This window comes from Hemicordylus capensis, chromosome 11, assembly GCF_027244095.1.
Source record: "Hemicordylus capensis ecotype Gifberg chromosome 11, rHemCap1.1.pri, whole genome shotgun sequence".
NCBI lineage: Eukaryota > Metazoa > Chordata > Lepidosauria > Squamata > Cordylidae > Hemicordylus > Hemicordylus capensis.
In genome coordinates this window covers 6,852,221-6,976,743 of record NC_069667.1, presented here as the reverse complement: position 1 = coordinate 6,976,743, position 124,523 = coordinate 6,852,221, and the positions used below count along the sequence as shown (strand labels likewise).

Here is a 124,523-nt window from a genome sequence, read left to right as displayed (position 1 = left end):
TCAGAGTTGCCCCGGCCCCATACGCCAAAGGCCATCAATATCAGAGCGAGCAAGAGTGCCCCAGTTCCCCACCCCAGCAGAATCCCACCCAAATTCCAGCTGCAGCCTCCACCATGAGGTCTAGAAACTTCTTTTTTTGAAGAGGAAAACAGAAAGCTGGAACTCTCACCATTCTGCTCAAGCAGTCAGATGTCATTCCTTGTACTTGCACATAAACCCTCTTCAGACAATACGTTGTATGGGTGTACAGATGGCAGTACGCGTATATGTGTTTGTGTGAATGTCTGTACCTGTGTTCATTCTGAAAGTAATGCTGGGTCCAGGCCTCTCAAATGCATGATTCGGATCGGAAGCATACTGCTGAACCTGTGAGCAAGGCTTCCCCTGGGGCGACCCGGGGCTGGGGGCTAATCAGCGTGTGCGAGGCCTCCTTCACACTTCAGTATAATTGACATTACATGTTCACACACACATATAACTTCTTTATTTGACACATTTGCGTCCCTCTCTTACTCTCTTGTCAACCGTGTCCTAATGGCCGGACAGGGCTATCGTCTCACCCACACGATTCCCAGAATTCTGGGGAACCGTTTTACGATCACGAAAACCTTTCCTCCTAAACAGTCGGATCGTTTTTCATGGTTCGTGGCTCCCGACTGGCAGCCCCGTTACTTCCCATTCACCTGGTGATAGAAAACTTCATGGTCCCTGGACCTTTCCCAGACAACAGGCTTTTTTTACCATGGGTTTTCTGTGAGGCTTTCCTGCAAGTTCAAAGTGGCCCAAAATAAACGGCGCCAGAAAATGTTTTTTTTAAATCCCGGCTACAAACTGGACCACATGCTAACGTGTCATGAAAAACCCAAATTGTGTGAAGTTCTCCCCGATAGCTCGCAGGGAATTTGCAGTAAATTTGGCCAATATGTGAACGCACCCCCTTCGGTGTGGAAAAGATGCGAACTAAAAGCCACGTGTGAAAAACCTCCTGTTACACACAGACACACACACACCACCACCACCACCACCTTCCCAGATACCCTCTCACATTTCACCCATAGATGCTGCTGCCTCCACCACCACCACAGAATCACCTGCAGAGGTGCTTTTACCTCTAGACTTCGGGGCCAGAAGTCCAGGGCCTGCAGAAGTCCTGGGGGCCCCCAGATGCTTTTGAGTCTGTCCTGAGTGGTGCGGTTTGTGCCCTCAAGAACCTACATGTTTAAAAAACGATGCTTAACTTGCAGCAGGGGGGCCTCCAAAGGCCTTTAGGTCCAGGCTCCGAAATTATCTAGGTGCACCTCTGGTCACCCGCATGAATATCCAGCTCTGTCACAACCTCCTTCCCCATCTTTTACAGGTGGAGACCTAACAGCAGCTCTTCCATAGCAGTCTCTAAATCACCACCTGACCATGTCTAGGCAGTCTCTTTCCGTATGCGTTGGAATGATTTATAACTCCACACCGATGCCAAGCTAACCACCCAGCGGGATTCTTCATTAGACATGCCGTCCGCTTCAAGGGGCCGGTTTGTATGTTAAGCGTCTGCTGTTTTTTACTGTTAACTCCGCAGGAATCTCTTTCCAGGTATGTCAAGACCTACCTGCTTCCAGACAAAGCGCGGATGGGCAAGAGGAAGACATCCGTGAGGAAGAGGACCGTGAGCCCCATTTACAACGAGGTGTTGCGGGTAAGGATGGATAAAAGCGTGGGGAGGGACGGAGCAGGGAAAGGGCTGTGGCTCGGCGGCAGAGCATCTGCTTTGCGTGCAGGAGGTCCCAGTTTCAGCACTTGGCAGCAGCTTCAGGTAGGGTTGGGAAAGACTCTTACCTGAAACTCTGGAGAGCTGCTGCCAGTCAGAGTAGATAATACTGAGCTGTGGACATAGGAAGGAACATAGGAAGCTGCCTTCTGCTGAGTCAGACCATTGGTGCATCTAGCTCAGTACTGTCTGCACAGACTGGCAGCAGCTTCTCCAAGGTTGCAGGCAGGCGTCTCTCTCAGCCCTCTCTTGGAGATGCTGCCAGGGAAGGAACTTGGTGCCTATATGCTCTTCCCAGAGCAGCCCCATCCCCTGAGGGGAATCTCTTCCAGTGCTCACATGTTTCCCATCCAAATGCAAACCAGGGCAGACCGTGTTTAGCAAAGGGGGAAACTCATGCTTACTACCACAAGACCAGAGCCACCTAATGGCACAGCGGGGAAGCAACCTGCCTAGAGAGCAGGAGGTTGCCGGTTCGAATCCTCACTGGTGTGTTTCCCAGAATGTGGGAAACTCCTCTATCGGGCAGCAGCGATATCGGAAGGTGCTGAAAGGCATCGTCTCACACTGCGTGGGAGATGGCAATGGTTAACCCTCCTGTAGTCTACCAAGAAAACCACAGGGCTCTGTGGGCACCAGGAGTCGAAATCGACTCGGCAGCGCAACCTTTCCTTTCCTTTCCTTTCCTTTCCTTTCCTTTCCTTTCCTTTCCTTTCCTTTCCGTTCCTACCACAAGACCTGTTCTGCCCCAATTTTAGATGGATAGATGGTCTGACTCAGCAGAAGGCAGCTTCTTATGTAAGCCATGATATTATCACCATCACCACTATACTGTGCCTCTTTCCAACAACAAAATAAGTGACCAAATGTTGAAAAAAGGAACAGGAAAATAGTCCCTGTCCCAAAAGGGCCCACAGTCTTTAAAAAAATAAATAAAGGGGAGATACCCGCAACAGCCCCTGATAACAGGAATGCTATGCTGGGCTGAATAGGGGCAGTTGCTCTTCGCCTGCTAAATATAATAATTCTGAATATATCACAGCTGTTTTGGGCTGGGATCAGACCCTTTCTGTTAGAGTCAGGAGAAGAAGGTGGCTGCTTCCTCTCTCTCTCTTTTTCCTCCCACCAACTTGCATCGCCTTCCACCATCTTCCACAGTAATGCTGACCAAGGAGCTGCCAGACCATTAACTGGGCCCTGTGGTATGATGTAACTGGGAGAACAGGAAGAAAAGGGAAGGTGAGCTGGCCCTGTGGTAGCAACCATGACTTTGCTATACCATCCAAATGGTTCTTTTACTGGGTCAGCGAGCCAAAGAACATCACCAGCGGAGAAGTTTTAAAAGGCTTTATTTGTTCTGCAGAAGCAAAGGTTCTGGTTGGCTATTGCCTAAATTTCAGAACCCCAAGCATCATTTTCAACAGACTTTTATACTTTACAGATCACGTAGGCAAGTAATTACATGATGATTACATTATCTCACTTGTATGTAAATAATAACAATAGAAATCGCTGAGGAGATTTCGATGATAATGGTTGAGCTACAGAGGAAGTCTCAGAGATAACAGTTGGGGCTAGAGAGGAAATTCCAGAGATAACCTTTAATTAAGTTCTTATCTTATAGTGTGTTTTAAACCTCTCAGTATAAAATTGGTTTTCTGAGTATATCAATTCCACCCTTTTCTTTTGTGGAAGCTAATTCCTTAGCCCCTTCTGGTGCGATGATATCTTACCCGGGGCGCGGATTCCCTTTTTATATGTGTCATCGTCCGGTTGAAACAGTATGGGACCCATGGTATACAACAACAAGCAACTACCTGAATACAAATTATAGGCAAGAGAAACCACATCCCAAAAGCATCAGAGCACCAAAAGCTAAAAGTTAATGATTAACAGATTTCCCCATAGTTCAATCTCCTTTTTCCCTTTAGAACAAAGTTTTAACCCGTCAAGGGGTTCAACTCCCCAGCATTCTGGGTTCTCCTTTGTTGCAACTGTTGCTGATGGTGGACTGCTGGTCCTTCTTCTGGGTCAGGGTTGACATCCTCTGGAGACTCCCTTTAGATTCTTCCCTTACATTTGACCACCGTTTGGGTCACCAACAGAACCTCGAGAGGAACCTGCTTACTGAGAGAAAAGATAGGCATACAAGACATCAGTTCCTCCCCCCCCCCCCGCAAGGGACAGCATCCTGGAATCAGGGTGGCCAACCAACATTCCCAAAGGAGGAAAGTCATAACCTTTCTTAGGTCTAGTTCTCAAAGCAAGCAACACAATAAGTAAAACCTGAGGCCACTTCAAATTGGTCTTTTGGCAATATTATTATTATTATTCCAATCATGTTTTTGTTTCCTTGCTTTCCCTCACTTCCCCACTTCCTAAAGTCCAAAACAGGGGATAATGTCCTCCACTGGGGCCTGCAGTGGCCACTATGGCTTGTGGGCTGTAGAAAGGGCTTCAACCCAATGGGTCAGCTTGCAAGCAGCAATCCTGGGCAGGAGGCAAAAGTAATAAAAGTCAAAATAAAAAATAATGATGATGATCATGTTCACGTTCACCCCACCCTTGTGGGTTTGTGACTTTGAAGAAACATTTTAAAACCTGGCAGGTCAAACATAGTCTTGTCACTTGAGAGGCCACAACATCAACTTCAGCACTTGAATCTCACAAAGGCCTTTTTGGGTAGAACTGCTGATAGTCCTGTTCTCCTGTAGCCTCATGCAGCTCTTCTTCCAAGATGTCCAGAGTGATGTACTACATACTTAAGTTTCCTCTCACGACAACCCTTCAAAGCAGGCCAGGCCGTTTAAGTGGCTGGCTCAATGTCACCCAGCAAGTGTCAGGGTTGAATGAGGAACTGGACCCGAGTTTTCCCAGTCCTAGCACAACACTCTAACCACTACACCACGCTGTGCCAGCATACTTACAGACTTCTGTTTGGGCAATCGGCCTCCATCCAGTGTACTCCAGTGTACCTGACTTCATTCTCCATAACGGGATGATTCGTCAGTGACACCTGGCTTTCGAGATCTTCACTGTCCCCACCTAAGCCACGTTTAGGTAGTGTTCCAACTCTCTGTCAGCAATGTCCTTATCACAACCTATATAAAGGAAACAGTCCTTGCCTCCAGGCAAAATTAATATACCTTGTAGAAATAGGATTGAAATCTCTTTCACAGGGCCTAGTGTCTCATGAAACAAACAGGCTTCTATGGTAAAATGTTATCAAGAAAATTGTCCATAATCTTGCAGAGGGGTGAAGCCTGTGACAAACACAAGTTATTATCAAGTCTCTAATCAAGAGCTGTGAAAACAGTATGGGTTTAACAGTAGCACACAGAAAGCTAGATCCTTTTAAGCTGAGAAGACCTTCAGGTGAATGCAAATGGGTACTTGGGAACTCCCTGCCACTTGTTATAACTGGCTCCAGGAGTGGCATCTAGATTTCAAAAGTTCTTTGCGGAGGCAAAGCTAGGCTGGCTGTGAGGAAAAATTTAAATTTAAGCCTTAGACTATTTTATAGTGGCTCTCAGTGTACATGGTAACAAAAATATTACAAAGACATAAAAACCTCTAGTATTTACAACACATTATATCAGCTTGTGTTTGCAACTCCTTTTATCCATTCAGCTTAAAACCTTTCTTCCTTATTTATTTATTTATTTATTTATTTATTTATTTATTTATTTCCTCCCACAATTTACTGACATCCCTTCATAACATAAAAAAATCTTAAGCAAGGTTAACTGTGGGGGCGGGGGGGATCTAAGAGCCCCTCCTGTACAAAAGGTGGGTGTGGGACTGGGAAGGTGCTACAGTTCCCCTCTTTCTCATTACTTTATCGATAACTGAACAGACTAATGGCATCTAATAAGACAATACAAAAACCCAAAATAAACAAGAGATCAATTTAAAGGGGTTCAGCTGAATTACAACATTGGGACCTTAGAATCCTTTCCTAATTTTCTACTATTACTATGAATCAAGAGTTAATTTGCCTTATTTCAACTTTAAGAGAAGCACAATCATTTACAGAAGAATCATTCACTATATGACCAAGGCGTTACCCATCTTCAGAGCATAAAAGCTCCCTTTTGCTTCCTCATGAAAGTGTTTCCAAACAACAACTCCATCCACCAAATTCACCCAAGCTTCCCATAAGAGAATGTACAAAGACGTTACATACATAACACACTTGGCACAGTATTAAACTATTTTCTGCAGCTAGTTATCGTATATATATATACATAATATGAATGGTGAAATATGCTTTAAATCTCTTGATAAAAGTTCAATGAATTCCAATAGGTTGCAAACTGGAGTTCTCCACTAGCTATTCCTCTGGCTGGCATCTAACTGAAAGGTTGGCTGGGTTGGATTCCCAAGAGATTTTACTGAAGCAGGGGGAGAGGAAAAGGCTCCAATTCTCCCCAAGACCCACATACAATGGTTAAAATGCAGGAATTACACTTTTTATATTTAGCTGCAATAAGAAGAAACATGGTGATCCCTTTTCCTTCCAATTTTCCAGAAAGGTAGGCTACTGGTCGTGATGCTGGACCCAAAGATTGGGCCACAACTGCAGCCATACATCCTTTGTCCTCTTTTACAAACAAGCAAAAGGGTTTCTCATAGGTTGGAAATGCTAGTGCAGTTGCAGAAACTAATAAAGGCAGAGAGAGAAAGTACAGACGCAGCAATACCTTGTACATATTTATATAGATTTTCCTCCCCCATCTGAGCTAAATCACAGTCATTCTTGGCTGTTCCATTAATTGTGCTAAGGGGAGAGTAAGTCCACCTTCCATCTTCTGCCATTTTTTTCTTATAACCGGGGCGCGTTGGCTTACAAAAGCCATTTTAAGAATGTACTCCCCTTCGTTCTTGCTAATGTCTATTTGAGTATATTGCCCAAAAGCTTTTTCCAATCTTTCCAGGAATTCGCCAGGCTTTTCCTCAGGCTTTTGTGTAATTTGGTGCACTTTAGCCATATTAATTGGTTTGGGAATACAAGTTTTTAGAGCCTCTAAATAAATGTCCCAATATTTCTTTAAAGCTTCTTGTCCTCTAGTTCCGTGATCCCATGCGGGCTTTTCTGATGGGAAGAGAAGTTGAGCTTGTAGCTCATTCTTATCAGTCCCCTCAAGGGCCAACTGGTGGCCGTGGGCTTCCCCTAATCGCCTCTCCTCACTTGTTAGAAGACTGCGAGACATCTGTCTGATGTCTGACTATGTGGGGTTGTGAGTCTCAAAAATGGATTCCCATAATCCAGCCATTTTTGTTGGATCTTCCCTAAGGGTGGGGTAGTTATTTTTCCAATTTAATAAATCTGCTGAGGTGAAAGGCACATGTATCAAAGCCACCTCCCCTTCTGCCATTATTTGCTCCCGCAATGGGCATTGCAAGGCTAGGCTTTGTGTCTGAGCCCTAGTACGTGTTGCTATTGGGGAATATTGAGCATATTGATTTGGGAAGGGGGTAGATTTTGTGGCAAGCCCTGAGATGAGGAGAGTAAATCACGCCGCTCCTGTTTCCCAGTATCAACCAAACCTATGCCCTCCGCCTCCCAGTGTCCCGTATCCCCTAAACCACACAGCCCACAACCTATGCCCTCCCCCCGGGTCTGGACCGGGACGACGTGCTTGCATGTGGAGAATATACGGGTGCAGGGAAGGGATAAGACTCGCAAGGGTGCACATATGGAGGAGGTTTCCTTAGTGGTGGGGCTGCAGGGAACGTCTTCCCTATGGCGATCAAAGAAGTCTTCCGTAGCCCACTTGCTTTTAACATATCCTCCTCTCTCCAAAGCTCCATAAAAGCCTGTGCATAGCTATGTTCTTCAAATTTTGAGGTTCTGGTGAAAAACAGTAATAACTGCAAAATAGTTTGGTAATCAACAGAACCCTCGGCCATTTTAATCCATTTTCTAATTCGTCATATGGCCAACAATTTTGACAGAAATTAATCATTTTCTTTTTCCTAAGGGGATCTCCTCCCGTTAGGGACATCCAATGGTTTAAGACACATTGTAGCGGAGTACAGTCTCCGTCTCTCCCCTTTTTCTTGCTCTGAGCAGTACCCGTCCTTCTTTGGTAAGTAGTTTTTAGTCATTTGGGACTTGAACCCGTAAACTAAAATCTGGGGACTCGAACCCCTCTTGTTTAAGTCTACTTACCCGCTCCGGAGCGTCCTTCCCTTCAGCGCGCTTTACACCTTTACCTGCCTTGCCTTAGTTCTCCCATTTCTGGCCCCTGGTTGTGGAAGGTCCCGGTGCGACAGTAGAGCCTTGCACACTCCTCAACAAAGGTGAGGTGCCGGCTGGGCTGGTTAGTCTATCCGTCGCCGGGGGCCTCTCCACCCAGTGGGGGTTGCCTACGTTCGTGTAAGGAACGTGGCCCCGATCCGAGTCACGGCACCAATTTGCTATACCATCCAAATTAGTAGTGTGTCTGAACCCGTCCGGCGGCCATTCCAAAGAATTGCCGAACTGCCGGACCGGTCCGGCCCTGCCTGATTCGGGTCCGGGTGGGGGGTATGCCTTTAAGGGCAGGAGGGCTTGCTTAGCCCTCCCGCCTCCTTGCCCCCACCAGCGCCCGTATTTTCCAGTATAGGGGCGCTGGAAACCAGCCGCGCCCCCGCCGCTGCCGCGGCGGCGGCAAAAGAACTCCCAATGGTACTGCCAGCCCTCCCGCCCTCCCTCCCTCCCTCCCAGATAGCTGCCCGCCCGCTCGCTCACCCGCTCACCGCTCACCCAATAGGAAACGAGAGGAGCTCCGGCACAGAGCTCCTCTCGTTTCGAAGGCCTCCAGCATAATGGTGTTTTGCGCGCGCGCGCATGCGCACACCGCAAACCACGCCGTTCACCGGAGGCCCGGTATACCCGCCACTCTTACCTTTTCCACGCCGCCGCTTGTGTGGCTTTGTGGCGTAGCGGAGGGAAGCACGGCTTCCACTCATCTGGTGACCAGCTGCCTTCCCCCACAGCCCTTGGAAGCAGCAGCCGACGGTCAAATGTGCAACCTCAACGTCTCATATATATTACCGGAGATTAGAACGGAATATATCCCTAGCCAAAATGCATAATGAATGACTTTTAATTTGGGGGTTGCTCCTTTGCCCTCCACATGCAGCTCGCCTTGCACCATCCAGGCAGGGCCGGTGCCAGACTATTTTGTGCCCTTGGCAAACACATTGACACTCGACACTCTGCGCCCCTCTGAGGTCTGCACCCAAGGCGGCTGCCTAGTTGGTCTAATGGTAGCCCCGACCCTGCATCCAGATCTGCCTCAGCAAACTGGTTTACTGTCATGCAGACATAGGAAGCTGCCTTATCCCGAGTCGGGCCAGTGACCCATCTTACTCAGTGTTGTCTGCACGGACTGGCAGCGGCTCTCTCCCGGGTTTCAGGCAGGAGTCTTTCCCAGCCCTACCCAAAGATACTACCAAGGTTTGAACCTCCAACCTGCCTGATCCCCCAAAGATCAAGGAGTGCTCATAGGAACACAAGAAGCTGCCTTCTAGTCAGGCCCTGGGTCCATGTAGCTCAGCATTGTCTACACTGACTGGCAGCGGCTTCTCCAAGGCAGGAGTCTTTCCCAGACCTTCTTGGAGATGCTGCCAAATATTTAACCTGCAGCCTTCTCCATACGGAGCAGATGCTCTGCCACTGATCCATGGCCCCACCCCATATTATAAAGTAAAGAATGGTTTCACTTGTTATCAATGTCATGTTTTCCTTGCACAGGGCAGTACACACAGTCTCCCTCCTATTTTATGCTCACAACAACCTTGCAAGGTAGGCGAGATTGAGTGAGAGCAACTGGGTCACCAGTGAGCCCCGCTAATAAGCAGGGATGTGGACAGGAATCTACCTGCCCCAGTTAATCCACTATAGCACATTTTACTGTCCATTGGGATCTGTTTTATTAAGACTCTAGGATGAAGGAAGCTAACATACTCCTTGGTAACCAACCAACTATGTCTCTTGATCCTTCATGGCAGGTCGAAAGACCCCTCCGTCTGGGGAGGTCCATATCTGGGTCAAGGACACCAAAGATCTGCCCCAGTTACGTCCCTCCGGAGTGGACTCCTTTGTGAAATGGTAGGTGTGTCATGGGGCGGGGGGTGGATTTCATACCCACACGGACCCAAGCAAGCACAACCATATGCTTCCATGGTGCTCATTCATCACACATACCTTCGCTGACAAAGAAATGCTCAGAGGGGTCCCTACCACTTTAAACCCTAAGCAGTTTAGAGCCAACATATCTGAACATGACTCCACCCACCATATAAGATCCATGAGGGAAGCCCTCTTTTTGTTTCTCACCTCTGTCTGATGCTCAGTTGGTGGCGATGCAGGACACAGCTTTTTCGGATCCCCCACTCTGTAGAACTCCCTGCCACTTGAGGTTCACTTGGTGGTGTCTTCCCTGCTCGTTTTCCAATCCTCTCTTGATTTTTTTTAATCCCAGCAGGCCTCTTAAGTGTGTTAAATGTTGCCACTATGAACTCTGCTCTCTTGGCTTGGGCTCCAAGTTCCATCGTGGATATTAAAGTAATAATAAATAGTAATAGCTAGGCTCCGGAGGGCTTGAATTCTGTTTGCTTAGCTGAATGGCTGGAAAAAATAAGTGGAAGATGACATTTCTCTGTCGCCATTCTGCCATTCAGATGACATTTCTCTGTCGCCATTCTCAAATGCTCTTTCTCCCTTGCAAGCTACGTTCTTCCGGACACCAGTAAAAAGAGCTACCAGAAAACCCGCATTGTCAAGCGGGACTCCAACCCGGTGTTTAACCACACCATCGTGTACGACGGCTTTCATCCAGAAGATCTGAAGGATGCCTGTGTCGAGCTGACCGTCTGGGATCATGAGAAACTGACCAATCACTTTCTGGGAGGTATCCGGCTGGGACTTGGGACAGGTAATAACGAGGCCCTTTCGCCTCATTCCAGTTTCGACATGAAACATGTTCTCCTTGCCCAGGAAATATAAACAGGGAGAGCAGACATCCAAAGGGCATGTTTTGGACCGCAAATCAAAATGGAAAGGGCTTCTCTTCAGAAGCGTGGCTGGGCGGAAATTAGAATTCACAGCAAGCCAGGCCTCTGCACCATTGAAATCAATGAGTACCGTTCATTTCCCATTAATTTCCCATTAATTTTAGTAGGATGTAGTCATGACTAACATAGCCCGGATGATTTCAGGGGTTGAACCTGAAGCCATCAGCATGCAAGTTGTACACTGGACTAGGGTCAGGACATCCTAAAATGAATGACAGCGAATGCCCACTAAAATGCACTGGTTCTTTCCAAATGGTAAGGGGACTGCATGGAGTTTCTGAATGGCCAATGGAGAGGAGAGGAGAGCTGGTCTTGTGGTTGCAAGCATGACTTGTCCCCTTAGCTAAGCAGGGTCCGCCCTGGTTGCATATGAATGGGAGACTAGAAGTGTGAGCACTGTCAGAGATTCCCCTCAGGGGATGGAGCTGCTCTGGGAAGAGCAGAAGGTTCCAAGTTCCCTCACTAGCATCTCCAAGATAGGGCTGAGAGAGATTCCCGCCTGCAACCTTGGAGAAGCCACTGCCAGTTTGGGTAGACAATACTGAACTAGGTAGACCAATGGTCTGATTCAGTATATGGCCGCTTCCTATGTTTCTAACCAGTGCATCTTAGTGGGCATTCCCTGTCATTCTTTACTCTATGATCCTATTGATATATTTGTGCAAGAGTTTGTTTAAATTTGTGGCTTAAGATGATGGTGAAATGCAGCAGTCATGCTAACTGAGGAAAGAGGCACCTCTTAGAAAGTGGTCTAGTTCTCTTGCATTTAGCAGGGGGAGAGCAACTGTCCCTCTTCAGACCAGTACACTGTCCCTACAGTGGCTGTTGGCTGGCGTCTCTCTTGTGTTCCTTTTCAGATTGGGAGCCTCTGTGGGGCAGGGAACCATCTTCTCCTTGCTTTTGCTATGAAAGCTGTTTGGGGAATTTTTCTGGTCGAGAAGCAGGGTAGACAAGTGAGGGGGATAAATAAGAAGTGAGGCAAAGACCGGCCTTGCTGAAGGGGCCCCTGCTGACTGGGCCGAAGGGCACCTTCTCAAAATGGCGGCTCTCTCGTATCCCACAAGAGGGGGAGCAACTGTCCCTATTCAGCCCAGCCCAGTGTCCTTCCCAGTGGCTGTTGCTGGCGTCTCGTTGGTGTTTCTTTTTAGCCTGCAAGCCCCTTGGAGGCAGAGAACCATCTACTCATGCCTTTTGCTGTGGAAGCCCCTTTGGGAACCTTTTCTGTGGAACGGCAGAGGGGACAGCTGCTCAATAAATAATAAATGAGCAGCCCCCCTCAGGCAAAGGTCGGCCTCGTTAAGTACCTGCTGACCAGGCTAGGGGGCACCTTCTCAAAATGGCGGCTCTCTTCCATTGAGAGGTGCTGTCCCTGTCCAGCCCAGCCTAGGTGGCTGTTGCTTGGGCTCTCCTTTGTGTTTCTTTTTAGACAGTGAGGCCCTTGGGGCAGAGAACCATCTTCTCACTCCTGATGCCTTGGAAACTGCTTTGGGGACTTTTCCGGTGGAAAAGCAGAGGGGACAGCTGCTCAATGAATAATGAATGAGCGGCCCCCTCAGGCAAAGGTCGGCCTCGTTAAGGGGCCTCTGCTGGGCCAAGAAGCGCCTTTTCAAAATGGCGGCCGGGGAGAGCAGCTGGCCCTATTCAGCCTAGAATAGCATCCCTCCCAGTTGCTGGGGGTCTCCCTTGTGTCTCCCTCCCTTAGACTGGGAGCCTCTTTGGGCAGGGAACCATCTTTTCTCCTTGCTGTTGCTATAGAAATTGCTTTGGGAACTTTTCTGTGGAAAAGCAGAGGGGACAGCAGCTGCTCAGGGAATAATGAATGAGCAGCCCCCTCAGGCAAAGGCCGCCCTCCTTCAAGGGGCTCCTGCTGACTGAGCCAAACGACACTTTTCCAAAATGGCGGCTCTCTTCCATTCAGCAGGGGGAGAGTAGCTGGCCCTGTTCAGCACACAAAGTATAGGAGCCTTCCCAGTGGCTCTTGCTAGGATCTCTCCGCGTCACCCACCCCTCTCTCTCAGCTTGTTTTAGACCATGAGCTCTTTTGGAGCAGAGAGCCATTTCCTCATCCCTTTTGCTATGTAAACTGCTCTGTGAACTGCTGTGATATATATGTGTTGCAGCTGGGGACAATGGGAGTTGTAGTCCACCAACATCTGGAGAGTCTCAAGCCGGCCATCCCTGCTTCCGAGACCAGTGTCGTTGAGCCTGGAAGAGCCTGTGGGTTAAATGAGTGGCCTTGATTAACAGGGTTGCCAACCCTGACTGGAGCTCTTCCTGCAAGGTTCCCCCCGCTCCCATTTTTGTAATGCAATATCTCTCACCACACCAGGCCAGAAGAACCTCCAGGATTAGTTTCAGTAGTGGATCCTGGAGGGCAGGGCTGGCAAACCTCAGGTCGCTCAAGAAAAACAGCTAGATATAACCGCTGTGACTATACTGTATTTACCCGAATACAAGACTAGGTTTATTCCAAGTATTTTGATGTTAGAAATCAGGAGGTCATCTTATATTCAGAGTCCTGTTATTTTTGAGTCAGTGTAGGTATAACTTGAATGTAACCTCTACTTTTTAAGGGGATCGTCTTAAATTCAGAGTCATCTTCCATAGGGTATTTCCATTTTAGACAGTCAATGGTGCTTTTCTTCTGTGTTTGACAAGGAACACCATTAAGGGAGGAGAGCTGGTCTTGTGGTAACGAGTATGAATTGCCGCCTTTGCTAAACAGAGTCCACCCTAGTTTGCACTGAATGGGAGTCTACATGTGTGAGCACTGTAAGATATTCCCCTCAGGGGATGGGGCCGCTCTGGGAAGAGCACCTGCACACTTGCATGCAGCAGGTTCCATAACTCAGTGGAAGAGCATCTTTTTACTTGCATGCATAAGGTTCCAAGTTCTCTCCCTGGCAACTCCAAGACAGGGAGGAGAGAAACTCTGGCCTGCAGTCCTGGAGAAGCCGCTGCCAGTCTGTGTAGACAAGACTGAACTAGATGGACCAATGGTCTGACCCAGCCTGAGGCAGCTTCCTATGTTCCTATGATACACACAGTCCTACCATGAACTTGACTGCTTGCAGCAGAGATTATGACCTCTCAAAAAAGGAGCACGATCATAGGTTGCCCCTTTTCATAGCCACTGATACAGCAGTTCATAGGAATATAGGAAGCTGCCTCATACTGAGTCAAACCCTGGGTCCATCTAGCTTAGTACTGTCTACACTAGGGATTCTCAATGTTGGGTCCCCATATATTATTGGACTTCAACTCCCATAATCCCCAGCCCCAGCGGCCTTTGGCTGGGGATTATGGGAGTTGAAGTCCAATATCATCTGAAGACGCAATGCTGAGAATCCCTGCTCTACACTGACTGGCAGCGTCTCTCCAAAGTTTCAGGCTGGAATCTTTCTAGCCCTATCTGGAGATGCTGCCAGGGATTGAACCGAGGACCTTCTGTATGCAAGTCCTACGGTGGGCATTCTAAAATGAATGGCATTGAATGCCCACTGAAATGCACTGGTTTCTTCCTAATGGCCATGAAATGCACCGAATGGCCATTTGGAAATGCCATGCATTCCTATGGCCATTTGGAAGGAACCAGGGTATTACAGTGGGCATTCCCTGTCATTCATTTTAGCACATTCCCTCGAGTCCTCATGATCAAATGCATGGTGTCAGCCTAGCGGACATAGGACCCTTGGTCTGTCTGTCTGAGTATTGTCTACACCAGGGATTCTCAACGTTGGGTCCCCAGATGTTATGGGACTTCAACTCCCATAATCCCAACCAAAGGCCGCTGGGGCTGAGGATTATGGAAGTTTAAGTCCAATAACTTCTGGGGACCCAACGTTGAGAATCCCTGGTCTACACTGACTGGCAGCAGCTCTCCAAGGTTTCAAGCAGATGTCTCTCCAGCCCTACGTCCACTGAACTACCGCCCCATCCCCCAAAGGGAATATCTGACAGTACTCACATGTAGACAGCCATCCAAATACAAACCTGGGCAGACCCTGCTTAGCAAAGGGGACCATTCACGTTCTCTACCCCAAGACCAGCTCTCCTCCTCCCCAAGGCTCACTTGTTTCTTGTTCCTTTCAAAGGCTCCAGCTATGGGATTGCCGTTGACTGGATGGACTCCACACAAGAGGAAGTTGCATTTTGGCAGGAAATGATGACCACGGCGAATGAATGGATTGAAGCGTCCCTGCCTTTGCGCTCTCTGACTGGAAAAAGGAAGCTGAAATGAACAGCTGGCAGCAGCCCACAGAGGAACGGAGAACCGTTTACACAGAGAAGAGGGCCAATGCAAAGCTGGCTGACCTCAGGATTGCCTGTGCAATGGACTTCGAAAGGACAAGGTATTATTACTCATCCCAAGAGAGGACTGAGCGGATTTTACATCCCAGCTAGCTGAAAGACCTGCTGCTCGTCACCTCTCCATCATCTAGACCTTAGATTTTATTCGACTTTGGGTTTGTACCCAGAGAGCAGGGAAGAAATTGTGTAAATATGTTTATAGTTTATTTTATTACAGTGTCCATGTTGCTGTTTCGTTTGTGCCTCCCCATAGAGGAAGTTATGACAAAACTTTGGCTAGTACAGCCACCAGTACACACAGTATCACAACAAAGTTGAAGCAAACCATGATGCAAATGAAACATGAAAAATCTGTACTAGGATATGCCTGGGTTACCAGCTCTCCAGGATTGACTGAGAGTTCTCCAGGAGCTGGCATTCATCTCCCATCCACATGTTATGTTCAACACTTGTACAGGTGCACAATGTATACAGGTACAGATCTGCACACAGGTACACTCATTCACATGTTATGCTGAACACAGGTACAGAAGTACCTCTCTATACCAGGCATTTGAAGGGCCTGTATCCAGTTTCACTTTTGAAACGAACACAGGTACAGTACAGTCATTCACACAAACACATGTACAGCATAATGTTTGAATCGGGCTCAGAATGCTGAAGATTTTAATGGTTTGATATAATGAAAAATATTTCATTAGTGAGTCTCCAGGAAGCACTTCAGTCTGCTATCGGACCACAATCCCATTTCTGACCTTTTGTGTGCTGACCCCTGGAAACAAGTGTTGAATACAGTCTAATCCAACAAGGTACTTCCTACATTCTTAAAGGGGAAAGGGCATACCCCAAGAGGGATCCCTGTGGGATTTTAAAGACAAACAGATTTATTGGGGTCCCTGGTGAAAGAGCCTCTTGTCCACAAAAACATTTGTTGCAATAAATCCACCAGTCTGTCTGACTGGTACAAGATTGGAGAAGGTCCAAGGTTGAAATCATTTAATGTTGGGGTACTGTAACAGACTTCACATGGCTACCCCTCAAGAATTTAATACGGGCAACTTACACCTTAACTGCTGCAAAATCCTGAATGCCTGTGTTCTTGCTTCGTAAGTTTAGACCACAGAGAATCTAGTAAGGGGGCCGGGTGACAGGCCACAGAAGAATTAAGCCTTCCTCTGCTGTAAGAGTTCTCAGCCAATGCCATTGTAATCCCCATATGTGGTTGGACTGCAATTGTCATCACCATGGTGGCTGGGGATGATGGGAGTTGTAGTCCCAACAGCTGGGGACCCAAGGCTGATAAACCCTACCTGACTATATCCTAACTGGCTGCAGTGGTCTTCAGGTGGGGGCCTTTTCCACCCCCACCCACCTACTTGAAACTGTATATTCAGTCATAGGAACATAGGAAGCTGCCATATACTAAGTCCAACCATTGGTCTCTCTAGCTCAGTATTGTCTACCCAGACTGGCAGCGGCTTCTCCAAGGTTGCAGGCAGGAGTCTCTCTCAGCCCTACCTTGGAGAAGCCAGGGAGGGAACTTGGAACCTAGATGCTCTTAGCAGTGAAGGGAATATCTCACAGTGCTCACATGTGGTCTCCCATTCAGACCCTGCTTAGCTAAGGGGACATCATGTTTGCTACCACAAGACCAGCTCTCCTCTCTATATGATGTCTGCAAAGAATGGATCTTTGACAAGCCAGGCATGTTCTCTCTCACTGAGTTGTGGTCTCTCCTCTGGCATCCAAAGGCTTTATTTATTTGACAGAGCTGTGCTCTTTAGTGGACGCATTAAACGTCGTTACTCAGATTTTCCTTCCTTCCTTGCCGTTCCTGTTAAGGCAAACCTATGCAAATAACTCTCTTTGTAACGGGTATGTTCATATAACCAAGATGTCCCTTACCTTCATCAGGGGCAAATATTTGGCACTTTATTCTGTTCATTTCATAATCTGCGTTTAAATGAACTCTAATTTAAGAGAGAGTGCTTTATAGGATATTAATTAATATTTAATACTGTGGTTAATAGTAATCACAGTAGCAGATTATGCTGTCCTTCAATCTCTTTGCAGGGTGATCAGGCAAATACGTGGCAATACCATCTCTGTTTTACTTTAACAGTTGAAAACACTTTATAAACCCGCAAAATAGGTACTGGTCAATGTCATGAACAGGCCTGGAAGGCTTTTGACAAGTGTGAAGATACCGTCCTTGTTCTCTACGCTTCACGACCTGGCTATATGACTTTTATGCATTTCACTGGGAAGCAGGAAAAATATTTCTTAATGCTGTAGGGCCTTGTGCCTTACACCTATGAAAACATGTCTTGATGTTTAACTTATACATAATAAACCAAAAGATTTTGTTTGTCCTTCTCAGTTCTTCATTCTGAAACACTTTGCTATTTTTTTCTCTCCACTGCAAACCTGTATTAATGGTCTGCAACATGCAGACTGGATCAGCCAGACACATCTTCAGACGGTAGAGCTCCATCATCTATTCCTTAGATTGTATGTGACATTGGGTAGATGCCCAGAGAGCAGGGAAGAAATTGTGTAAATATGTTTATAGTTTCTTTTATTACAATTGTCATGAGGAAGAGCGGGATATAAAATGTAATACATACATACATACATACATAAAGTGGTGTTTTGGAGTCCCCAACCCCATCCAAAAGAATTGTCCCTTTTCTAAGCAGGAGTCACCTTGGTTTGCATTTGGATGGGCAATTGCAAGTGAATGCTGGAAGATATTCTTCTTAAGGGATGGCCCCATAGCTCCGTGGAAGAGCATCTGCATGCTTGCGTGAAGAAGGTTCCAGGTTCAAGCCCTGGTAGCATCTCCAGAAAAAGACTGCTGCCTGAAATTCTTGGAGAGTTGCAGCCAGTCAGTGTAGAATGTAGACAAATCTTAGCTAGATGGATCAATGGCCTGACTCGGTGAATGGCAGTTTCCAAGACGGTTTGCCCCAGTCAATCATCTTCTGAATTCTGGAAAATAAAAGGTGAAGGAAATGATGATGAAGGGAAGGATCCTGGCTGATATTCAGAGCAAGGAAGTCTTGGTGCAGTGAAAGAGCAGTCCAGTGCAACTTGCCTAAAAAATGCCCACTGCAGTGGGGAAGCAGTACTTTTTGACACTCCCTTTCCCCAGGATGCCCTCAGTTAAGGTTACCAACAGGGTGACGTAACCTCAGGGCAACTTTAATTGTAAACCGCCCGGAGACTCAAGTTTTGGGCAGTATAAAAAATGTGAAACAAACAAACAAACATAAACCTTGTACACTGATCTGGGCTTCTCAGAGGAAGGGCAGAATATACATGTAAAAATAAATAAAATAAACCGCCCCTTATTAGCAGGGACTGCATTTATTTTAGCCCCAAATAGTCTGTCCCTCATGGGGTGCCATTTGTCCCTTATTTTTCAGCTTACAGCCATCAATGACGGACTCACTTCGCATTCTCCAGGTATCAGGATCATGGAAACCATGCAAGTGATGACTGCTCCATTGTGCTCATGGCTGAAGCTCTTTTCACTGGCTAACAATGCTTCTCTTTCTAGAAAGCAAAATGACATCACACCCAATTTGGCTGATCATGGTTATATCCATCAGTGGAGGAGAAGCAATCCAAGTTGGAACTCAAACCATGGTTTAAATTGAAAGCGGTTTTTTAAAAACCCAACCACAGGCAACTGCACAGTGCCACCTGAACATATGTCCCCGAGGGCTGTGCAGCCCTCTGCTTCCCCACTGCACCGGTGCAGTTAGTTTGGAAATCCTATTAGGCTGTTCTCTTGCCCCGCTGGGACATCCTTGCGCTACATCAGCCAGTGTGCTTAAGATGCAACAGAACTGCTTTTCCACAGCTGAAGGTGCAGAGTGGCCTTCCTGGATGAAAAACGCACAAGCAGCCCTGAGGGTTATTTGAGTTGTGCCTGTGCACCCTTCCTATTTGGGGCTGTGTTTTCCAACAGAAATGAGCAGAGGCTCACAGGAGAGTATGCAGTCAACAACACTGTCTCTGTCGGCGCTTCGCTGGCCCCCATGCCTAACTTGTCCCAGCTGGTTGGTTGTTTCAGTGTACAGTGTGTATCCAGGTACAAATCTGTACACAGGTGCAGTCATTCACAAGCTATGCTGAACACAAGTACAGAAGTACATTTCCTATCTGTAACCTGCATTGGAAGGGCCCGTATCCAGGTTCACTTTTAACATGAACACAGGTACAGTCATTCACACAAACACCAGTATGCGTGTACAGACATCCGCACATTTGCACAGCATACATTTCTGAATCGGGCTCTAGGCTTCTTCCCAGGATGTCCCTTCTTCTTCTTCTTCCCAGGATGTCCCTTCGGGCTCTAGGCTTCTTCCCAGGTTCTTCCCAGGATGAGTCAATCATCAATCCAGGTTCTTCCTTAGCAGCTAACGGTATCCCCTGAGCAGACACATGCAAGCTAGCTTTGCCCATTGATAAATCTGAAAACTTCCTTGGAGAGAGGCAGTGATTGCTGGACGGTATTGTAGTGCCCCTGATCACCTTTTCCCATCCATTCTTTACTGCTGCTTATCTGATCTCTCCTTTGCTAGCCAATGGCTCCTCCCCTTCCAATCCCCTGATAGAAAAAGCAATTGAAAGAGAACTAGGACAAGCAGCAACAAAGAAAGGCCTGATTCACACCGGCATCCAAACCTAGGTTTAATGTGGGTTACCAACATTAGGTTGATTGCGGGAACCCATGCCAAGATGGATTATGGCCCAAGCTGAAGCTGAGATGCTTGCCTTGGAGTGGAGTCACACAATCACACTCATGACAATAACCCGAATTAAACCTAGATTCAGACAACTGTGTGGACTCGACCAAAGCATGGAGAAAGGCAACCATGGACTCTCTAATCTCCCACCAGCTTGCTCTGGCCACCTCAGAGAGAGCTCCAAAATCCCCAGAAGGCAGAGCCCTGACTTATGTGTGGCTGGGTTCCCCAGAGTACAACATCTGGATCCTGAACAGGATCCTGTTCACAGTTCTTGCCCCATCTTGGCTGAGCACCCAGACAGGCCAGAGGGGGAGGTCCCATGGGGTGCCAGGAGGCAAAGAGCAGAGGATCAGCCAAGGGTGGGTATCAGATGCGGACAATGAGGCCAGAGGCATGGCTGAGGAACAGCAAGCTGATGAAGGGCCAGAGGCAGAAGATGCAGCGAGAGAGCTGGGCTGGTGGCTGGATACCAAAGGCGAATACTCAATCATACTACCTAGGAAGCTGCCTTACATGGACTCAGACCATTGGTCCTTCCCTCTCAGCACCGACTACCTGACAGAAGCTCCCCAGGGTCCCACAATGGCTCCTCCCTCCCTCCCTCCCTGGGGATTCCAGGGGCTGAAGCTCAGTCCTGCTGCATGCAAAGCAGAAGCTCTACCGTTGCACTACAGCCCTCTCCCCACAACTCGGCCTGCTAAAAACCTTTTGTGTTTTTAGTAGCACCAACACGCTAAACAACTGAGCTAACCAGCCAGCTTCTGCTCAGAGGTTTTAAACAGGATGGGCGTGTGTTCTCCTCCCTGGGTGGTGGTGGGGTCACCCTGAATGAGCCCACATTTGCTGATGATGGTGCTCAGCCCAGCACTGCAGCCGAGAGAATGCCCTGGACCCCCGCCCACCCACCCCTCCCTGGCCGGAGACCAATCTGCCAGCTGGCGGAAGGATTAAGAGGTGGGTAGCACCTAGGACTGGCTGCTAGAAGTTCCAGCAGGAGACCCAGTTCCTTCCACACCCTACTACTGCCATGCAGATGAATACTCACTTCGGCCAACTTTCATATTCTGAGCACAAGTGATCCGTTTGCGTGCCTGGCCCTTCAGTTCCAGTCTCCTGCAGAGGGCTGGAGACCTCCGAGGCCCCTTCCTTCCCACGCCAACATCCCATGTGCCAGTGGCTTTTCTTTCACGCAAAGCTGTACATTAGGGATCTGCTAAACCTCCACACCTCCTTGAGGAATTTCAGCTCGTCTTTCCAAACCTCTGCTAGCTTCCCACAGTGGGCTGGCAAGCTGGATGCAATTTCGGTAGAGCCCATGTCAGTTGCTAGATCTGCTGGGAAACGGCTTTCAGTGGGGAGTGGGGGAGTGATTCAGCACCTGGTTTATGCAGAGCCCTCCATGTATAACTATTATGGGGCTTTGCCTTTTGGGACAGACTCCCAGGGGTCCTCAGCCTTGGGTCCCCAGGTGTTGTTGGACTACAGTGCCCATCATCCCCAGCCATGCTAGCCTTTGGCCATCATAGGAACATAGGCAGCTGCCTTCTACTGAGTCAAACCATTGGTCCATCTAGTGCAGTATTGTCTACACAGACTGGCAGCGGCTTCTTCAAGGTTGCAGGCAGGAGTCTCCCTCACTCCTACCTGGACATGCCAAGGAGGGAACTTGGAACCTTCGCATGCAAGGAGGCAGATGCTCTTCTCAGAGCGGCCCCATCCCCTAAGGGGAATATCTTACACTATTCACATGTCCTCTCCCACTCAAATGCAAACCAGGGTGGACCCTGCTTGGCAAAGGGATCAATGCATGCTTTCTACCACAAAACCATCTCTCCTCCCATAAACTCCCATCGTGGCTGGGGATGATGGGAATTGTAGTCCAACCACATCTGGGGACTCAAGGCTGAGAATCCCTGCAACAGCTTATTCTGCAGAATTATTTGCAATTAAAATAAAAAATAAAAATAATAAAAATAAATAAAAATAAAGAATCAAGTGACTCTCTCATCATCTTGTCTTCACTTTCTCTAAGTGGAACCCTGTTTTTACAACTTCAGTCTCAGGAATGAGGGGACATCTGCAAGTTCCATTCCAGTGTGGGGATCCCTTTGCTCCAGCCAGAAACTGCAGGCGCCACCCCCTTCCCTCTCCCCCCACTACCCCACCCCACCCCACATTCTGCCACCACCTAGAACTCTGAGGAAATTTCACACATCACCATGACTCTGATTTTTACTATTGTTTTGCATGGCTCAGCTGTTCCAAGGAGACTTTTGGCCCCAGTCTCCAACAAACACCATGACGGAAAATGTGAGGTTTAAGGCATTCTCTTTGCAAAAACAGAAGGCTGCTGTTCAGTGCTGGAAGCTTTCTCTCTCTCTTTTTGCCAACTCAAGGGAGCTTACTAGTTTGCCCTCCCCCCACCTTGATGAAGACATCAAGATAAACTATATTTATGGGGGGGAAATATCAAAAAATGCACAAATTATGGGCTTGATCCAGCCAAAGTTAAACATAAACAACGACAAATATTTATATCCTACTTATCAACAAAAGCTTCCAAAGCGATACTTAGAGAAATAATAAATAAATCAAAGGGCTCCCACTCCCCAAAGGGCTCACAATCTAAAAAAACAACATGAGATAGACACCAGCAACAGTCACTGGAGGTCCTGTGCTGGGGGTGGAGAGGGCCAGTTACTCTCCCCCTGCTCAATCAAAGAGAATTGCCACGTTAAAAAGGTGCCTCTTTGCCAAGTTAGCAGGGACAAACGTTAAACCCTTGTAAGCTCCAATATTTCAATGCACAGACTCAACTCTCCCATTGAAAGCAACGGGCTTTCATTCTGCTTAACTCTAGCTGGATCCTTCCCCATGTATATCATCCAAAATGCATATAATCCAGAATGGATACTAGCATAAAATATTTTTCGTGCCTCCATTGCGTCCCCTCTCCAAATCTACATATGCTGCAGCAACTGGTGGTCTTGAGGTAGCAAAATGGGTAGTAACAAAATTGATAATACTGTGACCCGCTCAAGAACCACCAGGCTCGCAGCCCGATTTTCTGCAATCGTGGGAATAGCCTCCGTTTCTGTTGCTGTTGCTTTGCATCTTTGATGGTTGTATTATGCTTGTTTTTAAATCTTTTCATCAGATCTGTATTTTTATCTTTTTGCTGATATTCTTGCCTCCCCATCTCTGGCAACTTTTAAAAAGGCACTGAAGACATATTTGTTCACCCAGGCTTTGAATTAGCTGTATAGTTTTAATACTTTTAATGTTGGGTTTTAAATTATTTGAATGTTAATGATTTTAATGTTTATATTATTTTAATTGTAAACCACCCAGAGATGCAAGTTTTGGGTGGTATAGGGATATGTTAAATAATTAGAATAATAAACAAACAAATGATATTTTAATTGTGTGATTTTTGTAGTCTTGTGTTAACTTTTGTGTGACCCACCTTCAGATGGTTTTAATGAAAAGAGGTCTAGAAATTTAACAATAAATAAAGAAACAGAACGGATTGCTCTGTGAGGCACCATTGCTGTGGGGACGGATGGGTCTATTGTGTGCTGTATCGGTGAGTTCCAGAGGCTCCTTGTTGTGTGACAAGCCACAGAAGAATGGGTTCGCAGAATGACAACAGAGTAGCGCCATCCGTGTGTGTGCGCGTGTCTGAGTGTGATTGCCCTGAAATGTGCCTGACACCATTGTTGCTTCTTTCCTCCCAGGGGCCTGAAGGCATCATGGCGCCAAGCCAGTAGACCTGTGAAACATCTAGCAGGACGTGAGACTTGACTGGCCATCTGCTGCGCCTGGCTTACTGGCCACAATGGCCTTCGGAGGGCAGCCCTGCTATGATCCAGAAAGGAGGAGATTCCTGGCCCGGACCCCCTTTTACAAACACCCCCCCCCGCTCTGCCAAGGTTTCTGCTCCTCAGAAACTCTATGATCCAAATGTATTAGCAGCCTTTCCTTCAGGCACCGTAACACCTGTGTGGTGGAGACGTCTCCCTTGACTTCTCTGGAGATCTGGGGGTCCAAATGTTGGGAAGATTCCTCCTGCCCCTTGGAGGAAAGGCACGGCCCTGTTGTCACCCAGCCATGTGTGCTCAGGAACAGACTTCAGTCTGGATCCCAATCTGAAGGGTTGCCAACCTTTTTTACTGGCCTGGCTCCTGTGCCTTTAAAAATGTCTTGACATTCAAAAATTAAGCAGCTGAAGCTTTTGCTGTCATGGAAATGCAGACATGGGAAAACCTTTGGCAATTTAATTTCTGTAACCAGGTATCTTCTAAAGGAACAGGAGCAGGATTGGTTAGAGAGTTGGCAACCCTGGGTGCTTGTGCCCCATGCCCACCACTAGGCCCTGAGAATTCTGCACTGGGAGTGGGGTGGGAGATGGAGGGAGGATAGAAAGGGCCAGTGCTGCCAAGTGGCACTTATGTGGAGGATGGGAATTGCCCCCTCTTGATGTAGCCTGGCTCCTCTGCTCGGAGCAAAAGCTTGACCAGTTTGAGCAGGTGAAGCCATTCCTAGCCTAAAGAGATGGGAAACTGCTTCACTGGCTTAAGCTTTGCATGTCAGGCGTCTGCTGAAGTCACAGGAGCAGGACCAGGTAGAGAGTTGGCAACCCTGCCTGTGGGTGCCTCGTGCCCACCACTGGGCCTGGGAGTTCCGCCATCCTTGTTTAGATCCAAATATGGCAGTTGCTGGGGGGGGGGTCCCCGGCCGGGAGTGTTTACCGGTCGCCATGGGGCTGGAGGTTCCGCTGCTGCCTTCAAACTGTCTGGACTCGACCGTTGGCAGGAGGACTTTCTGGCCTCTCCTGCTGCTCACGGCAAATTTCCGTCCCATTTGGGCCGCGAGGGAGCGCAGAAGATGGCCTCGGGCAAGGAGTCCAGAGTGAGTGTCCACCGCCCGGCCCCAAATAGGTTCATGTGGTGGCAGGTGACCCCCAGGGGTCGGATTTGGGTCAAGGTGGAGACATTTCGGAAGCGACACTGTCCTGGCCCCTTTGGGCTGACCATGGTGGGCAGGAAGGGACTGGCCCAGCCCATCTTCACAGGGTCTTCATGGAGCACCGGCCCCTCATCGATGGGTCAGCCCCCCCCCCTCCAGGACCTCTTCCAGCAAGGAAGCACAGAGTGGAGCCACCTGCAGAGAGCTGGAGAAGGAGCTCCTGACCTCTCTGAGCTGCTGCCCAATATAGGGGTTTCTCATTGTCTGGAAACACACCAGCAGGGATTCAAACCAACAGCCTCCTGCTCTCTAGGCAGGTTGCTTCCTTGCTGGGCCATTAGGTGGCTTGAAAAAAACATTGGTCATTCTTGGGAGCTGCCGGGTATGCCTGCATAGGATGCTCCAAAGGGGTCAGGCTCGGGAACACTTTAAGTCTCCAGCAACACCCCTGCAGAGAGGCCTTCTCCCTCCCTCACTCCCTCACTCCCTCTTTGGATCGATGGTGATGATGACCTCGTTTTGGAAGGCCTCTTCCTCGGTAGCTTAGAATGTGATAATACGGGTTTTATTGTTTGTAAGCCTCTTTGATATTGTTAAACTAAAACTAGGATATAAAAGAAATGAAACGTTGTGGAGGGGGATGGAGGGGAGGTAGAAACGGCAAGATCTGCCAAGTGGCACTTTGTGGAGGATGGGAATTGCCCCCTCTTGATGTAGCCTGGCTCCCCTGCTCGGAGCAAAAGCTTGACCAGTTTGAGCAGGAGAAGCCATTCTTAGCCTAAAGAGATGGGAAACTGCTTCACTGGCTTAAGCTTTGCATGTCAGGCGTCTGCTGAAGTCACAGGAGCAGGACCAGGTAGAGAGTTGGCAACCCTGCCTGTGGGTGCCTCGTGCCCACCACTGGGCCTGGGAGTTCCGCCATCCTTGTTTAGATCCAAATATGGCAGTTGCTGGGGGGGTCCCCGGCCGGGAGTGTTTACCGGTCGCCATGGGGCTGGAGGTTCCGCTGCTGCCTTCAAACTGTCTGGACTCGACCGTTGGCAGGAGGACTTTCTGGCCTCTCCTGCTGCTCACGGCAAATTTCCGTCCCATTTGGGCCGCGAGGGAGCGCAGAAGATGGCCTCGGGCAAGGAGTCCAGAGTGAGTGTCCACCGCCCTGCCCCAAATAGGTTCATGTGGTGGCAGGTGACCCCCAGGGGTCGGATCTGGGTCAAGGTGGAGACATTTAGGAAGTCCCTCTTGGCCCCTTTGGGCTGACCCATGTGGGCATGAATGAACTGGCCCAGGGCACCTTCACTGGGTCTTCATGGAGCACAAGCCCCCCATGGATGGCTCAGAGCTCCCTCAGCCCCCTCCCTCCTCCAGGACCTCTATCTTCCCGCGAGGAAGCACAGAATGGAGCCACCTGTACAGAGCAGGGGAAGGACTCCTGGCCTCTCCGAGCTCCCGGCAGGCAGCTTCCCCCTTCAGAAGTCACAGCAGCAGGATTAGTGAGAGAGTTGGCACCTTCCCAGGTGGTGAGACTCTCCTATTGAGCAAGGGGGGAGCAACTGGCCCTCTCCAGCCCCAGCCCAGCATCCCTCCTCCCGTGGTCTTGCTGCCATCGGCTTGAGGTTTCTTTTTGGACTGAGAGCCCTTTGGGGACAGGACATCATCTCATTCAGGTGTTCTCGGTTCCTTTCTCTGTGCCTGTCATCCGCTTGGAGTCTTTTGGTTGGAGAGTGGTCTAGAAATCTGCGTAGCCGCAGAAGTCCTTGCTTAGATTCAAAAAGTGGCCGTTGCTGAGCTGTATCCCAGGGCTGGGTATCTTGACCTGGTTGCCATGGCGCTGGGGTTCCGACGATCCTGATGGGGATGGAGGTTCCGCTGCTGCCCTGGGAGCCTCTGGACCCGACTGGGGACAGGAGGGCGTTGCGGTCTCTCCTGCTGCTCACGCCAAAGGTTGTCCATTTGGGGCCACCAGGGAGTGCTGAATGTGGCCTCCTCTGGCAAGGGGATCAGCGGGAAGGCTCACCACCCTGCCTCAAACAGGGTCAATGGGGGGGGCGACCACCAAAGTTCTCAAAGCGGTTTGGGTCATGGTGAGAAATCTCGGAAGTGGGTCCCTCCTGGTCCCTTTGGGCTGACCCCGCTGTGTCCGAACAGACTGGCCCAGCCCATCCTCACTCCTGCTCTCCTCTCTCCTGGACAGGACAAGGGAGAAGGAGGCCCCTTACTCCGCGGCGTGGACAGCCTTGATGGGGCTACTCCTGTGGCTCCACTCAGGTACGTTCTCCTGCTCCTCCTGGGTTATCCGGGCCGTCTCGATGGATGGCACCATGGATTTGAAGACCACTTGGGACCCTTTCAAGAAACATGGCCCCTGCCAGGGTTTCATAAGCTGCCCCCCCCAAAGAGGTCCCTGTTCACAAGAAGCACCAGACAGAAAGGAATGACAGCAAGGGCAGGCCAAGGGGTCTCCAAAGCCCATCAGTCTGAACTACCTGGGCTTTGGGGGTGGCTCCAGGGGTTCAGGCACAGGAGGCGAGGCAATGCTCTCATGCACATGGAGCTCTCTAGGGTTTCCAATGGGGCAGGGTCCCCTAGTCTGCTCTGCCAGGACTGGGGGGCTGAGAGGCCCCATGGGCTGGTGTGCCTGGCCCACCATTTCTCAGTGCCTGGATTCCAGGTGAGCCCTGCAGCCACCCAGAGCGGGAGACTGGAGCCAGGGTGTGGCTGGCTGCTTCTTCAGGGCTGGATCCCCTGGTGCCTCCTTGAGTGGCAGCAGGGGAAAGGGAGCAGTTGGGGTGGGGAGCAGTGGAAGCCCCTCTGGGGGGCAGAGGAGGAGGTCGTGGCAGCCCCTCGGAACAGGTGGTGCTGAGTCAGACCATTGCTCTACTCGCTTCAGGGTGGTCTACTCTGACCAGCAGCCACTCTCCAAACCCCAACCAGCGGAGCTGAGATGTTTTAGAGGTTTTCACACTAGGCGACATACAGGGGTGTAGCAAGGCTGGAGTGGGCGCAGAGACCAGATTTTAAAATGGGCCCCCCCATCAAAGTCCAGGGCCTCCGCACACCCCAGGCCCCCAAGGATTTAAGTCTGATATTTCAAAATAAGTATGCTGCCTGGAAATACATTTCACTGAATACACACACAAACACTTCACAATATATAGTGATATACATTGAGAACTATATATTTGTGCTACTTTTAATGCCCAGAACACACTAGAAACACTAATTATTAAAATGGCCCCCTCGCTGCATATTAGCAAAGGAGACTTTCAACCATGCAGGGTGAGCCTATGTCTGTTTTCTCAGAATTTTGAACAAATTCAGTAAAGTTTGATTGCAGGAGGCTTTTCAGAGGAGGCTTTTAAAGCCCTTTAACACACCTCTCCTTCTCTGGAATGGAGGTGCTGCATTCCCAGGTTGGCCAGATTGACCCTGAAGTCCCTGCGAGTTATTGGGGAGCAGTTCACACCCAAGAAAAATAAAATAAAATAAAAGCACCACACATGCTTCACAGTTCTCACTCAGACCTTCTGGGTTGCAAAACAACTTGAGCATAAGTGCATTTATCAATGAATGAATGAATATAGTATTTTTTGTTCCAGAATTTTTTATAATTTTCTGCCTTGAAACAAGCCACTTATAGGGCTTATTTTTAAGCCAGCAAATTTCCCAAGCTGTTTTAAATTAAATATTCAGAGACTTCTCAGTCTCTCCCCCCCGTCCATATCAAAGCCCTATGGCAAGCAGATCCCTAAATATTGGGGGGGGGGGTGAGGGGGTGGTGACCACAAAAAGGAGTTCAGGTTCTACCTGGCAAATGCTGGGCTGGGCGGAGGGTCTGCTGCAGAGAGCTCTGGGGGCCACCCTGCCTGCCTGCCTGCCTCCTTCCTTGCTTGGGGCCTCCCTGCCAGCCTACTCCAGTTCAGGCTTCACTGGGGCCTACACGGAGGCCTCCCTGCAAGCCCCGCCACCCGCCGGTCAGCTGAGAGGCGCCCGGGAGGCAAGCAGCTCTTCCTTGGCAGCTGGTCTGGTGCCTCGATTGCCGGCCGGGAGGACAAGCAGGAGAGAGGCGGGCAAGCAGGGCAAGTGGCCGAGGGGACCTGGGGCTGGGCAGGGGGCAATGGGGAGTCATGCGAGGAGTCTCTGGGGGGCCCCCAGGCCCCCTCCTCCCCTTGCCTAATAGTAGTTACGCCCCTGGCGATATATCAATTAGATTAAACTAAAGAAAGTCCATGAATGTTGCAGGGAGGGGGAGGGTTCTTGCCTCCACGCCCTGCCACGAGGCATCCGGCTGTCTGTTGCTGGAAACTGGGTACTCGGGGTTCCTTCGACACACTCACTCTCTTGTGTCTTTTGTCTTTTTTCTCCTCTCAGTGACTTCCAGCCACAGGAGATTAACGAAAAGCGCTCCGTGACCGAAACCAGCAAATGGTCACTGGTAAGGGATGGAAATCCAGTCCGTACATGGCAGGGCTGGGAGGGGGTGGGAGAGACCCCATTTGAAGCGAGTCTAGAGGGAGTGCGGGAGACCCAGTCTGAGCAGGTGGGAGGAACGTTTTGAGAACTTGTCTTGCAAAGCCATAGGCTTCGAAATTTGCAGTGGTAGTAGCCGTGAATTGGGTGGGTGGGATGAGTGACCATCGGGGCTCAACTACAAGTTACTCATGCCAAGTTGGACGCCCCTCCCTATGGAGGAAGTAGCATGGGAAATTGGGGGATGGGAAGTGCTGAGAGGGAAGAGGGGTGTCTCTACCTGCCTTCCACCCCTCGCTTCTTCATTCCGCTCTACTGCCCCAAATCACTCCCTCCCCGCAGGGTTCCAGACTTTGATTTTCTTCTGGACGACCAAGCACAAAACATGTCCAGAAAGGGAGCAGTCTGGAGGGGAACTAGAGTGGGGAAGTCTTCCTTGGGGCAGATTGGGCACTTCTTTCACTCTGCCCCTGCTCGGCTCCACATCACCCCCTTTCCGGCTTGGCTTAGCATGTAGTTGAGCATCAGAAGGGCCCTCAAAACACGAGGCTGCATCAGACGGCCAGTAGCTCTTCCCAGCAAAGAGAGAAACCTAGCTAGGCTTCTCTGATCTAAAAGCACCTCCCCTGAATGTGAAACCACCGTGTCCCTTACAGCAAGAGGCCTGACTCTCATCCGGGATCCTGTGACTTCAAATGGTCTAATACCTAGGATCTCACCCAACTCCCCAGGAATGGGGGGGGGAGGCTGATCTCTGGGCTTCAGTAGATTTTGGGGTTTGGTTCCTCTCTGAGCATTTATTTTTTGAATGAATGGAAACAGATACCATTCCTATGTGTTTCCATTCGCTCTGACACAATGGCACCCATGAAATAAATGGCCATGAAAGTGTGTCCAGTTTGTAGGTCCCATTCGCTGACATTGGTTTTAGGACTGGCTTCTTGTGGTGTACCTGGGCTCCCACTCAAGGCGGGTCGATCTCTATCGGAGACCGAAGGGGCAGCCATCTCTTCCCCAAAGGCATTGCCCTCCATTCTGCCACCCATGACATTCTGGCAGGGCAGGGCCTTGTTTTTTAAGGAAGGTCCCACGCGCTGGAGCTTCCGTTCAGACCCGGTACTTCAGGAAGGATGCACTCTCTTTGTGGTGGGGAAAGAGAAACCAAAACCAATGAGTGTAAAAATAGACTAAAATAAACACACACACACACACACACACACACACACATATATATATAAATCAGCTGAATGAAAAGAAAATATAAAGACAAAAATTTTAAAAAATCAAGTTTCAATGAGATAGCTATAGATATATATTGCAAGACTCTAAATAGTAGCTTAGATGCATCATCAAGAAAAGCAATATGAGAACAGGAAGTGTCTCTTTTAGTCAGCAACGCAACTGCAGGGGCCCAGTTCTGTGGGGGAGCGTCCCCAGCACCCTTTTGAGGTGCAAAGGAGCCACTTCCTGCTTTAAGCGCATCTGTTAAGGTCCCTTTGAAGGAGGTGTGACGTTTGGCTCCCAGACGCCCTGGAAAGATCAAGTGGGCGTCAGAGCACCCATTCCTCTCTCCTCTCTCCTTCACAGAAGTCAATCTCGGACGGCTCCAGGATCCAGCATGTCAACAGTGGGAACGGGATCCTGGATGAAGCGGTTGCCAGCAGTTCCCAGAGGAGGTAGAGTTTCTTCTTGAAATGTTGTGTAGGGAAGATTTTCTGTCCCACAGCCGGCCTGGATCTGGGATGGATCCAGTGCAGCTGACTGGCAAGAGGTGCAGGACCTACAAAAATGAGGTCTTCATACATTTTGTAGAAGAATTCAGTCCTACAAGATATGGTGGTAATGTCCACTAGCTTGAAGGTCACAGGGGACAGCTTCCTGGAGGCATCCGGCTGTCCCCTATTGGAGGCAGAGTGCTGGGCTAGATGCATCTTTGGTCTGACCCAGCAAGGCTTTTCCGAGGTACTCATGCCATTGTATTTCTTCCTGCAGTGTCTTCACGGTTGAGGACGATGGGTGGTTCCTGCAGACCATTGCCACCGCATGGTCTTGTGAGGTAAGGACACAGTTCCTGTCACTTTTGTGGATGGGATGGTTGAGGAGTGAGGGGAGATTGCATCTCCGCCTGCAGCAGAGAGAAGTTGGGACGGATCCAGAAAGGGAACCCGAGACCCTGACATGGGTCAGGAGATGAGAGGGTCTTCCTGGCAGAGAGACTCAATGTCTCTTGACTGAAGAGGCATTTCTTGAGAGACAATCATCACCCCCTCTGGTCAAAACAGCAGCCCAGAGTCTCCACAGCAGGAGGGATGGCCCTCGCTCCAGACTCAGGGGCCCACCTTGTCTCTCCCTTTGGAAAGAGGGAGCTAACCTGGGAATAGGAGAGCAGAGGACATGGTGGGCTTGCATGAAGAAGACTCTTGGGGCCAAACTATAAATACCAGGGGGTCCCATTCGCATTTGTTTCCATTCCCCATGAAAGGAATGCAGAAAAAAATGGCAAGAAAGGACAACAAGAAATTAGCATTCAATTCTAGAGCTCCTATGCACTGACCTTTCTGTTAAGGACTGCTTTTCTTTGGGTAAAGAAAGAGATCTCGGAGACCTACCTGACATGCTGTCTTTGGACCAGAGCTCCAGAGTGCTGCCATTTTGTTGACAACAGCAGAACGCATATCACAGTGGAGGTTCATTGTTGGGCATACCATGAAACAAAATGGCCACAAGCATGTGGTGGCTGTGCCCTGGCACTCCCAATATCAGTTAATGTTAGAGCACATTGTTTATTTTTTTTAATAAGACTTTTTTATTTAAAAATCAAAATAATCTAAAGAAATAAACATGAATTCAAAGAAAATGAAGGGAGAAAACCTAAACCCCAAGGCACTAGGGAGCTCAGAGTGAGCACAACTTCACGCATTGCTCTCCTTTTTCTCTCATTTGCAGGGTGCCGACATCGAAGAGGCCGAGATCCCAGAGGTCAACACAAGGGATCAGGAGCTGGACGTGGAGAGTTTCATCAGTTCCCAGAGGTACTCTTTTCTCAGCTGGAGGGGCAGATCCAGAGCTCATGGAAGCAGAAGACTTTCCTTAAGAGCCCATCCTGGGGCCGGGGGAGGTGGTTAGTTTAGCAAGAAGCCGGGGTGGGCAGAAGCTCTGAGCATCTTGGAGAGTTGTTTGTCTCCTCCTCTTTCCACAAGGGGACAGGGGTCTCCATGCCCAGCCTGTGGGCTTCCTGCAGGCATCTGGCTGTCCACTCCTGGAAACAAGGTGCTGGGCTGCATGTCTCATTCTTCTCATCAAGCAGAGCTCTTTCTAAGCACTGCTCTTCTGATCTCACCTGTCTTCTTTCTTTCTTTTCTTAGCGTCCAGAGGACAAGCACCGTGCAGAGGAGGCTGCACAACACTGCTGCTGACGAAGAACCATCCCTTGGAGAGGTCAGAAAGCATCCACATCCAGTCCCTCCCTTGGAAGGACTGAGGGTTGGGCTTGTGGGTCCCCCGTGTTGCCCAGGAGTAGAGAGAATGTGGAATGGCTCCAGTTTGAGAAGCTGCAGGGTGGGTGGCCACCTTCTGACAAGAGTTTGCTTAAACCTCCAAAATGGTCGTGCTGTGGTGCAGAATTGGCCTCCCCTGTAGCTCTTCTGGGACATCAAAGGTCCACTTCCGGCCCACTTCCTGTATCCAGCTCACCTGGCGATGACCGCTGGGAGGTGCCCGGCTGGCCTTTTCCCTGCCGAAGCCTGGAAAGCTCAACGCGAGGGCCAGAGCAGCCATTTCTCCCTCCTCTCTCCTTCACAGAGTTCTTCCTTCCCGGGGGCCGAGACTCCGCAAGCCAGCGTGGAGGACGAGGGGTCGGAAGGGGACGGTGACACCAGTTCCCCCAGGTACCTTTCTCAGCTGAAGGGCAGCTCCTGGGATCATAGAGGCAGATCACCTTCCCTGGGAGCCTGGGGTGGGGGCGTTTCTGAAAGGCCTGAGCACCCTGGAGGGATAGTTCCCTGCCCCCCTCACTGCACGAGGACAGGAGCTCAACACAAGGAGTAGACTGGCGTTGGGTGCAGCACAGAGCCCAGAAAATGCATTTTCTCCCTCTCGCCCCACACACCACACATTGAAAGCTACGGAATTCACAACCCCAGGATGGGCTAATGGCCAGTAAGTCCAGCAAATGATTAGACACGTTCATGGAGGAGAAGCCAATTGAAGACTATTACCCTTGATAGCCAAGGAACTTCAGAATCTGCAGGGGGTGTGTGTGTTTGTGTGTGAATAAACACATTTTGATGCCACATATAACCAGGTCTCAAGTGGTTCACAACCAACTAAATAGGCATCTGGCTGTCCACTGTTGGGCTACACGTGTCTTTCACCAGATCCACAGGGCTCTTGGCATGCATGGATGTTCTTATGCCCCGTCTCTCCTTTCTTCTCTCAGAGTCCCAAAGCCAAAGAAGTGGCTAATCAAGAGGCTGCTGAACACTGAAGTGGTGGAAGACTCGTCCTCGGCAGAGGTCAGGAATGCTCATCCATTTTTTCAGGTGGATGGGCTCTGGGTTGTGTGTGTGTGTGTCCCCTGTTCCCCGATAGGAGACAGAACCTGGAACAGTTCCAGTTCTAGATGCCTCAGGGTGGAAGGGATTTGGATGAGTGGGGTGGGAAGAAAATGCAGGGCTCCCGTTGAGGCACTGGGAAGGGGTTGGAAATGCGGTGGAAGGCTCTTCTGGGCAGAGATGCCAAATGCCTTTGTTCTAAGAGGCACGTCTGGTTCAAGCCCTACTCAGCAGGAACAGGGTGCTGCCTGGACTCAACGCTAAGTCCCTTGGGCTTAGTTCCTCATCTCAGAAGCCTCGCAAGGTCAATGCAAGCCCTGGAACAATCCCATTTCTCTTCTCTCTCCTCCCCAGTGCTCCTCTACGGACGAGGATGACACCATGTATGAGGTGAGCAGCATCGAGGATGAGGTGTGGGACTCTCCACCGGCCCCCGGTTCAGCCAGGTAGGTACCCTCCTCTCAGCTGAAGGGCCTTAGGAGCCAGTAGGGAGCGGGGGGGGGCTTTTAGCGTAGCCAGCAGAAGGCTGCAGGTGCGAGACAGACAGCAGCAAGTCTATTGCTGGCTGTTAGCAGAGGGAGCTCCGAGACCCCCATGCTGTTGGCATGGCCGAGTGTTGGGGAGAAGGAGCAGGGGAGGGCTCCTGTCTCGGTGCCCTCTATGAACACTTCCCAGGGCTTCTCAGTGGGGCACGAAAGGCTGGACTTGGGAGATCTCTGGCCTGATGAAGTTCCCCTGCCAGCCACCTCCCAAGGGAGGCGAGATCCTTGCTCAGCATCTCTTTGGGTGCTCGTGTTCTTCTCCAGCTGGCTGCCATCTCCAACAGGACAGACCTTTGAGCAGCTTTTCTCTCTCCTCTCCTCTCTCAGGAACATCAGCGGCGGCGAAGAAGGAAGAGGACAGCTGGCCCCAGACTGGTTCTCCTCGGTCCATCTGGGAGAGGTAAGGGGCGGAAACCAAGGGTGACTTCCCTCCACCCCTCCGCCCTTCCTTTCCTGCACTACGCAGCATGGCGGCTTGGATGGCAGCCACTGTTCACACGGGAGGCGGGGACTTGCCCTTCCCCCTTGGGGATGTCTTTCCCTTGCAGTGGACCTCATGCTCCCTGAGCCAGAGGCAGCACCCTCCAGGCCCAGATGTGCGTGCAGACACCCATGGCACTGGCCTGGCCCCGGGGATTCTCCTGACCCATAACTGTCCCTCGGACTGTGTGCTGAGGCCCGGCCCTCCCCTTCTCCTCAGGGGAGAGCAACAAAGAAGATCGGGGACGTCATCCGGTGCGTGGAGTGTGCCAGTGAGGTGGAGGAGAGGTTCCCCGAACTCCTGGTGGGCCTGGTGAACAAGATCCTCACCGGCCTGCAGAACACCACCGAGGGAGTGGGGAACCGGGAGAGCCAAGACCTGCCTCCTGCGTAAGTCATGGCGCTGGGGAAAGCGAGGCCAGCAAGTCCTCCTTCCAGCACTCTGGGAGGACAGGCTAGGGCCATTTGTCCCATGTCCCACTCTGATGGGTGAGCAGCATTTCTGGCCTGTTGGGGTGACTCTGGCACGGTGGTCCCCTCCCTCAGCTACACAGAGGAGACCCCAGAATTTGCAGCCTCTTGGATCTGCAGAGAGCCTTAAAATGCGTCTGCAGTGTTCAAAAACCAGCTGTGGGGAAAGTCACTTCACCCCTGTGGTCTCCCTCCCATGGTCCAAGACAGTCCCTCCACCCTTGACACTACTACGCCACCCCGCAAGGAGACACACACTTTGGGGACAGCCACCTCCTCTTCTCTTCTCTGCAGGGAGACCTCGCAGATTGTCCAGACCCTGCTGGAGAGGGTGGCACAGGTGACCCCAGAGAAGACCTGCTGGGAATCCCTGTGCTCTCCGCAGAGCTGCCTCCAGGGTGTGGCCCTCTTGGTGAGGTAAGTAGGAGTGAAGAGGAGATTTCTCAGGAGGCCTGGGGGCTGGGGTGGTTTGGGTCAGGTCTGCTCTTTCCGGGCCTTCCGCCCCGGACTCAGCAGGGTCCTTTGGTGTGTTGCAGGGCTCTCCTACAGACACCATCCTCCACAGTGGCCAGGCTGAAGGCATACCTGGCTTCCCTCTTCAGCCTGGACAAAGATCCAGAACAGCATTCCCTCGCAGAGGTGGCCTTCTTTGTGGAGGTGAGCAGCGAGTTCCTCAGCGTGGGCTTCCCTGAGAGGAGGGTCTGGCTCCAGGGGCTGATGGATGTTTTCCTCCTTTCCCTCTTTTAGCTGCTCCTGAAAGACAAAGACTTCGCCGCCTTGGAGAAGACTTGGACGCTCCTGGTAGCGTGGCTAGTCCACCCCAGCCAGAACATCCGCTACCTGAGCGAAAGGGGACTTCTCCAAATGTATGGAAAGCTGAAGGCGGTGAGTGACCCAGACCCACGACCCCGGGAGCATCTCTGGGCATGGAAACTGCTCTCTTTGGGGAGCCCTACCTGAGGCTGGTGCTCCTAGCATCCCCAGGTGTGATGGGGAGATTTCTCCAGTTGGGTGGATTGAGCCTGTGGAACCGTTGCCACAGGATGAAGGAGAAATCCTTAAGGGAAGGCACAGAAATTCATCTCTCAGTGGGAGCCCTGATTCCCCACGTCCTCCAATGCCGCCTTCTCCCCACTCTCTGTGCCTCCGGGATGGCTTGAGTGATCCTCTCCCCAAGGCAGTGGATGGAGGCCAAGCGCCATCAGCCCCCCGAGAGGCCTGTGGTCTGTTTAGCAGGGGGTGGACTAGCATGTCTTTGAAAGAACTCCAAGGATCCACCTTTTTTCACCCTAGGCAAAGAAACCCCAGGATTTTAGTGCCGGGATTCTGGGAGGGCTCAGGACCTCCAGTCTGGAAGCCACTTTGGGGGTCCTGGCCTTCATGGAGCGGCTGAGGCACTGCCCATCGGAACATCAGGCCACCGTGAATGCTGCCCTGGCTGCCCTGTGCCGCCCTCTCTTCCACCACGTGAGTACTTGCACGCCAGCCCTCCGCCCCGGCTCTATGAGGGCCGGCCAACCTGTAGATTCCGACCGGGTTGGAGAAGGGAAACCGGACACCCCCTTGAGACCTCTTGCAAGAGACCCATGCAAGCTCTTCTTCATGGTGATGGAGGTGAGGAATTCCTCCCTGCCAACGACAACCCCTGCTTTTTTTGTAGGAGGAGGCTAAGATCCGAAGGGCAGCCATGAAGACCCATCTGGATCTCCTGCAGCACCGCCACCACCATCATGAGGGTACAGAAGAGAACATCACGACCCTCATCGCGGTGCTGATGCACGTGGAGGATGAGGACCTGGAGGTAGCACAGGTGAGAGCCCACTTTTTCCTGCCTCCTCTACAAAGGTGTTTAGGCTTCCCCAAGTCCAGCCGCCCAGTGGCAGGCCCCGGAGTTAGCCTCACGGGATAGTGAATCAACCAGCTGTCCCACTGTGGCTTGTCCCATCCAGGCCTCTCTGAAACCTTTCAGGGAATGGACCTCTCCACCCCCTTCCACTTTCTCTTCCCAGAGTTCATCCAGGGCCCTTCTTTCCTGGGATGGGGAAAAGCTTCCCCTCTTGAATCTGGCTGTCCTCGGCTGTGCTTCAGCCAACGAGAGGCCACCAAAGTCCAAAATCTCCCCTACTCCTTGAAGCCCCCTAAGAGGTTTCTTGGAATCCCTTGGGAGGCTTTTCCACTCCCATTCCGGTCTTTCATTGGCAGGCTGCAAAGGACAATCTGAGCCTCCTGGCAGAAGCCCTCCTATGGCACCTGGAGGGCAGGCTGCTGGCGCGGGACTCTTACAGCCTGCAGGAGCTGCTGCACAAGATCGCCAAGCGTCTGGTAAGGGCAGCCCCTCCCTGTCCGTCCCTCGGCTCAGATGGCTCAAGGACCTTTGGGAGATGCTTTGCTCACTCGGGATTTGTCTTTGCTCTTGATCCCAGATTCGGCAGCTCGGCACAGAGGACGCCGTGGAGATGGAGGCCACCAAGATCCTGGGCTTCTTCCGCAGCGAGCAGCCTTCAGTGAGGAGAACAGCTGCCCTGCTGATCGGTAAGGGAAACAAGACTTTTGGGTCTCCCTTCGTGGGTCGTCTTGGTGGGCAAAGGTTCACTCTCTTTGAGGGCACTGTCAGAAGGGGGGGGCAGGAGCTGTTCCCTCCCCAGGAGGACTGGCCCAGTGAGCGTTAGCTAGGAGTCTTGACTTCATTTCCTCCCAAGGTGACATAAGAGTCCCTGGAGGAATGGCTCAATCTGTCAGTCCCAGAGGGAGCAGAGAGGGGAGGACTTCCTCTCCTGAATGATGGGAAGTGAGCTGTCCATGCACAGGGTCCTGAACTGTGGTCCCATTTCCTTCCACCCTTGTTTTTAGGTCACCTGGTCCACAAAAAGGGCAGCATCCTCACTGAAGGGAACATAGAGACCTTCCATGCTGGTAAGTGCGGAAGACCTTCCATGCTGGGAAGGGGCAGTTTCTGTGAGGGGAGAGGCCTAGGTTTAGGGACCACAGACCCTCAAAGGGAAGGTCCCGGTTGCATCCTCAGGGATGCCCAGCAGTAGGGTTTCCCAGAGTGAAGGGGAGAAAGAGTCAGGACTTGCTCCCTCTTGGTGTGGAAATGGTGGGGCTTGGCAAAGGGTGGGGTGACCTCTTCATGCCATTGCTGAAGTTTCTCCTTCATCCTTCCAGCGCTGGAGAGCTTGCTTGGCGACCATGACCCCGAGGTCGGGAGAGTTGCCTGCAAGACGGAGAAGATCGTGAAGAAGGCCTTTTCCCTCCACTCCCGGCACGGGTTGCGGGCTGCCGTTCGGCGCTTGTGGGCAGGCTGTAAGAAGAAGAGACACCCGCCAGAGTACGGTGATCTCTCCACCTGACCGACTGGTGAGCAGACCAAGGCAGGGCTTCACTGGAAGGGGCCCCGATGGTTAGGGAGGGGGCTGGGGCTGCAGGAAGGGCGGGCAGCAATCTGGGCAGCCCTCCCTCGTGTTGGAATGCCATCTTCGGCCCTTGTGGCCAGTTGTACAAGTAGCCCAAGGGAAAGGGGAAAGATCTCTCTTCCCTCTGGGAAATGAGGACACGGCTATTCTGCCAGGAGTCCCTGGTGCTGGGTGGTGTCATGGGGGAGAGTGTGAGAAGACCCCCAATCTCTGAACCAAAGTCCTTCTCTCTTTCCAGGAACAACAGCCCCGTGCTCTCCCCTGGAAGATCAGCAGCTGAAGGGAGACTGAAGAAACACCATGCAGCGCAGTGGATGCGGACCAGCCAGAAGACCTCCTCCAACCCCGTGGATAGAAAGAGCTGTCCACAAGACGGCAGCAGGGAAGTGCAGTTCTGTCTGAGGAGTGAGGGGGAAGCAGGCTCCACTCCCCTGGCCCAAGGAAGCCCCGCCTCTGGGGTGCAGAAGCCCCTCCCCTTGCCTCTGCTGCAGGCTGTGGGAGGAGGCTACAGGACCACCCTGCCCCCAAGTGGCCCTTGGGAACCATTCTTGGGCTCTCCTTGGGTCCGGGGAGGCTGTGTGGCCCCAGCAGGAGGGCAAGGTCACCGCCTCCCTCCATTTCCACCAGCTGGCCGGGGAGCGCCCCCTCCTCCTTCCACCTTTCTCCCCTTCCCCAGCGGCCTGGCTTCCCCTGGCAGGGGAAGCACCATCCAGGCATCCGCCCCCTCCCCTGCCGAGGGTGTGCTCCTCCCCCCTCCCCTCCCGCAGCCACGCCTCCCTCCCCCCTCCGCTCCCTCCTCCCCCCTCCCAAACCGGGGCAGCAGCAGAGGAGCCCGGGAGACTCTGGGGGCCCCCTGCAGCCCCAGTCGCGCCCCCTGGTGCTGCCCGGTGGCAGGCCAGAGAACCCTCCTCTCCCTCCCGCTCCCTGCTGTGTAGCACCTGATGAGGCGTCCAGCGGCAGGCCTCCCCTCCCAGGCCTCCCCAAGTCTGGGGCGCATCCCCTCCCCTCCCCTCCCTGTTACACCAAAGGGGCTCCTCCTTCTCCACCCCAGAGGGGAGGGGGCAAGGGAGGCATCAGCCACCAGGTCTGCCGAGGAGGCCGAGGGAGGGTGCTTGGGCCAGGCTGGACGATGCCTCGACCTCCCGCTGCCTCACTCACCCCTGCTCCCTTCCATCTGCTCTGGGCAAGCGAGCAGCCCCTCTTGCTCCAGCGGGCAGGGGGGAGTGAGCAGAAGATCCTCTTCGGAGCGGGGCGGGAGGTGTGGCCATGACACCGTCCCTTGCTGCACAGTGGGGAGCCCGAGGTCGAGAAGAATTCTCTGGCTTGCCCCCCCCCCCCCGTCAACCCCCACCCCACTGCCCAATCCCCGCTTGCTGGGCTGCTGGAGCGGAAAGGGAGGAGGAGCAGGGCAACCCCACTGACGCTGCTTTGTGCTTCTTGCAGGCATGTGCTGCTGCTGGGCGGCTGGAGGAGTCAGTCGATCCGCCCCAGAAGAGGAGACCAAGTGAACGTGCCTGCAAGGAGCTGGGTGGGGTGGGGTGGGGGGCTGGCTGGCTGGGACTCCCCCCAATTTTGTTTGCCCTCCCATTCCCTTTGTGACCCTGGGCTTCCTTCCCTCCCTCCCAGGGGCAGAATGGGCTTTGCTGGTCGCCCTGTTGGGGGTCGAGTAGGAATTTTTGGCTTTCCAACAGATTGGCCGAGATGGAAAGCTTTTTTGCCTACTCCATTCTGCCCTGTTTTGTTTCCTTTAGTTAGAAAGTTAAGTGACGACTTGTGACCTAATTGAGTATCTTAATAAAGTTGCCCCTTTTGTTAGCATCCCGCCGTTTCTTCCTCTTTCCTTCTCGTCTCCCTTGGAGTCTTTGTGCCAGATCTGGTCAGGGCCGGACGGGGGGCACTGAGAGGGCGCCAGAATGTGTGTGGGGAGGGCGCCAGATCTGGAGGAGAATCGGTCGTGAAGGGTGAGAGTTGGGGCGCATGGGTAGGGCACCCCGGGAATCTGCCCTGTCGGCCTGTGGGCCAGCCCGAGCCTGTATCTGGTCCGTGATGGTGCTCGGTCGACATCCTTGTAGCTTCTTCTATGATGCTGCTGATCTCAGCCTTTTGTTTCACTGGAGAGGGCGCTAGAGAGAGAGATCCTCAGCCCCCCCCGTGCCCCCCCATCAGAGCTGCCCCGGCCCCATACGCCAAAGGCCATCAATATCAGTGCGAGCAAGAGTGCCCCAGTTCCCCACCCCAGCAGAATCCCACCCAAATTCCAGCTGCAGCCTCCACCATGAGGTCTAGAAACTTCTTTTTTTGAAGAGGAAAACAGAAAGCTGGAACTCTCACCATTCTGCTCAAGCAGTCAGATGTCATTTCTTGTACTTGCACATAAACCCTCTTCAGACAATACGTTGTATGGGTGTACAGATGGCAGTACGCGTATATGTGTTTGTGTGAATGACTGTACCTGTGTTCATTCTGAAAGTAATGCTGGGTCCAGGCCTCTCAAATGCATGATTCGGATCGGAAGCATACTGCTGAACCTGTGAGCAAGGCTTCCCCTGGGGCGCCCCGGGGCTGGGGGCGAATCAGCGTGTGCGAGGCCTCCTTCACACTTCAGTATAATTGACATTACATGTTCACACACACATATAACTTCTTTATTTGACACATTTGCGTCCCTCTCTTACCCTCTTGTCAACCGTGTCCTAACGGCCGGACAGGGCTATCGTCTCACCCACACGATTCCCAGAATTCTGGGGAACCATTTTACGATCACGAAAACCTTTCCTCCTAAAGAGTCGGATCATTTTTCATGGTTCGTGGCTCCCGACTGGCAGCCCCGTTACTTCCCATTCACCTGGTGATAGAAAACTTCATGGTCCCTGGACCTTTCCCAGACAACAGGCTTTTTTTACCATGGGTTTTCTGTGGGGCTTTCCTGCAAGTTCGAAGTGGCCCAAAAGAAACGATGCCAGAAAATGTTTTTTATAAATCCCGGATACAAACTGGACCACATGCTAACGTGTCATGGAAAACCCAAATTGTGTGTGAAGTTCTCCCCGATAGCTCGCAGGGAATTTGCAGTAAATTTGGCCAATATGTGAACGCACCCCCTTCGGTGTGGAAAAGATGCGAACTAAAAGCCACGTGTGAAAAGCCTCCTGTTACACACAGACACACACACACACCACCACCACCACCACCACCTTCCCAGATACCCTCTCACATTTCACCCATAGATGCTGCTGCCTCCACCACCACCACCGAATCACCTGCAGAGGTGCTTTTACCTCTAGACTTCGGGGCCAGAAGTCCAGGGCCTGCAGAAGTCCTGGGGGCCCCCAGATGCTTTTGAGTCTGTCCTGAGTGGTGCGGTTTGTGCCCTCAAGAACCTACATGTTTAAAAAATGATGCTTAACTTGCAGCAGGGGGGCCTCCAAAGGCCTTTAGGTCCAGGCTCCGAAATTATCTAGGTGCACCTCTGGTCACCCGCATGAATATCCAGCTTTGTCACAACCTCCTTCCCCATCTTTTACAGGTGGAGACCTAACAGCAGCTCTTCCATAGCAGTCTCTAAATCACCACCTGACCATGTCTAGGCAGTCTCTTTCCGCATGCGTTGGAATGATTTATAACTCCACACCGATGCCAAGCTAACCACCCAGCGGGATTCTTCATTAGACATGCCGTCCGCTTCAAGGGGCCGGTTTGTATGTTAAGCGTCTGCTGTTTTTTACTGTTAACTCCGCAGGAATCTCTTTCCAGGTATGGCAAGACCTACCTGCTTCCAGACAAAGCGCGGATGGGCAAGAGGAAGACATCCGTGAGGAAGAGGACCGTGAGCCCCATTTACAACGAGGTGTTGCGGGTAAGGATGGATAAAAGCGTGGGGAGGGACGGAGCAGGGAAAGGGCTGTGGCTCGGCGGCAGAGCATCTGCTTTGCGTGCAGGAGGTCCCAGTTTCAGCACTTGGCAGCAGCTTCAGGTAGGGTTGGGAAAGACTCTTACCTGAAACTCTGGAGAGCTGCTGCCAGTCAGAGTAGATAATACTGAGCTGTGGACATAGGAAGGAACATAGGAAGCTGCCTTCTGCTGAGTCAGACCATTGGTGCATCTAGCTCAGTACTGTCTGCACAGACTGGCAGCAGCTTCTCCAAGGTTGCAGGCAGGCGTCTCTCTCAGCCCTCTCTTGGAGATGCTGCCAGGGAGGGAACTTGGTGCCTAGATGCTCTTCCCAGAGCAGCCCCATCCCCTGAGGGGAATCTCTTCCAGTGCTCACATGTTTCCCATCCAAATGCAAACCAGGGCAGACCGTGTTTAGCAAAGGGGGAAACTCGTGCTTACTACCACAAGACCAGAGCCACCTAATGGCACAGCGGGGAAGCAACCTGCCTAGAGAGCAGGAGGTTGCTGGTTCGAATCCTCACTGGTGTGTTTCCCAGAATGTGGGAAACTCCTCTATCGGGCAGCAGCGATATAGGAAGGTGCTGAAAGGCATCGTCTCACACTGCGTGGGAGATGGCAATGGTCAACCCTCCTGTAGTCTACCAAGAAAACCACAGGGCTCTGTGGGCACCAGGAGTCAAAATCGACTCGGCAGCGCAACCTTTCCTTTCCTTTCCTTTCCTTTCCTTTCCTTTCCTTTCCTTTCCTTTCCTTTCCTTTCCTACCACAAGACCTGTTCTGCCCCAATTTTAGATGGATAGATGGTCTGACTCGGCAGAAGGCAGCTTCTTATGTAAGCCATGATATTATCACCATCACCACTATACTGTGCCTCTTTCCAACAACAAAATAAGTGACCAAATGTTCAAAAAAGGAACAGGAAAATAGTTCCCTGTCCCAAAAGGGCCCACAGTCTTTAAAAAAACAAATAAAGGGGAGATACCCGCAACAGCCCCTGATAACAGGAATGCTATGCTGGGCTGAATAGGGGCAGTTGCTCTTCGCCTGCTAAATATAATAATTCTGAATATATCACAGCTGTTTTGGGCTGGGATCAGACACTTTCTGTTAGAGTCAGGAGAAGAAGGTGGCTGCTTCCTCTCTCTCTCTTTTTTCTCCCACCAACTTGCATCGCCTTCCACCATCTTCCACAGTCATGCTGACCAAGGAGCTGCCAGACCATTAACTGGGCCCTGTGGTATGATGTAACTGGGAGAACAGGAAGAAAAGGGAAGGCGAGCTGGCCCTGTGGTAGCAACCATGACTTTGCTATACCATCCAAATGGTTCTTTTACTGGGTCAGCGAGCCAAAGAACATCACCAGCGGAGAAGTTTTAAAAGGCTTTATTTGCTCTGCAGAAGCAAAGGTTCTGGTTGGCTATTGCCTAAATTCCTGAACCCCAAGCATCATTTTCAACAGACTTTTATACTTTACAGATCACGTAGGCAAGTAATTACATGATGATTACATTATCTCACTTGTATGTAAATAATAACAATAGAAATCGCTGAGGAGATTCCGATGATAACGGTTGAGCTACAGAGGAAGTCTCAGAGATAACAGTTGGGGCTAGAGAGGAAATTCCAGAGATAACCTTTAATTAAGTTCTTATCATATAGTGTGTTTTAAACCTCTCAGTATAAAATTGGTTTTCTGAGTATATCAACTTGTCCCCTTTGCTAATCAAGGTCTGCCTTAGTTTGCATTTAGATGCGCAGCTACATGTAAGTGCAATAAGATATGGGGTCACAGCTCAGAGGCAGAGCATCTGCTTTGCATGCAGAAGGTCCCAGGTTCAATCCCTGGCAGCATTTCCAGGCAGGGCTAGGAGAGACTCCTGCCTGTAATGTAGGAGAAGCTGCTGCCAGTCTGGGTAGACAATACTGAGCTAGATGAGCCAAGGGTCTGACTTGATAGAAGGCAGCTTCCTATGTTCCTAAAAGCAAAACGTTTGCATGTTTCAAGGAGAGGAGAGCTGGTCTTGTGGTAGCAAGCACAACTTGTCCCCTTAGCTAAGCAGGGTCAGCACTGGTTGCAGATGATGGAAAACCTGTGAGCACTGGAAGAGATTCCCCTCAGGGGATGGGGCTGCTCTGGGAAGAGCAGAAGGTTCCAAGTTCCCTCCCTGGCAGCATCTCCATGATAGGGCTGAGAGAGACTCCTGCCTGCAACCTTGGAGAAGCCACTGCCAGTCTGGGTAGACAATACTGAGCTAGATAGACCAAGGGTCTGACTCAGTATATGGCAGCTTCCTATGTTCCTAAACTCCCTTTCTCCTTCTCGGCAGTATAAAATAGAGAAAATGGTTCTGCTGATTCAGAAGCTAAGTCTTTCGGTGTGGCACAATGACCCTTTGGGGAGGAACAGCTTCTTGGGTGAGATGGAAGTAGACCTGGCCGGCTGGGACTGGAGGAACAATAAGCTGAACTGGTATATGCTGAAACCCCGGGTGAGTGTGCTTCAGCCCAAGAGGGATTCTCCTTAAAGATATGCCTTCAGGGTTGTGTGTAAAGTGCAAGGGCCTGATCTGTAAAGTGAGAGTTTGCAACGGATGGACCACCACAGAGCAGAGGCTCAAAAACAACCTCAGACGGCTCAGGCAGCAGCGATGTGTAGAGGCTACTGCAAGCATCACTGAAATGTGAGCTCTGCCAGCAGCTCCCTTGATCTCAGGAAAGGAAGGCAAGCAAAAGCAGGATTTCAGCTTAGCAAAGATTTCCCATCTAGTCCCAGGAGCAGAGCCACCGTTCGGCAAATAGGTTCAAAGAACCTGGGCCGTTGTTAATCTGGGGCCGCACCTCGCGGCACCGACATGCCCCCATATCTGACATCAAACGTGTGTTTGTGGGGGGGGGGGGTAATTTCACTCTCTTCATTACCCCATTTGGTAATGAAATCGGCCTTCGCTGCATTGGCAGCGTGGGCTGGAGTGACTCTCCCTGCCTTTAAAGAGAGAGTGTTCTGGTGAGAAAGGGACAGTGGCTGCTCTCTGACTCCTCCCTTCTATATTTTCAGCCACAGTTTTTTTTCTGCAACATTTCTGAACATTGCAAAAATACCCAAATTTTGTGCACGAAAATCAGCTTGTAGCCCGGCTCCCAAATTTCCGAAAGTGCACTTCCCTTGTGGGTGTGGATATGCTTAACATAACAACTCCAGCAAAAGTCTCCTGGCTTGAAGAAATTTTTTGGGGGGAAGGGGAAAAACACTTTGGGAGTGGAGATATGGCCTCTGAGATATGAGTTCGTGGAGGAGTGCATTAAATTGAGGGGGAACTCCTCAAATCCACAGGGGAAATCTGCACACTGGTTCCAGAGCACCAGCTCTGATCATCAGCTGGTCAAAAATCCATGTGTTTATGCGCATTTTGCCTATCGTAGACTTTTCTGTTGCAGTCTCTCTCTACAATCAGTTGCGTTGACCATCGAGGAGTGATAAACCTGTCCATTAAGTACATCCCACCAGGATCCCTAGGTAAAAAAAACCCCTTGTGCCTTCAGAAAAATGTTTCAGGCTGCTAACAGGGAGACTCCATGAAATAGCCACTCTCGTGACTGTATATAATGAGGCTATTCACACCAGCAGCCCAACCCAGGCTAGGGCCGCCCAGACTGGGTTGGAGTGCTCGTGTGGAGCACCAGGATTTTTCCCGATCCTGGTGCTTCCGCCCCCGCTACTCCAACTTTTTAGCCCGGCGATTTGCCGAGGCTAAATGAACGGAGGTTTGTTTAACTGGGGTTCGTTTAACCGAGGTTCATTTAACCTCACCAACAAACCGGGTTTATTTAACCTAGGTTCATTTAACTGAGGTTTGTTTAACCTTGCCAGCAAACCATGGTTTGTTTAATCGAGGTTCATTTTAACTTGGTGGCGATCGTGCTCACTGGGCTCCCCCCCCCCTGGTCTGCTACCATTTCTAGCAGCGAGCTGAGGGAAGGAGTGGCCGCACCGAGTGCAGTGACTACTCTAATGTGAGTGGCCAGCAGGAGGGGGAAGTGTTCCCACTCCCAGCTCTTACCTTTTCCACGCCGCCGCTCGTGTGGGTTTGTGGCGTAGCGGAGGGAAGCACGGCTTCCACTCATCTGGTGACCAGCTGCCTTCCCCCACAGCCCTTGGAAGCAGCAGCCGACGGTCGCATGTGCAACCTCAACGTCTCATATATATTACCGGAGATTAGAACGGAATATATCCCTAGCCAAAATGCATAATGAATGACTTTTAATTTGGGGGGTTGCTCCTTTGCCCTCCACATGCAGCTCGCCTTGCACCATCCAGGCAGGGCCGGTGCCAGACTATTTTGTGCCCTTGGCAAACACATTGACACTCGACACTCTGCGCCCCTCTGAGGTCTGCACCCAAGGCGGCTGCCTAGTTGGTCTAATGGTAGCCCCGACCCTGCATCCAGATCTGCCTCAGCAAACTGGTTTACTGTCATGCAGACATAGGAAGCTGCCTTATCCCGAGTTGGGCCAGTGGCCCATCTAACTCAGTGTTGTCTGCACGGACTGGCAGCAGCTCTCTCCCGGGTTTCAGGCAGGAGTCTTTCCCAGCCCTACCCAAAGATACTACCAAGGTTTGAACCTCCAACCTGCCCTATCCCCCAAAGATCAAGGAGTGCTCATAGGAACACAAGAAGCTGCCTTCTAGTCAGGCCCTGGGTCCATGTAGCTCAGCATTGTCTACACTGACTGGCAGCGGCTTCTCCAAGGCAGGAGTCTTTCCCAGACCTTCTTGGAGATGCTGCCAAATATTTAACCTGCAGCCTTCTCCATACAGAGCAGATGCTCTGCCACTGATCTATGGCCCCACCCCATATTATAAAGTAAAGAATTGTTTCACTTGTTATCAATGTCATGTTTTCCTTGCACAGGGCAGTACACACAGTCTCCCTCCTATTTTATGCTCACAACAACCTTGCAAGGTAGGCGAGATTGAGTGAGAGCAACTGGGTCACCAGTAAGCCCCGCTAATGAGCAGGGATGTGAACAGGAATCTACCTGCCCCAGTTTATCCACTATAGCACGTTTTACTGTCCATTGGGATCTGTTTTATTAAGACTCTTGGATGAAGGAAGCTAACATACTTCTTGGTAACCAACCAACTATGTCTCTTGATCCTTCATGGCAGGTCGAAAGACCCCTCCGTCTGGGGAGGTCCATATCTGGGTCAAGGACACCAAAGATCTGCCCCAGTTACGTCCCTCCGGAGTGGACTCCTTTGTGAAATGGTAGGTGTGTCATGGGGCGGGGAGTGGATTTCATACCCACACGGACCCAAGCAAGCACAACCATATGCTTCCATGGTGCTCATTCATCACACATACCTTCACTGACAAAGAAATGCTCAGAGGGGTCCCTACCACTTTAAACCCTAAGCAGTTTAGAGCCAACATATCTGAACATGACTCCACCCACCATATAAGATCCATGAGGGAAGCCCTCTTTTTGTTTCTCACCTCTGTCTGATGCTCAGTTGGTGGCGATACAGGACAGAGCTTTTTCGGATCCCCCACTCTATAGAACTCCCTGCCACTTGAGGTTCACTTGGTGGTGCCTTCCCTGCTCGTTTTCCAATCATCTCTTGATATATTTGATATATGGCCGGTGACAAGTGAGGGGGATAAATAAGAAGGGAGGCAAGGACCGGCCTTGCTGAAGGGGCCCCTGCTGACTGGGCCAAAGGGCACCTTCTCAAAATGGCGGCTCTCTCGTATCCCACAAGAGGGGGAGCAACTGTCCCTATTCAGCCCAGCCCAGTGTCCTTCCCAGTGGCTGTTGCTGGCGTCTCGTTGGTGTTTCTTTTTAGCCTGCAAGCCCCTTGGAGGCAGAGAACCATCTACTCATGCCTTTTGCTGTGGAAGCCCCTTTGGGAACCTTTTCTGTGGAACGGCAGAGGGGACAGCTGCTCAATAAATAATAAATGAGCAGCCCCCCTCAGGCAAAGGTCGGCCTCGTTAAGTACCTGCTGACCAGGCTAGGGGGCACCTTCTCAAAATGGCGGCTCTCTTCCATTGAGAGGTGCTGTCCCTGTCCAGCCCAGCCTAGGTGGCTGTTGCTTGGGCTCTCCTTTGTCTTTCTTTTTAGACGGTGAGCCCCTTGGGGCAGAGAACCATCTTCTCACTCCTGTTGCCTTGGAAACTGCTTTGGGGACTTTTCCGGTGGAAAAGCAGAGGGGACAGCTGCTCAATGAATAATGAATGAGCGGCCCCCTCAGGCAAAGGTCGGCCTCGTTAAGGGGCCTCTGCTGGGCCAAGAAGCGCCTTTTCAAAATGGCGGCCGGGGAGAGCAGCTGGCCCTATTCAGCCTAGAATAGCATCCCTCCCAGTTGCTGGGGGTCTCCCTTGTGTCTCCCTCCCTTCGATTGGGAGCCTCTTTGGGGCAGGGAACCATCTTTTCTCCTTGCTGTTGCTATAGAAATTGCTTTGGGAACTTTTCTGTGGAAAAGCAGAGAGGACAGCAGCTGCTCAGCGAATAATGAATGAGCAGCCCCCTCAGGCAAAGGCCGCCCTCCTTCAAGGGGCTCCTGCTGACTGAGCCAAACGACACTTTTCCAAAATGGCGCCTCTCTTCCATTCAGCAGGGGGAGAGTAGCTGGCCCTGTTCAGCACACAAAGTATTGCAGCCTTCCCAGTGGCTCTTGCTAGGATCTCTCCGCGTGACCCACCCCTCTCTCTCAGCTTGTTTTAGACCATGAGCTCTTTTGGAGCAGAGAGCCATTTCCTCATCCCTTTTGCTATGTAAACTGCTCTGTGAAATGCTGTGATATATATGTGTTGCAGCTGGGGACAATGGGAGTTGTAGTCCACCAACATCTGGAGAGTCTCAGGTCGGCCATCCCTGCTTCCGAGACCAGTGTCGTTGAGCCTGGAAGAGCCTGTGGGTTAAATGAGTGGCCTTGATTAACAGGGTTGCCAACCCTGACTGGAGCTCTTCCTGCAAGGTTCCCCCCGCTCCCATTTTTGTAATGCAATATCTCTCACCACACCAGGCCAGAAGAACCTCCAGGATTAGTTTCAGTAGTGGATCCTGGAGGGCAGGGCTGGCAAACCTCAGGTCGCTCAAGAAAAACAGCTAGATATAACCGCTGTGACTATACTGTATTTACCCAAATACAAGACTAGGTTTATTCCAAGTATTTTGATATTAGAAATCAGGAGGTCATCTTATATTCAGAGTCCTATTATTTTTGAGTCAATGTAGGTATAACTTGAATGTAACCTCTACTTTTTAAGGGGATCGTCTTAAATTCAGAGTCATCTTCCATAGGGTATTTCCATTTTAGACAGTCAATGGTGCTTTTCTTCTGTGTTTGACAAGGAACACCATTAAGGGAGGAGAGCTGGTCTTGTGGTAACGAGTATGAATTGCCGCCTTTGCTAAACAGAGTTCACCCTAGTTTGCACTGAATGGGAGTCTACATGTGTGAGCACTGTAAGATATTCCCCTCAGGGGATGGGGCCGCTCTGGGAAGAGCACCTGCACACTTGCATGCAGCAGGTTCCATAACTCAGTGGAAGAGCATCTTTTTACTTGCATGCATAAGGTTCCAAGTTCTCTCCCTGGCAACTCCAAGACAGGGTGGAGAGAAACTCTGGCCTGCAGTCCTGGAGAAGCCGCTGCCAGTCTGTGTAGACAAGACTGAACTAGATGGACCAATGGTCTGACCCAGCCTGAGGCAGCTTCCTATGTTCCTATGATACACACAGTCCTACCATGAACTTGACTGCTTGCAGCATTGATTATGACCTCTCAAAAAAGGAGCACGATCATAGGTTGCCCCTTTTCATAGCCGCTGATACAGCAGTTCATAGGAATATAGGAAGCTGCCTCATACTGAGTCAAACCCTGGGTCCATCTAGCTTAGTACTGTCTACACTAGGGATTCTCAATGTTGGGTCCCCATATATTATTGGACTTCAACTCCCATAATACCCAGCCCCAGCGGCCTTTGGCTGGGGATTATGGGAGTTGAAGTCCAATATCATCTGAAGACGCAATGCTGAGAATCCCTGCTCTACACTGACTGGCAGCGTCTCTCCAAAGTTTCAGGCTGGAATCTTTCTAGCCCTATCTGGAGATGCTGCCAGGGATTGAACCGAGGACCTTCTGTATGCAAGTCCTACAGTGGGCATTCTAAAATGAATGGCATTGAATGCCCACTGAAATGCACTGGTTTCTTCCTAATGGCCATGAAATGCACCGAATGGCCATTTGGAAATGCCATGCATTCCTATGGCCATTTGGAAGGAACCAGGGTATTACAGTGGGCATTCCCTGTCATTCATTTTAGCACATTCCCTCGAGTCCTCATGATCAAATGCATGGTGTCAGCCTAGCGGACATAGGACCCTTGGTCTGTCTGTCTGAGTATTGTCTACACCAGGGATTCTCAACGTTGGGTCCCCAGATGTTATGGGACTTCAACTCCCATAATCCCAACCAAAGGCCGCTGGGGCTGAGGATTATGGAAGTTTAAGTCCAATAACTTCTGGGGACCCAACGTTGAGAATCCCTGGTCTACACTGACTGGCAGCAGCTCTCCAAGGTTTCAAGCAGATGTCTCTCCAGCCCTACTTCCACTGAACTACCGCCCCATCCCCCAAAGGGAATATCTGACAGTACTCACATGTAGACAGCCATCCAAATACAAACCTGGGCAGACCCTGCTTAGCAAAGGGGACCATTCACGTATTCTACCCCAAGACCAGCTCTCCTCCTCCCCAAGGCTCACTTGTTTCTTGTTCCTTTCAAAGGCTCCAGCTATGGGATTGCCGTTGACTGGATGGACTCCACACAAGAGGAGGTCGCATTTTGGCAGGAAATGATGACCACGGCAAATGAATGGATTGAAGCGTCCCTGCCTTTGCGCTCTCTGACTGGAAAAAGGAAGCTGAAATGAACAGCTGGCAGCAGCCCACAGAGGAACGGAGAACCGTTTACACAGAGAAGAGGGCCAATGCAAAGCTGGCTGACCTCAGGATTGCCTGTGCAATGGACTTCGAAAGGACAAGGTATTATTACTCATCCCAAGAGAGGACTGAGCGGATTTTACATCCCAGCTAGCTGAAAGACCTGCTGCTCGTCACCTCTCCATCATCTAGACCTTAGATTTTATTCGACTTTGGGTTTGTACCCAGAGAGCAGGGAAGAAATTGTGTAAATATGTTTATAGTTTATTTTATTACAGTGTCCATGTTGCTGTTTCGTTTGTGCCTCCCCATAGAGGAAGTTATGACAAAACTTTGGCTAGTACAGCCACCAGTACACACAGTATCACAACAAAGTTGAAGCAAACCATGATGCAAATGAAACATGAAAAATCTGTACTAGGATATGCCTGGGTTACCAGCTCTCCAGGATTGACTGAGAGTTCTCCAGGAGCTGGCATTCATCTCCCATCCACATGTTATGTTCAACACTTGTACAGGTGCACAATGTATACAGGTACAGATCTGTACACAGGTACACTCATTCACATGTTATGCTGAACACAGGTACAGAAGTACCTCTCTATACCAGGCATTTGAAGGGCCTGTATCCAGGTTCACTTTTGAAACGAACACAGGTACAGTACAGTCATTCACACAAACACATGTACAGCATAATGTTTGAATCGGGCTCAGAATGCTGAAGATTTTAATGGTTTGATATCGTGAAAAATATTTCATTAGCGAGTCTCCAGGAAGCACTTCAGTCTGCTATCGGACCACAATCCCATTTCTGACCTTTTGTGTGCTGACCTCTGGAAACAAGTGTTGAATACAGTCTAATCCAACAAGGTACTTCCTACATTCTTAAAGGGGAAAGGGCATACCCCAAGAGAGATCCCTGTGGGATTTTAAAGACGAACAGATTTATTGGGGTCCCTGGTGAAAGAGCCTCTTGTCCACAAAAACATTTGTTGCAATAAATCCACCAGTCTGTCTGACTGGTACAAGATTGGAGAAGGTCCAAGGCTGAAATTATTTAATGTTGGGGAACTGTAACAGACTTCACATGGCTACCCCTCAAGAATTTAATACGGGCAACTTACACCTTAACTGCTGCAAAATCCTGAATGCCTGTGTTCTTGCTTCGTAAGTTTAGACCACAGAGAATCTAGTAAGGGGGCCGGGTGACAGGCCACAGAAGAATTAAGCCCTCCTCTGCTGTAAGAGTTCTCAGCCGATGCCATTGTAATCCCCATATGTGGTTGGACTGCAATTGTCATCACCATGGTGGCTGGGGATGATGGGAGTTGTAGTCCCAACAGCTGGGGACCCAAGGCTGATAAACCCTACCTGACTATATCCTAACTGGCTGCAGTGGTCTTCAGGTGGGGGCCTTTTCTACCCCTGGAAAAGAGAGAGTGCTTTATAGGATATTAATTAATATTTAATACTGTGGTTAATAGTAATCACAGTAGCAGATTACGCTGTCCTTCAATCTCTTTGCAGGATGGTCAGGCAAATACGTGGCAATACCATCTCTGTTTTACTTTAACAGTTGAAAACACTTTATAAACCCGCAAAATAGGTACTGGTCAATGTCATGAACAGGCCTGGAAGGCTTTTGACAAGTGTGAAGATACCGTCCTTGTTCTCTACGCTTCACGACCTGGCTATATGACTTTTATGCATTTCACTGGGAAGCAGGAAAAATATTTCTTAATGCTGTAGGGCCTTGTGCCTTACACCTATGAAAACATGTCTTGATGTTTAACTTATACATAATAAACCAAAAGATTTTGTTTGTCCTTCTCAGTTCTTCATTCTGAAACACTTTGCTATTTTTTCCTCTCCTCTGCAAACCTGTATTAATGGTCTGCAACATGCAGACTGGATCAGCCAGACACATCTTCAGACGGTAGAGCTCCATCATCTATACCTTAGATGTTATGTAACATTGGGTAGATGCCCAGAGAGCAGGGAAGAAATTGTGTAAATATGTTTATAGTTTCTTTTATTACAATTGTCATGAGGAAGAGCGGGATATAAAATGTAATAAATACATACATATATACATACATAAAGTGGTGTTTTGTGGTCCCCAACCCCATCCAAAAGAATTGTCCCTTTTCTAAACAGGAGTCACCTTGGTTTGCATTTGGATGGGCAATTGCAAGTGAATGCTGGAAGATATTCTTCTTAAGGGATGGCCCCATAGCTCCGTGGAAGAGCATCTGCATGCTTGCGTGAAGAAGGTTCCAGGTTCAAGCCCTGGTAGCATCTCCAGAAAAAGACTGCTGCCTGAAATTCTTGGAGAGTTGCGGCCAGTCAGTGTAGAATGTAGACAAATCTTAGCTAGATGGACCAATGGCCTGACTCGGTGAATGGCAGTTTCCAAGAAGGTTTGCCCCAGTCAATCATCTTCTGAATTCTGGAAAATAAAAGGTGAAGGAACTGATGATGAAGGGAAGGATCCTGGCTGATATTCAGAGCAAGGAAGTCTTGGTGCAGTGAAAGAGCAGTCCAGTGCAACTTGCCTAAAAAATGCCCACTGCAGTGTAGGGATGTGCGGTTCGGTTCGGATCCGGACCGGTTCGTCCGAACCGGTCCGGATCCGGCGGCTCGATCCCGGACCGAATCGGGCCCTCCCGGGGACCGAGCCGGACCGAATTCGAGCCGGTTCGGTACCGAACCGGCTCGGGTTTCCCGAACCGGTTCGGGAACGAAATTGAGTCTCTGGAGTGTCTCTTTAAAGTTCCAAGTGTGTCCTCCATTTTGTGTCTCCTTCCCGAAACTTTTGCTCCTCCTTGCATCCATTTTGTGATGCTATTTCCAGGCATTGTATTGGCTGCGCTATTGATCCTTGATTGGCCAGAATGAGTCCTTTGGTCTGGTAGGCTGCTTGGCTGTTGCACTGTTGAGAGCTGGCACCCTGTTGGCCGTGGGGGGAGTGCAAAGGTGGGGGCTCCCAAAGATGGGAATTTCAAACCTATATAAACCCAAGCCTCTTCTCTGGAAACTTCTCTTGGCTGCAGTTGTGGGATCATCTCTGAGACCTGCTTGCCCTTTGCTGGCTGCTCTGGTGTCTCTGTGAGTCCTGACTGTGTCCTGTGTCTCTCTGTGTGTGCTCTGTCTAATCCTTTGTCCACCAGCCCTTTGTGACTCTCTGTGTGTCTCCTCTCTCTGTCTGTCTCTTCTCTTGCCTGTATACTGTGTGTTACTTCACTTTACTTTCTTCTTAATTTCCCCCAATTTTCCCTGTTCCTTGTCTGTCTGCTTTTCTCCCCCCCCTCCCCCCCCCCTTTCCCTTCTCATCCTTTGGGCCTACCCTCCCCCTCCCCCACTCCCACCCACTGCATCCTCATTGCTTTAAATCTTCTTCCATTAATTATTGCTCTTTGTCCTGCCTTGTTGTTGTCCAACTTTTTGATTTTCACATTGCATTCCATTGGTTTCAGTTATATATTGCTTGCTGGTTTTGCTTAAATTGTACCATTTTGTTTGTTTCTGCTGACTGCTGCTGCCCTGCGAGTTGGTTCCCTGAATCCCTCCCCCCCACCCCCAGAGGATTCTGTTGTTGTTTCTTGTTGTCCCATATAATCAGTTTTGGTTCCCTGCTCCAAACTTGCCCCTCCAAGTCCAACCACACCCCACCCCAACCCCACCCCATCCAGCCTTCTCCCAAGTTTGCTGCTGCCAAACCGAGTCCAGTTTTCTTTGCTTGGTTCCACTTATTCATTTGCTATTATTAATTTGCAGCAATTGTGGTTTCATTGTCTCTGTTCACTTAGTGGCCCCCCTCAGAGTCTGTGTTTGGTTCCCCCTCCCCACACCCCCACCCCCAAGTTTTTTCTGCTGGTTATAGTCTTTCTTTTAATTTTTTTTTAAACTTCTGGCTTGTGTTCTCTTGATATATATTGCTTTATATATTTTGCTACCCTCCTCCTCCTCCTCCCCCCCCTGCCTGCCCCCCCCCACCCTCCCTCCTCCCAGACCCTACCCTAGCCCAGGCCCAGCTCCTCCCCCAACCACCCCATCCAGCCTAATCGCTGCTGCTGCCCGAGTTGTTCCAGTTTCTCCTTTGCTGTTTGTTGTTGCCCCCTCCCCTTCCCCCCAACACCCCTCTGCCACACACTAGCCCCCAACCACACACACCCTCTCTGCTCCCCCCACCCCACCTCTTTTTCTCCTTGCCCCTGACTCTCTCCACTCACCCCAGGCCCCCTGCCACACACTAGCCCCCAACCACACACACCCTCTCTGCTCCCCCCACCCCACCTCTTTTCCTCCTTGCCCCTGACTCTCTCCACTTACCCCAGGCCCCCTGCCACACACTAGCCCCAACCACACACACCCTCTCTGCTCCCCCCACCCCACCTCTTTTTCTCCTTGCCCCCGACTCTCTCCACTTACCCCAGGCCCCCTGCCACACACTAGCCCCCAACCACACACAGCCTCTCTGCTCCCCCCACCCCACCTCTTTTCCTCCTTGCCCCCGACTCTCTCCACTTACCCCAGGCCCCCTGCCACACACTAGCCCCCAACCACACACAGCCTCTCTGCTCCCCCCACCCCACCTCTTTTCCTCCTTGCCCCCGACTCTCTCCACTTACCCCAGGCCCCCTGCCACACACTAGCCCCCAACCACACACACCCTCTCTGCTCCCCCCACCCCACCTCTTTTTCTCCTTGCCCCCGACTCTCTCCACTTACCCCAGGCCCCCTGCCACACACTAGCCCCCAACCACACACAGCCTCTCTGCTCCCCCCACCCCACCTCTTTTCCTTCTTGCCCCCGACTCTCTCCACTTACCCCAGGCCCCCTGCCACACACTAGCCCCAACCACACACACCCTCTCTGCTCCCCCCACCCCACCTCTTTTTCTCCTTGCCCCCGACTCTCTCCACTTACCCCAGGCCCCCTGCCACACACTAGCCCCAACCACACACACCCTCTCTGCTCCCCCCACCCCACCTCTTTTCCTCCTTGCCCCCGACTCTCTCCACTTACCCCAGGCCCCCTGCCACACACTAGCCCCCAACCACACACACCCTCTCTGCTCCCCCCACCTCTTTGGACCGCTGCTACTGCTGTGTCCTCCCCCCACACCTGAATCCCCCCTCCCTGCTGCGCTGCGCTTCTCCTCTCTCCTCTTTCTCTCTATCATCTCTCTTTCTCCTCTCTCTCTCTTTCTTTTCTCTCTCTCTCCTCTCTTTCTCTTTGTCCCTGCCCCCCCCCTCTCTTTTCTCTCTCTCTTAGTCTTTTCTCTCTCTGCTCCCCTTCACTTTCCACCTCCTCTCCCACAGCTGCAGCCGCACACAGTAGCCTACCCACCTGGCGGCTGCCATCGGTTTTTTTTTTCTTTTTATAGTTTTTGGTTGATTTTGTCTCTGCTTGGGGGTGAGTTGAGCGACACAAATAGTGTTGTCTCCTCACTTCTGCCCCTCCATCGTTGTTGAACTACCCCGGTTGCCTGTGTGCCTCGTGCGGCCGCCCTGCTGTGTCTCAGCCCAGGGTGGCTGGCTGGCGGCGGCGAATCCGTGACCAGCAGTGAGTGGCAGGAGAAGGACCGGAAGAAGAGGGGTTAGTGCGTGTGCGATTGTGCACCTTTTGTTGCCCCTTTCTCTCCCTAGCTGGCGGTTTTAAATAGGGACACCCCTATTCTGAAATGCATTTGGGTGTGGGGAGGAGGGAGGGAACCTTGGAGAGGAGATGTACTGTTGTAAAACTTGTGTCTTCATGCCCATGCCCAGTAAAGAAATTGCTGCTGTGTGTTGCGTTGCATTGCATGCGTCTTGCAGGTGGTTTTTGAACAGGTGCCTTCCAGAGTGCTTCCTTGCCTCTGGGGCAGTCTGAGTGGGGTCCAGGGTTCTGATGCGATGCTGCCACTACATGCTGGGCCCATGCCATGCCAGAGTGCTTCCTTGCCTCTGGGGCAGTCTGAGTGGGGTCCTGGCTGGGCTCTGATGCTGCCACTACATGCTGGGCCAATACACACGTATGATGATGATCATGATGTTCAATCCATGAGGCTGCCATCAAGTGTTTGCTGCTGCTTGCTTGCCATGGCATTGGGCAGGCAGAGTCACAGAGTGGGTGGGTTCAACCTCTGTGTTGGTGTGACTGGGTTCTGGTTTTGGTTGTGTGCAATTTAGAGTCACTAAATAGGCTGCATTGAGTTTGATGCTCCCCCCACAGGAGCATTACTTGAGAACCACCCCCCAGAACCCACACTTTGTGTTCCAGTTCACTAAATAAGGGTTTCCTCCTTTGATCTGCAGGTTCCCAAGCGTTAACTGCATCCCTCCCCCACCCCCGGTAGGTGCTGTGCCCTCCCCCCATCCACTCTCCCCCCCCAAAAAAGCTAAAAACTTGCCACCCACACCACAACTACTCCACCCAACTGCCCGTGCCACCCTCCCACACCGGGGTTCCACCCTTTAACCCCCTATTTTTCTAAAAAAATCCCCTCCCAGACCCATCTCCCCAATTGGCTTGGTGGTTGACTCCCAAATTCAAAAAGGACACCCTCCCCCTCACTTCGATTGGCTTCCCCCCCCATATCAAAAAGTCTTCCTTTCCCCCCAATTGGCTTCCTTTTTTGAAAACAAACTTCCCCCCCGCCGCCTCCAAATCAGCTGCCTTTTTTTTGGCCCCTAAGCCCCTCCAAATTATTTTTTTGACCCTGTCTGGCCTTCCTCCTAAAGTCTCCCTCCTTCTGACCTAGCAGCATGTCTGAGCGCCGTGTGGCGGGCAGGGCTCGCTCAAGGCTGGCAGGCAGAGGTGGGAGAGGCCAGGTGCGGGGTGCGCCTGCGGCACGGGGAGGGAGAGGACGCGGGGAGCCTGAGGACACCCCAGTTCTCCCCATTGGAGAATTCTTTGCTCCGGCCCCATCTTTGGTGCGCAGGATTCAGTTCCCCACGCCTGCTGCCGCCAATCGCGGCAGAGGCAGAGGCACCGTTAGGGCTGTGGCGGGTCCCTCCTCGCCGGCGGCACCAGGTGCTGCTGAGCTACCGCCAGTTGTTGAGGTGGAGGAGACTGTGGAGTTGGAAGAGCAGGTAGAGGGCGGTGAGGACCGTGCGGCTGGCAGCGATGCAGCCAGGTTCTCCCTCCCTCTGGGGCCCCTTCCCCCTATCCTTTCGCCGCTCAGTGGGGCCCCCCCTCGTGAAGCCCGACACTCTGGTGGGGAGCGGTCTGGCGAGGTGGTGGAGGAGAGGCCTGCCTCTCCGATGCCAGTTGAGCCGGGCCCTTCCTCCGCTGTGGAGGGCGGAAGGGGCGGGTTGGGTGGCAGCAGTGGGCAGGCAGCGGCGGCCGCCCCCCCCCCCCTAGGACTGCAGCCACCCTGCGAGAAACGGCCTAGGACGGCGCCCAGGGCGCAGGAGGCCAAGGGCAGTGGTGCATGGGTGCATTTTGAGGTCCCTCAAGATGCCCCATTCCACGCCCGCTGTGTCCACTGCAGGATGCTTGTCAGCCGTGGAAGGGACCCTGCGCACCTGGGTACGACGCCTATGTGGAGACACCTAGAGCGTCACCACCCAGGTCTCAGGGGACAGGCTGGCAGCGCTAGTGCGCCTTGTGCATCTGCCACTAGGGCGGGCAGCGGCAGTGTGCCAGCCAGCAGGCAGGCTACACTGCCCGTCCAGCGGTGGACGCAGTCCTCGGGCAGCCAGCGTATTGTTCGCGTGGACCATCATCACCTCACCCGCCTCATAGGGGAGATGATTTCCACCGATGACCAGCCGTTTCAGGTGGTCGAGAACAACGGCTTCCGCCGGATTCTCCAATACCTGGCTCCCGAATACGTCATCCCCTCAAGGACGACGTTCAGCCGGAACGTGGTCCCCTCCCTGTACCGCCGGTGCAGGGAGCTCGTGTCGGCCGAGCTGTGTGCAGCTCCGGCCGGGACAAGCGTGAATTTCACGACTGACCTCTGGACCAGTGTCAGTGGGATGCACGCTTCTTTCCTGGCCCTCACTGCCCACTGGTGGGGACCGGAGAGTGAGGGTACCTCCGCGGGCGATGCTTCCGGGTCCGGCGCGGCTCCCGATGCACTACGGCACAGGTGGGCCGTCCTGCACGTGGAGACGATGGACACGAGGCACACCGCGGAGGAGGTGGCGGCCGTACTCGACCGCCAGATAGAGGAGTGGATTGGCGGGTGTCCACACCTCTCCTGCGGCTTCATTGTCACCGACAATGGAGCCAACGTTACCGCCGCTGTCGAGACAGTCATGGACTGTGTGAACATACGGTGTATGGCACACACGCTCCATCTGACCGTCAGGGACGCCCTTGGCCTTAGGGAGCTGAGGGCGTCCCAGGAGAAGGGGGCCCGCCCCATCGCAGGTGCTGTTGCTGCCACGGCCACGCTTGTGGATAAGTCCCGCAAGCTGGCCGCCCACTTCCACCGCAGCGAGAAGTCCAGGAGACTGCTTCGCCAGAAGCAGGATGACCTTGGCCTTCCTCGCCATCTCATCCCTACGGATGTGGAGACGCGGTGGAACTCCACCTTCCTCCTGTTCCAGCGCCTGTTGGAGCAGGAGAGAGCCCTTGTCGCCCTGGCGAGGGACGAGTCCTTGGATGTCTGCGACTTCTCGAACGCAGAGTGGAAGCAGATGTCCGAGGCGGTGTCGGCACTCGAGCCCTTCCAGCTTGCCACGAAGGGCTTGTGTGGCGACACCACTCCCTTGAGCCAGGCGCTGCCCACAGCTGTTGGTCTCGAGAAGCTGATGGGTGGACTCCATATCTCTCTGACCACGCCAGAGGGTCGTGCTCTGGCTGGGAGGCTGAGGTCTGGGGTTGACAAGCGGCTCGTTGATGTGCTGGGAGACAGGGAGGAGTATGTCCTCGCTTGTCTCTGTCACCCAGCCCTCAAGGGCAATGCCGTGAGTGCCGACGACTTGCCCAGGTGGAAGGGCATCCTGGTCGAGAAGGTTAGGGAGGAGGAGGCCGCTAGGGCCCGCAGAGACCAGGGTGTTGGTAGTGGTGCGGGGGCAGCCCTCGCGGCCCAACCCGCACCCAGCAGCAGCATGGGCGGCCAGCCGGCGTCAGCTTCCCCTTCCCCTCCCTCTTCCCAGTCCAGCAGCGCGGCATCCCAGGCGGCGCCATCGCAGCAGCCATTTGCTACCGACTCGAGATCCGCCCAGTGGTTTCAGCGGTTCTGCTATGGCGCCATGCCTGGTATGCGGGAGGCTCGACCTGCCAGGCCCCCCTCCAGTGCTGAGCAATGCGTTGCGCAGTACTTGGAGGAGCCTGTGGAGGGAGACGGCGTGGACTGCGCACAGTTCTGGGCGAGCCGCCGCCAAGTCTGGCCAGACCTGGCGGTGGTGGCTGTGCGCCTCCTCTCCTGCCCCCCAACCAGTGTCCAGAGCGAGCGGGTGTTTTCACGTGCCGGGGACGTGGTGACACCCTCTCGCTCCCGCTTGGACCCTGGTCTGGTGGAGCAGCTGGTCTTCCTTAAGGTGAACCTCCCCCTGTTGGGCTACCCCAAGCTGCAGTTTGAGACGGGCGAGTGATTACCGTGGGTTGCCCCATGGTTGGTCACCTGCCTGGCTCGAACTCTGTGCTTATCCCTACCCTCCCCCCTTCCACCTCTAGCTGAGCTGACGTGACAGATGCTGAGCCGTGCCAGCCAGTCGCAGCGTGTAGTGTGCCCACACAGAGATGCAGTTGTAGTAGTAGTTGTAGTGCTGCGACTGGCCAGATGTTTACAATGCCCACGCCCACCTAAAAAGAAACCCAATGCTGACCAGCACAGGCCCTTTATCTATCCACCTGTCAGCATTTGGGGACCTGGCGTGGGCACGGCACACCCCCCCAAAGTAGCACAGCCCACGGAGTACTAGACTTAGCGGCAGCGGCGGGTATACGTTCAAAAATGCAGTGTAGATATGTAAATACTGTATGTAAATAAACATGTAAATAATTTTTTCTTTAAAAACCCCATGTCAAAATCAAGCCTCAAAATTATGCAAAAGAAAGAAAAAAAGGTGACAAAGGGAGAACAAAATGATGAATGCAAAATGAATTGATTTTATTGAAAATGTCACCAGAAATCATGTGTGGGGGGCTTGGTTTACATGGAGAAGATGATTGGGTGATTTTTTGAAATGAAACGAATGAATTATTATCATCTTATGTTCATCTTGATTGTGGTCACTGTTGATGTTGGCTGATGGCAAAAAACCCAAAACCATCAGAATAGCAATGAACTGGCTGCCAACACAACATATTGATTGATAACTGTGCAGGGGGGGAATTGGGTCTGTGTGTGTGTGTGTGGTGCAGGCTCAGTCTGTCTCTTCCTGTTGTGTGTCTGTCTGTCTGTCTGTCTGTCTGTGTGAATGGATGCCTAGCACTGTCTCTGTGTGTGGATGCTTTCTGTGTGTAGTGTGATGTGTGTCTGTCTACATTTTTTTTTCCTCCCCCCCATGCCTCCCTCCATCCTTCCCCTCTCATCCTCTCCCCTTCCTCTTCACCACCTTCCATCCTCCCTCCCTTCCAGCCCACCACCGCCTCACCTGCCCCCAACCCCGGTCTGGCAGATGATGAGAGTCTGGTCTCTCCCACCGAAGCACACACGTGAGCACGTGTGTGCACAAATATGTGGCTGACCAACTCTGAGCCGGACCCTCCCCCCTTCAATCCCCTCTACATCCCTCTCCCCCTCCCCTTTCCTCCCCCCTGCCTCCCAGCCTCCCTCCCTGCCTCCCTCCCCCCTCCTAGCTAGCAGCGCACACATACACACACAAAACACCTGTGGTGGCAAACACCACCAGCACACATGCACTCACACTGGTGCCACCACCTCTGCCTTGGGCCTCTGTGTCCTTGAGCAGATATGTGGTGGTGGACCAGAGAAGCATTTCTTTCCAGCAAGGCAAAAGGCATGCACTCACTGCACACACACACACACACACACGAAGAGGTGAAGACGAGAAGAGGCAACTTCTAGAACCAGCAGCAGCAGGTGAGTGTCGTGTAATTGTGTTGCTTCCCAAGGCCACTGCCCATGCTCAATGCTCAGTCTGCTGAAACTAAAGAACTAGCTACAATCACCCTTCCTCACATGCAGCTCAGCTCAGCTCAGCTCAGCTGCACAGCACACTGACTAACTAGACACTACAGCTGGTGGTAGAAAAAACAGAAGTCTAGATTCTAGAAGATGTCCTGGTGGATTTTAAACTTTCAAATCTGTGCTAGGATTGCCTCGCCCGCCTCCTCCTCCTCCTCCTCCTCCTCCTGCCTGTAATTGTGCCCTCTCCCCTTGCAGTTGCGCCGTCGTGATGAGTTGGTGATGTCCGTGCGCCGTCTACTTGTTAGCTCTCTCCTCCTCATGTTGGCTGGGCTTGCCAGGCACTGGCTGGCAGCAGCTGTTGGCTGTGTGCTAGGCTCAGGCTGTGGCGCGCGTGACTGGACTGGGAATGTTATTGTAGCGGCAACACTGGTTGTGGTGGTAGCAGTAGTAGCTGTTGTTGTTGCTGGGCTGGTGGCTGCTGGCCTGTGCTGACTCTGCGCACTTGGTCTGGTCTGGTCTGGTCATTGGGATGCAGATGTAGGGTGTGTGTGCATCATCCATGGGGAGCATCAGAGCAGAGCAGAGCAGGTTGGCTGGCTTCTGTCTGTCGGGCCTAGTCAGTGGCAGGCACTGAGTGAGGCGGTGGTTCCTTTGGGCATCACGTCACCCATCATGCAGAGCGGCAGGTCTGCTGCTCTGCTGCTCCGCCTCCTGCTTCTTCTCTGTGTGTGCTGCTCTTGTGCTTAGTGTGCTGCTCCGCTGCTGCTGCTGTGCTGGCAGGCAGCACAGCAGTGGCCTTTTTGTTAGATCAGAGAGTGGGTGTTGTCTCTCTGAGTGTCCTCCTCTTACTTGCTTGGATAGGAGTGGTGGTAGTAGGTAGGCATTAAGATGGACTGACTAGGTGTTACGTGTTAGGGCGCCCAGAGAGAGGGGCCAAAAAGATGGGGTGGCAATTGTTGGGTTGCTCCTAGTATTATTGGTGAATTTCTGAAGAAATTTTTTTTTCCCATTGGCTAGAATGGGGGTTCGGGGCTGCCCCAGACCCGCCTCTGTGGGGTGGCAGCACCGCCAAAGTGGGTCCGGGGCCATGGCAAAAATGCCCTCAGTCCCTCCCAGCAATCCCCGTAGAGATAGGAGTGATGGTTCTGTTGTTTTTCTGAGGTGTTCTGAGTGAGTGTGGATTCTGTGATAGCAAATGAGAGTGGATTCATGGTGTCTCATTGGAAATCTCATAAGCTATCATAGAATCTACACTCAGAATACCTCAGAAAAACAACAGAACCATCACTCCTATCTCTACGGGGATTGCTGGGAGGGACTGAGGGCATTTTTGCCATGGCCCCGGACCCACTTTGGGGGTGCTGCCACCCCACAGAGGTGGGTCTGGGGCAGCCCCGAATCCCCATTCTAGCCAATGGGAAAAAAAATTTTCTTCAGAAATTCACCAATAATACTAGGAGCCACCAATTGCCTTGGGATTTTTGGGGTGGAGGACACCCATGGGTGGCTACCACCCACCCCAGCTTTTTTGCCCCTAAGGGCTCCACATTGTGAGTTATGGGCAAAAATTTATTTTTTGAAAAAAAATTGTAAAAAATCAGAGGAAGGTCCAATCGACTTGAAATTTGGGTGGCAGGTAGAACACAATGTCCCCTTCAAAACCAGCCACTTTTTGTGATCCGAACCGGTTCGGTTCGGATCCGAACCGGTTCGAAACCGAACCGGAACGGGGGGGTGGTCTGGCAAAACCAAAACCGAACCACCCCGGTCCGGTCCGGACCCGGTTCGGACCCGAACCGAACCGGGAGAACCGGTTTTATGCACATCCCTACTGCAGTGGGGAAGCAGTACTTTTTGACACTCCCTTTCCCCAGGATGCCCTCAGTTAAGGTTACCAACAGGGTGACGTAACCTCAGGGCAACTTTAATTGTAAACCGCCCGGAGACTCAAGTTTTGGGCAGTATAAAAAATGTGAAACAAACAAACAAACATAAACCTTGTACACTGATCTGGGCTTCTCAGAGGAAGGGCAGACTATACATGTAAAAATAAATAAAACAAACCGCCCCTTATTAGCAGGGACTGCATTTATTTTAGCCCCAAATAGTCTGTCCCTCATGGGGTGCCATTTGTCCCTTATTTTTCAGCTTACAGCCATCAATGACGGACTCACTTCGCATTCTCCAGGTATCAGGATCATGGAAACCATGCAAGTGATGACTGCTCGATTGTGCTCATGGCTGAAGCTCTTTTCACTGGCTAACAATGCTTCTCTTTCTAGAAAGCAAAATGACATCACACCCAATTTGGCTGATCATGGTCATATCCATCAGTGGAGGAGAAGCAGTCCAAGTTGGAACTCAAACCATGGTTTAAATTGAAAGCGGTTTTTTAAAAACCCAAGCACAGGCAACTGCACAGTGCCACCTGAACATATGTCCCCGAGGGCTGTGCAGCCCTCTGCTTCCCCACTGCACCGGTGCAGTTAGTTTGGAAATCCTATTAGGCTGTTCTCTTGCCCCGCTGGGACATCCTTGCGCTACATCAGCCAGTGTGCTTAAGATGCAACAGAACTGCTTTTCCACAGCTGAAGGTGCAGAGTGGCCTTCCTGGATGAAAAACGCACAAGCAGCCCTGAGGGTTATTTGAGTTGTGCCTGTGCACCCTTCCTATTTGGGGCTGTGTTTTCCAACAGAAATGAGCAGAGGCTCACAGGAGAGTATGCAGTCAACAACACTGTCTCTGTCGGCGCTTCGCTGGCCCCCATGCCTAACTTATCCCAGCTGGTTGGTTGTTTCAGTGTACCGTGTGTATGCAGGTACAAATCTGTACACAGGTACAGTCATTCACAAGCTATGCTGAACACAGGTACAGAAGTGCATTTCCTATCTGTAACCTGCATTGGAAGGGCCCGTATCCAGGTTCACTTTTAACATGAACACAGGTACAGTCATTCACACAAACACCAGTATGCGTGTACAGACATCCGCACATTTGCACAGCATACATTTCTGAATCGGGCTCTAGGCTTCTTCCCAGGATGTCCCTTAGCAGAGTCAATCATCAATCCAGGTTCTTCCTTAGCAGCTAACTGTATCCCCTGAGCAGACACATGCAAGCTAGCTTTGCCCATTGATAAATCTGAAAACTTCCTTGGAGAGAGGCAGTGATTGCTGGAGGGTATTGTCGTGCCCCTGATCACCTTTTCCCATCCATTCTTTACTGCTGCTTATCTGATCTCTCCTTTGCTAGCCAATGGCTCCTCCCCTTCCAATCCCCTGATAGAAAAAGCAATTGAAAGAGAACTAGGACAAGCAGCAACAAAGAAAGGCCTGATTTACACTGGCATCCAAACCTAGGTTTAATGTGGGTTACCAACATTAGATTGATTGCGGGAACCCGTGCCAAGATGGATTATGGCCCAAGCTGAAGCTGAGATGCTTGCCTTGGAGTGGAGTCACACAATGACACTCATGACAATAACCGGAATTAAACCTAGATTCAGACAACTGTGTGGACTCGACCAAAGCATGGGGAAAGGCGACCATGGACTCTCTAATCTCCCACCAGCTTGCTCTGGCCACCTCAGAGAGAGCTGCAAAATCCCCAGAAGGCAGAGCCCTGACTTATGTGTGGCTGGGTTCCCCAGAGTACAACATCTGGATCCTGAACAGGATCCTGTTCACAGTTGTTGCCCCATCTTGGCCGAGCACCCAGACAGGCCAGAGGGGGAGGTCCCGTGGGGTGCCAGGAGGCAAAGAGCAGAGGATCAGCCAAGGGTGGGTATCAGATGCGGACAATGAGGCCAGAGGCATGGCTGAGGAACAGCAAGCTGATGAAGGGCCAGAGGCAGAAGATGCAGCGAGAGAGCTGGGCTGGTGGCTGGATACCAAAGGCGGAGGGCTGGAGACCTCCGAGGCCCCTTCCTTCCCACGCCAACATCCCATGTGCCAGTGGCTTTTCTTTCACGCAAAGCTGTACATTAGGGATCTGCTAAACCTCCACACCTCCTTGAGGAATTTCAGCTCGTCTTTCCAAACCTCTACTAGCTTCCCACAGTGGGCTGGAAAGCTGGATGCAATTTCGGTAGAGCCCATGTCAGTTGCTAGATCTGCTGGGAAACGGCTTTCAGTGGGGAGTGGGGGAGTGATTCAGCACCTGGTTTATGCAGAGCCCTCCATGTATAACTATTATGGGGCTTTGCCTTTTGTGACATACTCCCAGGGGTGCTCAGCCTTGGGTCCCCAGGTGTTGTTGGACTACAGTGCCCATCATCCCCAGCCATTTGGCCATCATAGGAACATAGGCAGCTGCCTTCTACTGAGTCAAACCATTGGTCCATCTAGTGCAGTATTGTCTACACAGACTGGCAGCGGCTTCTTCAAGGTTGCAGGCAGGAGTCTCCCTCACTCCTACCTGGAGATGCCAAGGAGGGAACTTGGAACCTTCGCATGCAAGGAGGCAGATGCTCTTCTCAGAGCGGCCCCATCCCCTAAGGGGAATATCTTACACTATTCACATGTCGTCTCCCACTCAAATGCAAACCAGGGTGGACCCTGCTTGGCAAAGGGAACAATGCATGCTTTCTACCACAAAACCAGCTCTCCTCCCATAAACTCCCATCGTGGCTGGGGATGATGGGAATTGTAGTCCAACCACATCTGGGGACTCAAAGCTGAGAATCCCTGCAACAGCTTATTCTGCAGAATTATTTGCAATTAAAATAAAAAATAAAAATAATAATAATAAAAATAAATAAAAATAAAGAATCAAGTGACTCTCTCATCATCTTGTCTTCACTTTCTCTAAGTGGAACCCTGTTTTTACAACTTCAGTCTCAGGAATGAGGGGACATCTGCAAGTTCCATTCCAGTGTGGGGATCCCTTTGCTCCAGCCAGAAACCGCAGGTGCCACCCCCTTCCCTCTCCCCCCACTACCCCACCCCACCCCACATTCTGCCACCACCTAGAACTCTGAGGAAATTTCACACATCACCATGACTCTGATTTTTACTATTGTTTTGCATGGCTCAGCTGTTCCAAGGAGACTTTTGGCCCCAGTCTCCAACAAACACCATGACGGAAAATGTGAGGTTTAAGGCATTCTCTTTGCAAAAACAGAAGGCTGCTGTTCAGTGCTGGAAGCTTTCTCTCTCTCTTTTTGCCAACTCAAGGGAGCTTACTAGTTTGCCCTCCCCCCACCTTGATGAAGACATCAAGATAAACTATATTTATGAAAAAAATATATCAAAAAATGCACAAATTATGGGCTTGGTCCAGCCAAAGTTAAACATAAACAACAATGACAAATATTTATATCCTACTTATCAACAAAAGCTTCCAAAGCGATTTACTTGGAGAAATAATAAATAAATCAAAGGGCTCCCACTCCCCAAAGGGCTCACAATCTAAAAAAAACAACATGAGATAGACACCAGCAACAGTCACTGGAGGTCCTGTGCTGGGGGTGGAGAGGGCCAGTTACTCTCCCCCTGCTCAATCAAAGAGAATCGCCACGTTAAAAAGGTGCCTCTTTGCCAAGTTAGCAGGGACAAACGTTAAACCCTTGTAAGCGCCAATATTTCAATGCACAGACTCAACTCTCCCATTGAAAGCAACGGGCTTTCATTGTGCTTAACTCTAGCTGGATCCTTCCCCATGAATACCATCCAAAATGCATATAATCCAGAATGGATACTAGCATAAAATATTTTTCGTGCCTCCATTGCGTCCCCTCTCCAAATCTACATATGCTGCAGCAACTGGTGGTCTTGAGGTAGCAAAATGGGTAGTAACAAAATTGATAATACTGTGACCCGCTCAAGAACCACCAGGCTCGCAGCCCGATTTTCTGCAATCGTGGGAATAGCCTCTGTTTCTATTGCTGTTGCTTTGCATCTTTTATGGTTATATTATGCTTGTTTTAAAATCTTTTCATCAGATCTGTATTTTTATCTTTTTGCTGATATTCTTGCCTCCCCATCTCTGGCAACTTTTAAAAAAGCACTGAAGACATATTTGTTCACCCAGGCTTTGAATTAGCTGTATAGTTTTAATACTTTTAATGTTGGGTTTTAAATTATTTGAATGTTAATGATTTTAATGTTTATATTATTTTAATTGTAAACCACCCAGAGATGCAAGTTTTGGGTGGTATAGGGATATGTTAAATAATTAAAATAATAAACAAACAAATGATATTTTAATTGTGTGATTTTTGTAGTCTTGTGTTAACTTTTGTGTGACCCACCTTCAGATGGTTTTAATGAAAAGAGGTCTAGAAATTTAACAATAAATAAAGAAACAGAACGGATTGCTCTGCGAGGCACCATTGCTGTGGGGACGGATGGGTCTATTGTGTGCTGTATCGGTGAGTTCCAGATGCTCCTTGTTGTGTGACAAGCCACAGAAGAATGGGTTCACAGAATGACAACATAGTAGCGCCATCCGTGTGTGTGCGCGTGTCTGAGTGTGATTGCCCTGAAATGTGCCTGACACAATTGTTGCTTCTTTCCTCCCAGGGGCCTGAAGGCGTCATGGCGCCAAGCCAGTAGACCTGTGAAACATCTAGCAGGACGTGAGACTTGACTGGCCATCTGCTGCGCCTGGCTTACTGGCCACAATGGCCTTCGGAGGGCAGCCCTGCTATGATCCAGAAAGGAGGAGATTCCTGGCCCGGACCCCCTTTTACAAACACCCCCCCCCGCTCTGCCAAGGTTTCTGCTCCTCAGAAACTCTATGATCCAAATGTATTAGCAGCCTCTCCTTCAGGCACCGTAACACCTGTGTGGTGGAGACGTCTCCCTTGACTTCTCTGGAGATCTGGGGGTCCAAATGTTGGGAAGATTCCTCCTGCCCCTTGGAGGAAAGGCACGGCCCTGTTGTCACCCAGCCATGTGTGCTCAGGAACAGACTTCAGTCTGGATCCCAATCTGAAGGGTTGCCAACCTTTTTTACTGGCCTGGCTCCTGTGCCTTTAAAAATGTCTTGACATTCAAAAATTAAGCAGCTGAAGCTTTTGGTGTCATGGAAATGCAGACATGGGAAAACCTTTGGCAATTTAATTTCTGTAACCAGGTATCTTCTAAAGGAACAGGAGCAGGATTGGTTAGAGAGTTGGCAACCCTGGGTGCTTGTGCCCCATGCCCACCACTAGGCCCTGAGAATTCTGCACTGGGAGTGGAGTGGGAGATGGAGGGAGGATAGAAAGGGCCAGTGCTGCCAAGTGGCACTTATGTGGAGGATGGGAATTGCACCCTCTTGATGTAGCCTGGCTCCTCTGCTCGGAGCAAAAGCTTGACCAGTTTGAGCAGGTGAAGCCATTCCTAGCCTAAAGAGATGGGAAACTGCTTCACTGGCTTAAGCTTTGCATGTCAGGCGTCTGCTGAAGTCACAGGAGCAGGACCAGGTAGAGAGTTGGCAACCCTGCCTGTGAGTGCCTCGTGCCCACCACTGGGCCATGGAGTTCCGCCATCCTTGTTTAGATCCAAATATGGCAGTTGTTGGGGGGGGGGTCCCCGGCCGGGAGTGTTTACCGGTCGCCATGGGGCTGGAGGTTCCGCTGATGCCTTCAAACTGTCTGGACTCGACCGTTGGCAGGAGGACTTTCTGGCCTCTCCTGCTGCTCACGGCAAATTTCCGTCCCATTTGGGCCGCGAGGGAGCGCAGAAGATGGCCTCGGGCAAGGAGTCCAGAGTGAGTGTCCACCGCCCTGCCCCAAATAGGTTCATGTGGTGGCAGGTGACCCCCAGGGGTCGGATTTGGGTCAAGGTGGAGACATTTAGGAAGCGACACTGTCCTGGCCCCTTTGGGCTGACCATGGTGGGCAGGAAGGGACTGGCCCAGCCCATCTTCACAGGGTCTTCATGGAGCACCGGCCCCTCATCGATGGGTCAGCCCCCCCCTCCTCCAGGACCTCTTCCAGCGAGGAAGCACAGAGTGGAGCCACCTGCAGAGAGCTGGAGAAGGAGCTCCTGACCTCTCTGAGCTGCTGCCCAATATAGGGGTTTCTCATTGTCTGGAAACACACCAGCAGGGATTCAAACCAACAGCCTCCTGCTCTCTAGGCAGGTTGCTTCCTTGCTGGGCCATTAGGTGGCTTTAAAAAAACATTGGTCATTCTTGGGAGCTGCCGGCTATGCCTGCATTGGATGCTCCAAAGGGGTCAGGCTCGGGAACACTTCAAGTCTCCAGCAACACCCCTGCAGAGAGGCCTTCTCCCTCCCTCACTCCCCCACTCCCTCTTTGGATCGATGGTGATGATGACCTCCTTGTTTTGGAAGGCCTCTTCCTCGGTAGCTTAGAATGTGATAATACGGGTTTTATTGTTTGTAAGCCTCTTTGATATTGTTAAACTAAAACTAGGATATAAAAGAAATGAAACGTTGTGGAGGGGGATGGAGGGGAGGTAGAAACGGCAAGATCTGCCAAGTGGCACTTTGTGGAGGATGGGAATTGCCCCCTCTTGATGTAGCCTGGCTCCTCTGCTCGGAGCAAAAGCTTGACCAGTTTGAGCAGGAGAAGCCATTCTTAGCCTAAAGAGATGGGAAACTGCTTCACTGGCTTAAGCTTTGCATGTCAGGTGTCTTCTGAAGTCACAGGAGCAGGACCAGGTAGAGAGTTGGCAACCCTGCCTGTGGGTGCCTCGTGCCCACCACTGGGCCATGGAGTTCTGCCATCCTTGTTTAGATCCAAATATGGCAGTTGCTGGGGGGGGGGTCCCCGGCCGGGAGTGTTTACCGGTCGCCATGGGGCTGGAGGTTCCGCTGCTGCCTTCAAACTGTCTGGACTCGACCGTTGGCAGGAGGACTTTCTGGCCTCTCCTGCTGCTCACGGCAAATTTCCGTCCCATTTGGGCCGCGAGGGAGCGCAGAAGATGGCCTCGGGCAAGGAGTCCAGAGTGAGTGTCCACCGCCCTGCCCCAAATAGGTCCATGTGGTGGCAGGTGACCCCCAGGGGTCGGATCTGGGTCAAGGTGGAGACATTTAGGAAGTCCCTCTTGGCCCCTTTGGGCTGACCCATGTGGGCATGAATGAACTGGCCCAGGGCACGTTCACTGGGTCTTCATGGAGCACAAGCCCCCCATGGATGGCTCAGAGCTCCCTCAGCCCCCTCCCTCCTCCAGGACCTCTATCTTCCCGCGAGGAAGCACAGAATGGAGCCACCTGTACAGAGCGGGGGAAGGACTCCTGGCCTCTCCGAGCTCCCGGCAGGCAGCTTCCCCCTTCAGAAGTCACAGCAGCAGGATTAGTGAGAGAGTTGGCACCTTCCCAGGTGGTGAGACTCTCCTATTGAGCAAGGGGGGAGCAACTGGCCCTCTCCAGCCCCAGCCCAGCATCCCTCCTCCCGTGGTCTTGCTGCCATCGGCTTGAGGTTTCTTTTTGGACTGAGAGCCCTTTGGGGACAGGACATCATCTCATTCAGGTGTTCTCGGTTCCTTTCTCTGTGCCTGTCATCCGCTTGGAGTCTTTTGGTTGGAGAGTGGTCTAGAAATATGCGTAGCCGCAGAAGTCCTTGCTTAGATTCAAAAAGTGGCCGTTGCTGAGCTGTATCCCAGGGCTGGGTATCTTGACCTGGTTGCCATGGCGCTGGGGTTCCGACGATCCTGATGGGGATGGAGGTTCCGCTGCTGCCCTGGGAGCCTCTGGACCGGACTGGTGACAGGAGGGCGTTGCGGTCTCTCCTGCTGCTCACGCCAAAGGTTGTCCCTTTGGGGCCACCAGGGAGTGCTGAACGTGGCCTCCTCTGGCAAGGGGACCAGCGGGAGGGCTCACCACCCTGCCTCAAACAGGTTCAATGGGTGGGGGGTGGCGACCACCAAAGTTCTCAAAGCGGTTTGGGTCATGGTGAGAAATCTCGGAAGTGAGTCCCTCCTGGTCCCTTTGGGCTGACCCCGGTGTGTCCGAACAGACTGGCCCAGCCCATCCTCACTCCTGCTCTCCTCTCTCCTGGACAGGACAAGGGAGAAGGAGGCCCCTTACTCCGCGGCGTGGGCAGCCTTGATGGCGCTACTCCTGTGGCTCCACTCAGGTACGTTCTCCTGCTCCTCCTGGGTTATCCGGGCCGTCTCGATGGATGGCACCATGGATTTGAAGACCACTTTGGACCCTTTTAAGAAACATGGCCCCTGCCAGGGTTTCATAAGCTGCCCCCCCCCCAAAGAGGTCCCTGTTCACAAGAAGCACCAGACAGAAAGGAATGACAGCAAGGGCAGGCCAAGGGGTCTCCAAAGCCCATCAGTCTGAACTACCTGGGCTTTGGGGGTGGCTCCAGGGGTTCAGGCACAGGAGGCGAGGCAGGGTTCTCATGCACATGGAGCTCTCTAGGGTTTCCAATGGGGCAGGGTCCCCTAGTCTGCTCTGCCAGGACTGGGGGGCTGAGAGGCCCCATGGGCTGGTGTGCCTGGCCCACCATTTCTCAGTGCCTGGATTCCAGGTGAGCCCTGCAGCCACCCAGAGCGGGAGACTGGAGCCAGGGTGTGGCTGGCTGCTTCTTCAGGGCTGGATCCCCTGGTGCCTCCTTGAGTGGCAGCAGGGGAAAGGGAGCAGTTGTGGTGGGGAGCAGTGGAAGCCCCTCTGGGGGGCAGAGGAGGAGGTCGTGGCAGCCCCTCGGAACAGGTGGTGCTGAGTCAGACCATTGATCTACTCGCTTCATGGTGGTCTACTCTGACCAGCAGCCACTCTCCAAACCCCAACCAGCGGAGCTGAGATGTTTTAGAGGTTTTCACACTAGGCGACATACAGGGGTGTAGCAAGGTTGGAGTGGGCCCAGAGACCAGATTTTAAAATGGGCCCCCCCGCCTCAAAGTCCAGGGCCTCCGCACACCCCAGGATCCCAAGGATTTAAGTCTGATATTTCAAAATAAGTCTGCTGCCTGGAAATACATTTCACTGAATACACACACAAACACTTCACAATATATAGTGATATACATTGAGAACTATATATTTGTGCTACATTTAATGCCCAGAACACACTAGAAACACTAATTATTAAAATGGGACCCTCGCTGCAGATTAGCAAAGGAGACTTTCAACCATGCAGGGTGAGCCTATGTCTGTTTTCTCAGAATTTTGAACAAATTCGGTAAAGTCTGATTGCAGGAGGTTTTTCACAGGAGGCTTTTAAAGCCCTTTAACACACCTCTCCTCTGGAATGGAGGTGCTGCATTCCCAGGTTGGCCAGATTGACCCTGAAGTCCCTGCGAGTTCTTGGGGAGCCGTTCACACCCAAGAAAAATAAAATAAAATAAAAGCACCACACATGCTTCACAGTTCTCACTCAGACCTTCTGGGTTGCAAAAGAACTTGAGCATAAGTGCATTTATCAATGAATGAATGAATATAGTATTTTTTGTTCCAGAAGTTTTTCTAATTTTCTGCCATGAAACAAGCCACTTATAGGGCTTTTTTTTTAAGCCAGCAAATTTCCCAAGCTGTTTTAAATTAAATATTCAGAGACTTCTCAGTCTCCCCCCCCCCCCCCGTCCATATCAAAGCCCTATGGCAAGCAGATCCCTAAATATTGGGGGGGGGGGTGAGGGGGTGGTGACCACAAAAAGGAGTTCAGGTTCTACCTGGCAAATGCTGGGCTGGGCGGAGGGTCTGCTGCAGAGAGCTCTGGGGGCCACCCTGCCTGCCTGCCTGCCTCCTTCCTTGCTTGGGGCCTCCCTGCCAGCCTACTTCAGTTCAGGCTTCACTGGGGCCTACACGGAGGCCTCCCTGCAAGCCCCGCCACCCGCCGGTCAGCTGAGAGGCGCCCGGGAGGAAAGCAGCTCTTCCTTGGCAGCTGGTCTGGTGCCTCGATTGCCGGCCGGGAGGACAAGCAGGAGAGAGGCGGGCAAGCAGGGCAAGTGGCTGAGGGGACCTGGGGCTGGGCAGGGGGCAATGGGGAGTCATGCGAGGAGTCTCTGGGGCCCCCAGGCCCCCTCCTCCCCTTGCCTAATAGTAGTTACGCCCCTGGCGATATATCAATTAGATTAAACTAAAGAAAGTCCATGAATGTTGCAGGGAGGGGGAGGGTTCTGTTACCTGGGAGACCCCAGTTACCACAAACCAGACAGACAAGGATGGTTGAAGGAAGCAATAGTCACCATTTATGGAACCCAAACCAGCGCTGGTGGCTTTTTCCGGTGCCTCGCGGCCTACCAGGAAAAACGCGCCAAATACCCAGTGCCTTGGGGTTTTATACCTTGGCATTGTTACACAGCTGGGCGTCCCCCATTCAGCCCGAGGGACCAATTGATTCATGACATTTACACATGTGTTTGCCTTGAGGCGGGACTTTGCCCTAAGTTTCGGTTCTTCAGCAGACAGACAAGCAGCTTAAGAGAAGACACATCCACATTCCAAGAAACAGAACAGTTACAGTTGGGAATAAGCCGATCATTCGACCCCTATGCTAATGAAGTTTGCAACACCCGGACCCTCTTCCCCCACCCTGTCTGTCCTTGGCAGATAAGAGACTCCACAGTTTCAGCAGTAGAGAACAAGGAGGAATTTTCCATCTCACATCTCCCCCCTCAAGAGCCCATTTCAGGGCTCTTCCTTTACAGGCAGACTGGAGTACATTGCCATTATGTGTGGGGCAGCTTCTTTCCTGACTATAGCAGAGACAGCAGATTCTATTATTCTAGTTAAACAAGGGATCACACAGGGTAACATAAGCAAGATAATCACAATGACAATGAAGACAATAAACCATGATTTTAACCAGGCAAGGTCGGGCAGCCAACTTGTGAGCCACTGCCACATCCCCCATTCGGAGGCGGGCTGACCGATGCTATGAAAGACTTGGATGGACTCTTTCAACTTTGCCGCCTCTTGATCAATTTTGCCTTGGTTATTTACATAGTAACAGCATTTTTCCCCAATTAAGGCGCAAGCACCCCCTTGCTGAGCAGCAAGGATATCAAGCGCCTTTCTGTTTTGTACTACCGCCTTTGATAGGGAATCAACCTCCTGTTGAACTTCCATTAACATTTTCAGTGGGTTATTAAAGGACTTTTCCATTTCCTTTGAGATGTTTTTAACTGCTTGTTCTAGTTCAATTACACCAAGACCTGGTAGTATGGCTCGCCAGGCCTGATGAAACCCGGTGTTTCGAACCACAAGGGGGTTTTCTGCGCCACGCCTCGCGCGGTACAGGAAACTGCCCGTATTTAAAACTTCAGAGGCATTTAGGCTTTTGCAAAGCTCTACCTTGGGTGCTAGGTAGGCAGGGGCACATCGACCATTCCAGCCTTGTGGTAGTGCTTTGTACGCATTTCTCCCACAGAGCCAGGACATTCCAGGCTCTCGCAAGGACAGGGTCAGAACGTCCCCTGTCTCCCACTCTCCTGGCCCCACCTTCCGTTCCCCTATATTCAGGGCTGTGGCACACTCCCCGTCTAGGCTGAAAGGTCCGGATTTGCTGGACCGGCCCCCAAACCAGGAGAGAGTCACGTTAGGGTCTTTGTGGTGCGCACATGTTATACTTAACCAGATGTGCCAGAAAGGGGATTCCCATGTGTTAAGTTTACTGTCACACGTGTCATGCTTAGTCTGTGTTTTGTTGACTAGAATGCCCAACCGATCATGTACATACAGAGTGTGATTCCATAAAAATTTTGACTCCTCCCGCCAGGGGCCACTAGTAAAATTGAACAGAGTGACGGAGGTGAGTGTCATCTCCCCCCCCCCATACAATCCAAAATACCTTCCCACAGCGGGATCATCCCCATCACATTCCTCCTGGTCAGGTCCATGATCGTCCAGCAACGGTGTGAACTCGCCAAGAGATTTATCAAATGACCAGGTGTGAGCGCAATGGGCATGTGGAATTGCTCCCAGACTGGGTCCTGTACTGCCAACATTCTGAATACAGATGGGATGTTGTCCCAGCAAGGATTCCACTTCATATTCGGGCACCCCTTTTGAATACCAATTGCGTTTCCATTCCCTCACATAGCGGTAGGGCTGACAGTTCCCCCCCTTGTGTCCGGGCGCCATGCCAAATCAGTGGTGCTAATCCATGGCGAACACCAAGTGACTCTGGGTTTTTGCACCCACCAAGCGAGGGATACCGGGCCCACCACCAGAGCAACCTTTTCCTCAGAGTGTATATCTCCATGGGTGCAAACCCAGCAGTCTTTAAGAGATGTAGCTCCGATCACAGTCTGGAGCCCCGGGACCTTCGGGTGGGAAACTTGGTATGGGGTGCCCGTTCCCATTACCCACAGAGTTAACAATGCCCGAACCCACATGTCCAGGTAGAAAAAGGCTCTCCCCTCTCGCCTCCCCCTCCGGTGGTCCGTACGTAGAGTGGCCGCTTCCGGTATTGGGCACACAGTAGGGACGTCCAAAAGTCGTACCTTGGACCCGTGCGAAGACGTGCACCCGTTCCCGGTAGGGTGTAGCAGGGGGTAGACTCAGGGTAGACGGCGGATCTTCAGCTTCGTCTCTCCGGTCCTCTGTGGAAGCCACGAAATGGGCGCCTCCGCCCGCTTAACCCTGGTGTGATGGACCCACGCCTTAATTCCTGCACATTTTAAAGCAGTAGGAGTGATTAGCAGAATTTGATACGGGCCTCCCCATCTGGGCTTCAGCGGTTCCACATTCCACTTCTTAACCCACACCCAGTCCCCCACCTCGTATGAATGCACAGGGTCGATTATTGGAATGGGAATTGTCTCTTGTAGGGAGCTGCGTACATCGTGCAAAACTTTAGCCCACTGAGCTGTAGAGGGCGGGCGATCTCCGTCTGGGACGCGGAGAATGGGTGATGCCCTGCCATACATGGCTTCAAATGGAGTAAGTTTTTCCTTGCCTCTTGGGGTCTTCCTAATTTTAAACAGCACATAAGGCAAAAGAGCCACCCAGTTCATTTGCGTTAGTTCTATCAGCTTGGCTAACTGATCTTTGATTGTTCTGTTCATGAGCTCCACCTTGGCGGAACTCTGGGGCCGCCAAGCAGAATGGAATTTCCAGTGGCTCCCAAGGGCCCTAGAGACATCTTGCACTGCCTTGCTGACAAAAGCCCCTCCATTGTCTGAGTTGATCTGAATTGGCAGTCCGTGGGCGGGCAGGTGGTCATTGAGCAAATATTTCACCATGGCTTCAGCACTCTCAGCTCTTGCATTCACCGCCCTCAGGTCTTGCACTGGTCTGTAGCGCCCAGGTTCCCGCTTTTCCACCGGAAAGAGTGGGGTATTCCATGCAGACCGGCATTCTTGCAGTATTCCCTCTTTGAGATAGGCGGTGATGGTTGGTTGAATTCCCTTTCTTTTCTCCTCTGAAATTGGGTATTGTGGTATGTTGGCAGGTGTGGCTCCTGGCTTCATTCGAATGCACACAGGGGGTTGGTTAACAGCTAGCCCAAATCCTCCATTTTCAGCCCAAACCTCTTGTGGTACTGGCAAGCTTCCTGCCATGTCTTGCGCTATCAAGACTTGGGTGGCCTCCGGTTTCCCGTCCCACCAGGCTTTCCACTTCCAGGCCTTTTCTTTGGGCATTTCTATTGTGCAAACGTCTCCCCCTTGTGGCGTTTCGAAGGTGAAGCTTCCGTCTTTTGCAAAAGTCAGGGTAGCTTGTAGCTTACACAAAATGTCCCTTCCCAATAAATTCATAGGGCAGTCGGGGAGCCACACGAATTGATGCCTAAAGGTATTTCCCTTGAGACTGCAATTGTCCACATCAAAAATAGGTCTGGAGTTACTGCGACCTGTGGCCCCCTGTATTGGCAATTTGAGGGCTGTCTTCTCTCCCATAGGTTGTTGAATGGCCGAAATAGTGGCCCCGCTGTCAATCATAAATGGCACCTTCTTCCCCTGTACAGTCAAAGTCACCGTGGGTTCTGGGGAGAGTGGTAATTGGTGCAGCGAACCCTGGCCCCGTCATTCTGTCTCCTCCACACGTCCAGCCATCACTCGGGACGCTCTGTGCCCCCTGTCTGCATTTTCCTCCTCAGGTCTTTCCGGGCACTCATTCTTCCAGTGGCCATGTCTCTTGCAGATGGCACATTGGTCACGGCCTAGGCGCTCTTGGTAGGCTCCTCTGCCTCCTCACCCTCGCCCTCTGGTACTGCCACTGCCACCTCGTCCCCGTCTGCCTGGCAGTTCCCCTCTGATGGCCGCTGCCATCACAACGGCAGCCTTCTGCTGCTTTTCTTCCTCTGTATCTCTATTTGCATATACATTCCTGGCTAATCCCAATAGCATCTCCTCAGGCATGTCCACTGCTTCTTCTTTCTTCTGCAGCTTTCGGCGAATGTCCTTCTGGGCTTGGGCTATGAAAGTCATGTTGATCTGCCCCCTGTCAAGGTCTGGCCCAAGGCCAGCGAAGTACACGGCTCGGCTGCTTGCTGTGGGTGAATGACAATTGTTGAAACTCAGCAATGAGTGGGAGTCAGAGGCTCCAATTTATGGAGCCAGTCGAAAGCTCCCAGGTGTCAGGATTTACGTCTTGTCAGCCTTCGATAACAGGCGCTTGCTCCTCCGCACCTCCTCCAGTTGTGACCTGCGTTTGAAATACCTGCGTTGCTGTGGCGTCGGTGCAGCTCCAATGCCTAAATCATCCCCCGATTGGTCGCTGACATTTTCTGCTGGTTCAGGCTGTTGAGTCTGTTCTGAACCGTCAGCTAATTCCACTGCAGTCGGGCTCTGCCCTTCAGACATTCCAGACTCGGCTGAAATGCCGACAGCTTCCCTTTCTTCCTCGCTGTTAGAGCTAGGGGACATGACACCCCCGATTCCCTGCATCATCTGGGTCAATGCTCTTCCATTGGCTGTAGGCTGCCTTCAGCCGCTCCATATACATGCCGGGCGCCTCCTGTGGTCCCTGCAAGACTTCTGACACTTTGGCGAGATTAACATTTCTTCGGCCCGCTGCCTTCATGCCCTCTATCTAAGTATAGGTCTCGATACTTAGTCAGGAAATCTTCACCCTTTCCCACACCCGGATGCCAGTTTGGGTCTTTGGTCACTAAGTAGAGCTCGTACAGCTCCTTTGGATTTGTCCCACTTTTGAGCTTCTTTGCATGTTCGTCTAATGCCTTTTTCATTCCCTCTTGGACTCATCCCCGCTCTTCCGAGGACAGCAGAGTCACCATCAGTGTCTGTATATCTCCCCAAGTGGGACGGTGGGTGCGCATAATCGTCTCAAAAAGTTCCAGCATCTCTCTTGGGTCTTCCGTAAGGGGCTTAGTTGTGCGCTTCCAGTTTAGCAGGTCTGAGGATGAGAAAGGCACGTACTGGTACTGATACAGTGCTTCTCCTTTCTCCCCTGGGAAGGTGGTTACTCATAGAGGGGCCATGGTTGCCCCCCCCCCCCTTCTTCTTCTGGACCTGGCTGCTGTTTCTCTAGTTCCTTCTTTGCCTTCTCCAGTTCCTCCATCCTAGCTTGTAGTAGCTTGAACTCCCTTTCCGCCACCTCTTCTCGCTCCTGTATCTCAGCCTCCTTCTTCCTTTCCCATTCTAGCCGTTCCTGCGCCTCCTTTCTTTTAGCCTCTTCTTCTTCTTTCGCTTTTGCCTGCCGTATCCGCTCCTCTGTCTACCTCAGGGGATAGGGTGGGCCACGTGGGACTTTGGGGTACAGTGGGTTGTAGGGAGGAGGCGGTGGTGGTAGTTCTGGCTCTTCCTCAGTCTCTAGGAGCTGGGGTGGAGGTGGTGGCAGCCACGGGGCTGAGGCCCCTTCCCCCTCCGTTTTCTGTGGCTTGCCTGTGCTCTTGGTGCGGAGCGCCAGCACTGTCTTTGCTCCCTGTTTCTTCCTACAGTCCCGTAGCCATTTTGGCCCCTCTATGGCGTTCAACATCCATTGGTCTATGTATGCATACTGGTCAGGGTGGCTTTCAGTCACTGTTATATGGACTTTGCAGATTTCTTCTATCTCGAAACTCCCATCTGCTGGCCAAGTTGAACTTTGGGCTGGCCAGTTCAGTGTACAGTGTCTGACCAGGATTTCAGGTTTACAAGGTGGATCGCCATAGTCTCTTGTGAAGCCCTTTTTAAAGTTCTGGACCATGCAGTTCAGTGGGGTGCATGCTCTCGAGCCTCCCCCACCCATGCTTACAGAATTGTGCTCTCTTTCACTCCAGACAAACAGACAAGTAGGAGAAGGGAACAGACTGCGGGTGAGGGGTCCCGCAGTGAGACACAAAAGGGATTATGAACAGACAAATTCACGCCTGCACCTCCGATTTGGGTCCCCTTCCCGTCGAACTTACTCAGGAGTCCCGCCTTGCCACTGCAAGGCCACTTTCACGGTGGGTTTCCCCCTGTGGGGTCCCCCTCTGCACTCACCAAATCCTTGCAAACTGCACACAGTCACACACAACCTCCCTTTTTTTCCTCCCAGAGCCCGTCCTGCTTTTAGGCAGTGCCCTCTGCCCGCAGCGGCTCTTGACACAGGGTGGGCGATTCCCCGGTCCCCCTTTGTCTCGAGACCCTTAATACTCCACCTGTCCGGATGCCTGCGTTGGTGTGCCTCGTTCCGCGCCCGTCTTCGGTGAGCTTGGGAGTCTGTGTCTCATGCCGCCGGGGGTCAAAACCTTCCTTCTTACAACAGGAGAAGTGGCGCCGAAGGGTTGCTCTCCCACGACGTGAGAAAGGGACCCCCCAAGCAACCACCGATGAGCAGGTAATCACCAGCCGACCATCCGAGTCACGGCACCAGTTTATGTTACCTGGGAGACCCCAGTTACCACAAACCAGACAGACAAGGATGATTGAAGGAAGCAATAGTCACCATTTATGGAACCAAAACCAGCGCTGGTGGCTTTTTCCGGTGCCTCGCAGCCTACCAGGAAAAACGCACCAAATACCCAGTGCCTTGGGGTTTTATACCTTGGCATTGTTACACAGCTGGGCGTCCCCCATTCAGCCCGAGGGACCAATTGATTCATTACATTTACACATGTGTTTGCCTTGAGGCGGGACTTTGCCCTAAGTTTCGGTTCTTCAGCAGACAGATAAGCAAATTAAGAGAAGACACATCCACATTCCAAGAAACAGAACAGTTACAGTTGGGAATAAGCCGATCATTCGACGCCTATGCTAATGAGGTTTGCAACACCCGGACCCTCTTCCCCCACCCTGTCTGTCCTTGGCAGATAAGAGACTCCACAATTTCAGCAGTAGAGAACAATAAGGAATTTTCCATCTCACAGTTCTTGCCTCCACGCCCTGCCACGAGGCATCCGGCTGTCCCTTGTTGGAAACTGGGTACTCGGGGTTCCTTCGACACACTCACTCCCTTGTGTCTTTTGTCTTTTTTCTCCTCTCAGTGACTTCCAGCCACAGGAGATTAACGAACAGCGCTCCGTGACCGAAACCAGCAAATGGTCACTGGTAAGGGATGGAAATCCAGTCCGTACATGGCAGGGCTGGGAGGGGGTGGGAGAGACCCCACTTGAAGCGAGTCTAGAGGGAGTGCGGGAGACCCAGTCTGAGCAGGTGGGAGGAACGTTTTGAGAACTTGTCTTGCAAAGCCATAGGCTTCGAAATTTGCAGTGGTAGTAGCCGTGAATTGGGTGGGTGGGATGAGTGACCATCGGGGCTCAACTACAAGTCACTCATGCCAAGGTGGAAGCCCCTCCCTATGGAGGAAGTAGCATGGGAAATTGGGGGATGGGAAGTGCTGAGAGGGAAGAGGGGTGTCTCTACCTGCCTTCCACCCCTCGCTTCTTCATTCCGCTCTCCTGCCCCAAATCACTCCCTCCCCGCAGGGTTCCAGACTTTGATTTTCTTCTGTACCACCAAGCACAAAACATGTCCAGAAAGGGAGCAGTCTGGAGGGGAACTAGAGTGGGGAAGTCTTCCTTGGGGCAGATTGGGCACTCCTTCCCCTCTGCCCCTGCTCGGCTCCACATCACCCCCTTTCCGGCTTGGCTTAGCATGTAGTTGAGGAGCAGAAGGGCCCTCAAAACACGAGGCTGCATCAGACGGCCAGTAGCTCTTCCCAGCAAAGAGAGAAACCTAGCTAGGCTTCTCTGATCTAAAAGCACCTCCCCTGAATGTGAAACCACCGTGTCCCTTACAGCAAGAGGCCTGACTCTCATCCGGGATCCTGTGACTCCAAATGGTCTAATACCTAGGATCTCACCCAGCTCCCCAGGAATGGGGGGTGGTGGGGAGGCTGATCTCTGGGCTTCAGTAGATTTTGGGGTTTGGTTCCTCTCTGAGCATTTATTTTTTGAATGAATGGAAACAGATACCATTCCTATGTGTTTCCATTCGCTCTGACACAATGGCACCCATGAAATAAATGGCCATGAAAGTGTGTCCAGTTTGTAGGTCCCATTCGCTGACATTGGTTTTAGGACTGGCTTCTTGTGGTGTACCTGGGCTCCCACTCAAGGCTGGTCGATCTCTATCGGAGACCGAAGGGGCAGCCATCTCTTCCCCAAAGGCATTGCCCTCCATTCTGCCACCCATGACATTCTGGCAGGGCAGGGCCTTGTTCTTTAAGGAAGGTCCCACGCGCTGGAGCTTCCGTTCAGACCTGGTACTTCAGGAAGCATGCACTCTCTTTGTGGTGGGGAAAGAGAAACCAAAACCAATGAGTGTAAAAATAGACTAAAATAAACACACACACACACACACACACACACACACACACACACACATATAAATCAGCTGAATGAAAAGAAAATATAAAGACAAAAATTTTAAAAAATCAAGTTTCAATGAGATAGCTATAGATATATATTGCAAGACTCTAAATAGTAGCTTAGATGCATCATCAAGAAAAGCAATATGAGAACAGGAAGTGTCTCTTTTAGTCAGCAACGCAACTGCAGGGGCCCAGTTCTGTGGGGGAGCGTCCCCAGCACCCTTTTGAGGTGCAAAGGAGCCACTTCCTGCTTTAAGCGCATCTGTTAAGGTCCCTTTGAAGGAGGTGTGACGTTTGCCTCCCAGACGCCCTGGAAAGATCAAGTGGGCGTCAGAGCACCCATTCCTCTCTCCTCTCTCCTTCACAGAAGTCAATCTCGGACGGCTCCAGGATCCAGCATGTCAACAGTGGGAACGGGATCCTGGATGAAGCGGTTGCCAGCAGTTCCCAGAGGAGGTAGAGTTTCTTCTTGAAATGTTGTGTAGGGAAGATTTTCTGTCCCACAGCCGGCCTGGATCTGGGATGGATCCAGTGCAGCTGACTGGCAAGAGGTGCAGGACCTACAAAAATGAGGTCTTCATACATTTTGTAGAAGAATTCAGTCCTACAAGATATGGTGGTGATGTCCACTAGCTTGAAGGTCACAGGGGACAGCTTCCTGGAGGCATCCGGCTGTCCCCTATTGGAGGCAGAGTGCTGGGCTAGATGCATCTTTGGTCTGATCCAGCAAGGCTTTTCCGAGGTACTCATGCCATTGTATTTCTTCCTGCAGTGTCTTCACGGTTGAGGACGATGGGTGGTTCCTGCAGACCATTGCCACCACATGGTCTTGTGAGGTAAGGACACAGTTCCTGTCACTTTTGTGGATGGGATGGTTGAGGAGTGAGGGGAGATTGCATCTCCGCCTGCAGCAGAGAGAAGTTGGGACTGATCCAGAAAGGGAACCCGAGACCCTGACATGGGTCAGGAGATGAGAGGGTCTTCCTGGCAGAGAGACTCAATGTCTCTTGACTGAAGAGGCATTTCTTGAGAGACAATCATCACCCCCTCTGGTCAAAACAGCAGCCCAGAGTCTCCACAGCAGGAGGGATGGCCCTCGCTCCAGACTCAGGGGCCCACCTTGTCTCTCCCCTTGGAAAGAGGGAGCTAACCTGGGAATAGGAGAGCAGAGGACATGGTGGGCTTGCATGAAGAAGACTCTCGGGGCCAAACTATAAATACCAGGAGGTCCCATTCGCATTTGTTTCCATTCCCCATGAAAGGAATGCAGAAAAAAATGGCAAGAAATGACAAGAAGAAATTAGCATTCAATTCTAGAGCTCCTATGCACTGACCTTTCTGTTAAGGACTGCTTTTCTTTGGGTAAAGAAAGAGATCTCGGAGACCTACCTGACATGCTGTCTTTGGACCAGAGCTCCAGAGTGCTGCCATTTTGTTGACCACAGCAGAACGCATATCACAGTGGAGGTTCATTGTTGGGCATACCATGAAAGAAAATGGCCACAAGCATGTGGTGGCTGTGCCCTGGCACTCCCAATATCAGTTAATGTTAGAGCACATTGTTTATTTTTTTTAATAAGACTTTTTTATTTAAAAATCAAAATAATCTAAAGAAATAAACATGAATTCAAAGAAAATGAAGGGAGAAAACCTAAACCCCAAGGCCCTAGGGAGATCAGAGTGAGCACAACTTCACGCATTGCTCTCCTTTTTCTCTCATTTGCAGGGTGCCGACATCGAAGAGGCCGAGATCCCAGAGGTCAACCCAAGGGATCAGGAGCTGGACGTGGAGAGTTTCATCAGTTCCCAGAGGTACTCTTTTCTCAGCTGGAGGGGCAGATCCAGAGCTCATGGAAGCAGAAGACTTTCCTTAAGAGCCCATCCTGGGGCCGGGGGAGGTGGTTAGTTTAGCAAGAAGCCGGGGGTGGGCAGAAGCTCTGAGCATCTTGGAGAGTTGTTTGTCTCCTCCTCTTTCCACAAGGGGACAGGGGTCTCCATGCCCAGCCTGTGGGCTTCCTGCAGGCATCTGGCTGTCCACTCCTGGAAACAGGGTGCTGGGCTGCATGTCTCATTCTTCTCATCAAGCAGAGCTCTTTCTAAGCACTGCTCTTCTGATCTCACCTGTCTTCTTTCTTTCTTTTCTTAGCGTCCAGAGGCCAAGCACCGTGCAGAGGAGGCTGCACAACACTGCTGCTGACGAAGAACCATCCCTTGGAGAGGTCAGAAAGCATCCACATCCAGTCCCTCCCTTGGAAGGACTGAGGGTTGGGCTTGTGGGTCCCCCGTGTTGCCCAGGAGTAGAGAGAATGTGGAATGGCTCCAGTTTGAGAAGCTGCAGGGTGGGTGGCCACCTTCTGACAAGAGTTTGCTTAAACCTCCAAAATGGCCGTGCTGTGGTGCAGAATTGGCCTCCCCTGTAGCTCTTCTGGGACATCAAAGGTCCACTTCCGGCCCACTTCCTGTATCCAGCTCACCTGGCGATGACCGCTGGGAGGTGCCCGGCTGGCCTTTTCCCTGCCGAATCCTGGAAAGCTCAACACGAGGGCCAGAGCAGCCATTTCTCCCTCCTCTCTCCTTCACAGAGTTCTTCCTTCCCGGGGGCCGAGACTCCGCAAGCCAGCGTGGAGGACGAGGGGTCGGAAGGGGACGGTGACACCAGTTCCCCCAGGTACCTTTCTCAGCTGAAGGGCAGCTCCTGGGATCATAGAGGCAGATCACCTTCCCTGGGAGCCTGGGGTGGGGGCGTTTCTGAAAGGCCTGAGCACCCTGGAGGGATATTTCCCTGCCCCCCTCACTGCACGAGGATAGGAGCTCAACACAAGGAGTAGACTGGCGTTGGGTGCAGCACAGAGCCCAGAAAATGCATTTTCTCCCTCTCGCCCCACACACCACACATTGAAAGCTACGGAATTCACAACCCCAGGATGGGCTAATGGCCACTAAGTCCAGCAAATGATTAGACACGTTCATGGAGGAGAAGCCAATTGAAGACTATTACCCTTGATAGCCAAGGAACTTCAGAATCTGCAGGGGTGTGTGTGTTTGTGTGTGAATAAACACATTTTGATGCCACATATAACCAGGTCTCAAGTGGTTCACAACCAACTAAATAGGCATCTGGCTGTCCACTGTTGGGCTACACGTGTCTTTCACCAGATCCACAGGGCTCTTGGCATGCATGGATGTTCTCATGCCCCGTCTCTCCTTTCTTCTCTCAGAGTCCCAAAGCCAAAGAAGTGGCTAATCAAGAGGCTGCTGAACACTGAAGTGGTGGAAGACTCGTCCTCGGCAGAGGTCAGGAATGCTCATCCATTTTTTCAGGTGGATGGGCTCTGGGTTGTGTGTGTGTGTGTGTGTGTCCCCTGTTCCCCGATAGGAGACAGAACCTGGAACAGTTCCAGTTCTAGATGCCGCAGGGTGGGAGGGATTTGGATGAGTGGGGTGGGAAGAAAATGCAGGGCTCCCGTTGAGGCACTGGGAAGGGGTTGGAAATGCGGTGGAAGGCTCTTCTGGACGGAGATGCCAAATGCTTTTGTTCTAAGAGGCACGTCTGGTTTTAGAGCATGGCTGCACAACCTTGGGCCTCCTGCAGATGTTGGCCTACAACTCCCATAATCCCCGACTATGGGCCACTGTGGCTGGGGATGATGGGAGTTGTAGTCCAACCATGTCTAGAGGGTTGAAATTGTGCAGCCCTGTTTTAGAGGGTCATCCGTTCATTGGAACCCTCAGCGCCCCTTACAGCACGATGGATGACCCCAAACCACCTGCTCCTCTGGAAAGTTTGGTCAAGCCCTACTCAGCAGGAACAGGGTGCTGCCTGGACTCAGCGCTAAGTCCCTTGGGCTTAGTTCCTCCTCTCAGAAGCCTCGCAAGGTCAATGCAAGCCATGGAACAATCCAATTATTCTTCTCTCTCCTCCCCAGTGCTCCTCTACGGACGAGGATGACACCATGTATGAGGTGAGCAGCATCGAGGACGAGGTGTGGGACTCTCCACCGGCCCCCGGTTCAGCCAGGTAGGTACCCTCCTCTCAGCTGAAGGGCCTTAGGAGCCAGTAGAGAGCAGGGGGGGTCTTTTAGCGTAGCCAGCAGAAGGCTGCAGGGGACAGGGGCAGCTCCCCCATGTCTGAGCCCCACAGAGGGATGTTTTCTCCTCCTTGCCCTCTGAGGACTCTGGAGGGGGAGTTCACCCAAGGAAGCCGATTGGCAGCAGGTGCGAGACAGACAGCAGCAAGTCTATTGCTGGCTGTTAGCAGAGGGAGCTCCGAGACCCCCATGCTGTTGGCATGACCGGGTGTTGGGGAGAAGGAGCAGGGGAGGGCACCTTTCTCGATGCCCTCTCTGAACACTTCCCAGGGCTTCTCAGTGGGGCACGAAAGGCTGGACTTGGGAGATCTCTGGCCTGGTGAATTTCCCCTGCCAGCCACCTCCCAAGGGAGGCGAGATCCTTGCTCACCATCTCTTTGGGTGCTCGTGTTCTTCTCCAGCTGGCTGCCATCTCCAACAGGACAGACCTTTGAGCAGCTTTTCTCTCTCCTCTCCTCTCTCAGGAACATCGGCGGCGGTGAAGAAGGAAGAGGACAGCTGGCCCCAGACTGGTTCTCCTCGGTCCATCTGGGAGAGGTAAGGGGCGGAAAACAAGGGTGACTTCCCTCCACCCCTCCGCCCTTCCTTTCCTGCACTACGCAGCATGGCGGCTTGGATGGCAGCCACTGTTCACACGGGAGGCGGGGACTTGCCCTTCCCCCTTGGGGATGTCTTTCCCTTGCAGTGGACCTCATGCTCCCTGAGCCAGAGGCAGCACCCTCCAGGCCCAGATGTGCGTGCAGACACCCATGGCACTTGCCTGGCCCCGGGGATTCTCCTGACCCATTACTGTCCCTTGGACTGTGTGCTGAGGCCTGGCCCTCCCCTTCTCCTCAGGGGAGAGCAACAAAGAAGATCGGGGACGTCATCCGGTGCATGGAGTATGCCAGTGAGGTGGAGGAGAGGTTCCCCGAACTCCTGGTGGGCCTGGTGAACAAGATCCTCACCGGCCTGCAGAACACCACCGAGGGAGTGGGGAACCGGGAGAGCCAAGACCTGCCTCCTGCGTAAGTCATGGCGCTGGGGAAAGCGAGGCCAGCAAGTCCTCCTTCCAGCACTCTGGGAGGACAGGATAGGGCCATTTGTCCCATGTCCCACAATGATGGGTGAGGAGCATTTCTGGCCTCTTGGGGTGACTCTGGCACGGTGGTCCCCTCCCTCAGCTACACAGAGGAGACCCCAGAATTTGCAGCCCTCTTGGATCTGCAGAGAGCCTTAAAATGCGTCTGCAGTGTTCAAAAACCAGCTGTGGGGAAAGTCACTTCACCCCTGTGGTCTCCCTCCCATGGTCCAAGATACTCCCTCCACCCTTGACACTACTACGCCACCCCGCAAGGAGACACACACTTTGGGGACAGCCACCTCCTCTTCTCTTCTCTGCAGGGAGACCTCGCAGATTGTCCGGACCCTGCTGGAGAGGGTGGCACAGGTGACCCCAGAGAAGACCTGCTGGGAATCCCTGTGCTCTCCGCAGAGCTGCCTCCGGGGTGTGGCCCTCTTGGTGAGGTAAGTAGGAGGGAAGAGGAGATTTCTCAGGAGGCCTGGGGGCTGGGGTGCTTTGGGTCAGGTCTGCTCTTTCCGGGCCTTCCGCCCAGGACTCAGCAGGGTCCTTTGGTGTGTTGCAGGGCTCTCCTACAGACACCATCCTCCACAGTGGCCAGGCTGAAGGCATACCTGGCTTCCCTCTTCAGCCTGGACAAAGATCCAGAACAGCATTCCCTCGCAGAGGTGGCCTTCTTTGTGGAGGTGAGCAGCGAGTTCCTCAGCGTGGGCTTCCCTGAGAGGAGGGTCTGGCCCCAGGGGCTGATGGATGTTTTCCTCCTTTCCCTCTTTTAGCTGCTCCTGAAAGACAAAGACTTCGCCGCCTTGGAGAAGACTTGGACGCTCCTGGTAGCGTGGCTAGTCCACCCCAGCCAGAACATCCGCTACCTGAGCGAAAGGGGACTTCTCCAAATGTATGGAAAGCTGAAGGCGGTGAGTGACCCAGACCCACGAGCCTGGGAGCATCTCTGGGCATGGAAACTCCTCTCTTTGGGGAGCCCTACCTGAGGCTGGTGCTCCTAGGCATCCCCAGGTGTGATGGGGAGATTTCTCCAGTTGGGTGGATTGAGCCTGTGGAACCCTTGCCACAGGACGAAGTAGAAATCCTTAAGGGAAGGCACAGAAATGCATCTCTCAGTGGGAGCCCTGATTCCCCACGTGCTCCAATGCCGCCTTCTCCCCCCTCTCTGTGCCTCTGGGATGGCTTGAGTGATCTCCTCCCCAAGGCAGTGGATGGAGGCCAAGCGGCATCAGCCCCCCGAGAGGCCTGTGGTCTGTTTAGCAGGGGGTGGACTAGCATGTCTTTGAAAGAACTCCAAGGATCCACCTTTTTTCACCCTAGGCAAAGAAACCCCAGGATTTTAGTGCCGGGATCCTGGGAGGGCTCAGGACCTCCAGTCTGGAAGCCACTTTGGGGGTCCTGGCCTTCATGGAGCGGCTGAGGCACTGCCCATCGGAACATCAGGCCACCGTGAATGCTGCCCTGGCTGCCCTGTGCCGCCCTCTCTTCCACCACGTGAGTACTTGCACGCCAGCCCTCCGCCCCGGCTCTATGAGGGCCGGCCAACCTGTAGATTCCGACCGGGTTGGAGAAGGGAAACCGGACACCCCCTTGAGACCTCTTGCAAGAGACCCATGCAAGCTCTTCTTCATGGTGATGGAGGTGAGGAATTCCTCCCTGCCAACGACAACCCCTGTTTTTTTGTAGGAGGAGGCTAAGATCCGAAGGGCAGCCATGAAGACCCATCTGGATCTCCTGCAGCACCGCCACCACCATCATGAGGGTACAGAAGAGAACATCACGACCCTCATCGCGGTGCTGATGCACGTGGAGGATGAGGACCTGGAGGTAGCACAGGTGAGAGCCCACTTTTCCCTGCCTCCTCTACAAAGGTGTTTAGGCTTCCCCAAGTCCAGCCGCCCAGTGGCAGGCCTCAGAGCTAGCCTCACGGGGTGGTGAATCATCCAGCTGTCCCGCTGTGGCTTGGCCCATCCAGGCCTCTCTGAAACCTTTCAGGGAATAGACCTCTCCACCCCCTTCCACTTTCTCTTCCCAGAGTTCATCCAGGGCCCTTCTTTCCTGGGATGGGGAAAAGCTTCCCCTCTTGAATCTGGCTGTCCTCGGCTGTGCTTCAGCCAACGAGAGGCCACCAAAGTCCAAAATCTCCCCTACTCCTTGAAGCCCCCTAAGAGGTTTCTTGGAATCCCTTGGGAGGCTTTTCCACTCCCATTCCGGTCTTTCATTGGCAGGCTGCAAAGGACAATCTGAGCCTCCTGGCAGAAGCCCTCCTATGGCACCTGGAGGGCAGGCTGCTGGCGCGGGACTCTTACAGCCTGCAGGAGCTGCTGCACAAGATCGCCAAGCGTCTGGTAAGGGCAGCCCCTCCCTGTCCGTCCCTCGGCTCAAATGGCTCAAGGACCTTTGGGCGATGCTTTGCTCACTCGGGATTTTCTTTGCTCTTGATCCCAGATTCGGCAGCTCGGCACAGAGGACGCCGTGGAGATGGAGGCCACCAAGATCCTGGGCTTCTTCCGCAGCGAGCAGCCTTCAGTGAGGAGAACAGCTGCCCTGCTGATCGGTAAGGGAAACAAGACTTTTGGGTCTCCCTTCGTGGGTCGTCTTGGTGGGCAAAGGTTCACTCTCTTTGAGGGCACTTCCAGAAGGGTGGGGGGGCAGGAGCTGTTCCCTCCCCAGGAGGACTGGCCCAGTGAGCGTTAGCTAGGAGTCTTGACTTCATTTCCTCCCAAGGTGACATAAGAGTCCCTGGAGGAATGGCTCAATCTGTCAGTCCCAGAGGGAGCAGAGAGGGGGGGACTTCCTCTCCTGAATGATGGGAAGTGAGCTGTCCATGCGCAGGGTCCTGAACTGTGCTCCCATTTCCTTCCACCCTTGTTTTTAGGTCACCTGGTCCACAAAAAGGGCAGCATCCTCACTGAAGGGAACATAGAGACCTTCCATGCTGGTAAGTGCAGGTTTCTGGGTGGGAAGGGGCAGTTTCTGTGAGGGGAGAGGCCTAGGTTTAGGGACCACAGACCCTCAAAGGGAAGGTCCCGGTTGCATCCTCAGGGATGCCCAGCAGTAGGGTTTCCCAGAGTGAAGGGGAGAAAGAGTCAGGACTTGCTCCCTCTTGGTGTGGAAATGGTGGGGTTTGGCGGAGGGTGGGGTGATCTCTTCATGCCATTGCTGAAGTTTCTCCTTCATCCTTCCAGCGCTGGAGAGCTTGCTTGGCGACCATGACCCCGAGGTCGGGAGAGTTGCCTGCAAGACGGAGAAGATCGTGAAGAAGGCCTTTTCCCTCCACTCCCGGCATGGGTTGCGGGCTGCCGTTCGGCGCTTGTGGGCAGGCTGTAAGAAGAAGAGACACCCGCCAGAGTACGGTGATCTCTCCACCTGACCGACTGGTGAGCAGACCAAGGCAGGGCTTCACTGGAAGGGGCCCCGATGGTTAGGGAGGGGGCTGGGGCTGCAGGAAGGGCGGGCAGCAATCTGGGCAGCCCTCCCTCGTGTTGGAATGCCATCTTCGGCCCTTGTGGCCAGTTGTACAAGTAGCCCAAGGGAAAGAGGAAAGATCTCTCTTCCCTCTGGGAAATGAGGACACGGCTATTCTGCCAGGAGTCCCTGGTGCTGGGTGGTGTCATGGGGGAGAGTGTGAGAAGACCCCCAATCTCTGAACCAATGTCCTTCTCTCTTTCCAGGAACAACAGCCCCGTGCTCTCCCCTGGAAGATCAGCAGCTGAAGGGAGACTGAAGAAAGACCATGCAGCGCAGTGGATGCGGACCAGCCAGAAGACCTCCTCCAACCCCGTGGATAGAAAGAGCTGTCCACAAGACGGCAGCAGGGAAGTGCAGTTCTGTCTGAGGAGTGAGGGGGAAGCAGGCTCCACTCCCCTGGCCCAAGGAAGCCCCGCCTCTGGGGTGCAGAAGCCCCTCCCCTTGCCTCTGCTGCAGGCTGTGGGAGGAGGCTACAGGACCACCCTGCCCCCAAGTGGCCCTTGGGAACCATTCTTGGGCTCTCCTTGGGTCCGGGGAGGCTGTGTGGCCCCAGCAGGAGGGCAAGGTCACCGCCTCCCTCCATTTCCACCAGCTGGCCGGGGAGCGCCCCCTCCTCCTTCCACCTTTCTCCCCTTCCCCAGCGGCCTGGCTTCCCCTGGCAGGGGAAGCACCATCCAGGCATCCGCCCCCTCCCCTGCCGAGGGTGTGCTCCTCCCCCCTCCCCTCCCGCAGCCACGCCTCCCTCCCCCCTCCGCTCCCTCCTCCCCCCTCCCAAACCGGGGCAGCAGCAGAGGAGCCCGGGAGACTCTGGGGGCCCCCTGCAGCCCCAGTCGCGCCCCCTGGTGCTGCCCGGTGGCAGGCCAGAGAACCCTCCTCTCCCTCCCGCTCCCTGCTGTGTAGCACCTGATGAGGCGTCCAGCGGCAGGCCTCCCCTCCCAGGCCTCCCCAAGTCTGGGGCGCATCCCCTCCCCTCCCCTCCCCTCCCTGTTATACCAAAGGGGCTCCTCCTTCTCCACCCCAGAGGGGAGGGGGCAAGGGAGGCATCAGCCACCAGGTCTGCCGAGGAGGCCGAGGGAGGGTGCTTGGGCCAGGCTGGACAATGCCTCGACCTCCCGCTTCCTCACTCACCCCTGCTCCCTTCCATCTGCTCTGGGCAAGCGAGGAGCCCCTCTTGCTCCAGCAGGCAGGGGGGAGTGAGCAGAAGATCCTCTTTGGAGCGGGGCGGGAGGTGTGGCCATGACACCGTCCCTTGCTGCACAGTGGGGAGCTGAGGTCAAGCAGAATTCTCTGGCTTGCCCCCCCATCAACCCCCACCCCACTGCCCGATCCCCGCTTGCTGGGCTGCCGGAGCGGAAAGGGAGGAGGAGCAGGGCAACCCCACTGATGCTGCTTTGTGCTTCTTGCAGGCATGTGCTGCTGCTGGGCGGCTGGAGGAGTCAGTCGATCCGCCCCAGAAGAGGAGACCAAGTGAACGTGCCTGCAAGGAGCGGGGTGGGGGTGGGGTGGGGGACTGGCTGGGACTCCCCCCAATTTTGTTTGCCCTCCCATTGCCTTGGTGACCCTGGGCTTCCTTCCTTCCCTCCCTCCCCCTCCCTCCCAGGGGCAGAATGGGCTTTGCTGGTCGCCCTGTTGGGGGCCGAGTAGGAATTTTTGGCTTTCCAACAGATTGGCCGAGATGGGAAGTTTTTTTGCCTACTCCATTCTGCCCTGTTTTGTTTCCTTTAGTTAGAAAGTTAAGTGACGACTTGTGGCCTAATTGAGTATCTTAATAAAGTTGCCACTTTTGTTAGCATCCCGCCGTTTCTTCCTCTTTCCTTCTCGTCTCCCTTCGAGTCTTTGTGCCAGATCTGGTCACGGCCGGACGGGGGGCACTGAGAGGGCGCCAGAATGTGTGTGGGGAGGGCGCCAGATCTGGAGAAGAATCGGTCGTGAAGGGTGAGAGTTGGGGCACACGGGTAGGGCACCCCGGGAATCTGCCCTGTTGGCCTGTGGGCCAGCCCGAGCCTGTATCCGGTCCGTGATGGTGCTCGGTCGACATCCTTGTTGCTTCTTCTATGATGCTGCTGATCTCAGCCTTTTGTTTCACTGGAGAGGGCGCTAGAGAGAGAGTTCCTCAGCCCCCCCCCAGTGCCCCCCCCCATCAGAGTTGCCCCGGCCCCATACGCCAAAGGCCATCAATATCAGAGCGAGCAAGAGTGCCCCAGTTCCCCACCCCAGCAGAATCCCACCCAAATTCCAGCTGCAGCCTCCACCATGAGGTCTAGAAACTTCTTTTTTTGAAGAGGAAAACAGAAAGCTGGAACTCTCACCATTCTGCTCAAGCAGTCAGATGTCATTCCTTGTACTTGCACATAAACCCTCTTCAGACAATACGTTGTATGGGTGTACAGATGGCAGTACGCGTATATGTGTTTGTGTGAATGTCTGTACCTGTGTTCATTCTGAAAGTAATGCTGGGTCCAGGCCTCTCAAATGCATGATTCGGATGGGAAGCATACTGCTGAACCTGTGAGCAAGGCTTCCCCTGGGGCGACCCGGGGCTGGGGGCTAATCAGCGTGTGCGAGGCCTCCTTCACACTTCAGTATAATTGACATTACATGTTCACACACACATATAACTTCTTTATTTGACACATTTGCGTCCCTCTCTTACTCTCTTGTCAACCGTGTCCTAATGGCCGGACAGGGCTATCGTCTCACCCACACGATTCCCAGAATTCTGGGGAACCGTTTTACGATCACGAAAACCTTTCCTCCTAAAGAGTCGGATCGTTTTTCATGGTTCGTGGCTCCCGACTGGCAGCCCCGTTACTTCCCATTCACCTGGTGATAGAAAACTTCATGGTCCCTGGACCTTTCCCAGACAACAGGCTTTTTTTACCATGGGTTTTCTGTGAGGCTTTCCTGCAAGTTCAAAGTGGCCCAAAATAAACGGCGCCAGAAAATGTTTTTTTTAAATCCCGGCTACAAACTGGACCACATGCTAACGTGTCATGAAAAACCCAAATTGTGTGAAGTTCTCCCCGATAGCTCGCAGGGAATTTGCAGTAAATTTGGCCAATATGTGAACGCACCCCCTTCAGTGTGGAAAAGATGCGAACTAAAAGCCACGTGTGAAAAACCTCCTGTTACACACAGACACACACACACCACCACCACCACCACCTTCCCAGATACCCTCTCACATTTCACCCATAGATGCTGCTGCCTCCACCACCACCACAGAATCACCTGCAGAGGTGCTTTTACCTCTAGACTTCGGGGCCAGAAGTCCAGGGCCTGCAGAAGTCCTGGGGGCCCCCAGATGCTTTTGAGTCTGTCCTGAGTGGTGCGGTTTGTGCCCTCAAGAACCTACATGTTTAAAAAATGATGCTTAACTTGCAGCAGGGGGGCCTCCAAAGGCCTTTAGGTCCAGGCTCCGAAATTATCTAGGTGCACCTCTGGTCACCCGCATGAATATCCAGCTCTGTCACAACCTCCTTCCCCATCTTTTACAGGTGGAGACCTAACAGCAGCTCTTCCACAGCAGTCTCTAAATCACCACCTGGCCATGTCTAGGCAGTCTCTTTCCGTATGCGTTGGAATGATTTATAACTCCACACCGATGCCAAGCTAACCACCCAGCGGGATTCTTCATTAGACATGCCGTCCGCTTCAAGGGGCCGGTTTGTATGTTAAGCGTCTGCTGTTTTTTACTGTTAACTCCACAGGAATCTCTTTCCAGGTATGTCAAGACCTACCTGCTTCCAGACAAAGTGCGGATGGGCAAGAGGAAGACATCCGTGAGGAAGAGGACCGTGAGCCCCATTTACAACGAGGTGTTGCGGGTAAGGATGGATAAAAGCGTGGGGAGGGACGGAGCAGGGAAAGGGCTGTGGCTCGGCGGCAGAGCATCTGCTTTGCGTGCAGGAGGTCCCAGTTTCAGCACTTGGCAGCAGCTTCAGGTAGGGTTGGGAAAGACTCTTACCTGAAACTCTGGAGAGCTGCTGCCAGTCAGAGTAGATAATACTGAGCTGTGGACATAGGAAGGAACATAGGAAGCTGCCTTCTGCTGAGTCTGACCATTGGTGCATCTAGCTCAGTACTGTCTGCACAGACTGGCAGCAGCTTCTCCAAGGTTGCAGGCAGGCGTCTCTCTCAGCCCTCTCTTGGAGATGCTGCCAGGGAGGGAACTTGGTGCCTAGATGCTCTTCCCAGAGCAGCCCCATCCCCTGAGGGGAATCTCTTCCAGTGCTCACATGTTTCCCATCCAAATGCAAACCAGGGCAGACCGTGTTTAGCAAAGGGGGAAACTCGTGCTTACTACCACAAGACCAGAGCCACCTAATGGCACAGCAGGGAAGCAACCTGCCTAGAGAGCAGGAGGTTGCCGGTTCGAATCCTCACTGGTGTGTTTCCCAGAATGTGGGAAACTCCTCTATCGGGCAGCAGCGATATTGGAAGGTGCTGAAAGGCATCGTCTCACACTGCGTGGGAGATGGCAATGGTTAACCCTCCTGTAGTCTACCAAGAAAACCACAGGGCTCTGTGGGCACCAGGAGTCGAAATCGACTCGGCAGCGCAACCTTTCCTTTCCTTTCCTTTCCTTTCCTTTCCTTTCCTTTCCTTTCCTTTCCGTTCCTACCACAAGACCTGTTCTGCCCCAATTTTAGATGGATAGATGGTCTGACTCAGCAGAAGGCAGCTTCTTATGTAAGCCATGATATTATCACCATCACCACTATACTGTGCCTCTTTCCAACAACAAAATAAGTGACCAAATGTTGAAAAAAGGAACAGGAAAATAGTCCCTGTCCCAAAAGGGCCCACAGTCTTTAAAAAAATAAATAAAGGGGAGATACCCGCAACAGCCCCTGATAACAGGAATGCTATGCTGGGCTGAATAGGGGCAGTTGCTCTTCGCCTGCTAAATATAATAATTCTGAATATATCACAGCTGTTTTGGGCTGGGATCAGACACTTTCTGTTAGAGTCAGGAGAAGAAGGTGGCTGCTTCCTCTCTCTCTCTTTTTCCTCCCACCAACTTGCATCGCCTTCCACCATCTTCCACAGTAATGCTGACCAAGGAGCTGCCAGACCATTAACTGGGCCCTGTGGTATGATGTAACTGGGAGAACAGGAAGAAAAGGGAAGGTGAGCTGGCCCTGTGGTAGCAACCATGACTTTGCTATACCATCCAAATGGTTCTTTTACTGGGTCAGCGAGCCAAAGAACATCACCAGCGGAGAAGTTTTAAAAGGCTTTATTTGTTCTGCAGAAGCAAAGGTTCTGGTTGGCTATTGCCTAAATTCCAGAACCCCAAGCATCATTTTCAACAGACTTTTATACTTTACAGATCACGTAGGCAAGTAATTACATGATGATTACATTATCTCACTTGTATGTAAATAATAACAATAGAAATCGCTGAGGAGATTTCGATGATAATGGTTGAGCTACAGAGGAAGTCTCAGAGATAACAGTTGGGGCTAGAGAGGAAATTCCAGAGATAACCTTTAATTAAGTTCTTATCATATAGTGTGTTTTAAACCTCTCAGTATAAAATTGGTTTTCTGAGTATATCAATTCCACCCTTTTCTTTTGTGGAAGCTAATTCCTTAGCCCCTTCTGGTGCGATGATATCTTACCCGGGGCGCGGATTCCCTTTTTATATGTGTCATCGTCCGGTTGAAACAGTATGGGACCCATGGTATACAACAACAAGCAACTACCTGAATACAAATTATAGGCAAGAGAAACCACATCCCAAAAGCATCAGAGCACCAAAAGCTAAAAGTTAATGATTAACAGATTTCCCCATAGTTCAATCTCCTTTTTCCCTTTAGAACAAAGTTTTAACCCGTCAAGGGGTTCAACTCCCCAGCATTCTGGGTTCTCCTTTGTTGCAACTGTTGCTGATGGTGGACTGCTGGTCCTTCTTCTGGGTCAGGGTTGACATCCTCTGGAGACTCCCTTTAGATTCTTCCCTTACATTTGACCACTGTTTGGGTCACCAACAGAACCTCGAGAGGAACCTGCTTACTGAGAGAAAAGATAGGCATACAAGACATCAGTTCCTCCCCCCCCCCGCAAGGGACAGCATCCTGGAATCAGGGTGGCCAACCAACATTCCCAAAGGAGGAAAGTCATAACCTTTCTTAGGTCTAGTTCTCAAAGCAAGCAACACAATAAGTAAAACCTGAGGCCACTTCAAATTGGTCTTTTGGCAATATTATTATTATTTTTCCAATCATGTTTTTGTTTCCTTGCTTTCCCTCACTTCCCCACTTCCTAAAGTCCAAAACAGGGGATAATGTCCTCCACTGGGGCCTGCAGTGGCCACTATGGCTTGTGGGCTGTAGAAAGGGCTTCAACCCAATGGGTCAGCTTGCAAGCAGCAATCCTGGGCAGGAGGCAAAAGTAATAAAAGTCAAAATAAAAAATAATGATGATGATCATGTTCACGTTCACCCCACCCTTGTGGGTTTGTGACTTTGAAGAAACATTTTAAAACCTGGCAGGTCAAACATAGTCTTGTCACTTGAGAGGCCACAACATCAACTTCAGCACTTGAATCTCACAAAGGCCTTTTTGGGTAGAACTGCTGATAGTCCTGTTCTCCTGTAGCCTCATGCAGCTCTTCTTCCAAGATGTCCAGAGTGATGTACTACATACTTAAGTTTCCTCTCACGACAACCCTTCAAAGCAGGCCAGGCCGTTTAAGTGGCTGGCTCAATGTCACCCAGCAAGTGTCAGGATTGAATGAGGAACTGGACCCGAGTTTTCCCAGTCCTAGCACAACACTCTAACCACTACACCACGCTGTGCCAGCATACTTACAGACTTCTGTTTGGGCAATCGGCCTCCATCCAGTGTACTCCAGTGTACCTGACTTCATTCTCCATAACGGGATGATTCGTCAGTGACACCTGGCTTTCGAGATCTTCACTGTCCCCACCTAAGCCACGTTTAGGTAGTGTTCCAACTCTCTGTCAGCAATGTCCTTATCACAACCTATATAAAGGAAACAGTCCTTGCCTCCAGGCAAAATTAATATACCTTGTAGAAATAGGATTGAAATCTCTTTCACAGGGCCTAGTGTCTCATGAAACAAACAGGCTTCTATGGTAAAATGTTATCAAGAAAATTGTCCATAATCTTGCAGAGGGGTGAAGCCTGTGACAAACACAAGTTATTATCAAGTCTCTAATCAAGAGCTGTGAAAACAGTATGGGTTTAACAGTAGCACACAGAAAGCTAGATCCTTTTAAGCTGAGAAGACCTTCAGGTGAATGCAAATGGGTACTTGGGAACTCCCTGCCACTTGTTATAACTGGCTCCAGGAGTGGCATCTAGATTTCAAAAGTTCTTTGCGGAGGCAAAGCTAGGCTGGCTGTGAGGAAAAATTTAAATTTAAGCCTTAGACTATTTTATAGTGGCTCTCAGTGTACATGGTAACAAAAATATTACAAAGACATAAAAACCTCTAGTATTTACAAGTATTTACAACACATTATATCAGCTTGTGTTTGCAACTCCTTTTATCCATTCAGCTTAAAACCTTTCTTCCTTATTTATTTATTTATTTATTTATTTATTTATTTATTTCCTCCCACAATTTACTGACATCCCTTCATAACATAAAAAAATCTTAAGCAAGGTTAACTGTGGGGGCGGGGGGGGGGCGGCCCCTCCTGTACAAAAGGTGGGTGTGGGACTGGGAAGGTGCTACAGTTCCCCTCTTTCTCATTACTTTATCGATAACTGAACAGACTAATGGCATCTAATAAGACAATACAAAAACCCAAAATAAACAAGAGGTCAATTTAAAGGGGTTCAGCTGAATTACAACATTGGGACCTTAGAATCCTTTCCTAATTTTCTACTATTACTATGAATCAAGAGTTAATTTGCCTTATTTCAACTTTAAGAGAAGCACAATCATTTACAGAAGAATCATTCACTATATGACCAAGGCGTTACCCATCTTCAGAGCATAAAAGCTCCCTTTTGCTTCCTCATGAAAGTGTTTCCAAACAACAACTCCATCCACCAAATTCACCCAAGCTTCCCATAAGAGAATGTACAAAGACGTTACATACATAACACACTTGGCACAGTATTAAACTATTTTCTGCAGCTAGTTATCGTATATATATATACATAATATGAATGGTGAAATATGCTTTAAATCTCTTGATAAAAGTTCAATGAATTCCAATAGGTTGCAAACTGGAGTTCTCCACTAGCTATTCCTCTGGCTGGCATCTAACTGAAAGGTTGGCTGGGTTGGATTCCCAAGAGATTTTACTGAAGCAGGGGGAGAGGAAAAGGCTCCAATTCTCCCCAAGACCCACATACAATGGTTAAAATGCAGGAATTACACTTTTTATATTTAGCTGCAATAAGAAGAAACATGGTGATCCCTTTTCCTTCCAATTTTCCAGAAAGGTAGGCTACTGGTCGTGATGCTGGACCCAAAGATTGGGCCACAACTGCAGCCATACATCCTTTGTCCTCTTTTACAAACAAGCAAAAGGGTTTCTCATAGGTTGGAAATGCTAGTGCAGTTGCAGAAACTAATAAAGGCAGAGAGAGAAAGTACAGACGCAGCAATACCTTGTACATATTTATATAGATTTTCCTCCCCCATCTGAGCTAAATCACAGTCATTCTTGGCTGTTCCATTAATTGTGCTAAGGGGAGAGTAAGTCCACCTTCCATCTTCTGCCATTTTTTTCTTATAACCGGGGCGCGTTGGCTTACAAAAGCCATTTTAAGAATGTACTCCCCTTCGTTCTTGCTAATGTCTATTTGAGTATATTGCCCAAAAGCTTTTTCCAATCTTTCCAGGAATTCGCCAGGCTTTTCCTCAGGCTTTTGTGTAATTTGGTGCACTTTAGCCATATTAATTGGTTTGGGAATACAAGTTTTTAGAGCCTCTAAATAAATGTCCCAATATTTCTTTAAAGCTTCTTGTCCTCTAGTTCCGTGATCCCATGCGGGCTTTTCTGATGGGAACAGAAGTTGAGCTTGTAGCTCATTCTTATCAGTCCCCTCAAGGGCCAACTGGTGGCCGTGGGCTTCCCCTAATCGCCTCTCCTCACTTGTTAGAAGACTGCGAGACATCTGTCTGATGTCTGACTATGTGGGGTTGTGAGTCTCAAAAATGGATTCCCATAATCCAGCCATTTTTGTTGGATCTTCCCTAAGGGTGGGGTAGTTATTTTTCCAATTTAATAAATCTGCTGAGGTGAAAGGCACATGTATCAAAGCCACCTCCCCTTCTGCCATTATTTGCTCCCGCAATGGGCATTGCAAGGCTAGGCTTTGTGTCTGAGCCCTAGTACGTGTTGCTATTGGGGAATATTGAGCCGGGGTTTGGGAAGGGGGTAGATTTTGTGGCAAGCCCTGAGATGAGGAGAGTAAATCACACCGCTCCTGTTTCCCAGTATCAACCAAACCTATGCCCTCCGCCTCCCAGTGTCCCGTATCCCCTAAACCACACAGCCCAAAACCTATGCCCTCCCCCCGGGTCTGGACCGGGACGACGTGCTTGCATGTGGAGAATATACGGGTGCAGGGAAGGGATAAGACTCGCAAGGGTGCGCATATGGAGGAGGTTTCCTTAGTGGTGGGGCTGCAGGGAACGTCTTCCCTACGGCGATCAAAGAAGTCTTCCGTAGCCCACTTGCTTTTAACATATCCTCCTCTCTCCAAAGCTCCATAAAAGCCTGTGCATAGCTATGTTCTTCAAATTTTGAGGTTCTGGTGCAAAACAGTAATAACTGCAAAATAGTTTGGTAATCAACAGAACCCTCGGCCATTTTAATCCATTTTCTAATTCATCATATGGCCAACAATTTTGACAGAAATTAATCATTTTCTTTTTCCTAAGGGGATCTCCTCCCGTTAGGGACATCCAATGGTTTAAGACACATTGTAGCGGAGTACAGTCTCCGTCTCTCCCCTTTTTCTTGCTCTGAGCAGTACCCATCCTTCTTTGGTAAGTAGTTTTTAGTCATTTGGGACTTGAACCCGTAAACTAAAATCTGGGGACTCGAACCCCTCTTGTTTAAGTCTACTTACCCGCTCCGGAGCGTCCTTCCCTTCAGCGCGCTTTACACCTTTACCTGCCTTGCCTTAGTTCTCCCATTTCTGGCCCCTGGTTGTGGAAGGTCCCGGTGCGACAGTAGAGCCTTGCCCACTCCTCAACAAAGGTGAGGTGCCGGCTGGGCTGGTTAGTCTATCCGTCGCCGGGGGCCTCTCCACCCAGTGGGGGTTGCCTACGTTCGTGTAAGGAACGTGGCCCCGATCCGAGTCACGGCACCAATTTGCTATACCATCCAAATTAGTAGTGTGTCTGAACCCGTCCGGCGGCCATTCCAAAGAATTGCCGAACTGCCGGACCGGTCCGGCCCTGCCTGATTCGGGTCCGGGTGGGGGGTATGCCTTTAAGGGCAGGAGGGCTTGCTTAGCCCTCCCGCCTCCTTGCCCCCACCAGCGCCCGTATTTTCCAGTATAGGGGCGCTGGAAACCAGCCGCGCCCCCGCCGCTGCCGCGGCGGCGGCAAAAGAACTCCCAATGGTACTGCCAGCCCTCCCGCCCTCCCTCCCTCCCTCCCAGATAGCTGCCCGCCCGCTCGCTCACCCGCTCACCGCTCACCCAATAGGAAACGAGAGGAGCTCCGGCACAGAGCTCCTCTCGTTTCGAAGGCCTCCAGCATAATGGTGTTTTGCGCGCGCGCGCATGCGCACACCGCAAACCACGCCGTTCACCGGAGGCCCGGTATACCCGCCGCTCTTACCTTTTCCACGCCGCCGCTTGTGTGGCTTTGTGGCGTAGCGGAGGGAAGCACGGCTTCCACTCATCTGGTGACCAGCTGCCTTCCCCCACAGCCCTTGGAAGCAGCAGCCGACGGTCAAATGTGCAACCTCAACGTCTCATATATATTACCGGAGATTAGAACGGAATATATCCCTAGCCAAAATGCATAATGAATGACTTTTAATTTGGGGGTTGCTCCTTTGCCCTCCACATGCAGCTCGCCTTGCACCATCCAGGCAGGGCCGGTGCCAGACTATTTTGTGCCCTTGGCAAACACATTGACACTCGACACTCTGCGCCCCTCTGAGGTCTGCACCCAAGGCGGCTGCCTAGTTGGTCTAATGGTAGCCCCGACCCTGCATCCAGATCTGCCTCAGCAAACTGGTTTACTGTCATGCAGACATAGGAAGCTGCCTTATCCCGAGTCGGGCCAGTGACCCATCTTACTCAGTGTTGTCTGCACGGACTGGCAGCGGCTCTCTCCCGGGTTTCAGGCAGGAGTCTTTCCCAGCCCTACCCAAAGATACTACCAAGGTTTGAACCTCCAACCTGCCTGATCCCCCAAAGATCAAGGAGTGCTCATAGGAACACAAGAAGCTGCCTTCTAGTCAGGCCCTGGGTCCATGTAGCTCAGCATTGTCTACACTGACTGGCAGCGGCTTCTCCAAGGCAGGAGTCTTTCCCAGACCTTCTTGGAGATGCTGCCAAATATTTAACCTGCAGCCTTCTCCATACGGAGCAGATGCTCTGCCACTGATCCATGGCCCCACCCCATATTATAAAGTAAAGAATGGTTTCACTTGTTATCAATGTCATGTTTTCCTTGCACAGGGCAGTACACACAGTCTCCCTCCTATTTTATGCTCACAACAACCTTGCAAGGTAGGCGAGATTGAGTGAGAGCAACTGGGTCACCAGTGAGCCCCGCTAATAAGCAGGGATGTGGACAGGAATCTACCTGCCCCAGTTAATCCACTATAGCACATTTTACTGTCCATTGGGATCTGTTTTATTAAGACTCTAGGATGAAGGAAGCTAACATACTCCTTGGTAACCAACCAACTATGTCTCTTGATCCTTCATGGCAGGTCGAAAGACCCCTCCGTCTGGGGAGGTCCATATCTGGGTCAAGGACACCAAAGATCTGCCCCAGTTACGTCCCTCCGGAGTGGACTCCTTTGTGAAATGGTAGGTGTGTCATGGGGCGGGGGGTGGATTTCATACCCACACGGACCCAAGCAAGCACAACCATATGCTTCCATGGTGCTCATTCATCACACATACCTTCGCTGACAAAGAAATGCTCAGAGGGGTCCCTACCACTTTAAACCCTAAGCAGTTTAGAGCCAACATATCTGAACATAACTCCACCCACCATATAAGATCCATGAGGGAAGCCCTCTTTTTGTTTCTCACCTCTGTCTGATGCTCAGTTGGTGGCGATGCAGGACACAGCTTTTTCGGATCCCCCACTCTGTAGAACTCCCTGCCACTTGAGGTTCACTTGGTGGTGTCTTCCCTGCTCGTTTTCCAATCCTCTCTTGATTTTTTTTAATCCCAGCAGGCCTCTTAAGTGTGTTAAATGTTGCCACTATGAACTCTGCTCTCTTGGCTTGGGCTCCAAGTTCCATCGTGGATATTAAAGTAATAATAAATAGTAATAGCTAGGCTCCGGAGGGCTTGAATTCTGTTTGCTTAGCTGAATGGCTGGAAAAAATAAGTGGAAGATGACATTTCTCTGTCGCCATTCTGCCATTCAGATGACATTTCTCTGTCGCCATTCTCAAATGCTCTTTCTCCCTTGCAAGCTACGTTCTTCCGGACACCAGTAAAAAGAGCTACCAGAACACCCGCATTGTCAAGCGGGACTCCAACCCGGTGTTTAACCACACCATCGTGTACGACGGCTTTCATACAGAAGATCTGAAGGATGCCTGTGTCGAGCTGACCGTCTGGGATCATGAGAAACTGACCAATCACTTTCTGGGAGGTATCCGGCTGGGACTTGGGACAGGTAATAACGAGGCCCTTTCGCCTCATTCCAGTTTCGACATGAAACATGTTCTCCTTGCCCAGAAAATATAAACAGGGAGAGCAGACATCCAAAGGGCATGTTTTGGACCGCAAATCAAAATGGAAAGGGCTTCTCTTCAGAAGCGTGGCTGGGCGGAAATTAGAATTCACAGCAAGCCAGGCCTCTGCACCATTGAAATCAATGAGTACCGTTCATTTCCCATTAATTTCCCATTAATTTTAGTAGGACGTAGTCATGACTAACATAGCCCGGATGATTTCAGGGGTTGAACCTGAAGCCATCAGCATGCAAGTTGTACACTGGACTAGGGTCAGGACATCCTAAAATGAATGACAGCGAATGCCCACTAAAATACACTGGTTCTTTCCAAATGGCAAGGGGACTGCATGGAGTTTCTGAATGGCCAATGGAGAGGAGAGGAGAGCTGGTCTTGTGGTTGCAAGCATGACTTGTCCCCTTAGCTAAGCAGGGTCCGCCCTGGTTGCATATGAATGGGAGACTAGAAGTGTGAGCACTGTCAGAGATTCCCCTCAGGGGATGGAGCTGCTCTGGGAAGAGCAGAAGGTTCCAAGTTCCCTCACTAGCATCTCCAAGATAGGGCTGAGAGAGATTCCCGCCTGCAACCTTGGAGAAGCCACTGCCAGTTTGGGTAGACAATACTGAACTAGGTAGACCAATGGTCTGATTCAGTATATGGCCGCTTCCTATGTTTCTAACCAGTGCATCTTAGTGGGCATTCCCTGTCATTCTTTACTATATGATCCTATTGATATATTTGTGCAAGAGTTTGTTTAAATTTGTGGCTTAAGATGATGGTGAAATGCAGCAGTCATGCTAACTGAGGAAAGAGGCACCTCTTAGAAAGTGGTCTAGTTCTCTTGCATTTAGCAGGGGGAGAGCAACTGTCCCTCTTCAGACCAGTACACTGTCCCTACAGTGGCTGTTGGCTGGCGTCTCTCTTGTGTTCCTTTTCAGATTGGGAGCCTCTGTGGGGCAGGGAACCATCTTCTCCTTGCTTTTGCTATGAAAGCTGTTTGGGGAATTTTTCTGGTCGAGAAGCAGGGTAGACAAGTGAGGGGGATAAATAAGAAGTGAGGCAAAGACCGGCCTTGCTGAAGGGGCCCCTGCTGACTGGGCCGAAGGGCACCTTCTCAAAATGGCGGCTCTCTCGTATCCCACAAGAGGGGGAGCAACTGTCCCTATTCAGCCCAGCCCAGTGTCCTTCCCAGTGGCTGTTGCTGGCGTCTCGTTGGTGTTTCTTTTTAGCCTGCAAGCCCCTTGGAGGCAGAGAACCATCTACTCATGCCTTTTGCTGTGGAAGCCCCTTTGGGAACCTTTTCTGTGGAACGGCAGAGGGGACAGCTGCTCAATAAATAATAAATGAGCAGCCCCCCTCAGGCAAAGGTCGGCCTCGTTAAGTACCTGCTGACCAGGCTAAGGGGCACCTTCTCAAAATGGCGGCTCTCTTCCATTGAGAGGTGCTGTCCCTGTCCAGCCCAGCCTAGGTGGCTGTTGCTTGGGCTCTCCTTTGTGTTTCTTTTTAGACAGTGAGGCCCTTGGGGCAGAGAACCATCTTCTCACTCCTGATGCCTTGGAAACTGCTTTGGGGACTTTTCCGGTGGAAAAGCAGAGGGGACAGCTGCTCAATGAATAATGAATGAGCGGCCCCCTCAGGCAAAGGCCGGCCTCCTTCAAGGGGCTCCTGCTGACTGAGCCAAACGACACTTTTCCAAAATGGCGGCTCTCTTCCATTCAGCAGGGGGAGAGTAGCTGGCCCTGTTCAGCACACAAAGTATAGCAGCCTTCCCAGTGGCTCTTGCTAGGATCTCTCCGCATCACCCACCCCTCTCTCTCAGCTTGTTTTAGACCATGAGCTCTATTGGAGCAGAGAGCCATTTCCTCATCCCTTTTGCTATGTAAACTGCTCTGTGAACTGCTGTGATATATATGTGTTGCAGCTGGGGACAATGGGAGTTGTAGTCCACCAACATCTGGAGAGTCTCAAGTCGGCCATCCCTGCTTCCGAGACCAGTGTCGTTGAGCCTGGAAGAGCCTGTGGGTTAAATGAGTGGCCTTGATTAACAGGGTTGCCAACCCTGACTGGAGCTCTTCCTGCAAGGTTCCCCCCGCTCCCATTTTTGTAATGCAATATCTCTCACCACACCAGGCCAGAAGAATCTCCAGGATTAGTTTCAGTAGTGGATCCTGGAGGGCAGGGCTGGCAAACCTCAGGTCGCTCAAGAAAAACAGCTAGATATAACCGCTGTGACTATACTGTATTTACCCGAATACAAGACTAGGTTTATTCCAAGTATTTTGATGTTAGAAATCAGGAGGTCATCTTATATTCAGAGTCCTGTTATTTTTGAGTCAGTGTAGGTATAACTTGAATGTAACCTCTACTTTTTAAGGGGATCGTCTTAAATTCAGAGTCATCTTCCATAGGGTATTTCCATTTTAGACAGTCAATGGTGCTTTTCTTCTGTGTTTGACAAGGAACACCATTAAGGGAGGAGAGCTGGTCTTGTGGTAACGAGTATGAATTGCCGCCTTTGCTAAACAGAGTCCACCCTAGTTTGCACTGAATGGGAGTCTACATGTGTGAGCACTGTAAGATATTCCCCTCAGGGGATGGGGCCGCTCTGGGAAGAGCACCTGCACACTTGCATGCAGCAGGTTCCATAACTCAGTGGAAGAGCATCTTTTTACTTGCATGCATAAGGTTCCAAGTTCTCTCCCTGGCAACTCCAAGACAGGGTGGAGAGAAACTCTGGCCTGCAGTCCTGGAGAAGCCGCTGCCAGTCTGTGTAGACAAGACTGAACTAGATGGACCAATGGTCTGACCCAGCCTGAGGCAGCTTCCTATGTTCCTATGATACACACAGTCCTACCATGAACTTGACTGCTTGCAGCATTGATTATGACCTCTCAAAAAAGGAGCACGATCATAGGTTGCCCCTTTTCATAGCCGCTGATACAGCAGTTCATAGGAATATAGGAAGCTGCCTCATACTGAGTCAAACCCTGGGTCCATCTAGCTTAGTACTGTCTACACTAGGGATTCTCAATGTTGGGTCCCCATATATTATTGGACTTCAACTCCCATAATCCCCAGCCCCGGCGGCCTTTGGCTGGGGATTATGGGAGTTGAAGTCCAATATCATCTGAAGACCCAATGCTGAGAATCCCTGCTCTACACTGACTGGCAGCGTCTCTCCAAAGTTTCAGGCTGGAATCTTTCTAGCCCTATCTGGAGATGCTGCCAGGGATTGAACCGAGGACCTTCTGTATGCAAGTCCTACGGTGGGCATTCTAAAATGAATGGCATTGAATGCCCACTGAAATGCACTGGTTTCTTCCTAATGGCCATGAAATGCACCGAATGGCCATTTGGAAATGCCATGCATTCCTATGGCCATTTGGAAGGAACCAGGGTATTACAGTGGGCATTCCCTGTCATTCATTTTAGCACATTCCCTCGAGTCCTCATGATCAAATGCATGGTGTCAGCCTAGCGGACATAGGACCCTTGGTCTGTCTGTCTGAGTATTGTCTACACCAGGGATTCTCAACGTTGGGTCCCCAGATGTTATGGGACTTCAACTCCCATAATCCCAACCAAAGGCCGCTGGGGCTGAGGATTATGGAAGTTTAAGTCCAATAACTTCTGGGGACCCAATGTTGAGAATCCCTGGTCTACACTGACTGGCAGCAGCTCTCCAAGGTTTCAAGCAGATGTCTCTCCAGCCCTACTTCCACTGAACTACCGCCCCATCCCCCAAAGGGAATATCTGACAGTACTCACATGTAGACAGCCATCCAAATACAAACCTGGGCAGACCCTGCTTAGCAAAGGGGACCATTCACGTTCTCTACCCCAAGACCAGCTCTCCTCCTCCCCAAGGCTCACTTGTTTCTTGTTCCTTTCAAAGGCTCCAGCTATGGGATTGCCGTTGACTGGATGGACTCCACACAAGAGGAGGTCGCATTTTGGCAGGAAATGATGACCACGGCGAATGAATGGATTGAAGCGTCCCTGCCTTTGCGCTCTCTGGCTGGAAAAAGGAAGCTGAAATGAACAGCTGGCAGCAGCCCACAGAGGAACGGAGAACCGTTTACACAGAGAAGAGGGCCAATGCAAAGCTGGCTGACCTCAGGATTGCCTGTGCAATGGACTTCGAAAGGACAAGGTATTATTACTCATCCCAAGAGAGGACTGAGCGGATTTTACATCCCAGCTAGCTGAAAGACCTGCTGCTCGTCACCTCTCCATCATCTAGACCTTAGATTTTATTCGACTTTGGGTTTGTACCCAGAGAGCAGGGAAGAAATTGTATAAATATGTTTATAGTTTATTTTATTACAGTGTCCATGTTGCTGTTTCGTTTGTGCCTCCCCATAGAGGAAGTTATGACAAAACTTTGGCTAGTACAGCCACCAATACACACAGTATCACAACAAAGTTGAAGCAAACCATGATGCAAATGAAACATGAAAAATCTGTACTAGGATATGCCTGGGTTACCAGCTCTCCAGGATTGACTGAGAGTTCTCCAGCAGCTGGCATTCATCTCCCATCCACATGTTATGTTCAACACTTGTACAGGTGCACAATGTATACAGGTACAGATCTGTACACAGGTACACTCATTCACATGTTATGCTGAACACAGGTACAGAAGTACCTCTCTATACCAGGCATTTGAAGGGCCTGTATCCAGGTTCACTTTTGAAACGAACACAGGTACAGTACAGTCATTCACACAAACACATGTACAGCATAATGTTTGAATCGGGCTCAGAATGCTGAAGATTTTAATGGTTTGATATCGTGAAAAATATTTCATTAGCGAGTCTCCAGGAAGCACTTCAGTCTGCTATCGGACCACAATCCCATTTCTGACCTTTTGTGTGCTGACCTCTGGAAACAAGTGTTGAATACAGTCTAATCCAACAAGGTACTTCCTACATTCTTAAAGGGGAAGGGGCATACCCCAAGAGGGATCCCTGTGGGATTTTAAAGACGAACAGATTTATTGGGGTCCCTGGTGAAAGAGCCTCTTGTCCACAAAAACATTTGTTGCAATAAATCCACCAGTCTGTCTGACTGGTACAAGATTGGAGAAGGTCCAAGGCTGAAATTATTTAATGTTGGGGAACTGTAACAGACTTCACATGGCTACCCCTCAAGAATTTAATACGGGCAACTTACACCTTAACTGCTGCAAAATCCTGAATGCCTGTGTTCTTGCTTCGTAAGTTTAGACCACAGAGAATCTAGTAAGGGGGCCAGGTGACAGGCCACAGAAGAATTAAGCCTTTCTCTGCTGTAAGAGTTCTCAGCCGATGCCATTGTAATCCCCATATGTGGTTGGACTGCAATTGTCATCACCATGGTGGCTGGGGATGATGGGAGTTGTAGTCCCAACAGCTGGGGACCCAAGGCTGATAAACCCTACCTGACTATATCCTAACTGGCTGCAGTGGTCTTCAGGTGGGGGCCTTTTCCACCCCTGGAAAAGAGAGAGTGCTTTATAGGATATTAATTAATATTTAATACTGTGGTTAATAGTAATCACAGTAGCAGATTACGCTGTCCTTCAATCTCTTTGCAGGATGGTCAGGCAAATACGTGGCAATACCATCTCTGTTTTACTTTAACAGTTGAAAACACTTTATAAACCCGCAAAATAGGTACTGGTCAATGTCATGAACAGGCCTGGAAGGCTTTTGACAAGTGTGAAGATACCGTCCTTGTTCTCTACGCTTCACGACCTGGCTATATGACTTTTATGCATTTCACTGGGAAGCAGGAAAAATATTTCTTAATGCTGTAGGGCCTTGTGCCTTACACCTATGAAAACATGTCTTGATGTTTAACTTATACATAATAAACCAAAAGATTTTGTTTGTCCTTCTCAGTTCTTCATTCTGAAACACTTTGCTATTTTTTCCTCTCCTCTGCAAACCTGTATTAATGGTCTGCAACATGCAGACTGGATAAGCCAGACACATCTTCAGACGGTAGAGCTCCATCATCTATACCTTAGATTTTATGTGACATTGGGTAGATGCCCAGAGAGCAGGGAAGAAATTGTGTAAATATGTTTATAGTTTCTTTTATTACAATTGTCATGAGGAAGAACAGGATATAAAATGTAATAAATACATACATATATACATACATAAAGTGGTGTTTTGGGGTCCCCAACCCCATCCAAAAGAATTGTCCCTTTTCTAAGCAGGAGTCACCTTGGTTTGCATTTGGATGGGCAATTGCAAGTGAATGCTGGAAGATATTCTTCTTAAGGGATGGCCCCATAGCTCCGTGGAAGAGCATCTGCATGCTTGCGTGAAGAAGGTTCCAGGTTCAAGCCCTGGTAGCATCTCCAGAAAAAGACTGCTGCCTGAAATTCTTGGAGAGTTGCGGCCAGTCAGTGTAGAATGTAGACAAATCTTAGCTAGATGGACCAATGGCCTGACTCGGTGAATGGCAGTTTCCAAGAAGGTTTGCCCCAGTCAATCATCTTCTGAATTCTGGAAAATAAAAGGTGAAGGAAATGATGATGAAGGGAAGGATCCTGGCTGATATTCAGAGCAAGGAAGTCTTGGTGCAGTGAAAGAGCAGTCCAGTGCAACTTGCCTAAAAAATGCCCACTGCAGTGGGGAAGCAGTACTTTTTGACACTCCCTTTCCCCAGGATGCCCTCAGTTAAGGTTACCAACAGGGTGACGTAACCTCAGGGCAACTTTAATTGTAAACCGCCCGGAGACTCAAGTTTTGGGCAGTATAAAAAATGTGAAACAAACAAACAAACATAAACCTTGTACACTGATCTGGGCTTCTCAGAGGAAGGGCAGAATATACATGTAAAAATAAATAAAATAAACCGCCCCTTATTAGCAGGGACTGCATTTATTTTAGCCCCAAATAGTCTGTCCCTCATGGGGTGCCATTTGTCCCTTATTTTTCAGCTTACAGCCATCAATGACGGACTCACTTCGCATTCTCCAGGTATCAGGATCATGGAAACCATGCAAGTGATGACTGCTCCATTGTGCTCATGGCTGAAGCTCTTTTCACTGGCTAACAATGCTTCTCTTTCTAGAAAGCAAAATGACATCACACCCAATTTGGCTGATCATGGTTATATCCATAAGTGGAGGAGAAGCAGTCCAAGTTGGAACTCAAACCATGGTTTAAATTGAAAGCGGTTTTTTAAAAACCCAACCACAGGCAACTGCACAGTGCCACCTGAACATATGTCCCCGAGGGCTGTGCAGCCCTCTGCTTCCCCACTGCACCGGTGCAGTTAGTTTGGAAATCCTATTAGGCTGTTCTCTTGCCCCGCTGGGACATCCTTGCGCTACATCAGCCAGTGTGCTTAAGATGCAACAGAACTGCTTTTCCACAGCTGAAGGTGCAGAGTGGCCTTCCTGGATGAAAAACGCACAAGCAGCCCTGAGGGTTATTTGAGTTGTGCCTGTGCACCCTTCCTATTTGGGGCTGTGTTTTCCAACAGAAATGAGCAGAGGCTCACAGGAGAGTATGCAGTCAACAACACTGTCTCTGTCGGCGCTTCGCTGGCCCCCATGCCTAACTTGTCCCAGCTGGTTGGTTGTTTCAGTGTACAGTGTGTATCCAGGTACAAATCTGTACACAGGTGCAGTCATTCACAAGCTATGCTGAACACAGGTACAGAAGTGCATTTCCTATCTGTAACCTGCATTGGAAGGGCCCGTATCCAGGTTCACTTTTAACATGAACACAGGTACAGTCATTCACACAAACACCAGTATGCGTGTACAGACATCCGCACATTTGCACAGCATACATTTCTGAATTGGGCTCTAGGCTTCTTCCCAGGATGTCCCTTAGCAGAGTCAATCATCAATCCAGGTTCTTCCTTAGCAGCTAACTGTATCCCCTGAGCAGACACATGCAAGCTAGCTTTGCCCATTGATAAATCTGAAAACTTCCTTGGAGAGAGGCAGTGATTGCTGGAGGGTATTGTCGTGCCCCTGATCACCTTTTCCCATCCATTCTTTACTGCTGCTTATCTGATCTCTCCTTTGCTAGCCAATGGCTCCTCCCCTTCCAATCCCCTGATAGAAAAAAGCAATTGAAAGAGAACTAGGACAAGCAGCAACAAAGAAAGGCCTGATTTACACCGGCATCCAAACCTAGGTTTAATGTGGGTTACCAACATTAGATTGATTGCGGGAACCCGTGCCAAGATGGATTATGGCCCAAGCTGAAGCTGAGATGCTTGCCTTGGAGTGGAGTCACACAATCACACTCATGACAATAACCGGAATTAAACCTAGATTCAGACAACTGTGTGGACTCGACCAAAGCATGGGGAAAGGCGACCATGGACTCTCTAATCTCCCACCAGCTTGCTCTGGCCACCTCAGAGAGAGCTGCAAAATCCCCAGAAGGCAGAGCCCTGACTTATGTGTGGCTGGGTTCCCCAGAGTACAACATCTGGATCCTGAACAGGATCCTGTTCACAGTTGTTGCCCCATCTTGGCCGAGCACCCAGACAGGCCAGAGGGGGAGGTCCCGTGGGGTGCCAGGAGGCAAAGAGCAGAGGATCAGCCAAGGGTGGGTATCAGATGCGGACAATGAGGCCAGAGGCATGGCTGAGGAACAGCAAGCTGATGAAGGGCCAGAGGCAGAAGATGCAGCGAGAGAGCTGGGCTGGTGGCTGGATACCAAAGGCGGAGGGCTGGAGACCTCCGAGGCCCCTTCCTTCCCACGCCAACATCCCATGTGCCAGTGGCTTTTCTTTCACGCAAAGCTGTACATTAGGGATCTGCTAAACCTCCACACCTCCTTGAGGAATTTCAGCTCGTCTTTCCAAACCTCTACTAGCTTCCCACAGTGGGCTGGCAAGCTGGATGCAATTTCGGTAGAGCCCATGTCAGTTGCTAGATCTGCTGGGAAACGGCTTTCAGTGGGGAGTGGGGGAGTGATTCAGCACCTGGTTTATGCAGAGCCCTCCATGTATAACTATTATGGGGCTTTGCCTTTTGGGACATACTCCCAGGGGTGCTCAGCCTTGGGTCCCCAGGTGTTGTTGGACTACAGTGCCCATCATCCCCAGCCATTTGGCCATCATAGGAACATAGGCAGCTGCCTTCTACTGAGTCAAACCATTGGTCCATCTAGTGCAGTATTGTCTACACAGACTGGCAGCGGCTTCTTCAAGGTTGCAGGCAGGAGTCTCCCTCACTCCTACCTGGAGATGCCAAGGAGGGAACTTGGAACCTTCGCATGCAAGGAGGCAGATGCTCTTCTCAGAGCGGCCCCATCCCCTAAGGGGAATATCTTACACTATTCACATGTCGTCTCCCACTCAAATGCAAACCAGGGTGGACCCTGCTTGGCAAAGGGAACAATGCATGCTTTCTACCACAAAACCAGCTCTCCTCCCATAAACTCCCATCGTGGCTGGGGATGATGGGAATTGTAGTCCAACCACATCTGGGGACTCAAAGCTGAGAATCCCTGCAACAGCTTATTCTGCAGAATTATTTGCAATTAAAATAAAAAATAAAAATAAAAATAATAAAAATAAATAAAAATAAAGAATCAAGTGACTCTCTCATCATCTTGTCTTCACTTTCTCTAAGTGGAACCCTGTTTTTACAACTTCAGTCTCAGGAATGAGGGGACATCTGCAAGTTCCATTCCAGTGTGGGGATCCCTTTGCTCCAGCCAGAAACCGCAGGCGCCACCCCCTTCCCTCTCCCCCCACTACCCCACCCCACCCCACATTCTGCCACCACCTAGAACTCTGAGGAAATTTCACACATCACCATGACTCTGATTTTTACTATTGTTTTGCATGGCTCAGCTGTTCCAAGGAGACTTTTGGCCCCAGTCTCCAACAAGCACCATGACGGAAAATGTGAGGTTTAAGGCATTCTCTTTGCAAAAACAGAAGGCTGCTGTTCAGTGCTGGAAGCTTTCTCTCTCTCTTTTTGCCAACTCAAGGGAGCTTACTAGTTTGCCCTCCCCCCACCTTGATGAAGACATCAAGATAAACTATATTTATGAAAAAAATATATCAAAAAATGCACAAATTATGGGCTTGGTCCAGCCAAAGTTAAACATAAACAACGACAAATATTTATATCCTACTTATCAACAAAAGCTTCCAAAGTGATTTACTTGGAGAAATAATAAATAAATCAAAGGGCTCCCACTCCCCAAAGGGCTCACAATCTAAATAAAACAACATGAGATAGACACCAGCAACAGTCACTGGAGGTCCTGTGCTGGGGGTGGATAGGGCCAGTTACTCTCCCCCTGCTCAATCAAAGAGAATCGCCACGTTAAAAAGGTGCCTCTTTGCCAAGTTAGCAGGGACAAACGTTAAACCCTTGTAAGCTCCAATATTTCAATGCACAGACTCAACTCTCCCATTGAAAGCAACGGGCTTTCATTGTGCTTAACTCTAGCTGGATCCTTCCCCATGTATATCATCCAAAATGCATATAATCCAGAATGGATACTAGCATAAAATATTTTTCGTGCCTCCATTGCGTCCCCTCTCCAAATCTACATATGCTGCAGCAACTGGTGGTCTTGAGGTAGCAAAATGGGTAGTAACAAAATTGATAATACTGTGACCCGCTCAAGAACCACCAGGCTCGCAGCCCGATTTTCTGCAATCGTGGGAATAGCCTCTGTTTCTATTGCTGTTGCTTTGCATCTTTTATGGTTATATTATGCTTGTTTTAAAATCTTTTCATCAGATCTGTATTTTTATCTTTTTGCTGATATTCTTGCCTCCCCATCTCTGGCAACTTTTAAAAAGGCACTGAAGACATATTTGTTCACCCATGCTTTGAATTAGCTGTATAGTTTTAATACTTTTAATGTTGGGTTTTAAATTATTTGAATGTTAATGATTTTAATGTTTATATTATTTTAATTGTAAACCACCCAGAGATGCAAGTTTTGGGTGGTATAGGGATATGTTAAATAATTAAAATAACAAACAAACAAATGATATTTTAATTGTGTGATTTTTGTAGTCTTGTGTTAACTTTTGTGTGACCCACCTTCAGATGGTTTTAATGAAAAGAGGTCTAGAAATTTAACAATAAAGAAAGAAACAGAACGGATTGCTCTGCGAGGCACCATTGCTGTGGGGACGGATGGGTCTATTGTGTGCTGTATCGGTGAGTTCCAGAGGCTCCTTGTTGTGTGACAAGCCACAGAAGAATGGGTTCGCAGAATGACAACATAGTAGCGCCATCCGTGTGTGTGCGCGTGTCTGAGTGTGATTGCCCTGAAATGTGCCTGACACCATTGTTGCTTCTTTCCTCCCAGGGGCCTGAAGGTGTCATGGCGCCAAGCCAGTAGACCTGTGAAACATCTAGCAGGACGTGAGACTTGACTGGCCATCTGCTGCGCCTGGCTTACTGGCCACAATGGCCTTCGGAGGGCAGCCCTGCTATGATCCAGAAAGGAGGAGATTCCTGGCCCGGACCCCCTTTTACAAACACCCCCCCCCCCGCTCTGCCAAGGTTTCTGCTCCTCAGAAACTCTATGATCCAAATGTATTAGCAGCCTTTCCTTCAGGCACCGTAACACCTGTGTGGTGGAGACGTCTCCCTTGACTTCTCTGGAGATCTGGGGGTCCAAATGTTGGGAAGATTCCTCCTGCCCCTTGGAGGAAAGGCACGGCCCTGTTGTCACCCAGCCATGTGTGCTCAGGAACAGACTTCAGTCTGGATCCCAATCTGAAGGGTTGCCAACCTTTTTTACTGGCCTGGCTCCTGTGCCTTTAAAAATGTCTTGACATTCAAAAATTAAGCAGCTGAAGCTTTTGCTGTCATGGAAATGCAGACATGGGAAAACCTTTGGCAATTTAATTTCTGTAACCAGGTATCTTCTAAAGGAACAGGAGCAGGATTGGTTAGAGAGTTGGCAACCCTGGGTGCTTGTGCCCCATGCCCACCACTAGGCCCTGAGAATTCTGCACTGGGAGTGGAGTGGGAGATGGAGGGAGGATAGAAAGGGCCAGTGCTGCCAAGTGGCACTTATGTGGAGGATGGGAATTGCCCCCTCTTGATGTAGCCTGTCTCCTCTGCTCTGAGCAAAAGCTTGACCAGTTTGAGCAGGTGAAGCCATTCCTAGCCTAAAGAGATGGGAAACTGCTTCACTGGCTTAAGCTTTGCATGTCAGGCGTCTGCTGAAGTCACAGGAGCAGGACCAGGTAGAGAGTTGGCAACCCTGCCTGTGGGTGCCTCGTGCCCACCACTGGGCCATGGAGTTCCGCCATCCTTGTTTAGATCCAAATATGGCAGTTGCTGGGGGGGGGGTCCCCGGCTGGGAGTGTTTACCGGTCGCCATGGGGCTGGAGGTTCCGCTGCTGCCTTCAAACTGTCTGGACTCGACCGTTGGCAGGAGGACTTTCTGGCCTCTCCTGCTGCTCACGGCAAATTTCCGTCCCATTTGGGCCGCGAGGGAGCGCAGAAGATGGCCTCGGGCAAGGAGTCCAGAGTGAGTGTCCACCGCCCAGCCCCAAAAAGGTCCATGTGGTGGCAGGTGACGCCCAGGGGTCGGATTTGGGTCAAGGTGGAGACATTTCGGAAGCGACACTGTCCTGGCCCCTTTGGGCTGACCATGGTGGGCAGGAAGGGACTGGCCCAGCCCATCTTCACAGGGTCTTCATGGAGCACCGGCCCCTCATCGATGGGTCAGCCCCCCCCCTCCAGGACCTCTTCCAGCAAGGAAGCACAGAGTGGAGCCACCTGCAGAGAGCTGGAGATGGAGCTCCTGACCTCTCTGAGCTGCTGCCCAATATAGGGGTTTCTCATTGTCTGGAAACACACCAGCAGGGATTCAAACCAACAGCCTCCTGCTCTCTAGGCAGGTTGCTTCCTTGCTGGGCCATTAGGTGGCTTGAAAAAAACATTGGTCATTCTTGGGAGCTGCCGGGTATGCCTGCATTGGATGCTCCAAAGGGGTCAGGCTCGGGAACACTTCAAGTCTCCAGCAACACCCCTGCAGAGAGGCCTTCTCCCTCCCTCACTCCCTCACTCCCTCTTTGGATCGATGGTGATGATGACCTCCTTGTTTTGGAAGGCCTCTTCCTCGGTAGCTTAGAATGTGATAATACGGGTTTTATTGTTTGTAAGCCTCTTTGATATTGTTAAACTAAAACTAGGATATAAAAGAAATGAAACGTTGTGGAGGGGGATGGAGGGGAGGTAGAAACGGCAAGATCTGCCAAGTGGCACTTTGTGGAGGATGGGAATTGCCCCCTCTTGATGTAGCCTGGCTCCTCTGCTCGGAGCAAAAGCTTGACCAGTTTGAGCAGGAGAAGCCATTCTTAGCCTAAAGAGATGGGAAAATGCTTCACTGGCTTAAGCTTTGCATGTCAGGCGTCTGCTGAAGTCACAGGAGCAGGACCAGGTAGAGAGTTGGCAACCCTGCCTGTGGGTGCCTCGTGCCCACCACTGGGCCTGGGAGTTCTGCCATCCTTGTTTAGATCCAAATATGGCAGTTGCTGGGGGGGGTCCCCGGCCGGGAGTGTTTACCGGTCGCCATGGGGCTGGAGGTTCCGCTGCTGCCTTCAAACTGTCTGGACTCGACCGTTGGCAGGAGGACTTTCTGGCCTCTCCTGCTGCTCACGGCAAATTTCCGTCCCATTTGGGCCGCGAGGGAGCGCAGAAGATGGCCTCAGGCAAGGAGTCCAGAGTGAGTGTCCACCGCCCTGCCCCAAATAGGTTCATGTGGTGGCAGGTGACCCCCAGGGGTCGGATCTGGGTCAAGGTGGAGACATTTAGGAAGTCCCTCTTGGCCCCTTTGGGCTGACCCATGTGGGCATGAATGAACTGGCCCAGGGCACCTTCACTGGGTCTTCATGGAGCACAAGCCCCCCATGGATGGCTCAGAGCTCCCTCAGCCCCCTCCCTCCTCCAGGACCTCTATCTTCCCGCGAGGAAGCACAGAATGGAGCCACCTGTACAGAGCGAGGGAAGGACTCCTGGCCTCTCCGAGCTCCCGGCAGGCAGCTTCCCCCTTCAGAAGTCACAGCAGCAGGATTAGTGAGAGAGTTGGCACCTTCCCAGGTGGTGAGACTCTCCTATTGAGCAAGGGGGGAGCAACTGGCCCTCTCCAGCCCCAGCCCAGCATCCCTCCTCCCGTGGTCTTGCTGCCATCGGCTTGAGGTTTCTTTTTGGACTGAGAGCCCTTTGGGGACAGGACATCATCTCATTCAGGTGTTCTCGGTTCCTTTCTCTGTGCCTGTCATCCGCTTGGAGTCTTTTGGTTGGAGAGTGGTCTAGAAATATGCGTAGCCGCAGAAGTCCTCGCTTAGATTCAAAAAGTGGCCGTTGCTGAGCTGTATCCCAGGGCTGGGTATCTTGACCTGGTTGCCATGGCGCTGGGGTTCCGACGATCCTGATGGGGATGGAGGTTCCGCTGCTGCCCTGGGAGCCTCTGGACCGGACTGGTGACAGGAGGGCGTTGCGGTCTCTCCTGCTGCTCACGCCAAAGGTTGTCCCTTTGGGGCCACCAGGGAGTGCTGAACGTGGCCTCCTCTGGCAAGGGGACCAGCGGGAGGGCTCACCACCCTGCCTCAAACAGGTTCAATGGGTGGGGGGTGGCGACCACCAAAGTTCTCAAAGCGGTTTGGGTCATGGTGAGAAATCTCGGAAGTGAGTCCCTCCTGGTCCCTTTGGGCTGACCCCGGTGTGTCCGAACAGACTGGCCCAGCCCATCCTCACTCCTGCTCTCCTCTCTCCTGGACAGGACAAGGGAGAAGGAGGCCCCTTACTCCGCGGCGTGGGCAGCCTTGATGGGGCTACTCCTGTGGCTCCACTCAGGTACGTTCTCCTGCTCCTCCTGGGTTATCCGGGCCGTCTCGATGGATGGCACCATGGATTTGAAGACCACTTGGGACCCTTTCAAGAAACATGGCCCCTGCCAGGGTTTCATAAGCTGCCCCCCCCCCAAGAGGTCCCTGTTCACAAGAAGCACCAGACAGAAAGGAATGACAGCAAGGGCAGGCCAAGGGGTCTCCAAAGCCCATCAGTCTGAACTACCTGGGCTTTGGGGGTGGCTCCAGGGGTTCAGGCACAGGAGGCGAGGCAGGGTTCTCATGCACATGGAGCTCTCTAGGGTTTCCAATGGGGCAGGGTCCCGTAGTCTGCTCTGCCAGGACTGGGGGGCTGAGAGGCCCCATGGGCTGGTGTGCCTGGCCCACCATTTCTCAGTGCCTGGATTCCAGGTTAGCCCTGCAGCCACCCAGAGCGGGAGACTGGAGCCAGGGTGTGGCTGGCTGCTTCTTCAGGGCTGGATCCCCTGGTGCCTCCTTGAGTGGCAGCAGGGGAAAGGGAGCAGTTGGGGTGGGGAGCAGTGGAAGCCCCTCTGGGGGAAAGAGGAGGAGGTCGTGGCAGCCCCTCGGAACAGGTGGTGCTGAGTCAGACCACTGCTCTACTCGCTTCATGGTGGTCTACTCTGACCAGCAGCCACTCTCCAAACCCCAACCAGGGGAGCTGAGATGTTTTAGAGGTTTTCACACTAGGCGACATACAGGGGTGTAGCAAGGTTGGAGTGGGCCCAGAGACCAGATTTTAAAATGCCCCCCCCCCAAAGTCCAGGGCCTCCGCACACCCCAGGACCCCAAGGATTTAAGTCTGATATTTCAAAATAAGTCTGCTGCCTGGAAATACATTTCACTGAATACACACACAAACACTTCACAATATATAGTGATATACATTGAGAACTATATATTTGTGCTACATTTAATGCCCAGAACACACTAGAAACACTAATTATTAAAATGGGACCCTCGCTGCAGATTAGCAAAGGAGACTTTCAACCATGCAGGGTGAGCCTATGTCTGTTTTCTCAGAATTTTGAACAAATTCGGTAAAGTCTGATTGCAGGAGGTTTTTCACAGGAGGCTTTTAAAGCCCTTTAACACACCTCTCCTCTGGAATGGAGGTGCTGCATTCCCAGGTTGGCCAGATTGACCCTGAAGTCCCTGCGAGTTCTTGGGGAGCCGTTCACACCCAAGAAAAATAAAATAAAATAAAAGCACCACACATGCTTCACAGTTCTCACTCAGACCTTCTGGGTTGCAAAAGAACTTGAGCATAAGTGCATTTATCAATGAATGAATGAATATAGTATTTTTTGTTCCAGAGGTTTTTGTAATTTTCTGCCTTGAAACAGGCCACTTATAGGGCTTTTTTTTTAAGCCAGCAAATTTCCCAAGCTGTTTTAAATTAAATATTCAGAGACTTCTCAGTCTCCCCCCCCCCCGTCCATATCAAAGCCCTATGGCAAGCAGATCCCTAAATATTGGGGGGGGGGGGGCGTGGTGACCACAAAAAGGAGTTCAGGTTCTACCTGGCAAATGCTGGGCTGGGCGGAGGGTCTGCTGCAGAGAGCTCTGGGGGCCACCCTGCCTGCCTGCCTGCCTGCCTCCTTCCTTGCTTGGGGCCTCCCTCCATGCCTACTCCAGTTCAGGCTTCACTGGGGCCTACACGGAGGCCTCCCTGCAAGCCCCGCCACCCGCCGGTCAGCTGAGAGGCGCCCGGGAGGAAAGCAGCTCCATCTTGGCAGCTGGTCTGGTGCCTCGATTGCCGGCCGGGAGGACAAGCAGGAGAGAGGCGGGCAAGCAGGGCAAGTGGCCGAGGGGACCTGGGGCTGGGCAGGGGGCAATGGGGAGTCATGCGAGGAGTCTCTGGGGGGCCCCCAGGCCCCCTCCTCCCCTTGCCTAATAGTAGTTACGCCCCTGGCGATATATCAATTAGATTAAACTAAAGAAAGTCCATGAATGTTGCAGGGAGGGGGCGGGTTCTGTTACCTGGGAGACCCCAGTTACCACAAACCAGACAGACAAGGATGGTTGAAGGAAGCAATAGTCACCATTTATGGAACCCAAACCAGCGCTGGTGGCTTTTTCCGGTGCCTCGCGGCCTACCAGGAAAAACGCGCCAAATACCCAGTGCCTTGGGGTTTTATACCTTGGCATTGTTACACAGCTGGGCGTCCCCCATTCAGCCCGAGGGACCAATTGATTCATGACATTTACACATGTGTTTGCCTTGAGGCGGGACTTTGCCCTAAGTTTCGGTTCTTCAGCAGACAGACAAGCAGCTTAAGAGAAGACACATCCACATTCCAAGAAACAGAACAGTTACAGTTGGGAATAAGCCGATCATTCGACGCCTATGCTAATGAAGTTTGCAACACCCGGACCCTCTTCCCCCACCCTGTCTGTCCTTGGCAGATAAGAGACTCCACAGTTTCAGCAGGAGAGAACAATAAGGAATTTTCCATCTCACATCTCCCCCCTCAAGAGCCCATTTCAGGGCTCTTCCTTTACAGGCAGACTGGAGTACATTGCCATTATGTGTGGGGCAGCTTCTTTCCTGACTATAGCAGAGACAGCAGATTCTATTATTCTAGTTAAACAAGGGATCACACAGGGTAACATAAGCAAGATAATCACAATGACAATGAAGACAATAAACCATGATTTTAACCAGGCAAGGTCGGGCAGCCAACTTGTGAGCCACTGCCACATCCCCCATTCGGAGGCGGGCTGACCGATGCTATGAAAGACTTGGATGGACTCTTTCAACTTTGCCGCCTCTTGATCAATTTTGCCTTGGTAGTTTACATAGTAACAGCATTTTTCCCCAATTAAGGCGCAAGCACCCCCTTGCTGAGCAGCAAGGATATCAAGCGCCTTTCTGTTTTGTACTACCGCCTTTGATAGGGAATCAACCTCCTGTTGAACTTCCACTAACATTTTCAGTGGGTTATTAAAGGACTTTTCCATTTCCTTTGAGATGTTTTTAACTGCTTGTTCTAGTTCAATTACACCAAGACCTGGTAGTATGGCTCGCCAGGCCTGATGAAACCCGGTGTTTCGAACCACAAGGGGGTTTTCCGCGCCACGCCTCGCGCAGTACAGGAAACTGCCCGTATTTAAAACTTCAGAGGCATTTAGGCTTTTGCGAAGCTCTACCTTGGGTGCTAGGTAGGCAGGGGCACATCGACCATTCCAGCCTTGTGGTAGTGCTTTGTACGCATTTCTCCCACAGAGCCAGGACATTCCAGGCTCTCGCAAGGACAGGGTCAGAACGTCCCCTGTCTCCCACTCTCCTGGCCCCACCTTCCGTTCCCCTATATTCAGGGCTGTGGCACACTCCCCGTCTAGGCTGAAAGGTCCGGATTTGCTGGACCGGCCCCCAAACCAGGAGAGAGTCACGTTAGGGTCTTTGTGGTGCGCACATGTTATACTTAACCAGATGTGCCAGAAAGGGGATTCCCATGTGTTAAGTTTACTGTCACACGTGTCATGCTTAGTCTGTGTTTTGTTGACTAGAATGCCCAACCGATCATGTACATACAGAGTGTGATTCCATAAAAATTTTGACTCCTCCCGCCAGGGGCCACTAGTAAAATTGAACAGAGTGACGGAGGTGAGTGTCATCTCCCCCCCCCCATACAATCCAAAATACCTTCCCACAGCGGGATCATCCCCATCACATTCCTCCTGGTCAGGTCCATGATCGTCCAGCAACGGTGTGAACTCACCAAGAGATTTATCAAATGACCAGGTGTGAGCGCAATGGGCATGTGGAATTGCTCCCAGACTGGGTCCTGTACTGCCAACATTCTGAATACAGATGGGATGTTGTCCCAGCAAGGATTCCACTTCATATTCGGGCACCCCTTTGGAATACCAATTGCGTTTCCATTCCCTCACATAGCGGTAGGGCTGACGGTTCCCCCCTCTTGTGTCCGGGCGCCATGCCAAATCAGTGGTGCTAATCCATGGCGAACACCAAGTGACTCTGGGTTTTTGCACCCACCAAGCGAGGGATACCGGGCCCACCACCAGAGCAACCTTTTCCTCAGAGTGTATATCTCCATGGGTGCAAACCCAGCAGTCTTTAAGAGACGTAGCTCCGATCACAGTCTGGAGCCCCGGGACCTTCGGGTGGGAAACTTGGTATGGGGTGCCCGTTCCCATTACCCACAGAGTTAACAATGCCCGAACCCACATGTCCAGGTAGAAAAAGGCTCTCCCCTCTCGCCTCCCCCTCCGGTGGTCCGTACGTAGAGTGGCCGCTTCCGGTATTGGGCACACAGTAGGGACGTCCAAAAGTCGTACCCTGGACCCGTGCGAAGACGTGCACCCGTTCCCGGTAGGGTGTAGCGGGGGTAGACTCAGGGTAGACGGCGGATCTTCAGCTTCATCTCTCCGGTCCTCTGTGCAAGCCACGAAATGGGCGCCTCCGCCCGCTTAACCCTGGTGTGATGGACCCACGCCTTAATTCCTGCACATTTTAAAGCAGTAGGAGTGATTAGCAGAATTTGATACGGGCCTCCCCATCTGGGCTTCAGCGGTTCCACATTCCACTTCTTAACCCACACCCAGTCCCCCACCTCGTATGAATGCACAGGGTCGATTATTGGAATGGGAATTGTCTCTTGTAGGGAGCTGCGTACATCGTGCAAAACTTTAGCCCACTGAGCTGTAGAGGGCGGGCGATCTCCGTCTGGGACGCGGAGAATGGGTGATGCCCTGCCATACATGGCTTCAAATGGAGTAAGTTTTTCCTTGCCTCTTGGGGTCTTCCTAATTTTAAACAGCACATAAGGCAAAAGAGCCACCCAGTTCATTTGCGTTAGTTCTATCAGCTTGGCTAACTGATCTTTGATTGTTCTGTTCATGCGCTCCACCTTGGCGGAACTCTGGGGCCGCCAAGCAGAATGGAGTTCCCAGTGGCTCCCAAGGGCCCTAGAGAC

The 124,523-nt window shown here is 51.4% G+C and overlaps 4 protein-coding genes across 8 annotated transcripts; all 4 read left to right on the top strand.

Annotated features, from left to right (window-relative positions):
- Window positions 1–9,541: 9,541 nt before the first annotated feature.
- Window positions 9,542–17,508, top strand: LOC128335280 (synaptotagmin-like protein 2). The gene is made up of 3 exons (XM_053273284.1): window positions 9,542–9,860; window positions 10,481–10,686; window positions 14,920–17,508. The coding sequence occupies exons 1-3, from the start codon at window positions 9,754–9,756 to the stop codon at window positions 15,063–15,065; spliced, it is 459 nt and encodes a 152-aa protein (XP_053129259.1). The 5' UTR covers window positions 9,542–9,753; the 3' UTR covers window positions 15,066–17,508.
- An 11,149-nt stretch (window positions 17,509–28,657) lies between these two features.
- On the top strand, window positions 28,658–40,608 carry LOC128335283 (uncharacterized). The gene is made up of 21 exons (XM_053273290.1): window positions 28,658–28,940; window positions 29,233–29,296; window positions 30,919–31,007; window positions 31,324–31,387; window positions 32,278–32,363; window positions 32,697–32,769; window positions 33,133–33,218; window positions 33,770–33,845; window positions 34,239–34,330; window positions 34,754–34,826; window positions 35,127–35,296; window positions 35,672–35,794; window positions 35,914–36,034; window positions 36,125–36,262; window positions 36,671–36,844; window positions 37,038–37,187; window positions 37,580–37,699; window positions 37,801–37,909; window positions 38,228–38,290; window positions 38,543–38,734; window positions 39,029–40,608. The coding sequence occupies exons 9-20, from the start codon at window positions 34,266–34,268 to the stop codon at window positions 38,725–38,727; spliced, it is 1,491 nt and encodes a 496-aa protein (XP_053129265.1). The 5' UTR covers window positions 28,658–28,940; window positions 29,233–29,296; window positions 30,919–31,007; window positions 31,324–31,387; window positions 32,278–32,363; window positions 32,697–32,769; window positions 33,133–33,218; window positions 33,770–33,845; window positions 34,239–34,265; the 3' UTR covers window positions 38,728–38,734; window positions 39,029–40,608.
- Window positions 40,609–42,486: 1,878 nt separating this feature from the next.
- LOC128335706 (synaptotagmin-like protein 2) lies at window positions 42,487–109,220 on the top strand. The gene is made up of 8 exons (XM_053274376.1): window positions 42,487–42,646; window positions 45,012–45,177; window positions 66,404–66,452; window positions 75,227–75,239; window positions 93,874–93,889; window positions 103,771–103,870; window positions 104,491–104,696; window positions 108,650–109,220. The coding sequence occupies exons 1-8, from the start codon at window positions 42,491–42,493 to the stop codon at window positions 108,793–108,795; spliced, it is 852 nt and encodes a 283-aa protein (XP_053130351.1). The 5' UTR covers window positions 42,487–42,490; the 3' UTR covers window positions 108,796–109,220.
- Window positions 73,668–93,668, top strand: LOC128335705 (uncharacterized). 5 transcript variants are annotated; one of them, XM_053274371.1, is made up of 23 exons: window positions 73,668–73,713; window positions 80,739–81,280; window positions 81,608–81,704; window positions 81,927–81,990; window positions 83,622–83,710; window positions 84,027–84,090; window positions 84,981–85,066; window positions 85,401–85,473; window positions 85,837–85,922; window positions 86,473–86,548; window positions 87,181–87,272; window positions 87,807–87,879; window positions 88,180–88,349; window positions 88,726–88,848; window positions 88,968–89,088; window positions 89,179–89,316; window positions 89,726–89,899; window positions 90,092–90,241; window positions 90,634–90,753; window positions 90,854–90,962; window positions 91,284–91,346; window positions 91,594–91,785; window positions 92,080–93,668. In XM_053274371.1, exons 3-22 carry the CDS (start codon window positions 81,694–81,696, stop codon window positions 91,776–91,778), a joined length of 2,067 nt encoding a protein of 688 aa, XP_053130346.1. In that variant the 5' UTR covers window positions 73,668–73,713; window positions 80,739–81,280; window positions 81,608–81,693; the 3' UTR covers window positions 91,779–91,785; window positions 92,080–93,668. The 5 variants fall into 5 exon arrangements, with proteins under 5 accessions (XP_053130346.1, XP_053130345.1, XP_053130348.1 ...); XM_053274370.1 differs by lacking the exon at window positions 73,668–73,713 and adding an exon at window positions 74,582–75,508 and having other exon boundaries at window positions 81,209–81,280; XM_053274373.1 differs by lacking the exons at window positions 73,668–73,713; window positions 81,608–81,704 and adding an exon at window positions 74,582–75,508 and having other exon boundaries at window positions 81,209–81,280.
- Window positions 109,221–124,523: the final 15,303 nt, after the last annotated feature.

Bases quoted from the DNA above. Each gene is read 5' to 3' on its own strand.
- LOC128335283 (XM_053273290.1), top strand. From the start codon at position 34,266: ATGTATGAGGTGAGCAGCATCGAGGATGAGGTGTGGGACTCTCCACCG. The intron at 36,035-36,124 runs GTGAGCAGCGAG...TCCCTCTTTTAG, and splicing joins AGGTGGCCTTCTTTGTGGAG to CTGCTCCTGAAAGACAAAGA. The intron at 37,910-38,227 runs GTAAGGGAAACA...CCTTGTTTTTAG, and splicing joins AACAGCTGCCCTGCTGATCG to GTCACCTGGTCCACAAAAAG.
- LOC128335706 (XM_053274376.1), top strand. From the start codon at position 42,491: ATGTTAAGCGTCTGCTGTTTTTTACTGTTAACTCCGCAGGAATCTCTT. The intron at 45,178-66,403 runs GTGTGCTTCAGC...CCAGAGGGGGAG, and splicing joins TATGCTGAAACCCCGGGTGA to GTCCCGTGGGGTGCCAGGAG. The intron at 104,697-108,649 runs GTAATAACGAGG...TTCCTTTCAAAG, and splicing joins CCGGCTGGGACTTGGGACAG to GCTCCAGCTATGGGATTGCC.
- LOC128335705 (XM_053274371.1), top strand. The intron at 85,923-86,472 runs GTACCTTTCTCA...TTCTTCTCTCAG, and splicing joins GGTGACACCAGTTCCCCCAG to AGTCCCAAAGCCAAAGAAGT. The intron at 90,242-90,633 runs GTGAGAGCCCAC...TTTCATTGGCAG, and splicing joins AGGACCTGGAGGTAGCACAG to GCTGCAAAGGACAATCTGAG.
- LOC128335280 (XM_053273284.1), top strand. From the start codon at position 9,754: ATGGCAGGTCGAAAGACCCCTCCGTCTGGGGAGGTCCATATCTGGGTC. The intron at 9,861-10,480 runs GTAGGTGTGTCA...CTCCCTTGCAAG, and splicing joins GTGGACTCCTTTGTGAAATG to CTACGTTCTTCCGGACACCA. The intron at 10,687-14,919 runs GTAATAACGAGG...TTCCTTTCAAAG, and splicing joins CCGGCTGGGACTTGGGACAG to GCTCCAGCTATGGGATTGCC.